Source organism: Macaca thibetana, chromosome 14 (assembly GCF_024542745.1).
Source record: "Macaca thibetana thibetana isolate TM-01 chromosome 14, ASM2454274v1, whole genome shotgun sequence".
NCBI lineage: Eukaryota > Metazoa > Chordata > Mammalia > Primates > Cercopithecidae > Macaca > Macaca thibetana.
In genome coordinates this window covers 112,128,790-112,272,968 of record NC_065591.1, presented here as the reverse complement: position 1 = coordinate 112,272,968, position 144,179 = coordinate 112,128,790, and the positions used below count along the sequence as shown (strand labels likewise).

General features: G+C 38.9%; 1 protein-coding gene across 5 annotated transcripts; it reads right to left on the bottom strand.

The window, feature by feature from the left end:
- Window positions 1-29,675: 29,675 nt before the first annotated feature.
- Window positions 29,676-108,359, bottom strand: ARHGEF12 (Rho guanine nucleotide exchange factor 12). Of its 5 annotated transcripts, XM_050759365.1 has the most exons (39): window positions 107,576-108,359; window positions 105,953-106,009; window positions 94,497-94,595; window positions 93,483-93,532; window positions 90,944-91,001; window positions 87,116-87,294; window positions 85,846-85,923; window positions 85,530-85,649; window positions 83,471-83,611; window positions 77,970-78,044; window positions 75,121-75,213; window positions 73,529-73,639; window positions 73,143-73,241; window positions 69,399-69,441; window positions 68,672-68,777; window positions 68,095-68,232; window positions 67,272-67,304; window positions 66,833-66,947; window positions 65,950-66,055; window positions 62,801-63,013; window positions 59,918-60,050; window positions 59,420-59,455; window positions 58,935-59,089; window positions 57,851-57,997; window positions 56,423-56,508; window positions 51,818-51,943; window positions 49,856-49,970; window positions 47,673-47,773; window positions 43,909-43,986; window positions 42,392-42,467; window positions 41,514-41,681; window positions 40,286-40,373; window positions 39,723-39,809; window positions 39,502-39,581; window positions 38,638-38,871; window positions 36,595-37,065; window positions 35,445-35,761; window positions 34,215-34,284; window positions 29,676-33,655 (listed from the first exon to the last, which is right to left on the bottom strand). In XM_050759365.1, the coding sequence occupies exons 4-39, from the start codon at window positions 93,519-93,521 to the stop codon at window positions 33,645-33,647; spliced, it is 4,326 nt and encodes a 1,441-aa protein (XP_050615322.1). In that variant the 5' UTR covers window positions 93,522-93,532; window positions 94,497-94,595; window positions 105,953-106,009; window positions 107,576-108,359; the 3' UTR covers window positions 29,676-33,644. The 5 variants fall into 5 exon arrangements, with proteins under 5 accessions (XP_050615322.1, XP_050615323.1, XP_050615319.1 ...); XM_050759366.1 differs by lacking the exon at window positions 105,953-106,009; XM_050759362.1 differs by lacking the exons at window positions 105,953-106,009; window positions 107,576-108,359 and adding an exon at window positions 105,411-105,474.
- Between the last annotated feature and the right edge of the window lie 35,820 nt (window positions 108,360-144,179).

The following is a 144,179-nucleotide window of genomic DNA, read 5'->3' as shown; positions in this document are numbered from 1 at the left end:
CTTAAATGGGACAGATATTGACTTAACACCTGTTCTGTGCAAGCACTACGGATAGCTCAGTGAACAAAGTGGACGAGGCCCTTCCCGTTTGGACGGGAGCTCCACGCTCGGTCCCCGGCAGTGACAGTCACAGACGGAGGAACTTCAGGGCAGTGAATATCAGACACGAGGGTCCTGGTACCGTGGAGGGAGGGCCGCAAGGGCTGGCAGGAGGCTGGGGAGGTGAGACTGAGGCATGTGAGATGCCTTAGAGCTGGCCACCGGCAGCACGTGCCCCAGGCCTGTTCCCGCACAAGACTAGACAGCGGTTGCTGCCCAGGCAGCCACAGCCTGAGGTGAGCTCCAATGGCTCCAGGCCACTCCTCAGGCACAGCACATCCAGGCATGAACTGTCAGCTTTGCCTCAGACCTGCTTCCCCCTCCGGCTTCCCTATTCCCCTCGCATTGCCATTCCCCCTGGTCTCCAGCACGGGAAATCTCAAAGTTATCTCCGACATTTCCGGCTCCTTCATCTGCTGCATCCAATCTGTCAGCGGGCTCTGCTGTTCTTGGAAATGTCACTCAAGCTTACCCCGCTTTCGCCTCACTGTCACGGGCGCCCAGGCCCAGCCCTCAACCTGTGCTTCTGCACAGCCCTCCTCTGCCCACGAGTCTTCACCGGCTCCCCCGAGCCTGCTGCACTGACCTAAGGCTTTTCTGTTTGGTGGTCAGCGTCCTCTTGGATTCCAGCCGTTCTACCCACCCCATCTACTGGGACACTCCGCTGCTCTGACTCCAGCCTTCTGCTGCACACGGAACTCTTCTCTCACTTGCCTCTTCCACTGTGCCCGAGCACCCAATCCTCAGATCATCCTCTCTCCCCTCATCCTGCCTGCACAGCCCCTTCCCAGCCTCCTCACTGTGAGTCTTCCTTCCCCCATTCCTGAGCACTCCTGCCAGCTTCTGCCAGGTCTGAATGCTGGTGGCAGGTGCAATCAACACACGCGCCACGTTCCCAGAGACTGAGTGTCTTGGTGTGCTATCCACCCAAACTATCACCCTTCGGGAGAGGACGGTCCTGCCCACCCCCCAACCAGGGGACTCCACAACCACCCCATCCCTGCTGGGCTCTGTGTAAATGACTTAAGTGCTCAGTTGTTTAAAGAAAACCCGTGATGAATCAAAAAGGATCTCTCTCTTGTTTTTTAAAGCAGAGGATGCCCAAGTGTAGGGGAAGAAGCTGGGGGTCCTGCCGCACTCACCAGTCTGGGATGTGGGACAGAGTGTGTATGTGACCCCCAGGGACTCCCTTCCTCATCGGTGAGAAAGGAGATGCCCACAGCTAACTCACGGGGTAGCTGGACTGACTGAGCGAAACAAACGGAGTACGCAGTCAATACAATGTTAAATTGATTCCTTCCTTCCTTCCCATAATTCACCCAGCCTGCAACTGTGGCGTAAGTTTTTTTGTTCATATTGGATTTGCTAAATGTAAGGCATACCCTATTTTATGTAACAGAATGTTATAATCAAGCAACAGCTACATCTTATGTCCTTACTACGGACAGGGCCGATTTACTCACTCTGCTGGGTGCTGGAGAATGTGAAAAGGTGTCAGGGAAAGGCCTTGCTCCTCCAGGGATCTGCCGTCTGGGTGGGGAGACAAACCGACAGACGATTACCAATGCCAGGTAGGATGAGGGGACTCAGCCAGCCCATACAGAGGGAGAGCAGGAGGAGGCCACCCAGAGAATGTGCCCTCGATATCCATGCAGGTGCCCTTCACACCGGACGAGTCACACTCCCACTCACATTCCATGCTGCCAACCCTCTGAAGCAGGTGAGTTTTATCCCCATTTTACAGGTGAGGGCAGTGAGGCTCAGAGTCCCCGTTTTACAGGTGAGGGCAGTGAGGCTCAGAGTCCCTGTTTTATAGGTGAGGGCAGTGAGGCTCAGCGTCGCCGTTTTACAGGTGAGGGCAGTGAGCTCAGAGTCCCCGTGTTACAGGTGAGGGCAGTGAGGCTCAGCGTCGCCGTTTTACAGGTGAGGGCAGTGAGCTCAGAGTCCCCATTTTACAGGTGAGGGCAGTGAGGCCCAGCATCCCCGTTTTACAGGTGAGGGCAGTGAGGCTCAGCGTCGCCGTTTTACAGGTGAGGGCAGTGAGCTCAGAGTCCCCGTTTTACAGGTGAGGGCAGTGAGCTCAGAGTCCCCGTTTTACAGGTGAGGGCAGTGAGGCTCAGAGTCCCCGTTTTACAGGTGAGGGCAGTGAGCTCAGAGTCCCCGTTTTACAGGTGAGGGCAGTGAGGCTCAGCTCGCCGTTTTACAGGTGAGTGAACCAGCCGTTTTACAGGTGAGGGCAGTGAGGCTCAGAGTCCCCGTTTTACAGGTGAGGGCAGTGAGGCTCAGAGTCCCCGTTTTACAGGTGACGGCAGTGAGCTCAGAGTCCCCGTTTTACAGGTGACGGCAGTGAGCTCAGAGTCCCCGTTTTACAGGTGACGGGCAGTGAGCTCAGAGTCCCGTTTTACAGGTGAGGGCAGTGAGCTCAGCGTCGCCGTTTTACAGGTGAGGGCAGTGAGCTCAGAGTCCCCGTTTTACAGGTGACGGCAGTGAGCTCAGAGTCCCCGTTTTACAGGTGAGGGCAGTGAGGCTCAGAGTCCCCGTTTTACAGGTGAGGGCAGTGAGGCTCAGAGTCCCCGTTTTACAGGTGAGGGCAGTGAGGCTCAGAGTCCCCGTTTTACAGGTGAGGGCAGTGAGGCTCAGCGTCGCCGTTTTACAGGTGAGGGCAGTGAGGCTCAGCGTCGCCGTTTTACAGGTGACGGCAGTGAGGCTCAGAGTCCCCGTTTTACAGGTGAGGGCAGTGAGGCTCAGAGTTGCCATTTTACAGGTGAGGGCAGTGAACTCAGCGTCCCCGTTTTACAGGTGAGAGCAGTGAGGCTCAGAGTCCCCGTTTTACAGGTGAGGGCAGTGAACTCAGCGTCCCCGTTTTACAGGTGACGGCAGTGAGCTCAGAGTCCCCATTTTACAGGTGACAGCAGTGAGCTCAGAGAGGTGAGGCAAATTGTCCGACGTCACGCAGGGAGTGATGCGAGAACAGGAACCCAGGTCTGCCTGACATTTGGTAGCTGGAACTGGTTTCTCTTCCACCAGCACCTTGAAGGCTGGGCAAGACATGGATGGGAGGAAAAGAGGAGGAAACGCAAAGGGCCAGGGTGAGGACACACAGTGCCAGGGCTGGGTGGCAGGGGGAGGGGAGACAAGATCATGCCAGACACCATGTTGTGACGTAAAGTTGGGATCAGCCTGCAGAGGGCCTTCACCTCCAAGGCATCTTGGAAGGCACTGCTGCTGAGGGCTGCTGAGACAGGGTCCCCTGTGAGAAGCGCCACCCTCTGTAAGAAGACAGGCACAGCGGCAGAATGGCTGGAAACTGAGGCTGGAGGCCCACTAAGGAAGCTGTCAGGACAGTAACCCAGGGTGAACAGCCAAAGGCCCAAGTAGGGACCACATCAGTGGGAAAGCAAAGGTCAGAGTGGACACTCGAAGTGCCCAAAAGAACTGAGTGGGCTGAGGCCTTAGGCACCAGAGAGAGGGAAGGGGGGGTGCCCCAGGCGCCCCGGCTGCATGCCTAGGGGAACCCAGCTGCTCCTTCCACCGGGGGGAGGCAAGAGACAGTGCCCACTTGGGGTAGGGGGTGGTCGGTTGGATCTAGGGGGTGGCGGGACACCCAGGCAGCCAGTCTAAGGCGGAGGAGACCACAGAGCAAAGACTCCACCAGGCCTGGGGTGGGGGTGGAAGCGGTGAGCCATCACTGGAGAGGGTGAAGGGGATGAACCGAGGAACAGGCAGGACCGAGGGTGGGCTTTCTGAGAACTGAACAGCTGAGACCTTGAAAAGCAAGAGGAACTAGCCCAACAGCACTGGACTGAGCGTCAGAGGCCTGGACCCAGCTGCGGAGCCTTGGATAAGGCATCCATCCTCTCTGGGCCTCAGCTTCTGTTGGGTCATTAATGCCTCCTTATAAGTTTGTCTGTAAGGAGTGATCAGACGCTTGCAGGGCTGTAGTAGAGACCAAATGAAGTAATTGTTCTGAGAGGCATCTGAAACGCTGCAGAACTCCATACACACATAAGGGATTAGTACTACGCAGAAGCACCAAGAGATGCATCCTTCCCACACACGCTCGGCACTGCCCACCCTCCCCAGACACACGAAGGCCAGCTTCCGCCTCGCTGCTCCTCTTGCTTTCTGAGCAGTCTCTCCCCCAATCCAGGGCCGGTCGCCCTGTCCTCCCTTCCATCTCTGGATGGCTGAGAACCACCTCAGAAGCAGCTGAGCTCCTCTCTGCTGGACGCCCTGACTCTCTGCAGCTGGGACCTTCTCCTAGAGTCTCCGCCTCTCTCCCGGTACTAAAGTTCCCTCTACATCCTAAGGGAAAACCGAACTGGAAATCAGACCACGAAGCTGACCCAGGTTCTTGGAAGAACTTTCAGTGCTGGGGAAGATAGCAGCCACCGATCAAGATGCCCAGGTGGGGGGATGGGAAAAACACAGAAAACCAAGATCTTCTCCCAACTTCCCCTCCCGAGCACCCGCCTCTCCCCGACCCGGAGGGACTGGTGTTGCCTCTGGGTTTCAGGTGGCAGGTCCAGAGCAGGACAGGGGGGTGGAGCTGGTGAGACAGGCCGGAGGCTGGTGGGCAAGCCCGGGCCACAAGGAATGAACAAAATATGGAAAATTAAACAAACTCAGACACTGTAATGTGTGCATATTAGATTAACTCTCCAAAGGGTCGTGACCTTGAGGAACACATCCAGCCAGTGAGAAAAATAATAAACCTGATTAACGATGAAGCCTGAGCTGCAGCTTCAGCAAATAAAACCAGCATGATGATGATGACGCCCAGTGGAATTCCAGGGGCTCCTGTCCCTGGTGGGACCGGAACACAGTCGACCTCGACAAGTCCCTTGTCCCTGACCACGCAAGCACAGACACTCAGGGATTAAGGCAGGACCGGATTTGTCTCTCAGATGCCCACTACCAACCCAGGCGGCCTCTCTCCCCAGAGACACCACGCCCGCAGTTTCCGGGTGCTCCTAGAAGGGTCACTACCACCCGGGTGACCCATAGGGAGTGAAAGTGAAGGTAGTTCTTTGTTCCTGGCAGGGCTCAGTCCTCCTGACCAGCCCTCAGACCTCTTGGCCTGGTCTTGACAGCTGCCCACTGCCTGGCAAAAGGGCCCAGCTGTGCCCAGAGCTCCTCTCCTCTTTCCAGACAACCCAGACCCTTGGGAGACATGCCCAGGAGAGCCACTGGAGGGAGGCAGGGAGGTGGCACCGCGTGGCATCACCAGACAACAGCACCAAGAGGAAGATGGCAGCATCAAGTACAGATGCCAAGAGCCACGCAGCCCAAGGTCCAGCCCGGGAGTGGCTCGGCCCGCATTGCCCCACCACTGCCAGGCAGACGGGCCAGAGGCGCCCGGGCCCAGCCCCCTCCGCCGCCTCCTCCCCCATCCCAAGGCCCTCAGCCAACTCTCCCCAGGCTCCAACTCCTCCCCTCACTTTGCTCAGCTCAAGGGAGCCAGGGAACGAGACACAGGTGCTCTCAGTGCCTTGAACCCCCTGTCCCAGCTGTCGCCTGCACGCCCTCCACCCCAGCCAGGTCGGAGCGCACAGCTCTGCCAATCCTCACTGGAGAGAATCTAAATCAGCTCCCCTCCCCCTCCGCCCCAGCCCCCTCCCCCATCACGCGCCCAATGCAGGTCTCTAGAGTTTCTCCCTCACTTCCCACTCGGATGAACTAGGGTGAGATGGGTGGGAGCCCCATTCGCCCGGGGAAAGAGGGTCATTTCTGATAGGGCTCTGGTTCCCCCAAGCAAGTGCAGGGTGGGCACGGTGTGCGGGGTGGGGGGTGTGGTGGTGGCCCGAGTCCAGTGCAGGGGCAGGGGGCAGTCGAGGCAGATGGCAGTGAGGGAGAGGGGAGGGGGCTTGGTGGGATGCCGGGCTGAGCCGGGATGGGAGGCTGTAGCGAGGAACAGCGGCTCTGGGAGAAGCGGAGGGTGACGAGGTGTAGGGTAGACGCGCCAGGCTGGGAAGGGGCTGACATCCCTGCAGGGGGCAGAGGCAGGGCTGGGAGTTGCACGGGGAGGGGGAGGACAAGAGCGGGAGGACGGCGAGTCCGGGGAAGGGATGCGGAGGGAGGGAGACGGACCGGGATGGAGACTGGAGGAACTACGGGAGCAGAGAGGTGGGGGTTCGGCGGCGAATCTGGAGACGCAGGGACCAGAGTGCCAGGGACTGGGCTGGCGGGAGGCGGGAGCGGGGAGGAGAGCGCGGGGGCGGGGGCCGGGACAGGGGCGCGGGGCCGCGGCCCCCGAGGGCAGGAGCGGCGGAGACGTCAGAAGTCGGGGTGCGGGTGTGGGTGCGGGAGAGGCCCGCGCGGAGGGGATTCGGGGGCGCGGGGGCAGCGCAGGGAGCGGGCCGGGGGCGCCGCCGGGGGCCGCTGCCCTTACCTGGGCGGCTCCGCACTCCGGGGGCTGAGCTGGGGGCCAGGCGCTGCTGGGCCCGCCGCGGAGCTGCTGTTGGCCGTTTTTTCTCTTCCGCAGCAGCCGCGGCGGCTCCAGCCCGATCCGCCGGCAGCTGAAGGCAGAGTCTGTGTCCGGCTGCAAGCGAGCCCGGCGCGGGGAGCGCGGGAGGAGCGCGGCGAGGCGCGGGGCGCCGCCCGGCGGGCAGCCGGGGAACTGCGGCGGCCCCGCGCACGGCCGGCCGGTTGGGGGCGCCCCTTCGGGGCGGGCCGGCGCCCCTCGGGCAGCCGCACGCCCCCCCGCGTCCCTCGGAGCCTCGCCTGGGAGCCCCGCCTGGGAGCCCAGGCGCGGGGGCGACGGGAACGGCGGGGGCTGCAGCGCGCAGGGCGGGCGCGGGTCCGCGCGGCCGGGGGCAAACTTGCGGCTGCCCGGGGGCCGCGGCCGAGCGGGAGGCGCCCGGCTGGGGAGCGGCGCCCGGCTGGGGCGAGGGGCGAGGGGCCCGGGGCGCGCGGCTAAGCGGGCGCTGCGAGGTACGGACCTCAGGTGGGGAACCCAGTGCAGCCCGCACCCTCCACCGCCCTGCGCAAAGGGGCAGCCCGCCCCGGCCCCGAGGAGTTATTAGCCCGGCTGGCTTCAGCGAGCAAGGGGCGCCTCCTGGTGGCTTTCGGGGAACAGCGCGGGGGACGAGCGTGCCCTGTTAGAAGAGACTGCGGCCTCAGTGGTGCAGAAGATGGAGAGAGGTGGAGGTTTCATGGGAAGAGACAAGACCACCTTGTTCAGGAGGCTGAAGAGCAACAGCTTGCATGGAGTAATTCGAGAGCACTGTTGTATACATACCAGCATCTTGGGAGGATCTCATGTTACGCATGAAGATCCTGAGGCTAGGAGAGGTGAAGGGACCAGGCCAAGAACACACGGGGAGCAAGTGGCAGGACCCAGGAGGCAACCTCGCTTTCTGACACGCGGTTCATTTCAGTACACCTTGTGGTTCATCCTAATACAACAGAATTGCCCTTAGGAGGAGGCTGGGTGAAGACGGGGTCCTGGGGGAATACGAGGAAGTGCAAGGGACATGTGACTCCCTCAAACCTATGATCTCCTTCTTATCTGACCCACGGGGTCTCTGTCTTGGGCAGACCACCAAACTGATCACACCAGCCCTTTCACCTTCAATGGCTTGTATCCCGACACCCAACCATCAGCTCTCCCACAGTCTCATTAAGCTCTCTCTGAAGGGTTTGTTCACAGACGTCCTTGGTCAGGTCTCAGGCATGAGGCATACTAACGGGACTATAGACTGTTCTGGATGTTGCATACCCCTGGGAGGGCTGGCTGGCTAGCCTGGGCGGGTGCTGGGCCTCCTGCTTCAGGGAGGATCTGGACCTCAGGAGTCGTGCCTATCCCTCCCCCAGCTCCACACACTGGCTGGATGAATGCCATATGGGAACAGGGCTCCATTCCTCCAGCCAGACATTATTTAGCACCTACTGTTTGCCAAGACTATACCACTTACACAAGTGTGATTCCCAATAATCAACTTTGCAAGGTAGGTGTTGAGGTGACACTAGTCCCATTCTACAGAGGATCTTAAACCTGTTAAGGTTTAAGACCACCTGAAAGCCAGTCACACAAAACTAATTTCTAATTCCAACTCTATTCCCCCAACTCTGGAACCCCCTCTCTCCTGTGCAAAATGGACAGAACAGCAGCATGAGCCTAGCAGAAAGTGTGCGGGGCTGGGAGGAGGAAGAGGCATTCCTGTGATCCCAGCAAGCGATTTCACTTCCCTGGACTTCAGTTCCCACAACTCTAAAAGTGAGGGAAGCAGGCTAGATGAGCTCGCAAGCTGTGCAAACTCTGAAATGCCAAGCATGGATCCCTGGCCCTTTTCACGGGAAGAATGCAAGATCAGCAAGTCCAGAGAGGCTTATTAAGTGTTTGGAAAGAAAAATACTATATAAGTGAAATGCTTCATCATATTCTTTTGCCTGGTGATCTCATCCTATTAACTAGGGAAACGGGGAGGAGCTTTTGGCAGGTCAAAGAGATTGCTGATGGCTCTGGAGGTAGTCTGGGCTGTGGCCTCTTGAGGGCCCTGGTTTCTCCCCTTCTTGCAAGAATGGTTCTGACTTTCTTTTCCTTTCTTAAGGCCTCTACCCCTAGAAGCAGGGAGTCCCTACCAGTCACAGGGTGAGCAACAATGTCAGAGAAGTAGCCCCAGCCTGGATGTCCCCGACCTACTCTCCTGTCTCGCCTTGTGCAAGCTGTTGAGTTCTTTGGGATACTCACTACTTGCTCTCCACCTTTTTTACTACTGAATTTCAGCATCACTCATCAAAATTCAATTCCAGGCAAGCTGACTGCTCAAGCTCAGCTTCAGGGGTGGGAAGGTCAGTTCAGATCTTTTTTGGAAGCCACAGGGGGAGAATGTCAGAGGGCCACGAGGCTGGCCCCGCCGATCTACTCTGAGGCTGCTGCCTTGAATGAAAAAACAAGAGTTGGGAAATGGGCTCCCACCTCTAGAAGCTCTCATCTGAATCATTCCTCACACCCAGCTGCTATGCTGTGCAGGACGGATAGGGTTCATTGTGCTTGGGCACCGTGGTGGCCAGAGCCCACAGGAAGGAATTTGTTCTCTTGGATTTATCTTTAGTTTCTTCCATCTCTCTGCCTCTGGTATGTCCACTAAGAAGAATATTTGATCTTAAATGTATCTGCCATGTCTTTTCCAAAGGTCCCTTTGAAGGTTCATCACATGTTCATAATGATCCCTCTGCATGAATGGGGCCAGCTGAGGCACACAGTGCGCAGGTAACTTGTTCTCACCTTGCTGAGTGGCACATATCATATCGTGTCACCGTGTCTTAGAAACGATTGCAGTGGCCCTCTAGCTGGTCTCCCTGCCTTTAAATTGGCTCCCTTCAATAGGTCTACAAATGGCTGCTGGAGTGATGTCACTAAAACAAGCTTCACCACTTCACACCCTTGCTGAAATCCCTTCATGACCCCACACTGAGTCCAAAATGTTTTTTTTTTTTTTTTTTTTTGAGACAGAGTCTCGCTGTGTCACTAGGCTGGAGTGGAGTACAGTGGCAGAATCTCGGCTCACTGCACTCTCCATCTCCCGGGTTCAAGTGATTCTCCTGCCTCAGCCTCCTGAGTATCTGGGACTATAGACACCCGCCACCACACCTGGCTAATTTTTGTATTTTTAGTAGAGATGGGGTTTCACCATGTTGCCCAGGCTGCTCCCGAACTCTTGACCTCGTGATCTGCCCACCTCGGCCTCCCAAAGTGCTGGGATTACAGGCGTGAGCCACTGCACCCGGCCCAGAGTCCAAAACTTCTTAGCACAGCATACAAGGTCCCTGCTTACTTCCCCTCCGTCCATCTCACCTTCAGTCAGTACCAAGCTGCTTCGAGTTCTCTGTTCATCCCATTTCATACCTCTGTGCCTTTAACACACTGAATTCTGTCCAGAGTCCCCACCCCACCTCCCACATACGCACAGATACACAAGTTCCTATTTACCGCTCAGAATTCTGTTTAGGAATCTCTCCTACTAGAAGTTTATCGTACCTCACTATCTAGTCCCTTCCCAACAGAGGTAATTACTCCCTTCTCGGGATCTCTCTTGTACTTGTTAGAGTTTATGGTCACTTGTTTCACGTCTGCTCTCACTAAAAGACTATGAGCTTGTTCTCCTGGATTTATATTTTAACTTCTCCCTTCTTTGTATTTGCCTCAGGTATATCTGCAAAGCAGATACTTGATCTTAAATTTACCTACCATTTCTTTACCAAAGGTCCCTTGAAGGTTCATCTCAACTTTATAATGAGACTATAGGCTTTTTAAAAAACCTCTGGCCAGGCGCAGTGGCTCACGCCTGTAATTCCAGCACTTTGGGAAGCCGAGGTGGGTGGATCACCTGAGGTCAGGAGTTTGAGACCAGCCTGGCCAACATGGAGAAACCCTGTCTCTACTAAAAATACAAACTTAGCTGGGCGTGGTGGCGTAGAACCTGTAGTCCCAGCTACTCAGGTGGTTGAAGCAGAATCACTTGAACCAGGGAGGTGGGGGTTGCCGAGATTGCGCCATTGTGCTCCAGCCTGGGCAACAAGAGTGCAACTCTGTCTCAAAAACAAAAACAAACAAACAAAAAACTATTAACCACACAGTGCTTGGCATAGGAGGTGCTTAGCAAATGTGTTGAATGGGTAAACCAATAGAGACAAAGGGTTAATGAGGTCTACAGTTCTGGCAAATCAGATTTGCTCCTGTCATTTGTCCAGATGAGTCAGATGAAATCCTAACTGGCAGATATGAAACTGTGGGTCCTTGGTAAGCTTGAAGTCTTTACAACCTAAGTTGAAGTTGGGGTTCACATTTGAGGAACTTGAGAGTGAAGGAAGCAAGGGCCTGATTGTATATCATATTGCAAGACAGTATTAAAATTCATCAATCCCATCAGAGTACTTAAACGCCAGATTAAAAGAAAATAAATTCTCTGTGTTCTTCTTGTCACTTGTTTGGAGGATAAATGGTTCATTCTTACAGCAGATGTCTCACAGAACCAGTTTTGAAGTAGAAGTGAGTTAGAAGGAGAAATGTTCTTGATGTTTACTCATGCTTTAAAGGATGCAGTAAGCAGTGGTTTTGCCCAGTGATATTATGGGCAAGTGTTGGCAAAGAGCAAACATATATGTGTGTGTGGTTCACATAGTCCCCAGGTCTCATGGCAACATGCTGTTTAACGTAGCTGGCTGCAAAGACTACGTCGAATGTTAAAAGATCCTATCCCCACTTGACAATTATATTATTATGCAGCTCCCTTCCCCCAATGTCTCTTATCTCGTTTATTAGTCTAGGCATAAAGAATACTACTCACACTGAAATTAAAATAAAAATTTAGATCATCCTTAATCAGAATATAACCTGCCTCTCATTCTGCAGCCCTGCTCCCATCCTTCATGTGAGAACCTAATTCATTTCTACCACGTGTCTCAGTTTCTACTTGCTATTCTGCAGAGGAGATAAGCGGCTGTGACAATTAGTTCTCCAAGACATCTTTGGTGCCTATTATGTGCCAGGCACCAAAGACAAAATAGAAAACCAGACAAATCCAGGGCTGGTCCCTTTGGCGTTCGTAGTCAAGTAAAAAATGTTATAGAGGCACTACATTTTCCTTTTGACAGTTTTGGTCCACTTGACATCAGGTATGTTCTTTATGGCATTTTGCAATTAACTCAGTTACGTGGTCATAGTTTAGTCTGACAGTCTGAGTGGAGACAGGGGAAGGGGCGTGAGACTTATGGCAACTCAAGAGTTGGAGCCAAGGGCCTTTAGCACACAGAGGCTTGGGTATGCACTCAGAATTCTCAGTCTGAATCTCCCATAGACCTGCATTGTAGCCGGGCGTCTTCCACTATGGCCATGCCTGTCTGGGAAAGGGGAATTGCTGCTCATTTGCACAAATAAAGGCTTTAACCAGTTCCACCATAGTAGGGGTACGATGCTTACGTATAAAAGCAGATTTTACTTGTGATAAGCTTTATACTTTCACATTCATCTTTCGTCATTTGATTCTCATAGTTGGTCCAGTTAGGTTCCATTACACAACATTATATAGATATAAACCACTCAGTCAGGAAATAGCAAAACTGGGCTAAAACTCAGGGCTTCCAGCTGCACGAAAGACACTGGTCAAAGATCACTATGAAAGTCAAATTGTGTAAAATGTTGAGCAAGTATTAAAACCGCAGCATTTTCCCCCATCCTTTTACTGTTTTTCTTCACTTCCATAACAGCAACTGAAGAAACAATCCACTCAAACAGGAGGAAGAGGTCGGAGGATGAGGAACAGAGTGGCATTTTCTACCTGGGAGCAAAGCGCAATCACTTAGCAATGGAAAGTACAGAGAAAAGGGGCTTCTCACTGCAACCACCCCAGGATATCAAAAATAAGGTGGCAGTTTTCATACTGCCCCAGACGTTTGGGGTTTGCAATTTATCTAGAGTGTAGTTTTGTCTGAAGACTGGCATTAAATATTTCTATAAGTTATTATGAAATAACACAGGGATATTATAAAGGCATTCAAAGGCAAAAAAGGGTGTGTGTATACATATGTGTATGTATGTGCATATATGCATATGTGTGTGCATACGTATTTCAGTATATATGTACTTCATAGGTAAATATATCTCTCATCATATATGTAATTCAGCATCATGCTGACCGGTTCTGTTTTTCCATTATTGCTCAATAGAGCAATAATTTATTGTACAGCTTCTGTCTGCCAGGTACAGCATAGTATTAGACGCTATAAGGTACAGAAAGAAAAACTGGCCATGGTTTCTACTGTCAACAAGCTTATAGTCTCATGCATTTAATTTTCCCTCCTAAAGGAAAACCTTTAAATTTTATCTCAGAGCAATGCTTTGGAGTTTGGGGTCTCTTGAGGAATTCAGAATAGCAAAAGGTATAAGATTCTATTCACCCAGGAGGGACTTCTTACTCTTTGCAGCTCAGTGAGGGATAGGTTATTTCAAGAGGGGTATTACATAGGAGGCTATGCCTGAGTGTGAAATACTAGAAGAGATGCCTTACCAGTCAGCTGCAATTATAACAAAGGTTTCCTTTATAGCAACAGTTTAACATACACTCATTTCCATCTTGTTCTTCCAGATTCCGGCCAAAAATCTTCATTTTAAAACAATTCAGTTATCTTAATTTGGAAAAGACAAAAGGGAAATGTGGTAGCTATCTTCAAATACTTCAGATCTTTCTTATGTTGCTTCACAACCAGGACCAGTGGATAGAAGTTACAGGGAGGTGGCCAGGTGCAGTGGCTCATGCCTGTAATCCCAGCACTTTGGGAGGCCGAGGCGGGTAGATTACCTGAGGTTAAGAGTTCAAGACCAGCCTGGCCAACATGGTGAAACCCCATCTTTACTAAAAATACAAAAATTAGCTGGGCGTGGTAGCACACACCTGTAATCCCAGCTACTCGGGAGGCTGAGGCAGCAGAATTGCTTGAGCACGGGAGGCAGAGGTTGCAGTGAGCCGAGATCGTGCCACTGTACTCCAGCCTGGCTGACAGAGTGAGACTCTGTCTCAAAGAAAAAAAAAAAAAAAAAGGCCGGGCACGGTGGCTCAAGCCTGTAATCCCAGCACTTTGGGGGGCCGAGACGGGCGGATCACGGGTCAGGAGATCGAGACCATCCTGGCTAACACGGTGAAACCCCGTCTCTACTAAAAAGAATACAAAAAACTAGCCGGGCGTGGTAGTGGGTGCCTGTAGTCCCAGCTACTCGGGAGGCTGAGGCAGGAGAATGGCATGAACCGGGGAGGCGGAGCTTGCAGTGAGCCCAGATTGCGCCACTGCACTCCAGCCTGGGTGACAGAGCGAGACTCCGTCTCAAAAAAAAAAAAAGTTGCCTCAGGAGATAATGAGCTCCCCAGCCCTGGAAGTATACAAGCAGGTGGATGGCCATCTGCCAGGGCTGCCATGGAGGGTATTCCAGCAGTAGATTAGGAGGTTGAATGAGGTAACTTCCATCTCTAAATTCTTGGATTCTCTCAATCTGTCTCCTTAGCCCAAGGCTAAAAGGAAATTTGGATCTTTGGAGAAATGTAACACTTATTGTTGAAAGTGAAAACTTGCCTTATGTATTTGGACCTTTTTCTTTAGATGTATGGGTGCTTGTCTTTAAATGCAGTGAAGATACTTAATACCAGAAAAGGCAATAATTACCTAAGTGCTCTATTGACAAAAGCAATATTATTGACACACGGAAGTGTTACTAGGTAAATAGCATTAATGGCCTTGTTAAAAAAGGATACATTTACATGAGAGGAAGACAGTTCCAAAATAAAACCAATCTGAATAGATGAACATCATGCTTGTTTTTTAAAATGACTTCTTATAACACACACATGCATATACTTTCAGGAATGAAAACAGTAAGTAGAGTAAAAATGAAAAAGTGTCTCTATATATTGCTTTATGCCTCCATGTCAGACTGTACCTCCTGCCAGAGGAAGGATGGTTTGCTTCAAGCATATTCCAGTATGAAGCATTTGGGTAAACTTCAACACACACGGCAGGGTGCGGTGGCTCATGCTGCAAACTCAGCACTTTGGGAGGCTGAGGCGGGCGGGCGGATCACATGAGGGCAGGAGTTCAAGACCAGCCTGACTGACCAATATGGTGAAACCCTGTCTCTACTAAAAATACAAAAAGTACCCGGGCATGGTGGTGGGCACCTGTAATCCCAGCTACTCGGGAGACTGAGGCAGGAGAATCACTTGAACCCAGGAGGCGGAGGGTGTAGTGAACCGAGATTACGCCAGTGCACTCCAGCCTGGTGACAGAGCCAGACTCCGTCTCAAAAAAAAAAAAAAAAAAAAAAAAAAAAAAGCTCAGCCCACATAGTGATACCTTGTTCTTCTGAATACAAACTGACTCCAAGCTACCCTCCCGCTCCACCCTTCTGAGGGAGTATGCTGCTTTTAAAATGCTAATTAATTAGGCCCACAGTTGAGGTGATATGGTTGACTTAAAAATTTGACTGGGAAAGAGGAATAGAGAAAATAAACTGAAAAACAGAAGTTGAAGAGGTAGACCCAGGTGAAAATACCTATATACAAATACCTATACAGTTATTAACCAAGTAAGTCTTCTCTCTCCCAACCCCAAAGACAAGATTTTTACTTTTTGGTAGCAATAGAAGGGTCTGTTTTATGGTGTAGTTGGCTAAGGAAGTGGGTGGGGGAAGGGAGAAAAGGTTTATTAAATACTGGAGGCTACTCCCAGGACTGTGTTTCCAACCATCAGTTGAAGTTAGTGAACAATTACTCCATGGCTCCTAGGTGGCAGGCACTGTCCTCGATTTGTGCTGGGTGTGGTTCCAGTCCCCAAGAACCAGCTCACTCCAGTGAGGCCTACACAGGCAGCATCCCCCTGTGCACTCCCTTAGTGGCGGCCCCCACTAATTCCAGTCCTCAGCTCAACACTGTTTCCTCTGCACCTCATTCATTAACAACAAAATCAGTCCGAATGCACAAGTAAATACATTTGGATACATATCTTTTTTTTTTTTTTTTTTTTTTTTTTTTGAGATGGAGTCTCACTCTGTCACCCAGGCTGGAGTGCGGTCACATGATCTTGGCTCACTGCAACCTCCGCCTACCGGGTTCAAGCACTTCTCCTGCCTCAGCTTCCCCAGTAGCTGGGATTACAGGCATGCACCACCACACCCGGCTAATTTTTGTATTTTTAGTAGAGATGGAGTTTCGCCATGTTGGCCAGGCTGATCTCAAACTCCTGACCTCAAGCGATCTGCCTGCCTCGGCCTCCCAAAGTGCTGGGATTACAGGCGTGAGCCACTGTGCCCGGCCCTGGACATAGAGCTTATATATAAACTTGCACTAATGAGTAATAAGCATTCTGAGGAAAATGTGCAAAGCGCTTCAGAGTTTACAAAGTGCTTTCACAGCCATCATCATTATTTCTCATTTCAACCCTGAGTTGTGTTATCTTCGTTTCAAAGATAGGAAAATTTGTATTTATTTTTAATATTATTTGTTTCTTTTGAGACAGGGTCTCACTCTGTTGCCCAGGCTGGAGTGCCGTGGTACTATCATAGCTCACTGCAGCCTTTACCTCCTAGGCTTAAGCAATCCTTCTGCCTCAGCCTCCCATGTAGCTTGGACCACATGGGTGTGCCACCACACCCAGCTAATTTTTTGATTTTTTGTAAAGATAAGAGTCTCACTTTCTAGCCCAGGCTGGTGTCAAACTCCTAGGTGCAAGTGATGTGCCTGCCTCAACCTCCCAAAGTGTTGGGATTACACGTGTAAGCCACCATGCCTGGCCGAAAATACCTATTTAGTAGTAAATTATGAACCTTTGAGTTGTATTTTCTGACTTTAAATAAAAATATTCCTCTTCCATTAGTTATATTTTAACAACCCCACTACCATCCTGATATAAAGAACCCGAGGTACAAAGTGATTCACCAAACCAAGCTGTGCCACTTCAATGAGCTAAAATCTACTCTCCTGCTCTGTAAGCTTCCAGGCTCTTTTCTTGTAACCGAGCCAAGTCACCAGCTTTGCCTTGGGCCAAATGAAAAGATCAAAACATTCTTTGTAGAATGGAAAACATAGGTGAAATCAAAATAGCTAGAAAATTCAACCTATCACTTGAAATTTCTTTTCTTTTTTTTTTTTTTTTTTTTTTTGAGATGGAGTCTCGCTCTGTCTCCCAGGCTGGAGGGCAGTGGCGTGATCTCGGCTCACTGCAAGCTCCGCCTCCCGGGTTCACACCATTCTCCTGCCTCAGCCTCCCAAGTAGCTGGGACTACAGGCGCCCGCCACCATGCCCGGCTAATTTTTTGTATTTTTAGTAGAGACGGGTTTTCACCGTGTTAGCTAGGATGGTATCAATCTCCTGACCTCGTGATCCACCTGCCTCGGCCTCCCAAAGTGCTGGGATGACAGGTGTGAGCCATGCGCCCGGCCATCACTTGAAATTTCAAGAGTAAAAATTAAGGTAAAAAAATCAATCTTACTTTTAAAGTAAATTCAACTGTATCTTTCTCTCTCTTGTTTCGTGCCTTGTTTTATACACGTGCTTTGTTTCAGATGTGTCTCTCCCAGGGGCAGGGTCCCATTTTTTGTTATTTTAAAATACAATATTTGGAAAACGTCCCGCAGGATAATATACACCGTCCATTATCAGGTTTTAGTCACTAGGGCTGAAACTAAGCATCTAGACGCTGAGTCCAGACAGAACTGTGCTATTCTTTGTTTAACAGAGCACATGGTTGACATTTAATAAATGTTAGATAATAAAAATAGAAGCAGTATTTCAAAGTAACAATATCTGAAGAATCTCATTAAGCACAAAGTAAGGTAAACAGATCACCATCACACATCTGGATTTGCATAAAAAAGCACCTTCCCCTTCCATTATAAAAGACAGGGACCTGTTGGACAGCATGTTTCACCCAACACCGTGGTAAGAGAAGGGAAAACAGGGCTCTTTGTTCAGCTCTCTTCCCTAATTATACCTTCGATCTGAATAAAGAAAATATAGCACGCATGATCAGGAATAATTTATCAGTAAATAGCAATGGAGTAGGGGGTTAATCACTTTATCAATAACAGGGTGAGCAGAAATGGACAGATGGAAGCACCAAATTATTGACATCAGCATGAAACAGAAAAGGAAATTCAAAGCCAGAGGAGATGAGTCAAGAAATTAAACTTGGTTTCCATGTTAATTCAAAATTGTTTGTTTGGGAGCTGAAGGAAGAGGGAAGCGATGATAACTCCAGCAGAGAAACTGCTCATTAATATCCTAGCAAAACAATAACCTCTGATAATAGGAAATATTATGATGTCTCCAGAGAAAAGAGAGAAATTCAGATTTACTCTCCCATCCATGGAGCTCACGGATGCTTTAACACAGTATATTCCACCAAGCTGAATAAATATTAACAAGAAGGTTAAAACATTGATTAGGGGAAATACTTCACATTACTGACATCTGGAAACAAACAAACCAGCTAAAAACAAAGCAGACGGGAGATGCAGGCTGTTTTATTCCTCTGGAAGTAATGCTGGTGATTTGTGGTTCCAGCTGCCCAGGTTGAGGTAGGGATTGGGAAGTAGGAAGCAGAGGGAATGGGAGGTGGGAGGGAACATTTCCTTGGTGCAAAGCTATTGAAGGCTGCTACTACTGGGTTTATTACAGTGTTTTATGAAGCAATACAAGAGATTACCCAAACATCTTCAGCTAGCATCAAGACTGCACTGGACACCTAATAAAACAAGTAGCTTGGCCGGGCACCGTGGCTCACGCCTGTAATCCCAGTACTTTGGAAAGCCGAGGTGGGTGGATCATTTGAGGTCAGGAGTTGGAAACCAGCCTGGCCAATATGGTGAAACCCCGCCCCTACTAAAAATACAAAAATCAGCTGGGGGTGGTGGCAGGCACCTGTAGTCTCAGCTACTTGGGAGGCTGAGGCAAAAGAATCGCTTGAAACTGGGAGGCAGAGGTCACAGTGAGCCGAGATCGCATCACTGCACTCCAGCCTGGGCAACAGAGTGAGACTCCATCTCCAAAACAAAACAAAACAGAACAAAAAACAAATAAACAAAAAAAACCTCAAGAAACAAAAAACAAATGGCTTGTAAAAAACTGCTAAATCTTCTAGATAATTGAATCTATATAAATTCTCTCCTGTCTAGCCTTTCCGTGTCACATTACTTCATAATACTTGTCTAATCTTAGGCAAAACAAGAATAAGAAGCCGGAGGTTACAAGAAGAATCTGGGAAGGGACTCCTCCTTACGTTCACACACTTTACAAACGGTCTTTCTCTTTCTATTCTTTAGTTACCAAAGAGCATGGGGGTGCTGGGAAAGGTCAGCCCAGCTGCCTGATGCTAAATAAAACTGCTCTTAACTCTTAGTTTCATTGGATCTCTGGAGGTGGGGGGAAAACATGAAGCTTCCCTGGTGTCTTGCCGGCCATCGTGCAGTTAAGACTTCAAGGCACCTCATCTCTTTTGCCACACTGTTCACAGGCATCTTGAAGGGAAAAACGAAATTCCTGGCAAGTTGGCATAATGTCAGTGCATCAGTAGATCCTACTGAGATTCTTTAAAGAAAAAAAACAAACCGTACATTTTCACAGCTCATCCCAACTGTCCTTGCCGTATGTTCCTGTACGCAGTAGACTTTTTGGACTATGAGGAAATCAAAAAACAAAGTGTAGCAACTGGCCAGGCATGGTGGCTCACACCTGTAATCCCAGCACTTTGGGAGGCGGAGGCTGGAGGATCGCTTGAGGTCAGGAGTTCAAGACCAGCCTGGTCAATATGGCAAAACCCCATCTCTACTAAAAATACAAAAATTAGCCAGATGTGGTGGTGCATGCCTGTAATCCCAGCTACTTGGGAAGTTGAGGCAGGAGAATCGCTTGAACCCAGGAAGGGGAGGTTGCAGTGAGCTGAGATCTCACCACTGCACAGCCTGGGTGACAGAGGGAGACTCTGTTTCAAAAACAAACAACAGACAAACCAAAGTGTAGCAACTGACCTCTTACGAGATATTTTATATTATAAGTGGCAGGCAAGAAATAAAAGACTAAATTCCAAATCTTTTCATTACTCAATATCCATGAACACCCTCCCCGCTCCCCAGTCCCTGGCAACCACTAATCTACTTTCTATGAATTTTCTTATTCTACACATTTCATATAAAGGAATCATACAATATGTGACCATACAACTGGGGACTGCCTTCTCCACCTAGCAGAAAGTTTTCAAGATTCAGTATGTCGCATGTTATCTGTACTTTATTTCTGTTCTAAGGGCAAATAATATTCCCCTATATGAATATACCATATTTGGTTTACCTAATCAGTTGACAGACACTGAAGTACTTTCAATTCTGAGATTTTATGACACAGATGTTATGCACACAATTATGGATTATGTCCAGCATGAATGACTCGACTCGATTTAGCTCTGGAACTGTATTTGCCACATCTTGCTAGACATCTGTAAGTTGAGACAACACTGCTACCTAAAACTCAACATGGCCAAAATTACACTGATTTTCCCCTCAAAGCCTATCTCTGCTCTATGCCTTGCAATTGTTAACCAATCTCTTTGGTTCACAGAAAGTCTTTTTTTTTTTTTTTTTTTTTTTTTGAGACAGGGTCTTGCCCTGCAGCCCAGGCTGGAGTGCAGGGGTGCGATCTGGGCTCACTGCAAGCTCTGCCTCCTGGGTTCACGCCATTCTCCTGCCTCAGCCTCCCGGGTAGCTGGGACTACAGGCGCCCGCCACCACACCCGGCTAATTTTTTTTGTATTTTTAGTAGAGGCGGGGTTTCACTGTGTTAGTCAGGATGGTCTCGATCTCCTGACCTTGTGATCCTCCCACCTCGGCCTCCCAAAGTGCTGGAATTACAGGCGTGAGCCACTGCGCCCGGCCAAGTCTTTTGTTTTTTAAAGTCCTTCCTTTCCTGTATGCTACATATTAACTTATATGCTAACATTTATAATTTCTACCTCAGCTACACCATTTCTCCCCTTTCTGTTCCTACTTTACCAAATGTAAGCCTCTTGTTCAGATATTATATCACTCCGCTAGTCTTCCTGCCTCCCAACTCTCCTTTGCCTACTCTATTCTACTTTAATGTAATTCAGTTGCTGAGTTAATCTCTTTAATGTTTAGTTATGTTCAAGTCATTCCCAAGATCAAACACCTTGAATGGAATGCAAACTTCTCAGAATTTCTACCCCTTAGTCCAGTGTAGAGAACTGCAATTTAGGGAGGGAGAAAAGCAGAAAACTAATATTCATGTACTTGTCACTATTAGGCTGTAAACACCTTTAAGTACGAAACTATTTCTGCAGCCAGGTAAAAAAGACAAAGCTTTGGTGGAAGACAGACCTTATCTTGAATCCTAGCTGTGCCACTGGGAACTTCATAATCACTACTAGCTTCAGTTACCGCCTCTGTAAAAATGGAGAAAAACCACTTACCTTATGAGGTTTTTGTGAAGACAGGAGTCACGTATGTAGTGTACAGCACCTGACACATAGTTTGTACTCATTAAGTTGTAGCTAATATTTTTATTTTTTATTTTTTTTGGTTGCTGGGCTGGAGTGCAGATCATGGGTCACTGCAAACTCTGCCTCCTGGGCTCAAGTGATCCTCCCACTTCAGCCTCCCAAGTAGCTGGGACTACAGGCACACATCACCTCACCTAGCTGATTTTTCTATTTTTCTGTAAGATGATGTTTCACCATGTTGCCCAAACTGGTCTTGAACTCTTGGGCTCCAGTGACAAGTGATCCACCCTCCTCAGCCTACCAAAGTGCTAGGATTACAGGCGTGAGCCACCATGTCTGGCCAGCCATTACTTTTTTTTTTTTTTTTTTGAGACAGAGTCTTGCTCTGTTGCCCAGGCTGGAGTGCAGTGGCGTGATCTCGGCTCACTGCAACCTCTGCCTCTCGGGTCCAAGCGATTCCCCTGCCTCAGCCTCCCGAGTTGCTGGGACTACAGGCACCTGCCACCACACTCAGCTACTTTTTTGTACTTTAGTAGAAACAGGGTTTCACCCTGTTGGCCAGGATGGTCTCCATCTCCTGACCTCGTGATCCGCCCGCCTTGGCCTCCCAAAGTGCTGGGATTATAGGCGTGAGCCACCATGCCTGGCCAGCTATTACTTTTAATACTCATCTTGGAAGTTTCTGAAGTACATTTCGGACTAAGGGAAAAGCAAAGGTGGAGTCAGGGCCTGGAATGTGAGGTGGGGAGACTCGAAGGAGCCTAAGCCTTACTGGGGATGAGGGCTCACAATGGACAGTAGAGGGAAATAAAGCTGGCCAAATTACGAACATCTCCGAAACAAAGCAGAGTTTAATCTCGATACAGCAGTAACCATAGCCACTGCAGGTTCTTGGGCAGGCAAGTGGCATAATGAAAGGAATGTTTTGGGGCAAACCTGGTGGGTAGCCATTTGTGACAGGCTGATGAGCGGAGGCAGCGATCTATGCAGGTGTTTTAGACATGGAGCTGTGCCACAAGATAACCTGCTACAGTGGAAACAGAGCAAGGGGTAAATCAGAGAATTTTGAAAGAAAAAAAATCATAGCACCAAGTGACAAATACTGTAAACGAGCCTAACATCCACCTTCCTTTCCCTAAGGCCTATGATTCATTTTTTTCCTCAAACCATCTTCAAACACCCTGCTCTGCTGCAAAGCTTTCTGAAACAAAGCTGGGAATAAGTTAACCAATTAATCAATCAACTCTATAGTCACGGCTGCCAAGCTGTTCTGGCCCTAGATAGAAAGATTCCTGCATTTAATCTGCCTCGGTATGCCCAGCCTTAATTGCATGTCAGATCAGTACATCTTTGAAGAGAGAGGAAGAAAAGAGTTGAGAATGTAAGTTAATCATAACGCATGTTTAAAGATGCAGAACCGGCTGGGCGCCATGGCTCACGCCTGTGAGCTTTGGGAGGGCCCAGGCAGGCAGATAGCTTGAGGTCAGGAGTTTGAGACCAGCCTGGCCAACATGGTGAAACCCAGTGTCTACTACAAATATAAAAATTAGCTGGGCATGGTGGCACGTGCCTCTAGTCCCAGCTACTCAGGAGGCTTAGGCAGGAGAATTGCTTAAACCTGGAGGCAGAGGTTGCAGTAAGCCAAGATTGCACCGCTACACGCTAGCCTGGGCAACAGAGCGACACTCTCTCTAGAGAAGAAAAGAAAAAAAAGAAAAGAAAAGAGAGAGAGAAGGAAGGGAGGGAGGGAGGGAGAGAAACAGAACCTTCCCCAAACACTCCTATTAGAATGCCAATACCCCCACCAGAAGTAAACATTAGGCTCTGTAGGTATTGCAGGTAAATATCACTGACTGTCCCACCAGGATTTATCCCAAAGAGGCCAATTTCCAAAAGGAAAAGAAAAAAAAAAAAAAACAGTAGAGAAGATTTGAGTCTTTTACTCTCAGTAGGTGGCAAGCTATAGAAACAGTTTTGTCTAATCTCCTTTCCTGTCACTTGAAGTGTTGGTTTGTAAATATTTGATTGCATGAAAGCATCCAAGTTATCTTGGACTTACTCTCACTGGCTGGAACAGTTTCTCTGGTGGAGCATTTGCTTGCTATACTATCTGGTTAGCTCATATTCTGGGGACTCGACTTCTACAAAGTCTCCAAATTGCGTAAGCCTTTCAGAACAGGCCATTACTCAGGACATGAGCTGAAGCGGAGATAAGACCTCCAGTGTCTCCTCAGCCAATGCTCAGCAAGTCTTCTTGGAACCAGGAAAGTCAGATCTTCTTCCACAAAAGCCTCCAGTTGTTGTAAACTGGCAGTGAGACCATGATGAAAGAAGAGATGAAACTGTTTTATCAGACTGCAGGTAACAGTAAACTAAAGTAAGCTGTCAAAATAAAGATACTTCAAAGAACAGGAGAAAAAGAATTTTCCAGGGACAGATTTCAGTGGGTGACATTAAAATTACACTCTAGTTGGGTGCAGTGGCTCACACCTGTAATCCCAACACTTTGGGAGGCTGAGATGGGAAGACTGGCCTGGTGGCGTATCCCTGCAGTCCCAGTTACTGAGGAGGCTGAGGTGGGAGGATAGCTTGAGCCCAGGAGGTCGAGTCTGCAGTGAGTCGTGTTTGTGCCACTGCACTCTAGCCTCAGTGACAGAACAAGACCCTGTCACAAAAATAAAATAAACAAATGAAAGAACACTGTTATCGGGAGCAACACAGAAGGTCGGGAAAGATGGAGCTTACCTGAGAATACCTAAGCAAGCTAGCGAGCAAGCTCTGGCTCTATTTTCCTGTGCTGTCAATTTCACATTCAGAGTTGAAGGGGCCTTGGAGAGAATTGTCATCCAACTTCCTCAGTGTAAGACGAGAACACAGCCCAGATAAGTAAATGATTTGTTGTAGGTTAGATAACCAGCTGATATCAGCACAGAGACTAGAAGGAACTCAGTTTAGTTTGGTCTTGCTTCCCTGGTATGTACGGGCCTCTCCCCATGCATAGGAGGGGAAGGCAGAGAGGAATCCCAGAAATCCTGTCATATGCTAGACTTTAGGCCATGATGTCTGGTGCTGTTTCTATAGAAAAGGTTTCAAAGTGCTATTATGATTCGAATATGAAAATCACTTATGCTCTTTAGTTCAGGAGACGTGGTGATCGATGCATGTTTTAGGAAGACAAAACACAAACTCTCACTAAATAACCACAACATAACTCAGATCTCCATTAAGACTTAAAAGAAAGTAAGCAGCTTATATATTTGAATACAGATGTTTCAAAACTATGAAGATCTAGCTTTAACTGGAAGATAAACCAAGTAGTATTAGCACATTGCATATGGGAGCCTGCAGCAAGATGAAAACCACTACAGGTATACTGAAAAGTTTCTGGAACATCTACCATTCCACTTCACCCCTTTACAACAGTAGTCCCAAAACATCACAAGTCCAATACATAGGTTTCTCTAAAACCAAGGCTCTCACTAAATCAAATGTAATCAAAAGGGTATCTTTTTCTTTACACTTAAAAGATCAGGCTAAACAAGTGTATTATTACAGAGGTCAGCAACTTTTTTTTTTTTTTTTTTTAATGGGGCTCGATGCAGTGGCTCACACCTGTAATTTCAGCATGCTGGGAAGCTGAGCTGGGAGAATCATTGAAGGACAGAAGTTCCAGACTAGCCTGGGTGACATAGTGAGACCCTGTCTCTAAAAAAAATTGAAAAGTTAGCCAGGCATGGTGGCACGTGCCTGTATTCCCAGCTACTCGGGAGACAGAGGCAGGATTACTTAAGCCCAGAAGTGCAAGGCTGAGGTGAGCTATGACTGCACCACTGCACACCAGCCTGGGTGACAGAGAGAAACCCTGTCTCTAAAAAATAAAAAGAACACACATATACTCACCCCTAAGAGTCTAGGGTTTAGACACACCAAAACCATAATATTACAGGAAATATGGCTGTATTAGCAAGCGAGATACCTACATATTCTTGCCTATTTTTCTCTTCTCCTATTTTAAGTACTTAAGATCCTGAAATGGGGCTGGGCACGGTGGCTCACGCCTGTAATGTCAGCACTTTGGGAGGCCGAGGTGGGCGGATCACGAGGTCAGGAGATGGAGACCATCCTGGCTAACATGGTGAAACCCCGTCTCTACTAAAAATGCAAAAAATTAGCCGGGCTTCGTAGCAGGCGCCAGTAGTCCCAGCTACTCTGGAGGCTGAGGCAGGAGAATGGCGTGAACCTAGGAGGCGGGGTTTGCAGTGAGCTGAGATCGCGCCACTGCACTCCAGCCTGGGTGACAGAGAGAGACTCCGTCTCAAAAAAAAAAATTCTGAAATGGAAAATAAAAAACGAAAAATGTTGGGGAGATACCAGCCTCATGCCTAGTAATTTCTCATTTAATCCTCACAACTGTTAGGTTGGATATTATTTACTTCAATTTATAAATGAGAAAATGGAAACAGAGAGGGTAACTCACTCAAGGCCACACAGCAAGTAAGTAGAAGAGTTGAAACTGAATCCAGATCATCTAAGTTCAGGTTCTTTTCACTACACCAACAGTTCTCAAAGTGTGGTCTGCAAACCTTAACTCCCAGGGATTCAAAACTATTGTCATAGGCTGGGCGCAGTGGCTCATGCCTGTAATCCTGGCATTTGGAGGCTCAGGCAGGAGGATGGCTTGAAGTTAAGAGTTGGGAGGCCAGCCTGAGCAACGCAGTAAGACCCCATTTCTACAAAAAATAATTTTAAAAAAATTATCTGGGCATGGTGGCATGCACCTGTAGTCCCAGCTACTAAGGAGGCTGAGATGGGAGGATCACTTGAGCCCAGGAGTTTAAGGCTGTAGTGAGCTATAACTGCACCACTGCACTTCAGCCTGGATGACAGAGCAAGAACAGAGACAGACTGCAAAAAAGAAAAAAGAACAACGAAACAACAAAAAAACTCAAACCCAAAAACTTTTCATAAAATTACTGAGACACCATATGCCTTTTCACCATGTTGACAATTGCACTGATGGTGCAAAATCAATAGAGGGTGAAGCTGTTGGTGGCTTAGCAGGAATCAAAGTTGTACCAAATTTCATTAACACTGTATTTGTCACTGCTGCAGACTTGCAATAGACACTGCCAGTTTCACTTAAGAATGTCCTTGACGAAGCAGTAAATTTTAATAATTTTATGAAATCTCAACCCTCGAGTACACATCTTTTTAATATTTTGTGTGGAAAAAAGTTAAGTATGCATGAAGCAACCCTGCCGCATACCACAGTACCATGGTTGTGGCTGAAGGAAAAGTAGTAGCTACTTTTTTTTTTTTTTGAGATGGAGTCTCACTCTGACGCCAGACTGGAGTGCAGTGGCGTGATCTTGGCTCACTGCAACCTCCACCTCCCAAGTTCAAGCGATTCCCCTGCCTCAGCCTCCTGAGTAGCTGTGACTACAGGCACGTGCCACCATGCTCGGTTAATTTTGTATTTTAGTAGAGATGGGATTTCACCATGTTGGCCAGGATGGTCTCGATCGCCTGACCTCGTGATCCGCCCACCTTGGCCTCCCAAAGTCCTGGGATTACAGACATGAGCCACCACGCCCGACCTTTTTTTTTTTTTTTAATGGAAGACCATTTTAACATGAAAGAATGACTGGTAAGCAATTACCATTCAGACTTGAATATTTGGCAATTATCTTCTCACTCAAAAATGAAAAAAAGTGAGCCTGTCATTTCAAGGAAAACTGTATTTGTTGCCAATGATAAAATTCAAGATTCCAAGGAAAAATTAGAATTTTGTGAAATTTGCATTTGCCGTGGGACTTTTCTGATGAGATCAGTTGTGATATTAACAAATGTGACTTTTTGATATTATTATATAAAGAAATGTGTCAATATTTGGAAGAACTCCATAATTCGGCAAACCAGTATTTTCCAAATGACCAATACAGGATATTACAAAATCATGCATGGGTAAAAGATACCACTCTTCACATAAAGTGTAAAATGGATCAGTGGATTTTTTAGTTTAACAGAGTACCAAAACTTCCTCGATATGATTTCAGATTCCACACTGCAGCTATCTTTGAAGGAACTATCACTTGCCAAGTTTTGTAGTAGTATCAGAGAAGAATATCCATAATTATCTGAAAAGGTTATTCAAATATTTCTCCATTTAAAAAATATATATCCATGTGAAGCTGGATTTTCTTTATATACTTCAACATATCACCACAGGGCTGGACACAGTGGCTCACCTGAGGTCAGGAGTTCGAGAAAAGCCTGGCCGACGTGGCGAAACCCCGTTTCATGCTGAGGCAGGATAATCGCTTGAACCCAGGTGGTGGCGGTTGCAGTGAGCTGAGATTGCACCAGTGCACTCCAGCCTGGGTGACAGAGCGAGACTCTGTCTCAAAAAAAAAAAAAAAAAACCATGAAAGACTGTGTGCAGATGCATACATGAGAATCCAGCTGTCTTCTATTATGCCAGTCATTAAAGAGATTTCAAAAACTACATAAACCTCAATTTTTTAATTGTGGAAAATAGTGATTTTTCATAAGAATGTGATTTATGTTCACATGTAATTTGGTTTACTATTTTTAAATAAATTCATTTTTCTCATTTATCATATTTTCTTTTAAATTTCTAATATAGTAACTATTGATAGATATAATCCACATGAATACAAGCTTCTCCATAAAGTCTTTCATAATTTTTAAGAGTGTCAAGTGGTCCTGGCCAGGTGTGGTGGCTCATACTTATAATCCCACCACTTTGGGAAGGTGAGGCTTGCTTGAGTCCAGGAGTTTGAGACCAGCCTAGGCAACATGGAGAAATGTCATCCCTACAAAAAAAATAAATAAATAAATTAGCCAGGCCTGGCGGTGCACACCTTTGGTCCCAGATATTTGGGAGGCTGAGAAGGGAGGGTCACTTGAGTCCAGGAGGTCAAGGCTGCATGAGCCATGTTAGTGCCACTGCACTCCAGCCTGGGTGACAGAGCAAGACCCTGTCTCAAACAACAACACCACCACAAAAAAACCAGATATATATTTTTAAAAAGTGGTCATGAGATCAAAAAGATTGAAAAGTGCTGCATTATGTCATGCTATTTGCCTTTAATATTTAAAATAATGATAGTAGAAAAAAATGTCTTTGTACAGATGCCTCCCTAAAAGTTTCTAAAAGATTACCAAAATGTATCGTAATGTGTTTTTGATTAGCATGTGTTCAGGCAGCCACAACCCTCTGATCACATGTACAAAGAAAAAGATCCCTTAAAATAAAATGGCTTAAATTACAGGTTGGTCCAAAATCACTCTCATCAATTGAGGGGGAAAATCTAGAAAGAGAGCTCTACATACCTTAAATGATTTCAAACCAAGGCCTCTGCTGATGCTTAGGGAAGGATAGTGTCTCACTAGTAAAAATCAGTGGCAAAATAAACATATTCCCTGACAGCTAAAGTTGAAGAAGTGTTTCCAATTAGTAACATGAATTATCCTCGACATTATAGAGAAAATAGGAAACACCTACATTCAGCTACTTATCTGTCATGTTTTATGACATTTGTCATAAAACATCAAGAAGATAACAAGTTCAATTAAAAGGCAATTTTTAATCAGGATAGATCCTCCTATATTTGAAGTTGGTATTAAACCTTTGGTAAACCAGTCATTTAGCTTGAAAGAGGCCAGTAAAAAATAGAAGTAGCTGCTCACATGCAAATACAGAGTTTTATCATCTCCATTCTCAGGAGATGGCTATCAAAGAGCAAGTGGGATGGTATGGGTATCTCTTTGTTGCACCTGATATATATAGACAGAGTTTGTAAACAAAGCCAGGAGTAGAAACAGGTTAATTTCTGCAAAGTACATTTGAATAGTCTTAATTTTTAAAATGTTTAACTAAAAGATGGTATAAACTACTAAGCATTTTATTATGCTTATTAGCTCCATCAGCCAAATGTGCCCCTGAATGACTGAAAACTAAGATATCCCAAGAATAAGTCAAATTACAAGTATATTTCAAAACCAAAATACGGAAAGTGCCCAAAGCAAGCAAGCCTTCTGAGCTAAAATGATGTTGGTAAAAGCACAGAAATGTTGGTATGTGAAGAAGCCCAGCACTGGGGACAGGAATAAGAGAAACATATGTTTCAATTAGGGTAGGATTAAAACCAAAGTTATCTTCAAGTGAGTCATAAAAGCTGGCCTATTAACCTCACTGAACTTTATAGTTAAAATAGCAAATTTTGTTATATATATTTCACCACAATTAAAAATCAATAATGTAATATACCGAAACCCATCTGATTATACACTTTAAATGAATTATATGATATGTGAATATCTCAATAAAGCTGTTAAAAAAACAACAAACCTGCCCCATATGCTAGGGCAAGCCCACCTGCCAGCACTGTCATGAAGGTTTAGCCGTGTTGCTAGCGATGCTCCAATAAGCAGGAAGATGTCTGACAGTCACTGACGGTAAAATTAATTACAGGCTCCTCGACTCCTCAACTTTTCTAATACAACTTGGACAAGACAAATCAACCAGAATACAAATAAAAAGTCACATACTTGGTTCCTTTAAGCTTATTTAATATTTGAACTCTTATTTTCTATTTTCCCAGACCCCAGAAAACAGAAAGTTTTTAGATGACCAATATTTTGTTCCAGAAACATACAGCCTTATCAGCTAATTCATAAAAGAGCTATTTTACAAAGGTACATCTGGATAATTAGAACAATAAAGTCTTTTAGGCATTTCAAAATGTGATCAGTAAAAATACATGATTATTAATAAAGTTTTTTTAAAGATAGTTCCAGGTATTTTTTAAAAGCAATTTCTGTTAAAGAGTACATGATTGTATGGTGAACAAGGAAAATAAAATGTTCTAGTAGGAAGAGGCTTATTAAAAATAACCAACAGTGTGCATATTACAGTTACCATTTTTGGAGTATATCTGCTTAGCAGTTGGCACCTGGAAATGGCGGGGAAGGCTTCCTTCTAGGAGGAACTTTTTTTCCTACCAATTTATTATCAAAACCCTCAATACCAGTGGGAAAGGCATAAGGAATAAGGCAAAAGGAACTCTTGAGGAAAGAATAATTTTGCAGATGACTGAAAAGTGGTGGAAATGTCAGGAAAAAAATGATTTATAAAACAAAAATTGTAATATAAGGGGGAAAAACTAGCCACTAGGAAGCTGACTGTAAGGTCCTGCTAATTTTGTATTTTGAGGTCCTATGCACACAGTTCTCAATGGTGCCCTCTGTGACATACAGGGAAGGAAATATTGACCAAAGCTCTAGTAACTCAAAACCATACATTGACTTCAGAGAAGAAAGCTTCCACTTTGAAATATGGAAGCCCCAATGTATTACACCAAATTTACTAACATCAAAGAGGAAAAAACGATGCCAGTAAAAGACAATTCACAGGAAGCATAATTGCTTTCCTTAGCTTCTAAAAATAATTTTTAAACGGACTTCTCTATTACCACAATAGATCCTCCCTCCTACCCCAAAACCAAATAACAACAAAAACTTTTTTAAAAGGGGATTCATCCTTCCTAACAGTCATTAGAAGTTGCTGTGGGAAAAAAGCAAGCCAAAAAGCTTATGAAATATACCTCCCATGCAATATAATATAATATAATACATAGTTACAATTTCGGTTCTAAAAGTCAATATAATTCAAGCAGTCCAAGTTAGGTGATTTTAAAGTATGCAAAATATATAGCTTAGAAGGTAGTAATCACGATGTTAAATTACAGCACTTTGGGGGCTCGCTGATTTGCCTTGATTAACTGTTCTCTGAAAAGGAAGGAGACACTCTACATGCAATTTGCCACTTCACAGCGAAGGAGCCATTAAGCCCACAGAAGCACAGTGTCACAGCAGGTCACTTCCATAGCTAAAATGCAGCCTGCTTGCTCTGGGAAGGTAGCTTTCTTGGTACACCACCCTTGTGCCCTTTAGCAGGGAAGTAGATTTCAACTTCTAGTCAGGTCCCTTAGAGAAAACTCCTTTGATGGTGACCAGTCTCACTCAAAGACAGGCTGCATATCTAATTCCATCATCCTGAAGGGAAGATGTCATAACCAAAGCCAAATGGATGTGATTATAATGACCAAAATGAAATGGAAGGCGTGGGAGGCCAAGTTGGGAGGGAGAAGAGAAGTTAGGTTGATAAGATAAAAAGAACATTCAAAAATTATGAGATATTTTCAGAATTAGACTTCATCTTGGGGCTTTGTTTGAAAATCTAGATATGAATTTATTTGAAAGTACTAGAGCTATGGTCAAAGTATTTTTCCAGTTAGTCCTGTTAAGAGTTCCAAGGAGAAACTGAACTGCAGGGAAACCAAATAATTACTAAGGACAAGATACTGGCTGAACTAGAGAAACTGAAACTTTGCTAACCTACAAGCTTCTTAATTGAGTGCTAGAGAATTACATAATTACCCTGTAGTGTGTGAAGTTAAGAGGAAAGTTTTTATATTTACTTTTTTCCTGATTAATTGCCCCCCCCCACCCCATGGTGTTAGTGTCAAGTGGCTACAGGTGTAACCCTTTTAATTGAGAATGACATTATTTCTAGCAGCACAATGTAACCATTTGGTTTTTACTTGTTCCTCCTAAGAGATACAGAAAGTTCCAAATCCCAAGCTTCATTTATATATTAGCTTCTGCTTCTAAAATTTTTAATCCCATTCTGAGTTAAATTATACTTGGCTTATGACTAAAAATATAATTCCAATTTATAGATGAGGTCTAAAGATCCAAGTTGATCTACCTAAAAACACAGATCAGTTTAGGACAGAAACAGAAATCTGGACATAGATAAATAAACTTGCTAAGTTGTAGTGGTGTTTATAAAAGTAGGTGGGCATCCCTTACCATTTGTGGTGAAAAAATAATCTTTGGGCTGCAGGGAAGCATTAAAATTACATCCTGGCAACCCACAGAGTTCAGAGGGCACCAATGAAAGATGTGAGCAATGGATGAACTCCTTGTTTATTAACAGAATTTACAGACTTCATTTTAGTTGGCAAAAATACTTCAAAACATATATACCTAATGCACAAGGAAAACCAAAGAAAGTCAATATGATTGAAGGAGTTCTCAAATTACGATTCTGAAACATCCTCTGTAGGGTGCTGCTAATGCTACTGTTCATCCTAGAGCAGGCAGTTACCAACACCTTGCCTGCAATGTCCAGTGTATGTGATGGTCTGCAATTTTTAAGGTCAATCATGGCCCAGTGTGGAAAGAGCTGTAGCAGTGAAGTCAGAGGAAGTGCTTCTGGAGCTGGTGCGAGCAGTTCTGCCTTCACCATATCTTTCTCCACTCCACCCTTGGCTCTCCTTTTGACTCAGGGCCCTTTGGCACCATCAGTGCAAAAATTAGAGTCAAACCTCCAGGTACTAAAATTTTACTGGCCTTATAATCAGCAGTACCCGTGGCTAATGATAGCCATGATTCAACTCAGTAGTGATTCAGTTAGATAACCTTCCCAAACTCTTTACCCACTCCCATCCCACCCCTTCCTTAGCAACTCCCACCCCTGCCACTATCCGAAGCATTTCCATGTTTTTACTTCCTGCTCAATCTGCAGGGACAGTTTTACACAAGTGCCAATGTCTAATGTATAATTATAAAAATGAAATGATACCAAGAATAACAAATTTATAGTCAAGAAAATAAAATTTGCTTTCCTCTCCCACCCAAATCCCAACCCTCAATAGAAAAGACGACAATGGAAGAAAACACACCCATTTTCAAGTGCCTGCTATTTAGTACATTGAGGATTCCTGTTAATTGTGGTTGATCCCAGCTACAGAGAAGAGGTGCTTGCCTCAGGGTGGGAGGAAGCCCATCCACTCTCTGACCACACCACCTGGGCACATAAGAGCCACAGGGCATAGCACACCTTTGAGGTGACCCTCAGAGAAGCAGCCTACCGGACAGCAGGGAGCTTGGAATACAGTTTAGTGAAGCAAGGTGCTTCTCCCTTCCCCTTCTCACTTCTCTTCTTCACCTCTCTACCCAACTTGCGCATACCCCATCCTGAACTCTTTGCTTCAGGAGCAGTCGATCCTTGGGTGTACTAAAGACAAAGGGCTAAAACTCTCACTACTCAATTAAAACAAAACAAGGCAAATAAAAATTAAAATGTGCTTTCAAATACGGAATGAAGTCAAATAAATACATCTGATTTTCTCTTTTTCTTAAATCTAAGTACAATTTCATATCCTACACCCAAAGCTCTATACATTTGGTTTTTATTCTGAATCAAAATGAATTTCCGATAGTGAGGAGAGTAGAGTGAGGGAATGGATGTTCCCTCACTAACAGATTAGTGCAGCTGCCACACTGTGAAGAACTAGTCCCACTCTGGGCACCTTGGGACATGGCTAATCCCAGGTGGTTCACAGGCAGATCTTCTGTCACACTCTCTCTGCATCCACACTGGAGCCAGGATGTGGTGAGACATGGCCGATACTCCAAATCCAACAACCTGCAGTCACCTCCAGGACATGCGGCTCTAACTTTTATCTGAGAAGAATAAAGAGACATGGAAGTGATATTAAGAAAAAGAATATATTAACATTGCAAAGAATACCCATGACATCTGTGGGTGTGGTTCAATCTTTGTTTCTGAATCAGCATGTAAGCAGATGAATACAAACTGCTGCATGGAACACAGATCCATCTGCAGTCAGGGGAGATACCAGCCACACTGTCAGCAGAGGCAAGTGCACCAACATCAGATGAGGCCAAATCCTCCACACTAGGGAGTCACAGCAGCACCAGTAAGTCTCACACGTAATCTGTGATTTACCAGGCTTCCCACCGCTCTGCCTTCTGCTTTGAAAAGGTGAAAAAAGAGAGAAGAGGGGATGGTATGGGAACTAACAACTGCAGTTCCTCTTAGAGAAGAGTAGAGTCAGCAGGCATGAGCTTCTGCTTGATATATGATGTTTAGAAACAGGCAGTTCTTAAAAGACAGAAAAGAAATGGAATCTCAGAAAGTTTTCACTTCAAAGGATGATAAGTCATTTCATTCAGTGAAGGATGATTAGTCTAGAGTGGGGAACCCATAACTTTTACATACCTGAGTGCTTGTCTGTGAGGGCTGATCCAGCCAGCCTTTGGCAAAGAATGGTGTAACTTTCCTCCACCTTCTGTGAAATAAAACCCATAGGTTTTTTTATTCAAACATCATGAAAACAAAACAAAAACTTCTGAAAACAGAAAAGAAGGCCTTTTTACATTACAGGTATAAGCCCCCAAATTTCAAAAATACTAATTTCATCATTAAAAATTTTGTTAGTGGGAAGTAAAAAGTAAATTTCATTCCTTTTAACAATTTCTCCATTGAACGAATAACTTAGTATTTTCCCATGTAAAAAGAAAGTAGAGGTGGTAACCATAAATGCAATTCTCCCACCCCGAAGAGTCACCCTGCACATGGTCCTGTCATCGTGTGCATGAGCTATAGTCAGGCAGCACATAAAGACAAGGCAGCCTGCATACATTATGATGGTCCCTTAAGACTATGGGCGGGGCGCAGTGGCTCACGCCTGTAATCCCAGCACTTTGGGAGGCCGAGGCAGGTGGATCACCGGAGATCAGGAGCTCCAGACCAGCCTGGCCAACATGGTGAAATCCCATCTCTACTAAAAATACAAAAATTAGCTGGGGCCAGGCACGGTGGCTCAGGCCTGTAATCCCAGCACTTTGGGAGGCCAAGGTGGGTGGATCATGAGGTCAGGAGTTCGAGACCAGCCTGGCCAACATAGTGAAACCCCATCTCTACTAAAGATAGAAAAAAATTAGTTGGGCATGGTGGCAAGCATCTGTAATCCCAGCTACTTGGGAGGTTGAGGCAGGAGAATGGTGTGAACCTGGGAGGCAGAGGTTGCAGTGAGCCGAGATTGCGCCATTGCACTCCGGCCCGGGTGACAGAGCGAGACTCCATTTCAAAAAAAAAAAAAAAAAATTAGCCAGGCATGGTGGTGGCACCTGTAGTCCCAGCTGCTTGGGAGGCTGAGGCAGGAGAATGGCGTGAACCTGGGAGACAGAGCTTGCAGTAAGCCAAGATCGCGCCACTGCACTCCAACCTGGGTGACAGAGTGAGACTCTGTTTCAAAAAAAAAAAAAAAAGATAAACAATGCCAATCTCAACTTTTTACCCAGGCCTATTCATGGATAATGGTCAAAGAAAACATACAAATCTAGAACCTGGACAAGTTTATTGACATCAGCATTTTGATCACCCTATTCTTCGCCTCACTAAATGTTTCTTACAACCAAGTCCTATGGATGTGGAAGCATGAGGTACCTTTAAGTGTTCAAGGTCAGCCTCTATCTTATGAATGTACTCCATGATCTGGCTCTGCGAATCTGCACAAGAGGAGGGACTCTGGATCTCAAAACAGGAATCCTCCATAGCTCCCCAGCGCTGCTGGACCAGAAATTCAGAGGTGAATGGTGAAACTGCCCCATCAGAGTGAGTGTTCTGAGGAGAATGTTGCTGCTGGTGGGTGGATTCCATAGCAGGGATGCCTGTCATGGGCTGCAGAGTAAGTGAGGACGCAACCTCCTCGTCTGTGGAACTCTCCTGCACTGGGTCATAGCCATCAAGGATCAAATAGTTTCCTATGGATAGAGACAGAATAGTTTGATAAGACCAGTGCTGCCATTAGAAAACAGAAATAGCACAGTGTGCTGACAACTTCAACTTGAAAAGTTATTAAGAGAGGGAAAAGCCATTAATTCCTGAGTTTAGTTTTAGGTACATCAGAATTTCCTCACATCAGATGAAAGCTAAACTCTGCAAACTTTCATGGTAATTTCCAAAAATTTTCATTTCAAAAGTTTAAAGCTGGAAACTACAGTGCCTAAATGATCTTGCCACCACTTCCCCTGCCAAACGCCTCTCTTGCCCCATCTCCTGCCATTGCCTCCCTCACCCAGTGTTCGATCATCACAAAAAGCTTGCTCTTGACGCAAAGCCTCTGCCCCACTCTGCTCTCTGCTGGAACAATCTGCTCCCAGGTACCCACCTGGCTTTATTCCCTCATTTCATTGAGGTCTCTGCTCAAATGCTACCTCATCAGAGGTCCTATTCCCTGATCACCCTGTTTGCCTTCATTACTCTCTGTCCCCTTAGTCTGACTTATGTTTCTTCCTAATACTTCTGAAGTCTATTTATTTGTTTACTTATTTACCATGCTTCTTTCCTCTAGCTTCATGAGAAGAGGGGATTTTTCTGTGTTTTATTCACTGCTCTATCTCCCTGCACCTATGATGAGGTCTGGTACAGAGTAGATTCAGTATTTATCAAATGAAGGAATAAATACTGCACTTGTGTGAACACACACACATAAACACACACACACCTCGAAACCAACACAACACCCATTTCAACATACAGCACAGTTAGCAATGATCGAAATCAAAATCAAAGTGTAAGTGTGAAAGATACTTGCCTGAGATGCGTAAATTAACATCCTTCTCTTCCTTGTTAACTGCTCCATCACCTTCTGATGGATTCTCATCACTATGTGCTTCACGGGCATCAAAAAAGTGCTCTCCACTGTCATCAAGACCCCCTTCTGGCTCCATGGTAGGCATCTCTGGGGTCATAATCATGTGGTCCATTACTAAAATGTTACTTGCCTGGCTATCCTGGGGTGCCAGTCCCACTGAATCCCGTGGAGCGGAAGATTCAGTTGAAGTCCGAGGACTGTAACAAGTTGCAATGTCACCAGTTCCAGTTCTAAAGGGCATATGTCCTGCACCAGAATGATAGGCCTTAATATTTTCAGAGTTCTGGATGACGCTGTCTGCCTGCGGCCCCTGAGAGGCTGTCCTATATCTTGGGAAATGTTGCCAGTCTTCCTGAGCGCTCTTCTCAGTCAAACCGAGCTGCTGCACCAGCAACTGCTTCAACAAACCCACTAAACGATTTAGGAAGGAGGCGGGAAAAAAAAGCATATTCACAACTATAACCTCAGGCTGCAAGAATTAAATTAGCTGAATTATCAATTATCTTTAAAAGTATCTTTTAATGACATATTAAAATGTTAATTAATTTCATACAATACAATCATTTTATTTCATACAATCATTTTCCATTTTATTTTGAAGATGAAATAAAGCACCATCTTTTAGAGAAGATTTACCGTTAAACTATACTTGAAAAGATCTAAGCATTCTGAATAGGGAGGTACTCCTATTTAGAACTCCTGAATAACCAATATCATGCCTCTATTTTTTCTTCTATATAACTAGAATAATACCCTAAAGGTACTTCTTAAGAATGTTGAAAGGCTGTGTTAAGCTAGACAGAAAAAGCTAAAAGTTCTGCTTTTTCCAGATCCAGACACTATATGCATATTATTTCCTCTAATTTCATGAGATACATACATATACTAAAAATAAGAACCAATTTAATTTTGAATGGGCCAAGTGTATGCTATGAGGTCACCCAGACAATGATAGAGTTACTGGGACAATATTAGTCAAACCATCAGAAATCATTAAGACTGTTAATTCAGGAGAATGTATAAAAAATAATGTAGTTTTAAATAACCAATTCTCTGCTCTCATCACTAGCTTAATGTCTGTCATGTTTCTTCAGGCAACAAGTTCCCCTCAGGTCTCTGATCCTGTCCTTCTGCTCTACAATCACTTCCTGAGAGATGCTAGGAAGTCTCATGGCTCTGATGCTCACATCTCTATCTCTTCCTAACCTCTCTCTAAAGTTTGACTCCTAAAACTCTAACTTCCTGCTAGTTACTCACTCTTTAATGTTTTGTCACTCATTATCTTAATCTTGACATGCTTTAAAACTGAGCCTATAATTCTACCAAATCAAAAAAAATAAAAAAGAAAGTACAATGGAAGGAGGTGGGGGAAGCAGTGGTAGTCCTTTTCTGACTCTTATTTCTGACAAGATTAATGAAATTATCTCTAAATATTCCCTTTCCTTTGACCTCACATCCAAACAAGTCAATTGTTTTAAGCACTTGATGACTTCTCACTTCCTTCTTATTCCTTTTGATAACATTCTAGTCCAAACTCTTTTAGTCTCAGGCCAGACTATTACAATAGTTTATTTAGTAAGTACATCATTCCATACCTGTTTCCATTCAAATCCTTCCACAGCTCTCAGCCAGATTAATCTTGTTTCATACCTTTAGTCATATGCTGGTTTAGAAATTTCAAATGGTTCTCCCCAGCCAGAGAAATTGTTCTCAGTCTTTTTCCCACCTCAGTACAACTGAGAGATACGCTATCCTCCCATTGTAACAGTGATTCTGAACCAGGCTGGGGGGTGGGGAGCTAACAGAGTGGCGTGTGTGTGTGTGTGTGTGTGTGTCTGTGGCATGGGCCATTGTAGAGAATACTATAATCTCCACAATAAAACCAGAAGAATAAGTGGAGTTTGATAAATCCACATACTTTAAGGATGGCACATCAGTGCCATACTTAATAAGTATCTGTAGTAAGTTATGAATAAAACTTACAATTTCTTAGTGCATCCAATGCCCATCGTTCTTCTGAGACAGGCAGGTGTGAATCTGGGATTGTGATTTGATAATCTTCTCCAACTTCCTTTAGTGTCCCATCTGTATGTTGTTCCTTTGCAAACTGTCTCTCAGCCACAAAGAGATCACGTACCTCTGATTTCCCAGAAGTACTCAGTGAATGAGACTGAGGTTTTGATGATATTAAGGTAGCTTCTAATCCCAAATCTCTGTCTGTCCAATGGAATAGAAAAGGTAGACTACAGCTAAACAAAGCTTTTAACTTTTAACATGAAGCATTCAGGCAAGAATCAGAAAAACAACTCCATAAACTACAGAGATCATCTGTTAAGCAAAATACACAGCACATAGCGCAGTGTTATACTGACACACAGAAGGCTCAAAAGCAAAGTTTGTTAAACTGAATCTCTGATGCTGGAACCTGCACAAATCAAACAGTATTAAAGTTTCTTTGCATTTTATTTTATTTTATTTCATTTATTTATTTCTTTTTTTTTTTTTTTTTTCTTTTTTGGCATTTTGGTCTTAGTTGCCCAGGCTGTAGTGCAATGGCACGATCTTGGCTCACTGCAACCTTTGCTTCCTGGGTTCAAGCAATTCTCCCTGCCTCAGCCTCCCAAGTAGCTGGGATTACAGGCACCCACCACCATGCCCGGCTAATTTTTGTATTAGAGACAGGGTTTCGTCATGTTGGTCAGGTTGGCCTCTAACTCCTGACCTCAGGTGACCGGCCTATCTTGACCTCCCAAAGTGCTGGGATTACAGGTTTGAGCCACCGCACCTGGCCAGCATTTTAACAGATAATAGAGCACATTCTCCCTTGAACTTGTCAGAAAAGTGTACCTGGACTCTGCAAACCAGTGACTGAAATGCCATGCTGTTCCTCTTTTAATTTTGAAGGATCTTCTTCATCATTATCTCCTCTGTAAAGGAAAAAAAACAACAACAATCTTTTAGCTTCCTGAGGTACCTAAACATCATTGCAACAAAATGTAATAATTATCCTAGTCTTTTCCAACCCAAAACATAAAATAAGTCCTACTACAATGCAAAGGAACACTCACTCGCCAGGTGTTGACTGGGGTAATGGAATTGGCTTTGTGGATTGCTCCTTCACTGATGCAGCCATCCGACAGATTAGGTCCTGCCAGCTTCAGAAAGTTGGAAAGAAATCCAAAATACAAAAAAGAAACAACAAAAGAAATATCCTTTAAATATACTCACAAAACAAAAAGAAAAACAGAACTAAACAAAAACCAATCAACCAACCAACCAAAAAAAAAAAAAAACACTTTACTCTGCCAGAGAATATCTTTATTTTGGCAACACACTATTAAGGTGAGAGTCCAAAACTATACCTTAAGAAAAATCTAACGTTATGGAGACATTACCCATTAAAAAAACTTCAGCTGACATTTTCCATATTTTTTTCTTTAGGAAATAAACTTCCAGAATAGAATCAAAATAAAAGGCATCAATCTAAAAAAGAACAATTTCATAGTAGAACGTCTCTAAAAGAGTAGAAGAAGTGCTTGGTTATTATAAAAACAAAGTTAAGTTTATGGAGTATTATGCTTGGGATAATGAAAATAGTAGCTATAGCAAGGTAGCCATATCTAATACATACACAGTCTTTTCAGAAACTGTCTGTGCCACCAGTTCATAAATCTGAGCTCCATTGTCTGACATGGAGATGACGAATAAAGCTTTGTTATCTGGAAAAAACAAGACAAGATTACTCTAACACTCTGATCTTGGGAGACCATGAGGGATGTTTTTAGAGTCTTGAAATAGTCCTCTCCTTAAACTAGATAAAGGTTACATATATTTACTTTAAAATTCATCAAGATGTACAGTTAAAATTTGTGCAACTTACCATATTAACCTATTTATTGTATTATATTTATTGTACTTCAATAAAACAAAGATTATACAAATTAGCACTAATTCCACAATAATTCACTAGAAACAAAAGGATGTCAAAAATCCAAATTACTGGCTGGGCATGGTGGCTCATGCCTGTAATCCCAGCACTTTAGAAGGCTGAGGCAGGTGGACTTCTTTGAGCTCAGGAGTTCGAGACCAGCCTGGGCAGCATGGCGAAACGCTGCCTCTACAAAAAACAAAAAAATTAGCCAGGCCATGGTGGTACATGCCTGTAGTCCCAGCTACTCAGGAGGCTGAGGTTGAAGAATTGCTTGAGCACGGGATGCAGAGGTTGCAGTGTGCCAAGGATGCACCACTGAACTCCAGCCTGGGTGACAGGGTGAGACCCTCGTCTCAAAGGAAAAAAAAAAAATCCAAATTACCAAATTAAATGCTATTACTCTTTTGCATTTATTTTGAACTGCCCTTTTGCTAAGTTGTTAATAATATTCAGTGAATAGTGGAGAAAAGAGATCACAAATTTATTTTGCCACCATGAAACTAACAAGTTTTAAAAGGGACCCCTTTGTTAATAGAGTTAAAATACAACTTGCCAGTCAAATTTGATTTTTAATCAAAATTCCATCCATCTCTTCAGTTTTTATTTTTTTTCTCACCAAATCAAAAAACATACCACCCTAAATGAAAGGCTTTTCACTGGGATCTATCAATGATTTGAACATAAAGAACCAAAGTAATAGCATAAAAATTTTCAAATACAGAAAACCATTCACAGAATCTAGACACCCTAAATAACTTTGGGGTATAAACTCTTAAGTCTCTTTCTAAGCAGTAAATTTCACGTAATTTGCTTAATAATATAAAAATAGCAAGACTCTATGCCACTTGTGTTACTTAAACAGCAATGAGTATCTTATGCAACTTCACAATGAATCTGGAAATTAGTATCCTTCAGTGGACATACTTGCCTGTTGCCACTTGTCGAACCAACACTGTACTCAACTTAATGACAGGGCTAAACGTATGTTTGCTATCAGCTGTAGATGCCAGAATCTTACTATGACACCTTAACACCAGTCTATCATCCTGCTTTTGTAACAATACAAGAATGTCTTCCAGCAGCAATGTGTATAAATCTAGAAATAAAAGTACAGAAAAAAATGGTAAGTACAGAAATTGGGACGTCTTTGGTTAACTTTATAATGATTCAACAGAGGAATTTTATTTCTGTTAAAGCTACAAAATTTTCAAAATTGACTTGTATATTATCTTTTAAAATTTCATTTTCAATAATTCATTTTTATTGTATTTCACTAAAGTGTCAATCTGTGACCAACAGGAAATAAAAAACAACAAGCTGGGTGTGGTGGTGTGCGCCTATAATCCTGGCTACTAGGGAGGCTAAGGCAGGAGGATCACTTAAGCCCAGGAGTTCGAGGCAGCAGTGCACCATGACTGCATCTGTGAATAGCCACTACACGTCAGCCTGGGCAACATAGTGAGACCTTGTTTCTTGGAAAAAAAAAAAAAAAAAAAACAGTTCCTCATCACAGACAGTTTAAGAAGTACTGGTCTAAAGAAAGCTTACAAAGCATACTAAGACTTACTAGAATATAAGAATGATGGAAATAGGACTAAATCAGATCTCTGTTACATTCCTAAATGAATATTTAACACGTTACATATAATGAAATAACACAAGCAGATCTACAAATGTACAAATAACACGAGGTAGCACTGCTAACTGCTGAGAGAATGGTTCTCTCCTCTTCCTTTTGTCATAGGAAACTCCTATTTCTTCCCTTTTGCCACTCTCCCCAAAACTAACAGACAATATCAGACCTACCAATAGTTTTATCTCTATTCACCTTCCAAACCAATGGTCCTTCATGAATCATCTTCCTTTTTGTTAAATCCAAATTCTGGCAAAATAAAGAAAATCATGCACAAATAATTTCCAAGCACTCAGTAACATGATATTCTATATAATACAGTCTCTTTTTAAGAAATTCTTAATATAAAATACGCCATTTACATCAACTATCATTACTGCTATTTGTCAGTTCTTGAAAATGGCACAAAGGCCATGTTAAAGTAATCTGCATACGATTTTCTAAAAAGGAAAAGGTATCTTGCAGAAAAACATTCAGGAGTACTATCTTCCAAACCTCATTCTAAACAGATAGTAACAGATTATGAAAATCAAGTTACAAACATTCAGCCACTAGAGTCTCAACATATCCTTTAATTTTTCTATGAATAATTGGATGAGCATGGTACATATGCTTGTCTATAAGAAAGTGGCTTCTGAGTTCCAAGGCTCTAATTTCAAAGAAAGTTCTAAGAAATAGTACTCATGAAAAGTCCAGGTACTACTTAGGCTTGGTCTAAATATTAACAACTTATTAGTAAGAGAATCATCTTTTAGTATTAGCAGCTCTAGAAAACTCTCATTCTTTGGAAGTTAAGGGGAATAAGCACATTTACAAGCTTGTTGACAAAGTATTAATATATGACATAAAAGTCTATTTTAACGGCCACCAAATAAATCTGCCAAAACCACCACCTAGTGAAATGGTACGGAAAGACTTAAAATCCGAAAAAGTTAACACATAAGCCCACATACTAGAAGTGGCAATTAGTAAACATTCTACTACTGTTCCTATAATGGTTCCAACTTTTATGCTTTTGAAGACCCTCATGAGAAAATAATACGTTATCTTGTGTTATTAAATGACCTGGAAAGTTACCATAGTAAACAGTCCTACCCTTATTTAAACTACAGAACACCGGCTGGACATGGTGGCTCATGCCTGTAATCCCCGCACTGTGGGAGGCTGAGAAAGGAGTGCTTGAGCCCGGGAGTTCTGGACCAGCCTGACAACACAGCAAGACCTTGTCTTTACAAAACACAGAATTAGCTGGGCATGGTGGCATATACCTATAGTCCTAGCTGCTAGGGAGGCTGAGGTGGGTGGACTGGCTAAGTCCAGGAGGTCAAGGCTGCAGTGAGCCAAGATCGCACCACTGCATTCCAGCCTAGGCAACAGAGCGAGACCCTGTCTGAAACAAACAAACTACAGAACACAATACAATTACATTTTATAATAATTAGTGTCCCTTAGTCTCCTGCCAATTGCTGTCATGTAATATTACAGTTTCATGCAAGACATTCCTCCAATGAAAGACTAATCTTCATACAGATCATGCATTTAAAAGGCAGCAAAAAAATCATAAATACAGATAATCTATGATACAAGAACTCCTTCAGGTGATGTATATTCCCACTGAGATGTTAATTACCTGCCAGGTCTTTAGCAAATTTTATTTTATTTTTAAAATTATGATTAGACCATCTCTCACCCTGAGCTCTTCAACATTTGGGTACTCTGACAACTTCAGGCTGGAGGTATCAAGGCGACGCTGATAATCTTCGAGGCGCTGAAAATTAGGCAGGGTGGAACCAAGGTTAGTGCTTTGGTCATTAATGACATTTCTGAATCAAACTTAGCATTTAAAATCTCCATTTTACTGAGCTCTTTGCAATGCTAGACAGGACTGAAAACTCACTCTCTTCCCTTGGCTTTGGTGATATTATACTCTCCTAGTTTTCCTCCTACCTCTTTGGGTTTTCTTTCTCAATCTTCTCTTCAAAGTCATTGGTCTCTTATTAGCTTATATTTACTTTCTGAATGTGTAAATCATGCACACAGTACAAAATTCAGATGGTGACATAAGGCAAAAAATAGAAAGTCTCCCTCTAACCTTGTCCTATTGCCCCACCTCCCTCAATTTTCCCTAAAGAAGCAATCACTAATTTCCATTTCTTGGGTAGCCTTTGAGAAAAATTCTATGCAAATAGATATGTATATCTCGATTTATACATGCATATATAAGTATGCTAGTCTTCGTGCACGTTGTGTGTATGTGTCCTTTTTTAAAACAAGATATGGTAGCATAATATATTCATATATGTATTCCTTTGGTATTCCTATATGTATTCCTCATTGAAATGGTAGAATATATTCATATATGTATTCCCCCGTGTGTGTGTGTGTGTGTGTGTGTGTATGTGTGTGTGTGTGTGGTGTATGACTTACAAATATATCTTGGAGATTGTTCCACATGAGCACATATAGAGAGTTATTTCATTTTTTATAAATGACTATAGGATATAAAACTCTGTAAATAAACTATAATTTATTTCATTACGCCTTACTGATGGGCATTTAAGTTACTTCAGCTCTTCTATAACAAACAATACTGTAATAAAGTGGACTTAAATATATGTCTTTGTATACCCGTGTAGGATATCTGTAGGATGAATTTCCAGAACTGTTGGATCAAAGGGTAAGCACATTCCCCCTCAAAATCATTTCCAAATTTTACATGGAAAAGTCTGAATGAGCATAGTGAACACCTACATATTACCATCTATATTCTACAATTAACATTTGCTCTATTTGTTTTATCATATATCTATCTATTCATCCCTCTATCCATCAGTCCATCTTATTTTTTGGATGTATTTCAAAATAAATTACAGACATAAGTACACTTTACCTCTGAACATTTAAGTATCCATACAGTTTTTTTAAAAAGTAAAATTTGCATACAGTAGAACACACATTTTAAGTGTGTGTTCCATGAATTTTGACAAGTGCTTATACATTTGTGTAACCTAAACGTCTATTAAGATAGAAAACTTCACCCCAGGAAGTTTCCTCATACTTCTTTCCAGTTAATTTCTACCTCCACATCCCCAGTGGCAACCAGTTTTCTGTTTTCTTCCTACCATAGAATAGTCTCTCTTAGAAGTTCATATAAATAGAATCATAGGGGCCGGGTGCGGTGGCTCAAGCCTGTAATCCCAGCACTTTGGGAGGCCGAGACGGGCGGATCACAAGGTCAGGAGATCGAGACCATCCTGGCTAACACGGTGAAACCCCGTCTCTACTAAAAATACAAAAAACTAGCCGGGCGAGGTGGCGGGCGCCTGTAGTCCCAGCTACTCCAGAGGCTGAGGCAGGAGAATGGCGCAAACCTGGGAGGCGGAGCTTGCAGTGAGCTGAGATCCGGCCACTGCACTCCAGCCGGGGCTACAGAGCAAGACTCCGTCTCAAAAAAAAAAAAAAAAATAGAATCATAGGTATGTACTCTTTTGCCTCTGTTTTTTTTTTCCATTCAGCATGTTTGTGAGATTTGTCCATGTTGTATGCCTTAGTGGTACATTCCTTTTTTTTTTTAATCACTCAGGGCATTCTCTTTTATAAGTATACCACAGTTGGTTTATCCATTCTGTTGATAATTCTTGGGCTGTTTCTAGCTTTTTGCTATTATGAACAAAGTTGCTATAAGCATTCTTGTCTGTTTGTGGGTGTATCTTTATCCTCAGATAAAGATATATTTTATTATTCAGAAAATCTAGGTCCATTTTCTTATGATTGACATTCCTACTAAAGTTGGTTAGTTAATTTGTTATCTGCTATTTCCAGCAGGCACAATGGATAACCAGCCTGAGTATGCCAGCTCATCTATACCAGGAGTCTGCAAAGTTTTTAGTAAAAGGTCAGTTAGGTTTTGCAGGCCATATAGTCTCTCTCAGTTATTCAGTTCCACTGTTTTGGAACAAAAGTAGCCACAGATAATACATAAATGATCAGGCTCTGTGTAGCAAAGAACTCTAATATGGTTCATTTCTCTTGAGCAAATCACTAGGAACAGAACTGCTGAGTCAAAAGGTAGATATAAGGGTATGTACAGAGTTTTAATCTAAATAAATATTGCTATATAACCCTCTGGGATTTTATCATTTTACACTCTGAACAGCACAGTTGAAAGTACTAGTTTTTCTATAGCCTAGTACTAGACAGTTGTAATCATACTTAGCTCCTAAGAAACTACATCCGTGTTCATGGATTCAATTAGCCTCTGTATGCTCACAATCTTACATTTCTATCTTCAACATGGTCCTTACAGGTGGACCCATATAGCCAACTGCTTACTGTACAGTCTACCTGATAGCCCAAAGTGACCTCATCATCTTCCCCACAAATCTGGGGCTTCTCCACTCATCCTGTCCATTCAAATATGCAATCCAGAAACCTGGGGGTTTATTCTTGACATCACTTTTCCTTCAAATCCTTCTTCAAATCAGTCATCAAGTCCTGTCAATTTTACCTTCTAAATACTTCTCCAACTTCTCTAAGCTGCCATCAGCTATCCTAGATTGCTGCAAGATTAATAAATGGGCTCTTACATCCACTATCCTTCAACTCATTCTCCATACAGTAGTAGGGGTGACATTTATATAATGAAAATCTGACACTATATTCTTACTTGTCTATGCTGAATTCCTACTGCTCTTAAGAATAAAAAATCAAAATTTTTAATCTGATCTCTAGGGCCTTTATGAGTTGGCCTTGATCTACTTTCCCTCATTTTATGCCACTCTGACTTTGCTTTTTAGGCATGATCCACACTCATTTAAATTTTCAACTCCTCCAACAGACCATGCTTTCTTTTTCTGTCAGAACTTTGGTATATATTGCCTCTACCTCTAAGGTTGCACCCTTCACATCATTTTGGTTCACTTCCACTCATCCTTCAGAGCTTGGCTCAAGTGTCAATTTCTCAAGAAAATTTCCTCTAATAGGCACCACCTAACATCCCCAAACTAAGCTAGGCCACACAGTTATATATCATAGCATCTTGAAATTATCCTTGATAGCAGCTATCACAACTGATACAAAATATCTGCACTATAATCCTGTTAAATGCCTTTCTATCCTCCTAGCAAACGAGCTCAGTGTGGGCAGATACTGTGCTCATTTTCTCAACTACTCTGTACCCTATGCCCAGCATACAGTAGATGCTCTATAAATATCTGCTGAATGAACAGATAAATGAAAGAGCAAACAAGCAGCCTGAGATGTTCCAAAAAGTCAAACACAACTCTGATATTCTATTATAAATTGATCTTGACCTGCCTACTACGCCAACAGTAAACAAATGTTTTCCCTGTCCATTAGGTAATGATAGTTGTACAACTATTTCACAGATCCCAGGTAATACTAATTTAATGTTCTCTCAATGTTATCCCGTATCTTCTTGTTTTCCTTTTTTACCTGCTTGTTTTCTGCCTCCTTGACAGCCTGATTTACATAATTTAAGATCTGACGACAGTGATCTGCAGCTTTCTTCACCTTCTCCCTTTCTGTTGGCCATTCTAAATATGGGGAAGAAATCAAAAACGTAAAATAGAGGAAATGAGCAGAAAACCATAAAAATATATGTAAACGAGATTTCATTTCATTTCAATAGTTTTCAGAGCAAAAAATAGACCTTGAAGATTTTTGTACCAGCTTAAAGCCTCTGTCAGAGTCTCAATTCAAGCTGTCCTTGGACAGGTAAAACTTCTAACAGGACTTTAAAACATAAATTCTAATATTTAAAAAAGAAATCACAGTACAGAACCTGAAATCCAAGAAGAGATGCTTTACATGAAGCACCAGGACCACTATATTACACACTCCAGAAGGGCAGGTCTCATTTACTTTGTAAACAATATAAAAGGAAATCCCTTCTACCCCTAGAATTTCACAGTGCATAGCCTACATAATTATGTCCAGTGAATTTGTTAAACAAAATTTTTTAATAACATAATTCAAAATAATTCCAAAACAAGTCTTTGAATTTGAGATTATATTTAAAGAAAGAAAACAGATTACAACATTAAAAGAAGATGAAATTCATCAAAACATATTGAGGTGGCCCGAAGAAGACTAGATTATATCTTGTTAGAAAATCTTGGCTGGGCATGGTGACTCATGCCTATAATCACAGCACTTTGGGAGGTGGGAGGATTGCTTGGCTGGGCATGGTGGCTCATGCCTGTAATCCTAGCACTTCGGGAGGCCAAAGCAGGCAGACTGCCTGAGGTCAGGAGTTCAAGACCAGTCTGGCCAATATGGTAAAACTCCGTTTCTACTAAAAATACAAGAAAATTAGCCGGGTGTGGTGGTGTGTGCCTGTAATCCCAGCTACTCGGGAGGCTGAGGCAGGGGAATTGCTTGAACCCAGGCAGTGGAGGTTGCAGTGAGCTGAGATTGTGCCACTGCACTCTAGCCTGGGTGACAGAGCGAGACTCCATCTCAAAAAAACAAAACAAAACAAAACGTACTGAGGCCCTGTCATGTCTATAATACAAAGAAAACCAAAATCAGAACATTCAAAATTATAATCCTCCAAACCATAGTCCAACTAGACTGAGCAAATATATTAAATTATAAAAATTAATGTGTATGAGTGTAAACCACTTTTGTAACCAGGTACCATAATTTAAAATTTCCTGGTTATGCATTCAAATTCTCAGGCACAAGAAACAAGATTTCAGTTGCATTAAATTATTAGTGAGAGCTAAGTATAAGAACCTAAAGCTCAATTGAGAAACAGATTCACTTCATGTTTCAAAACAGGAGAGTTGGAATTACAATGCATTGATTTGGCTTAATAAAAGTCATAGATAGATATCCATGAAACATCTCTTCAGCCAAGGATGAACCTTCTTTAAAGCAAAAATGATGTAGGCTAGAACAAGGATGGTCAAACTTTTTCCGTAAGGGCCAGATAATTTTACACTTTGCAGGCCAAATGGTCACTGATAAAACTACTCGACTCTGCTGTTATAATGTAAAAGCAATCAGGGACAGTGCATAAACAGATGAGCATGGCTGTGCTCCAATAAAACTTTACTTATGAAAACAGATAGTGAGCATGACTTGGTCTACGATTCACAGTTTGATAAACCCTGTGCTAAAGCTACTAATGGAGTACATTAAATCAAACAGCCCAAAGAAGACTAGATTATATCTTGTTAGAAAATCTTGGCTGGGCATGCTGACTCATGCCTATAATCACAGCACTTTGGGAGGTGAGAGGATTGCTTGAGGCCAGGAGTTTGAGACAGCCTGGGCAACATAGTGAGACCCTTGCTTAAAAAAAAAAAAAAAAAAAAACCATGTGTGGTGGTGTACACCTGTAGTCCCAGCTGTTGGGGAAGCTGAGGTGGAAGGAATGCCTGAGCCCAGGAGTTTGAGGTTTCAGGAAACTATGACTGTGCCACTGTACTCCAGCCTGCATCACTGAGTGAGACCCTGTCTCAAAAAAAAAAAAAAAAAAAAAAAAAAAAAAATCTTGTACTATTTGGAAATCCAACTCCATTCAGGATGCTGTAAGATATTATTTACAGGATATTGGGCGTTTTTTTGTTGTTGTTCCTAAGCTTTTTATTTCAGTGAAAATGTTGTACCTGTGTATTTGCCAATATTATCCAATAGAAGTGGGTACTTAGTAAGCCTTTGCATTTGAGTGGGAATAATATCCTTCAGTTGAAGACGACGACACAGTGGATTACTTTCAGCATCCTAAAATTAAAGTGAAACAAGTGAATCTGTAATTCTTATTAGAATCATAGTTAACATGTACTATGTATTCACTGTTAAGTGTTTAATGCATCACAGTTCTGGTTATTAAATCAAGATCTTTAAAAAATGCCAAGATATATCATTGCCACACTATACTTCTGCTTTCTCCTTTAATCACATAATGGGGGAAGGGAGCCTCTATCACTAAATGAATGGCTTCTTTGTTATCTGTTTAAGGAGGGACTGAAAGCATCCATAAGCAGCTCTACGTATTGCTTCCTTGTGTTAAAACAGTTTTATCTTCACCTATTCAGAAAATCTAGGTCCATTTTCCTATGATTGACATTCCTACCAAAAGTGGTTAATTTGTTATCTGCCATTCCAAGAAGGCACAATGGATAACCAGTCTGAGTATGCCAGCTCATCTATACCAGTGGTCTGCAAAGTTTTTCGTAAAATGCCAGTTAGTAAATATTTTAGGCTTTGCAGGCCATATAGTCTCTCTCACAACTATTCAGCTCCACTGTTTTGGCATAAATGAATGAATAAGGCTCTGTGTAGTAAAGAACTCTAATATGGCCTCCAAGGTTCCCATCCTCTTGTGTAAATACTCTGTGTAATCCCATGCCCTTGAGTATGAACATTTTGGAATCTGTGAATACAATGGGATATCACACCTGTGATTAGGTTGCCACCACATGATTTTGAGATCCTAAGAAAGGAAATTGTCCTGGATGGGCCTGACTTCATTAGAAGAGCCTTTAAAACAAATCTGTATCAGAAAGCCACATTCCTACTGGCCTGGAAGAAAGCAAACATCCACCTCTAAACTGCCTAACGGGGCCATATGGCAGAGATATCTGTGTTCTCTAGGAGTTGAAACTGGTTCCTAGCCAATAGCCAGCAAGGTAGGACCTCAGTTATACATTTACAAATAAATGAACTCTGCTAACAACCAGTGAGCTTAGAAGAGAATCTCGAGCATCAGATGAGAATTGCAGCTCCAACTGACACTGTGATCTCAGCCTGGTCAAACTCTCAAGGGAAGATCCTGCTAAACCATAGCCACACACCACAACAACTGTGAGAAATCTGTCAAGTGGCCATGTTTGTGTTTACATAAAACTTTACAAAAACAGGTAACAGGCTAGATATGGTCTGTTGGCCATAGCTGAAAGACCCTTAATTCATATACCCCAATGAGTATGGCTGCTGTTATGTTTTTCCCTGGAGAAGCCCATTCTCATGCTTTGACAATATTCTCTTAATAGAGCATACGGTTGTTTCCTGATAAAAGCCTGGTGGCAATGTGGATTTCTGTATCAAGTATTTTAATCCTGACATATATTTTTCATTATTCACCATTCCAAAATCATTTTTATGCCTTCCAGGAATTTAAGAGATAATGTATAGCTTTTAAAAATGTTAATATGGGCCAGGTGTAGTGGCTCACACCTGTAATCCCTTTGGGAGGCCGAGGCGGGCGGATCACTTGAGGTCAGGTGTTCGAGCCCAGCCTGGCCAACATGGTGAAACCCTGTCTCTACTAAAAATAGAAAAAATTAGCAGGGTGTGGTGGCATGCACCTGTAATCCTAACTACCGGGGAGGCTGAGGCAGGAGAATCACTTGAACCCAGGAGGCAGAGGTTGCAGTGAGCTGAGATTGTGCCACTGCACTCCAGCCTGGGCGACAGAGCGACACCCTGTCTCCAAAAAAAAAAAAAAAAAAAAAAAAGTTAACATAGATGTAATCTTTGTAAAAGTCTTAGTCAGAATTCCCCCAGTTTATCTGATAATTGATAAAAACTTGCCTTATTTTTTTTCTTACATGACTCACTCAACTCACTTGCACAAAAGTCTGAAATCGAGAATCCTTTTTCTGACGAGACTTGATCATTTCCAGGGCGAAAGGTTGGTTACTGCAAAAGGTAGCAGCAGCATGTTTCAATTTCTCCTCTCCTGGTCCGCTGAACTGTGCCAAGAATGCAAAGAACACAAAAGAGAATGGGATACTGAGCTTATACAAGGCCAGACAAAGAGACAGACAACCAGAATCCTCTCAACATTTCAATAAGTACTCTCAAGTGACAAAATACACAGAACTGCATATCTCTGTGGAATATCAATGGTTCTCCATTAAAAAGGTCTGACCTTGACACAACCAGACCTTTTCTGATCATATTCCAATGCTTTCTTCTTCTTTTTTATTTTTTTTAGAGTCTTGCTGTGTCACCCAGGCTGGAGTACAATGGCACGATCTCGGCTCACTGCAACCTCTGCCTCTCAGGTTCATGAGATTCTCACCTCTGCCTCCCAAGTAACTGGGATTACAGGCATGCACCACCACACCCAGCTAATTTTTGTATTTTCAGTAGAAACGGGGTTTCACCACGTTGGCCAGGCTGTTCTCAAACTCCCAACCTCAGCTGATCTGTCTGCCGCGGTGTTCCAAAGTGCTAGGATTACAGGTGTGAGCCACTGTGCCGAGTCCCAATGTTTTCTTGCTTGTAGCCTATCACAACCTATTACCTTTTAGCCTACATTACTTATAAATTACACAGAAAACTGACATTTGGAGAATGTAAGATACAAAATGCCTGAAGACTGAGACTAAATTTTCATTCTTTTTTTTTTTTTTTTTTTTTTTGAGACAGTCTCATTCTGTGGCCCAGGCTGGAATGTAGTGGTGCCATCTCAGCTCACTGCAACTTCCGCCTCCCAGGTTCAAGTGATTCTCCTGCCTCAGCCTCCCAAGTAGGTGGGACTACAGGCATGCACCACCACGCCTGGCTAATTTTTTTTTTTGTATTTTTAGTAGAGATGGGATTTCACCATGTTGGCCAGGCTGGTCTTGAACTTCTGAACTCAAGTGATCTGCCTGCCTTGGCCTCTCAAAGTGCTGGGATTATGGGCATGAGCCACTACACCCAGCCTAAAATTTAATTTTCTTACACCCTGACACCTTTACAACAACTAACATCTTACTACTCTGGGAAGCAAATCCTTGGCATACTAGCATTCTTTCTTACTCACTATAAAACCCACTATGACCACAGGCAGGGCATAACTTTTCTAGGTTCAAATAAAATTAAATCACTGCTGTTTCACCTGTGTAGCAGCTGGAGCTGGCTTGGGGGAGATGAATGAGCTTACGAATTCTTTTGCTAAAAATTATACTTCTCACTAATATTTTTTACTTTGTAAATTTAAGTTTGCATATGTCATGATTTTAAGATTTCTGATGGTCAAACACCTAAAAAGTGATTTACTAGTAGCTGCTCTTATAAGTCAAATACATTGTTTTTTAATACAGCCTCTATACTTGTAGATAATTGCTTTATGGTTTGTGAATATGTCTTCCATATAATCTTCCATTTAAGCCATATTCCCAAAAGTTTGTACATAAAGGCATTTTGTAAAAAGCCCTTCTGTAGCACATTTGTAGATAAATTCAGAGATTTTTTCAAGTAGGACACATACAAAGCAATATTTTAATAGGTCACTCCAATTTTGTATTCTTACTCTATGATGAATATGACATTCAACATGTTTAACAATGAGATTGGCAGCATTTTTAGCATGTTAGTCAATCAAAGCACCAAACAATTACAAACAGCAGCTGGGTTTACCAAAGAAAATAATGCCCCCAACCTCAAGCAGTTCTACAGTAGTTTGTTTTTGTTTTTGTTTTTGAGACGGAGTCTTGCGCTGTCGCCCAGGCTGGAGTGCAATGGCTCTATCTCGGCTCACTGCAACCTGCACCTCCCAGGTTCAAGTGATTCTCCTGCCTCAGCCTCTGGAGTAGCTGGGATTACAGGCATGCACCACCATGCCTGGCTAATTTTGTAATTTTAGTAGAGACGGGCTTTCTACATATTGCTCAAGCTGGTCTGACCTCAGGTGATCTGCCTGCCTCGGCCTCCCAAAGTTCAGGGATTACAGACCTCCGTGAGCCACGGTGCCAGGCCTCTACAGTAGTTTTACAAGCAGTTTAAGTATAGATGTTCCTTGATTTCTGATGAAATTATATCCTAATACAACCATCAAAAATTGAAAATATCTTAAGTTGAAAATGCATTTAATACACTGAACCTACCAAATACCATAGCTTGGCCTAGCCTACCTTAAATGTGCTCAGAACACTTGCATTAGCCTACAGCTGGGCAAAATCATCTATATACACTGTAGAGTGGTTGTTTACCCTGTGATCACATGGCTGACCAGGAGCTGTGGCTCACTGTTGCTGCCCAGCATTGAGAGTAACGTACCACATATTGCCAAGCTCCGGAAAAGATTAAAAGTCAAAATTCAAAGTGTGGTTTCTACTGAATGTTTATTACTTTCCCACTACTGTAAAGTAAAAAAACTGCCGAAGTGGGAACCATAGTAAGTCAAGGATTGTCTGTATATGTAAAGTGATCTTAAGGAAAAAATACTGGAAAAATACTTTCCAAAATGATTTTATTTAAACAGCAAGAGTAAAATCTAAAGGCCTATTTATGATTCTTGCTTCTATGATTTCTGGCCAATGCCTTCTTCTGAATTAATGCTTTGTATGTGACAGTTACAAACCACCATTTAGTTTTTCCTCAACTTTTTACAGGTACAGGCATACTTCGTATTTTTATCGTACTTTGCAGATATTGTATTTTTTACAAATTAAAGGTTTGTGACAACCCTGAGCAAGTCTGTTGGTGCCATTTTTCCAAAACCATGTGCTCATGTCATGTCTGTGTGCCACATTTTGGTAGTTCTCATAATAGAATCTGTTACGGTGATCTCTGATCAGTGATCTCTGATGTTACTATTTATTGTTTTGGGGCACCATGAACTTCACCCACATGTGGTGGCAAACCTGATGGAAAAATGTTGTGTGTGTTCTGACCATCCCCCATCTCCCTTCCCTTTCCTTGGGCCTCCTTATTCTGAGACACAACAATATTGAATTTAGGCCAATTAACAACGCTGCAATGGTCTTTAGGGATTCAAGTGACAAGTCGCACATCTCTCACTTGAAATTAAAAGCTAGAAATGATTAAGTTTAGTAAGGAAGGCATGTCAAAAGCTGAGATTTGGCTCTTATGCCAAATGGCCAACTTGTGAACACAAAGAAAAAATTCTTGAAGGAAATAAAAGTGATACTCCAGTGAACAAATGAACAAGAGGAAAGTGAAACAGCCTATTGCTGGTATGGAGGAATTTTGAATGGTCTGTATAAAGAAGATGAAATCAGCCACAATATTCCCTTAAGCCAAAGCCTAATACAAAGCAAGCCCCTAATTCTCTTCAATTCTATGAAGGCTGAGAGGTAAGGAAGCTACAGAAGAAGAGTTTGAAGGTAGCAGGGGTAAACTGATGAGATTTAAGAAAAGAAATCGTCTCCCTAAAAATAAAAGTACAAAGTGATGCGGCAAGTGTTGACATAGCAGTAGAAGCTACGGTAAGTTACCCAGAAGACGTACCTGAGATAATTAATTACAATGGCTACACTAAACAACAGATTTTCAATGTGGATGAAATAGCCTTCCATTGGAAGAAGATGCCATCTAGAACTTTCACAGCTAGAGAGGAGAAATCAATGTCCGACTTCAACATGTCAAAAGAAAGTCCAGTTCTCTTGTTAGGGGCCAATGACTTTAAATTGAAGCCAATGATAATTTACCATTCTGAAATTCCTGGGGCCCTTAAGAATAATGCGAAATCTACTCTGCCTGTGCTCTATAAATGAAACAACAAAGCCTGGATGACAACACGTCTGTTACGACCTACTGCTCAGAAAAAAAAAGTTATTTTTAAAATAGTACTGCCCATTGACAATGCACATGGTCACTTAAAGACTTCTGATGGAGATGTACAAGGAGGTTAATGTTGTTTTCAGGCCTGCTAACACAATATTCATTCTGCAGCTCAAGGATCAAGGAGTAATTTTTACTTTCAAGTCTTATTATTTAAGAAATATATTTCATAAGGTGATAGCTGCCATAATAGTGATTCCTCTGATGGGTCTGGGCAAAGCAAACTGAATACCTTCTGAAAAGGATTCAATATTCTAGATGCCATTAAGAACATTCATGATTCACAGGAGGAGGTCAAAATATCAATATTAACAGGAGTTTGGAAGAAGTCGATTCCAACCCTCACAGGTGACTTCCAGCAGTTCAAGACTTCAGTGGAAGAGGTAACTGCAAAAAAACTAGGATTACAGTGGAGCCTGAAGGTGTGACTGAATCACTGCAATTCATGGTATGACTTTAATGGATAAGGGATTGCTTCTTACAGATGAGCAAAAAAAAGTGGTTTCTTGAAATGGAATCTACTGCTTGACCTTTTTCAGCTTTACATTAACTTTGCAAAATGGGTGAGTTTGCGTATTCAGAAAGGTCAGTTACTCAACCTTGAATCTGACCAAGTGTCCATAAAAATAATAAAGAGAAACAGAAAATTTCCTTACCCATGTCAGCAAATCTTCCCCAATCTGATCGATAACAGAGGTCTCATTTCTCTTTCGAACAGCCTTCATTTGTTCATTCAATCCAACTAAAGATAAAAAGATAGAAAAACGTTAGTAACACACTCAGTGTAGACAGAATTACTGGTAGTACAGAGTAGCTAATTTTTTTTTTTTTATAAAGAGGATTTTCACAGTAGTATAGCTGCTTCTTATCTCCTTAAATAGAAATCTGGACATAGTGCTTATACATCCAGATATTATAAACTCTATCTGAAAAACAGGTGCTAAACAAAAAAGTTTTGGAAACTAGCACATTACATACATGGTAGTTGCATCAAATATTCATTTAACCTCAAGACTCCATCCATAATCATGCTCAAAAATAACTTGAATGTAAACAGTACAAGTAATTCTGTTCACTGATCCTCTCAAAATGTATAAGTGTGCAGGCAATGGATATAATCAAGCCTGAACTTGTCAATGCATGCCTGTGAAACCCAAGATTACCCACAAAGGAATAAAAGGCATCAATTTGGTTAGCAGATGTTTATAGGTAGTAACGACATGAAAAAGAAAGATAAAAAAATTAAGGGTCATAGAGAAATAGTGATCTATAAATGAGAGGAACATCATATTACCGTCCACAAAAGTCCAAGATGATTTCAACCAATAAAATGTCAACAAGGTAGAATTTTTATATACTTATTCAAGTGTTCTAAGCCACAAAACAATAAAACAATTTCTGAGGCTAGGCACAGTGGCTCAGCCTATAATCCCAGCACTTTGGAGGCCAAAGCAGGTGGGTGGATCACTTGAGGTCAGGAGTTTGAGACCAGCCTGGCCAACATGGTGAAACCCGTCTCTACGAAAAACACAAAAATTAGCTGGGTGTGGTAGTGCACGCCTGTAATCCCAGCTACTCAGGTGGCCGAGGTGGGAGGATCCCTTGAACCCAGGGGGCAGAGGTTGCAGTGAGCCAAGATTGCACCACTGCACTCCAGCTTGGGCAACAGAGCGAGACTCCGTCTCAAAACAATAAAAACAATTCCTGAAAATTACCCAACCATGCGATTATATACCATATACTACTATTTTTAAAATACATTTATACATATATTATATTGGATATATATATTTAAAGAGAGATATATACTATAATTGATAGAAAATTTTCAACAGTGAATTTGACTATTCATGTTTTTCACCTTAGACACTGACTTTAGACTGGAAGCCCTATGTTGACACATTGTATATGTAAGACTGATTGTGAGGAAAAGGATCTAGTCAAAGTTCTAATCATTCCTTTATGTTACATTCTCACAAATAATCTCAGGAATACTAACATGGGTACATTTACAAAATTTTATACTCATAATATTTTCTCTATTGGAAACGTTAGGGGCAAATATCAGAGTTAATTTCTCTTACTATGAAGTTGAAGAATATCTTCCAAGTTTGAAAAAATTTTCCGTAGCTCTGAGGGTGACAGAATTCCTTCTCTGGACACTCGCTGATAGAACACTTGATCAAGAACCTTCAGTGTTCGAACATGAGCTCTTTCAGTGTAGAACAATTCTGAGCAGGAAAGACATGAAATGTTGCCTTACTTAGAACAACTTCATAGGATCAATCATACTCTTTAGCTGGCGTGAAGTAGCAAATGAATTATATAATACATTATTTATCATTTAGAAAGGATAAAATATCTCTGAATTCATTTTGATTCCAAGAAATTATCCTATATACTGGCTCTGAGAGTTGAATACTGACAAATAAAAAATATCATTCAAAACTTTTTTTTTTAGTGTATTCCCAAACTCATCTATCTGTTTACAATAATACCCACCTATCACAACTATGTCATTAAGAAAACTGTAAGCCCCAACATCATATAGCCTTTAATTTGAGCCCTCTTAAGAAATAATAGTACTTTTGGTTACCTAATTTGCCTATAAACACTCATTTCTGGTGTCAGGCTTATAATTTCATGATGTCTCAGTATTGTCAGAGACAAGATATTTATTCAAATCACATGCTAAGGATAGCAAAGGGTACAGCATCCATGCCACACATTTATCACAAACATGCTAGGGTAAATGAAGAACACTGCACTTGGATACAGAAAGAAGACCAGGAACGAAATTTTTTTCCTTTTATATTATTAGCTGTATGATCTTAATGAATTCAATCTCCCTGGGCCTTACCTTCCTCATTTAAAATCTATGCATAAAAATAACTTAGTTGTTACAATGACTTTTCAACTTTAAGATCTATAATGCTATGAATCTTAAATATCTTTAAGGCTAAACACGTTTTCCTTTTAAATTATCAGTAAGAATCACAGAAGCATTTGCATTTTCTTGAGGTCAAGGATTATCTGTCCAGTTTAATTTCCTCTTTGTTTAAAACAAAAGGCTAGGAGAAACTTTGAAGCAAACTCCGAGGCTGAGAGACTTAATTTACTCTGACAAAACTCAGTATTTGTAAACAACAACAAATTGATTACACTCACCATTAATCACTTCCTGTCTTTTGATCTCACAAGGTTTTAGTCCCAATAACACTTCTCGACTAACAAGCTGCTGCCAGTTGGGTGGATCTGTCTCTAAGTCGTTTTCAAATTGTTCATCCTCACTTTGACTTTCTCCAAAAGCTACACTGTCAAACCTACGAAGCAAAAATAATGAATTCAATTTGAGGGCTTCAGGTAGACAACGGGAAACAGCATACGTCTTTATATTACAATAAATTCTAATCAGATTCCTGAATCTGACTTAGCACAGAGCCTGAAATTTCATCCTCTCCTACAAATGGCTGTTTTATACATACTTCAAAATACAGCTTTTGAATGACTGGTGTTTCTTAACAGCTTTCTTTTAGACTACATAACAGATTGGTATACAGGGTTTCTTTTCCTTTAAACTGGAACTTCAAGAGGAAAAAAGGTTACATTTCTTAAAATGCGCCTTTATTGAAAGCTGCTTAAGATATACTTACTTTCGAAAGGGCTTTGGTGTCCCATGTTCAGTCACCCTAAAACAATGGAGAGTAAAAAGTAACATGAAAACAAAATGGTGATCAATAAATTTATACCAAGGATACTCAAAGCTAGGTGAAACTCCAACAAGCTTGATAAATAATTCTTTGGGATACTGTAATAATATAAAATAAATTGAAGAAAATTTGAGTACCTTTCTAAATTTCAGTAACAAGTTCTGAAATGGTGTTTTAGTTCTTTCATGCACCCAACTTATTTATTTATTTATTTTATTTTTTACAGTTTGAAGTGGGGGCTTACTACATTGCCCAGGCCTGTCTCAAACTCCTGAGTTTAAGTGATTGATTCTCCTGCCTCAGCCTCCCAAGTAGCTGGGATTATAGGTACATACCACCATGCCAGGCTTAAGTGTTAGAATGCTACTAAGTATAGGAATAGTATATAATTTAAAAACTTTAAGTAATGCCCTAAGTTTCTCTAAGATATCACTGAATTACCTTTCTACTTCACATTCCTCCTCCTGCACTTGGTCTAATGGAGGTGGTGGGAAATCAAAGACAGTATTGATAGTACGAGGTGTGCCATCTAAGGTGTCTCCAGGTGCTGGTGTTTCTCCAACTTGCTTTGATCCTATAGACAAAAGTCAGACATTTGAAGAGTGTTAACACTTAATAAAGTCACTGGTCACCAAAAAAAATTAGTTCCCAGAAGAGCTTCAGTCTAATCCATAGCTACATTCTTTAAACAACTGCAGGTTCACTAGAACTAAAAATTTAACATACAAAATTATGGCATCTCAGGCTCACGTGATCCTCCCATCTCAGCCTCACATGATCCTCCCGTCTCAGTCTTCCAAGTAGCTGGGCCTACAGTTGCGTGCCACCACACCTAGCTCATTTTTAAATTTTTTGTAGAGATGGGGTTTTGCTACTTTGCCTAGGCTAGTCTTGAATTCCTAGGCTCAAGCAATCCTTTCGCCTTGGCCACCCAAAGTGCTAGGATTATAGGTGTGAGCCACCATGCCTGGTCAGAAAAATAATTTTTAAAGTTGTTTCTTAAAAATTAACATAAGAAATAGCAAGGACTCACATAGTGCAGAAGAGTATATGATGAGGAACAACATTTTCCCATCTTATGCTTTTTTTCTACCCCAGTATCAATCTTTTTTCATGTTTTCAAATGTGAGTTATTATAGTGGTCCAACTACAAATAACCTCTTTCTTTTTCATGATTTATTATCTTTAGTTAGCATCTATTTCTTTCCCCTCTGAGGATTTTGCTGACTTATACTTTCCACCTTCACTTTCCTCCCATTTCTTTCCAATGCTTAATAGTTTTATCATTATTACTAACTGGGTTATCAGTTACTACCTAAATTTAAATGACATGTCTATGTTTTTGTTCTATCAAAAAGTTAGTATCTCAACTCTGTTCTATGTCAGATTAGGTATTCAGTGTCCACATCCTCCCTCTAGTTGTATTTCCTTCCTTCTACCTTTCTTTTCTTTCAACTACATTTTTACTTGCATCATAAAAGAATTTTTTACATTTGTATTCTAATCTGCAGCCATAATGAACTATTCCATGCTTTGCCTGGTAGGGTTATTCTACAAGTCTGAAAACCAAGAAAAAGTGCTTATGACATATATATATTGTCATCTACAACACACATGTATACATCATTCCCGCCAGATTAAGAAGTATACTAGTTAGGATTATATATTTTTTCCTGCTGGTCCAATGATGCAATTCATGGGCCACTTCAAACAGAACGTTTATTAAAGTCTTTCTTACACACCATCAATTGCTAAAGATCATGCCACTTTTTATCTTGCTTCATGTTGAAATCATGACTTATTTTCCTGAACAATTGTTTTTCTTAACATTTCTAAATGCTTTTCTTTTATTGCTGTCAAAGTTACATAATTTTATCAAGTCTCAAACTGTTTCCTCTGCTGCTTCATACTATCCACTGCCTAAGATCCCCCTTTTCTTATCTGTGATGTTCTTGTGTTCCAAACTGGAGCAGTGGCTCTCTTGGCCTGAGACACAACCATCATTTCAGAACTGCCCTTTGCCACTTTCCTGGGTGTTTCCAATGTTTCCTGGATCCCAGGACATTTTCTTTCTTAATTTTTCCTCTCATGTTGCTAGAATGTGTATCCTCAAATGATTTTAAAGGGAAACGTACATTCCAGTTAAACTGTGGACCTTGCGTATCTGAAAATGTCTTTATTCTTTCTTCATATTTGATGAATAGCTTGGATGGATATAGGATTCTAAGTTCAAAACCATTTTCCTTCAGAAAGTTGAAGGCATGGCTCTTTTGTATTTCAGCACCCAGTGTTATGATGAGGAATGTGATGTAGTATAATCCCCATTTTTTTCCTCTGAAAGCTTATCCCTTGTGCACTAAATTTCAAAGGACATGTTAGGAATGGATTTTTAAAAAAGCATTCACTATAGACGGTTCTGTCATCTAGCAATGCTAAAAGTTGGCTGGTGGCTCACAGTTTTCCTCTCCATGATAAAAACCACACTTGGTGGCCTCACAAGCCATGAATATTAAGCTATGCAAACTCCTGGCTCCTTGGTTCCTTGCTGTCTTCATCCCTAGTAGCCTCCTCTATGGCACCTCAGGGACCACTCCCAGAGCCTCATTCTCGATCATGTCACCACCAGAAATTGAACCACCTCCCGAACAAGGATGAAGACATGGTAATAAGCTCCTTGCCCAATTATCTACAACAATTACTTCATATCTTTCTTTACTCTTCAAATTCCCTTGCTCTTCTCACTGAACTCTCACTCTCAGTAAACAGTCTTACCTTTACATACACTCCACATCTCATCTCCTCTCTCCTCACAACTCTGTTCTACTGCTTATGTACTGTCTCCCACATATTCTACCTTTTCTTTCAGTTGCCTTCCTACTAACATTGAAAAATAAAACCTCTAGTTAATCTCAGATTTTTAAAAAGTCTTCTTTAGACACCCCCATCTGCCTCTAACTACTGACCACTTCCCTCGGTACTCCCTTTACCTTCCCTTGATTGGACTTGGCACAATTTGCATTTTTTATATTTGTGACTATCGCTCTCAAGACAATAAGTTCATGAGGCAAGCATCTGTGTATAATTATTGCATGTTAACATCCGGGACAAACCTAATGCCTGACAAGAGAGCTTAATAAATATTTTTTTGGACAAATCAGAACTTAAATTATCATTCAGCATAGATTTATTATTGGTTGTAGCATATTAAAATGTTAAAATTAAATTAAACTGGGATTTAGTCTTGATTAACTTGCCACTCTATTTTTCAGTTAGTGTGTTTAAAATCTTGATGCTTAGTTAAGCTGAACTACAGCACTAGCTCACCTGTATCATTCTCTTTCCCTCCTTCCTGGGAAAAAGAGGCCCCTGAAGCCACAGAAGACACGGAATTGGCAGGCAGGTATCCAGCGTCTATTCCTTCATTTGCTAACCCGCTCTGGCGCACCTTGGCAGAGTCCTGAGGTTCAGGACTCACAGATGAGGGTGTGGATAAGTGCTTAGGGTGGCGCGCCTTCTGTAGTTCCATGGCTCTGCCAACTGAACAGAAAATGGTGGTTAATCATCTGGATTGCGGCCGGGTGTGGTGGCTCAAGCCTATAATCCCAACACTTTGGGACGCCAAGGTGGGTGAATCACGAGGTCAGGAGGTTGAGACCATCCTGGCTAATATGGTGAAACTCTGTGACTATTAAAAATACATAAGGCCGGGCGCGGTGGCTCACGCCTGTAATCCCACACTTTGGGAGGCCGAGATGGGCGGATCACAAGGTCAGGAGATCGAGACCATCCTGACTAACACGGTGAAACCCCGTCTCTACTAAAAATACAAAAAAATCAGCCGGGCGTGGTGGCAGGCACCTGTAGTCCCAGCTACTCGGGAGGCTGAGGCAGAAGAATGGCGTGAACCCAGGAGGCGAAGCTTGCAGTGAGCCGAGATCGCCCGGCTGCACTCCAGCCTGGGCGACAGAGCGAGACTCCACCTCAAAAAAAAAAGAAAAATTAAAAAATAAATAAATAGGCCGGGCGCGGTGGCTCAAGCCTGTAATCCCAGCACTTTGGGAGGCCGAGACGGGCGGATCACGAGGTCAGGAGATCGAGACCATCCTGGCTAACACGGTGAAACCCCGTCTCTACTAAAAAGTACAAAAAACTAGCCGGGCGAGGTGGCGGGCGCCTGTAGTCCCAGCTACTCGGGAGGCTGAGGCAGGAGAATGGCGTGAACCCGGGAGGCGGAGCTTGCAGTGAGCTGAGATCCGGCCACTGCACTCCAGCCTGGGCGACAGAGTGAGACTCCGTCTCAAAAAAAAAAAAATAAATAAAAATAAATAAATAAATAAATAAATAAATAAAATTAGCCAGGTGTGGTGGTGGCACGTGCCTGTAATCCCAGCTACTCGGAAGGTTGAGGCAGAAGAATCGCTTGAACCTGGGAGGCGGAGGTTGCAGTGAGCCGAAATTGTGCCACTGCACTCCAGCCTGGGTGAAAGAGCGAGACTCCATCTCAAAATAAATAAATACATAAATAAAACAAATAAAATAATCTATATTGCAAATTAGCTAAAAGCAAAAAAGGACAATGTAAAAGAATCTGGTAAAATGTGTGAAACATGGGTAGACCCAAAAATATATATATAGTGGATTGTTATGCAGAGAAACATACAGACAGACAGATGAAGGAAGGAAGAAGAGAAGAGAGAAAACGAGAGGAAGGTAGACGAGAAAGATGAGGAGATGGAGGAGGGATGAGACAAGACGATGAAAGTGAGGAAGAGGAAGATGCAGGGAAAGAAGAAGGGTCATGAGAAAAGAAGGAGAACAATGGTGGACAGAGGGAGGAGGAATACTGAGAGACATGAAGCTGTGTTCATTTGTAAGAATGAAGATGAAGTCTTTATTTCTGTGAGTTCTTAGTAAGCTCCCACCCCAGTTCTCTCCCAACACTCAAACCTTCATCATCATAATGTACCTCAAAGACCATCTAGACCAATCCCCATCCTGCTAATTACCCTTGTTCACAAAGTCACCACAAGAAGCCAAAGACTCCCACTCAGGTGTTTAATCTCCAGAGCATTCTACACCCTCACCCAGCTTTTTATACCCTAATCTAACCCCTAATTCCTGAAATTCTTCTTTTGTATCCCTTGGAACTCACAGTTAACATCTGTGAAATCCTCTATCTCTTTAACTTCCTCTGAAAATTTCACATCTTCTCAGTGTTTCTCAACAAGGGGCACTAATGGCATTTGAGGGAGAACTCCTCAATGTGTGGGACATTCACTATCACAATCCTACTCACACCACCTACCATGCCAATATCTTTTTTTTTTTTGAGACAGTGTTTCACTCTGTCACCCAGGCTGGAGCTTAGTGGCGAGATGATGGCTCACGGCAGCCTTGACTCCCCAGACTAAAGCAATACTACCTCCGCCTCCCAAGTAGCTCGGACGACACACATGCACCATGATACACAGCTAATTTTGGCTGTTGTTGTTGTAGAGGCAGGGTCTCACTATGTAGCCCAGGCTGGTCTCGAACTCCCAGGCTCAAGTGATCCTCCCGCTTTGGCCTCGCAAAGTGTTGGAATTACAGTCAAGAGCCACTGCACCTGGCTTCGGTATTTTCAAATGTAGTACTTCCTGAGATAAGAACCATTATATGACCCTTTCCCATGGTACCACCATCCCTATTTCTCCTGCAGCCATCTCAAGTGGGCTGATCTCTCTTCATTGGGCCTGGGGTGGAAGGGAGATCAGCAAATAAAATACAATGGAGAGGTGGAGAAATTTTAGAAGTATGGAGACTAAGTAAATATGTATAAAGAGACTAAACAGTGTGGTGGAGATACACACTTTTTTTTTTAATTTAACAAACACAAGTTGAATGGAAACAAAATCAGAAGAGGTAAGTAAACTACGTTATGGACATTTGACAGAATACTGCCACTAAATTTTTTTTTTTCTTTTTCCCCTTTTCTTTTTGTTTTTTTGAGATAGAGTCTGGCTCCAGTGTCACCCAGGCTGGAGTGCAGTGGTGCAATCTCGGCTCACTGCAACCTCTGCCTTCCAGGTTCAAGCAATTCTTCTGCCTCAGCCTCCCAAGTAGCTGGAACTATAGGCATGTGCCACCGCGCCCGGCTAATTTTTTGTATTTTTAGTAGAGACGGGCTTCATTGTGTTAGCCAGGATGGTCTCGATCTCCTGAACTTGTGATCCGCCCACCTCAGTCTCCCAAAGTGCTGGGATCACAGGCGTGAATCACTGCGCCCAGCCCACAAAAGATGTTTATGACAATTATGTAGCAACATAGGGGGTACTTAGTTCAGAAATAACACTGAATGGAAACAAGGCATGTTGGGAGTTCACTAAAATCATCTTAACAACTCCTTTCTCCAGAAATTCATTTTAGCTAAAGAAGCCTCTGATGTGAAGAGGGTCTGAAATAGTGAAAATGCAGCACTTCAAACTTCAACATACTTGCACTGTTGTCATGACGGCTTGGTCTCCGTGGGGGTCCCAGGATGCTGGGAAATCCTCTTCGCTTCCCTTTTTCTTCCCCTTCTTTATCTTTCTTCATACTTTGCTAGAGTCGAAGTACAAAAAATAAGAGATATGTAACAGAGTAAATTGCTTTTGCGATTTTCATAGTGTAATGCTAATGCTTAGTTCAAAGAAACTGTTAAATGTAAATGAAACCCCGTGCACGTGTGTGTGCACATACAGAGCACTCATTAAAATTTCGCACACGGTACTGTGTACACCTCAGACTCAAGATGTTTTCTTCAAACCCTTTATCACTGACAGCTTTGGAAAATCAAAGGGTAGTTTTATGGCACATTTACCAGGAACTTATTCTAAACAATTCATTCATCCATTCAACAAATTTACTAAGTATAACTATTAGTAACTATTTTACTAATAGTTGAGAATACAATAATAAAGAAGGTCCTTGTACTCATACAGCTTTACAATCTAGTAAACACTAAACAAAAACACAAATAATTACAAACTGACAGAATCCTCTACTGCCATTAAAGATGTTCATGACAACAATTATGCAGCAACACAGGGGGTATTTAGTTCAGGCAAAGTAAAAGAAAAGTATAAGGCATGAACAGAATCAGAAATAGCACTCTTTCTAAACTGCTAATTTCACTTTTCACATTGTCTAGTAATAGTTTACACATCTGGATTTCTCACTAGATTTTGAGCTTCTTGAGAACAGAGATAGTATCTTATTAATGTTTGTATGACTAGCATTAACAGGCTGATTAAGTAAATACTGACAAGGGAAGACACTGCACCCAAACGTAAAGAAGCCCTGAGGTCTGAACGCACTATTACATTATTTCAGTCTCACCTTGATTTTGGGAAGAAATCCAATCCGACCCCGTTTGTGCTCCAAATTTCGAGGCTCTTTCACTTTTACTCCCAAATGCTTCATATACATGAGAATAACATACTGCATGGTGGAACTGGAGGAGAAAGGATGAAGTAAAATTAAGACTTCTGAGAAGGGAGGGCTGGTAGAATAAAGACATCAAATGATTTCCAAAACCCCAAGGTTAGACTTACTGAAATGAATCAAACAAAAACTAAAGAACTATCTAGTCATGGCACAGAGAAGAGAATTCTACTCAGGACAGCAGTAGAGTATTAGTCAAATAACATACAAGCCACCAGAGGGAGACCACAAACTGTATTTGTAAATTAAAAGAAATAAATTGTAATTTAGGGCCGAAAGGAAAAAACATAGCTTCTTTTTTTCTTAAAATTCTATGAAAAAAAAGTTATGTTACCTCTTATCTTCCTCTACAGCCTGAGCAGTCATCCTAAAAAAAAAAAAAAAGTTTAAAAATGAAATATGAAAGTTTAATTAACTTATTTTTTTGAGACAGAGTCTCACTCTGCCACCCAGGCTGGAGTGCAATGGCATGATCCTGGCTCACTGCAACCTCCAACTCCCAGGCGCAAGTGATTCTCGTGCCTCAGCCTCCTGAGTAGCTGGGATTACAGGAGTGCGCCACCATGCCTGGCTAATTCTTGGATTTTTAGTAGAGATGGGGTTTCACCATGTTGGCCAGCCTGGTCTCGAACTCTTGGCCTTAAGTAATCTGCCCACTCAGCCTCCCAAAGTGCTGGGATTACAGGTGTGAGCCACCATGCCTGGCCTTAAAAATTGTTATTAACTCAGATACCTGAAATAACAGAACAGAGTCAAATGCTTTGGGCCACACCCTAGAATAAAATACCAAAAGAACCCTGATCCCCTAAAGAACCATATCTGTTTCACCCTCATGTCCCCAACTGTATATGTTTCATGGCAAGAAATATTTCCAAGGCCTATACATTAAAAATAATTAATCAACCTGTTTTTGATCACTGATTAAAAGTTTTAGAGTTACCCATTTACCAAGACCCAGAAAAAGGAACACAAGAAATTTACCTAAAATAAAATATCAGAAAAAAGAAAAAAAAATTTCAGTTTCTCAAGTACTGTGACAAAATAAATGGCTCCACATACACAATCTGATACCTTTGCTAAACTTGCCCAAAGGGTACTTCAAGCGTAAGTAGCATCTCAGTAGAGAGGGCATTTCCACATATACTTCTATTACTTACAGTATTTCTTCAATTTTGGCAACAATCTGTTCTGCACATGTCCGCTCCTTCTCCAAAGTCAACCGGTCCTTGTCTCGCTCTGCATCAAGTTTAGTCAGCTCGCTTTCAGCCAAGGTCAGTCCCATACTACGTTTCTGCCTAAAGGGAATAGAGAAGTTTCCTGAGGTACCCTAAAGAAAAACTACCTCGCTCTGGGGACGTTTCATCACAGTCTCCATAGCTACGATTCCTAGGAACAGGAAAAATGTCACTTTTCCATTTATGGGTCCATGTCATCTAGGATACCAGAGGAAAAAATTCTAGAAGCAATGACTCCAAGAACACATACAATATCTTAAAGGAACACACTTAGCACAGACACAGCCCTGAGCTCAGATCCTGAAGGTGCCTGGAATGGAGAGTCTGGACTCTTAGTTCCACTCTAACCCTTTGGCTCCAGATGTTCACTATGTTTTAATAACAATAAGACTATATGGTTTATCTAGTGCTAAGCTGAGTGTTTAAAGTGTAACTTTTTCTTACCTAAAAAAATTAATTTAGAATAATCATATAAAATTCTATCTACCACTAAGCTTACCGAAAATCTTCTAAGTGCCTTTGAACCTCTGGATGGACTCGTTCTTGCATAGTTTGGATATAGTGGCGATGCAGATCCTCAGGAATGAGCTCAGGTCTTCTCTTTTCTTCATAAATGAAAGGAATTATGTTATCTAAAGGTATGTTGTGGGCAACATACAATTGGCAACATATTAATGCTATTTTGTATAAATTTAAGTTGAAATTTGCCAAAGAGAAGTTCTTCAGGGCAGTTCGTATATTTCATCCCAGAATTCTGATTTCATTTACTCTTTTATTTATTATTATTTTTTTGAAACAGAGTTTTGCTCTTGTCGCCCAGGCTGGAGTGTTAATAGCGTGATCTCGGCTCATTGCAACCTCTGCCTCCTATGTTCAAGCAATTCTCCTGCCTCAGTCTCCCAAGTAGCTGGGATTACAGGCATGCACCATCATGCCAGCTAATTTTTGTATTTTCAATAGAAACGGGATTTCACCATGTTGGTGAGGCTGGTCTCGAACTCCTGACCTCAGATAATCCACCCACCTTGGCCTTCCAAAGTGCTGGGATTACAGGCATGAGCCACTACGCCCGGCCTCATTTATTCTTCAATGTATTATAGACTGTCTTTCTATTGTGATTCAGGTGATCAACTAGTCACCATGTGACAGACAAAACCTTTACAGATGAGCTGAGCTACGTATCTATTAAGATGTAATTCTCCACGATGTCAGTGCTCCAAGCTTACCTAGATCTGCAGACATTTCATCAGGAACAGAAACTTTCAGGTGCTAAAATGAAATGCAAACAAAAGGTGTAACAACACCAAAGATATTTCAAGATGTACATAAGTACTTGTGTAAAGTAAGGGGATACAACTTGGATACCCACTCTACAAGCATAATCAAGTACAAGCTCATTTATTCATTCACGTTTCACAGCACCAGAACATTCTATTATTTAAACTTGAAAATAAGCCCTTTTCCCAAGGATCATGCTATAAAGGAAATGTCTACAGTCGTTTAGCTAGGTGACTGAATGCTTCTGTGACACACTTACCCTAATGAATATACTGGCTTTGGCTTCCTAGAATCATTGGTCGATATAATCAGTTATACATCATTTAGATCAATATAGGTAAAACCTAAATTATGTGTATATTATCATATGAAAAACGTACTCACATATAGCCATGATTTTTCTTTCCTATATTTGAGATGCTCATTCTGAAGACCAGTAATATTCCTAATCGTTTTCCTACGTAAAGTTTAAGAACCCTCACAATGTCACACTCCCAGTGAGAAAATATTGAGTTTTTAGAGTTTTAAATCTCCAGTAACAATCTATAGTTCTTCCTACTGAACCAAATAAGGTGACTGTCTTAGAATTTACTTATTCCTAGCTAGGATTTTCCCCATAATACTTGCATAATAATTACCAGACTGTTGTTTTCCCCCAACCCCTAACTACTGGAGGGGAAAACTTTATTATTTTGCATTAAGAGAAAAGATCTTAACCTCTTCCTGCTTATTTTGTATTGTATACCTATTTAAGTCATATAATTTCAGAATTTAAACAAGTCCTATGAGATCTGAAGTTTTAAATTTGAAAATAAGTCACTGCTAAAAATTGTAAGATCCCTTTATATTCATTTGAAGAAAAGTGAAATGGATTTTAAAACTTTCTCTTTGACAGGCAGTAGCTCAAGTCAACTTTCTTAAAAGCATTTCTAGCTCAAGTGCAAAAAAGTAATAAAAGCTCATTTGTGTATGATGGTGTTTATATGAAATAAATGTGAGCGGTAGCATAAAAGTATAATTAGCAAATCAAAGTGTAAGGATTCTTCTTATACTTTAATATTGATATACAGATCATGAGTAGCAAAATATAAAGTTTTGACTTAGCTTGGTGCCCTCTTAAGAAATGCAAAATTTGCTCAAGCCTGTAATCCCAGCACTTTGGGAGGCCGAGACGGGCGGATCACGAGGTCAGGAGATCGAGACCATCCTGGCTAACACAGGGAAACCCCGTCTCTACTAAAAATACAAAAACTTAGCCGGGCGAGGTGGCAGGCGCCTGTAGTCCCAGCTACTCGGGAGGCTGAGGCAGGAGAATGGCGTGAACCCGGGAGGCGGAGCTTGCAGTGAGCAGCCCGGGTGACAGAGCGAGACTCCGTCTCAAAAAAAAAAAAAAAAAAAAAAAAAAAAGAAATGCAAAATTCAAACATACTTCAATATATTGTCATTTTTTTAGGAAAGTAAATTATTTTAATAAAAATAATACAGTATTTTAAACAATGGGAGTATGATCAGAACCCTAACTCATTTAACCATACCTAAATGACCCCACTATGTCCCAGGAACTGTTCAGTGTTAGGCACACAGCAGTGAACAAACAGAACAAAAATATCTGGCCTAATAAAGCTTATATTCAGGTAGGAGAGTAAGAATATAGTCATCCCTTGATATCCACATGGGGTATTGGTTCTAGGAACCTCCAAGGATACTAAAATCAGCAAACTCTCAAGTCCCTTATACAAAATGGCATTGTATTTGCATATACCCTATGCACATCCTGCTGTATACTTTAAATCTCTAGATTACTTATAATACCTAATACAATGTAAATGCTATGCAAATAGTTGTTATACTGTATTTTTAAAAATTTGTTTCATTTTTTATTGTGGTATTGGCTTTTGTTTTTTTCCTTGAATATTTCCAACCATGGTTGTTTGAATCCGTGGAAGCTGCAGGTACAGAACACTGATTGTATAAACTAACTAACTAAATAAATAAAAGTTCTATAGATAAAAATAACAGAAAAAGTGACAGAAAGTGAAAGGGTTGAGATTTTAAGTAGGTTGGTTAGGAAAGTCACTGAGTAGGTAATTGAATGTGAAAGTGTATAGACAATTTTGTAAAGGAATACAAAGAAAATGGGACAGGAGCTGGAGGGAGAAGTAGAGCCAATATGTTTGTGTGTTCGTTTTTAGAAAGGGAAAATAACAATGTTTGCACACTGATGTGAATAATTATCTGTAGAAAGTATAAAACCGATGATGCAGGAGAAGCGAGGATAATTGTTAAAGTAAGGTCTTTGAGTAGGTATAAGGAAATACACTGTAAACTGGGGCAGAGCTGCCCTTAGATAAAAGATGGAGAATCGAGACCAGGTGCAGTGGCTCATGCCTGTAATCGCAGCACTTTGAGAGGATGAAGCAGGCAGATTGCTTGAGCCTAGGAGTTCAAGACCAGCCTGGGCAATATGGCAAAACCCCATCTCTACAAAGTACAAAAATTAGCCAGGCATGGTGGTGTGTACATGTAGTCCCAGCTACTTGGGAGGCTGAGGCAGGAGGATCACTTGAGCCCAGGAGACAGAGGCTACAGTGAGGGGCAATTGTGCCATTGTACTCCAGCCTGAGAACAGAGCAAGACTCTGTCTCAAAAAAAAAAAAAAAAAAAAGAAAAGAAAAAAAAGATGGACAATCACTCCATAGCATCAGGAGAAAGAGTAGAGTACATGGTATGGTATAATGGAGGCAGATGATACATCTGGTAGAAGTTCTCTTCTATATACTTTAAATTTCTGAGAGAAACAACAAGGTCAAAGTTATCAGCTGAGAAAGGACTAGGGAAAGGAAGAGATGGAGGTTTTAAGGGGGAAAAAGTATGAAGCAGTCATCTAAGGGAACTGCAAATGTGAAAGGACTAGGGACCTGCAGCATGATCATCCAGGATGCATTAAGGGCTAGGTGCTATTTACCTGTAACAAGACTAACAATGAAACTTACTACTTTAAAAATCTTATTAACACTTTTAATGACAAAGTAAAATAATGGCAAATTGAAACTGACAATATATCAAAGGGATAATACATCATAACCTACTGGGGTTCATTCCAGGAATGTGAGACTAGTTTAATATTCTAATATCAATCAATGTAACTTACCACATTAACAATCAGAAAAACTACATAATAATCTCATTCAACAAAATTCAACATCCAGTCATGATAAAAACTCTCAGCAAACCAGGAGTACTCCTTAACCTGGTAACCTTTATCAGCATTTATTTCAGTGTAAGCATAATCTTTTCTGCTACTTTTTAGTAAAAATTATGCCTCTAAACTTCAAGGAGGCCACCCAGAGTTCAGTTATTCAAGTATTATTCCTTGGGTCTTAATATATATGTAATATCATATGTATTCCCTTCTTCATTTCCTTACTCTAATTGTACACATGCAAAAAAAACACAAATATATACATATGTGTGTGTGTATATATATCCCCTAAAACCTACTGTGAGAATTCACATGCCTAAACTAATTTAGAAACGATAAAAAAACAGTTTAGAGTTATCAATAATTGAAATATAATACAGGTGTGAGAAAGCACAATAAAATCCAAAAACATAGGAGGGAAGATTGGAAGCAGGAGGCCAATAATTCCATGTACTAAGGCAAAGATTACAACATTAACTTGGCAACTTACTGCTGATCGATCTAGAAAGAACTGATGAAACTCAAGGAAGATGCGACGAGTTTCCTTGGAATTGGTATGTTTATACAGGTCTGAATAGAGATAACAGAGCTGTAGTGGAGACAGGAATGAAAAAGACAAAATGAGGAACCATGAAAAATGTAATTTGCTAGGTCATCATTGAGTAGGAATGTTTGGAACGGGTAGGTTACCATAAACAATGTAGTTATTACTATATAATCAAGTGTTTAAAAAATAATGTTTTAATTATCTTTCATATCTGCCTTTACACGGAAAACTGAAAGAAGTCTGCCCACTCATCGTATAGATAGGAAAAGTTCTATGGCATATGAATCAACAGAAGAACTCTGAATCTGCTAGATTGTAAAATATATTACCAAAGTTGCAGGGTCAAATTGTGAAACTACATGGTGTAAGAAAACAGCCAAATGAGCCGGGCGAGATTTTAGTAATTCAATGCTCTGGAAACAGCTGCACTGTCCATTGATCTAGAGGAAGAAATGATTATGCATCAGTAACTCCAACATACAAATACTAAATGCAAAGTAGGCTCAATTGAACATAGCTATCCAAATTTCACTTTGATCTCCCTATAAAAAATTCAAGATTTAAAAAATTTCACTAAAATTTATTAGCAACAGAAGCTATGGAATCTCTTTCTCTGAACATTAACCATCTCTTGGGGATAGGTCAGAAGAAAGACCACTTTGGGAGAATGGAAATTTAGGAGATGATTACCAAGTAGCTCGGATGTATACAAATCAGTAAGTAAAAAACAGTCTAACAACATTTCTAGAAATGTAGTGAAAGGCTTTTTGCCCAATCATAAAATAGTTGTTTATTCTTTTCTTCTGGGCTAATTGCAGAAAGGGTGGGAAATGAAGTTGTATGATTTTAAGTAAGATAAATCCTAGAATATTTGTATAATCCCTAAATATACTGAACACGGAAAACAATAATAATGTAAACTAGCATCTCAATTTTCATATTCCCAAATCATTCTAAAGACCAGCATTACCCAACTATCAAACCAGACAAACGTATTACAAAAAGAAAAACTATACATCAATATACCTCATCAACAAAGATGTAAAAAATCCTCAGTAAAATAATGGCAAATTGAAACCGACAATATATCAAAGGGATAATACATCATAACCTACTGGGGTTCATTCCAGGAATGTGAGACTAGTTTAATATTCTAATATCAATCAATGTAACTTACCATATTAACAATCAGAAAAACTACATAATAATCTCATTCAACAAAATTCAACATCCAGTCATGATAAAAACTCTCAGCAAACCAGGAGTACTCCTTAACCTAGTAACCTTTAACCTTATAAAGAGTCTCTAAAAAATACTTACAGCTAACATCATACCTAATGATGAAAGGCTGTTTTCTCCCTAAGATCAGGAATAAGGCAAGCATGTCTTGTCACTCTAATTCAATCTCATACTAGAAGTCCTAGCCAATGCAATAAAGCCAAGAACAAGAAATAAAAGATAAACAGCTTGAAAATAAGGAAATAAAAACTATACACAACATGTTTATCTATGTAGAAAACTCCAAAAGATTTATTTTCAAAAGCACCAAGAAATAATAAGTGAATTTAGCAAGATCACAAGATACAAGGACAAGAATCTAGCTAATCATACTCCTTTATACCACCAATGAACTGAGATGTGAAATTAAAAAAAATATATACTATTTTAAGAAACACACTCAACCCCAAAGAAATGAAGTACTTAAATATAAATTAATGGCCTCTCACTGGCTTTAAAAGCAAGGTCATTTCTATTGTTCAAAGCTAAAATAAGCAATTAACCCAAGGAGCTACTGGTTCTAAGATTTAGCTTCAAATCCTTACAAACGTTATCTTAATCTCCAGAAAGTGTTCATTTTTGCAACAAATCAGACATTGCAGAAAAGCAATAATTTATTTTTTAGAAAGAAAAAAGTCATCACCTGTTCATGTTCAGTACCAAAATCATCATCTTCTGCTCCAATAATATGAGGTGCTATACGGGTTGAGGGACTTCCGACAAGTGATTGAGTGTCCTGGCAACATTCAGGGAAAAGAAACAGAAAAATTATCTGGTGGTCAAATTTAGAAAAAGAATAAAGCCAACCCATCAAAAAGACATGATTCACTTAAATGGTGAGATTTCGTTTTATTTCCGTTGAAGTACTTTATTTTCAAAGTAGGGGTTCACAAATTCTCAAGGCCATGAATCACTCTGGCAGAGAAAATGACCACAACAACGGTTTTTTTTTGGGTGGGGGAAAAACCATTTCCCTTGGAAACAGGAAATATCCTTTGCTCAGTATACACTTGGTTGTCTGACTCTAACACTTTCTGTACACTTTTGTAACTTCTTTTATTAATTCATACATACTTAGAACTTCTTACAGAAAAAAATAAAGTTGGGCTTACATAAATGGTTACAATTAAAAAATTAAAGAAAAAGTGAATGAAGACAATAGGACAAAGGAAAAATAAGAGCAGAAATGACAATACAAAGTTAGAAGAGAGGTTAATATACCTGAGAAGTACTAACCCAAGATTTCCATTAATGATACATAATTGAAGGCTATCATCGAACTCTATTTTTTCATTTTTAATTAATTTTAATAAATGTATAATTCAGGATTTCTCAACTGTGGCACTGTTAATATTCTGGGCCAGAGAGTTCTTTGTTATAGGGGCTAGCCTGTGCATTCTAAGACGTTTAGCAGCATCCCTGACCTCTGTGGGCCCACCAGATGCCAACTGCAGCCTCAAAGCCCTAGACATCAAAAATGTTTCCAGACATCTGTCAAATGTCCACGGAGGCACAATCATTCTTGGTTGAAAAATCACTGATAAAATACTCTAAAACCATCAAGTAATCTCACAAACACTGCTACAGAAACAAAGATACCAAAATCCTAAGAATAAACTGTAGATTAGCAGATAGTCCCCCATGCAATAGCTCCTCCATTTGTCAACTCACAAAGTTGGATTCAGCACAAAAACGGCAGTACAGAGGCATTAATATATAAAATAATAAACATCGGTGCTGGGCATAGTAGCTCAGGCCTGTAATCTCAGCACTTTGGGAGGTCAAGGAGGGAGGATCACTTGAGGCCAGGATTTTGAAACCAGCCTGGGAAAAACAAAGAGATCCACTCTTAAAAAAGCCAAAATAAATTAGCCAGGCATGGTGGCATGTGTCTATAGTCTTAGCTACCTGGGAGACTAAAGTGGGTGGACAGTTTGAGCCCAGGAGTTTGAGGTTATAGTTAACCTCTGTACTGCAGCTTGGGTGACAGAGTAAGACCCTGTCTCATTCATACATATATACATACACAAATATATGCATACATAAATACATACATACATACAGGATGTCTGAAGACCATAAGTACTAAAATTAAAGACCATATAGCAATGGGGAATAAAAATTTTGGAAGAAATAGGAAAAAAATGAGTTTGGCTTAAATCTGACAGCAGTTTAACGTTGCAAGATCTGGATGGAGTTCAGCAAAGAAAGGTGGGCCTATGATTTGAGAGTCATGTGTACAGCAGTTATAGCAGTTATAGCTGAAGCTATATAAACAGATCCACAAGTTTTAAACTGAGTGAATAATAAGTATATGTAGTTTTTCCTCCTTGTATTGCAACACTACATACTGAGTCTCCTAAACACATTCTGCCTTTTAATAACTCTTATTATTTTCTTTAACCTCAAGGCTTTAATAATTCCACAAAAAAGAAATCAGGTGAAACTGGCTGGGCACTGTGGCTCATGCCTACAATCCCAGCACTTTGGGAGGCTGAGGCGGGTGGATCACCTGAGGTCAGGAGTTTGAGACCAGCCTGGCCAACATGGCGAAATCCCTCTCTACAAAAAGAAAAAAAAAGAAAAAGAAAACAGGTGAAACAACATAAATTCGTTTAGAGCAGTAGTCAGACAATTTTGATTTTATAATGATTTAATGTCTCTGATTTTTCGATAGTCCTTATGTTGCTGACAATAAAAACATTACAAAATGCTGTTGTATCTTTTACTCCACAACTGTAAACAAATCTAATTAGAAAATAAAATGAGAATGCTTAAAAGCATGCAATTAAGAATATGTAAGATCGAGCAAGTCTACTTCTTGATAAACACCCACAAAAACTGAAGGCAAGGTAGCATATTCACAATAGCCAAAAAGTGGAAACAATCTAAGTACCCACTGACAGACAGATAAACAAAACGTGGTATATATACATGTCATGGAATATGATTTGGTCTCAAAAAGGAAAGAAATTCTGATACATGCTACAACATGGATGAAAGCTGAAGACATATGCTAAGTGAGAGAAGTCAGTCATGAAAGGATAAACATTGTATCATTCTTTTTACCTGAGTATCTAAAGTAGTCAAATTCATAGAGACAGAAAGTAGAATGGTGGCTGCCAGGGGCCGGGGAAAGGGGGAAATGTAGATTTAGTGTTTACTGGGTACCAAGTTGCAGTTGGAGAAGATGGATGGCAGTGATGGTCGCCCAACAATGTGAATATACTTAATGCCACTGTACACTTAAAAATGGTTAAACTAGTACATTTTATGTTACCACCACGACAAATACTAAGAACCTAATAATACTTACTAATCATGGAATAGCTCTTGACTTATTCAAATCTTTATTAAGTTTCTTTAATAAATTTAATTTTTTTCTCCAAAAAATAAAAAATAAAATATGTAAACATCAGATGTGTCTATATCATACTTTAAGTATAAGGAAAGCTAAAGACAGCACTATCATTGCATGGATTTCATACTCACAGTGTCCTGAATTGTTTCACTTTTCTCTGGGTTTTCCTCTAGATAAATCCTCTCTTTGGGGCCACTCTTGGGACTCTAATAAAAAAAAAACAAGATCTTCAGTTCATTTCAATAGGCACACCAAAAGGAGAAGAGGGAAAAAAGTGTGAAAAAAAATTGCTCTGAATTTCATATTTGTATTTACAACTACTAAATATCTTTCATAAAATACTTGGTTCTGCTACCTTTTCTTTACTTCAACAAGTCACTTATTCTCTCACCTTTTCAGTTTTATGTTGATAAACAATACAGAGTCAACAAAACAATTTTACCTAATCTCCAGGCCTGGAGGTTACTTTCTACCAAATTACTAGATATATTGCATACCTCAAACTCATTATGTCAAAAATCAAACTCTTTTTTTTTTTTCTGGAGACTGAGTCTCGCTCTGTCACCCAGGCTGGAGCGCAGTGGCATGATCTCGACTCCCTGCAAGCTCCGCCTCCCAGGTTCACGCCATTCTCCTGCCTCAGCCTCCCAAGTAGCTGGGACTACAGGCACCCACCACCATGCCCAAATAATTTTTTGTATTTTTAGTAGAGACAAGGTTTCACTGTGTTAGCCAGGATGGTCTTGATCTCCTGACCTCATAATTCGCCCGCCTTAGCCTCCCAAAGTGCTGGGATTACAGGTGTGAGCCACCGCGCCCGGCCAAAATCAAACTCTCTTTATTTATCTTCCTTAACCCTTACCTTCTCAAACTATCCTTTCTATTCAAGTTAAAAGCATTTTGCCCTACTTATGAGTACAATTAAGCTTCTACTATTCTGTTACTCCCTTCATGTGAAAGGTGGATTTTAATACATTTATATGGTATTATATAATACCTAATACGGTTGTTCTTCAGTATTTGTGGGGGAATGGTTGCTCAAGTCCCTGATATAAAATGGTATAGTATTTGCATATAACCTATGCAAATCTTCTATGTATTTTAAATCATCTCTAGATTACTTATAATACCTGATACAGTGTAAATGCTGTACAACTAGCTGTCACACTGTATTGTCTAGGGGATAATGACTAGGAAAAAAGTCTGTGCATATTCAGTACAGATGCATTTCTATTCCTGAATATTGTGATCCACGGTTGGCTGAATCCACAGATGCTGCCCACAAATACTGAGAATGGACTGTATAAAATATAAACCATATGGGATGCAGAAACTCACTTTGGGGAGATGAGGAACACCCCAAAGCAATGGGAGACATTCTTTAGAGCAACCAAAAATGAGGAAGCAGAGACCTAACGAATGCCAACAGGGAAGATACATTTTACCTATGCATGTACCCAGATATCTTGGTGGTATCACAAGATATTTCTGCCACCAAGAGAAAACAGCAGTTTCAAATGTATGCCCCACCTTGGAGAAATGAATGACTTTCAGGTCTTGGACAAGATATATAAAAGATTAGAATAATTCTGTCACAAAAATCAAGAAAGCTATTAAAGATATTGGAGGGGCATGTCAAAAGAACACAGGAGAAAATTTGAGAGGGTTCCCACCAACAGAAAAAAAAGAGTAACTCATACGGAAATCCGTGAGTTCAAAATATTACACACATATACCCTTCCCACTTGTCACCTTTGGGGTTTGTAAGAGTATCATCTCTCCTGAAAAGACTCTTCTGAAAAGAATCAAGGGAAGTATTTACCCTACATTTTCTGCATAAGCTATATTTTAGGGTAACCTATTAGCTAGTAAGGGAAATCATTTCTTGTAACACAACTCTGTGTAATAAATACAGAAATAATGACAAAATTATAATAATATCCTTTTGAAACTCAGAATAAAACAATGGATCTAGGCATTCTGATCACGAATGGCATGTGAAAACATTTCATAAAAGCTATTTGATAGGGAACATTATAATGAAGGAAATCATGCTGACATCACCTAAACACCTTAAGCTTACAACCACAGTAAGACAGCCATTCACATCCTGATGTGATATAACGAGATGTACACAATATCATCCATGAATTATTCCAAATAACAACTATCAAACCTAACGTGACCAAGACTTGTAGATTTAACTGGGAGTTTTCAGAAAATCTAGATAAAGTAACATGTCATATGACACCATGAAAATATAATTAGAAAATGGGCTGTTTTACTGAACATATGACCCAATTTCTTAACAACAACAACAAAAAAATGGCCAAGGAAAAAAAAGAAGGAAACTATTATAAATTATAAAGACTTAAAATGACTTATGAACCAATGGCAATATGAAAGCCTTGACTGGATCCTGAATCAAATAAACTGTAAAAAGATCATTATAAAACAAGGTAATAAAACTGTGTATTGAGAAAATATTAATTCTTAGGATTTAATAAGAATATTATAGCTATATTTTAAAAACTTATCTCTTAGAGAGAGACACATTATTAAACTAATGCCTCAGATTTACTTTAATCCAGTGTCTCGAGGATGTAAGGAATAGCGGGTACAAACAAAACTGCTAAGGCTAGGTTCTCAGGGACCTGAGGAGGATTATGTTAGTCTTTACTTTTGAATATGTGTAAAAATTTTCCAAGATAAATAGTTTTTCAAAAATATCACTCACAAACTGAAAAATCAAAAGGAGAGATGCTCTGAATTTTAGATGATGATTTGTTACCAAGTTGCTTCTCTTGTGAGAACTGGGTATCAGGGCATTCTTTAATGCCTTCTCCAAGGTCAGCAAAAGTAGGAACTTTCACAAAACCACCAGGAAATTATTTTATAAAAATGAGGAGACAATGAAAAAGTTAAAAGAACTGATTCAAAAGATAAAATGTAAAACAGTAATTCAAAGTACTGTTAAAACAACAACAACAACAAAAGCAGACTGATTCCTCCATACTTACAACACAATTGAAACAAACATGGAAATCCATAAGCTAAAAGCAACACATCTTTAGTCTCAAATGGACACTTGTAGAAATTAAACCTGTGTGTTACGTGTTCAGAAGACAGCCTAGCTTGGACTTTATCATTTCTCACTTGGATTTCCATGATATTCAGTTATTTATTTGGCCTCAGTTTCCTCATCAATGAAATGGTGATACTGTTTTTTTAAGATTATTATGAGTGTTAAAAAAGAGTATCTGTAAAGCATTGGGTACAACCTCTGGCACAAAGTAGTTATTGAATAAATGCTAACTATTATCCATTCAGCACACATTTATTAAAGTTCCTATTAAGCCAAGCAGTCTTCTTTTCCTACAGATCTCCCTCTTTACTCCAAATTATTTTCCCCAGATACGTTTCTGATGGTGCCTGTCTTCTGCATGCAAAATAAAGTCCACTTTATTAATTGATTTCGTTTATTCAAATACTAAGTATCAATTACATGTCAAACAGTCTTAATTGACCGGAATGCCTATTTCTATACTCAACAATTCACTCTTTTTTTTACCCACCCCTGAGACGGAGTCTTGCTCTGTCAACCAGGCTGGAGTGCAATGGCGGGATCTTGGCTCACTACAACCTCCGCCTACCTGGTTCAAGCAATTCTCCTGCCTCAGACTCCAGAGCAGCTGAGATTACAGGCATGTGCCATCACACCCAGCTAATTTTTTTTGTATTTTTAGTAGAGACAGGGTTTCACTATGTTGGCCAGGCTGGTTTTGAACTCCTGACCTTGTGACTGGCCTGCCTCGGCCTCCCAAAGTGCTGGGATTACAGGCGTGATCCACTGCGCCCAGCCGACAACTCGCTCTTTTATAAGATTATATTTCTAAGTCACATGTTTTATTGCAACATTCCTCTAAATACAAGATAAAATTCAAATTTCTCATTCGTATCATTTCCTCTGAATGCCTACAATTTGCTACACTTTGGAAACATAAAGTCAGACAAGACAGTCCCTCTGCTCTCAAGGAACTTCCCATCTCATGGTAGGGACAAGCCATGAAAACAGAGAGGAGACGCGGCAGTAAAACAAAAAGAAGAGTACGAGAAGCATTCCCAAAAGCAGTATGTACTGCTAGAACAAGCTGAAGCCCTTTATAACCTGGACTCATGATTTGGCTTCTAAGATAATCTCTAGCCATTTCATCTATAACCCTAATACACCAGGTTGCCCTAAAATTTTCACTGCTCTCTCAAAATGTTTTGCATTTTCATACCTCAGTGCTCTTGTTTATATTTAGATTACTGGTATTTTGGAGCTAGGCAGAAGTAGATTACCTATTGCCTGAATAAGTGTGGAAAGTTAACTCCCTTTGTTAAAGTTAATTAACTCAATTTTTTCTTTTGTAAAGTTACAGTAACAACGGTACTATTTCATAAGGCTGTTATGAGAATTAACTAAGGAACATAAAACACATCACTGTGTATGTGATATATACCCAACAAATATTAGCTATTACCATTTTTTCCTTGAGCCCAAACTGAAATTTTCCATTAAAACCTTTAGCTAACCCAATCACGAGACTCCTATCACCATCTTTCAAAAATGAATAAATAAGTAAATAAAAACCCACAAATCCTCAGTTTGTTTTTTGGATGAGGAACTGGGTCATTGGGCCTAAGCCTCAAGAGACAGCCTGACTTATGGCTTAGACCATGGATTCCTTTTTAAAAAACAACAAAACAAAACAACCCCCATCCCAACAACCTTCAATAAGAGAGAAACTTCACATTGTTAAATAGTAGATGTGTGTATATGTAACAAAAGTCCCAAGAAGTGACATCTCTTCTATATGCAAAGCACTATATTTCCTATTCTTTTTTTTTAAAGAAATATAACCCACAAAATTGATTTCATGACCCACAATTACAAAACATTCGTTCAGACAACTTCCCTCATCACTTTTAAAGAGGGTGATCTACATTTAAGTCATTATTCCTATCACTGCATACAATTTACAAAGTATTGTTGAGTAAATAATACTGAACTTAGCTTTTAAGTATTCATATGTCTATGGTGCTACATCATATTCAGCTTAAAATGTTTTATTATCGTCTTAACAGATACTCATGTTCATCTGGCAGTTTCTGGGTTAATCAAGAAAGTGCTGTTACTAAACCTGGGCTATTAACTGAAGCCTATCTAACAGGACTAAGGTTTTTCCTCTTGGTAATGGCAAAGTGCCCCATGATTCAAGACTGAGTCACTCTGACCACAAATGGAATATTAACATGCTCTTAAAGATATCAACAGTTGGTCTCTCGGTTCAGTAAGAATGCACTGGCATTAGTAACTTCTCTACCCACGAACAAGATGCCTGCTGGGAAATTCCATCCCTGTAAAAGAAACAGTTGGCAATGGGTGTTCAAGGGAAAAAGTGAACTCTGGAATTAAAAGCTTATATACAACAGTATCCAGATTTCTGTTTATCAAATTGGTATATTAAAAATGGGGATGGTAAAAAGTGCTAAGACACCTCTAACTCACGTCACTTAAAATCAAATCTAGAAAGGGGCTGTAAAGAAGAATACAGAAGAAAAAAGATTTAGAACATTGAATACTTACATCTGCATTGTCACTACTGGGCCGAGAAGCATCTCCACTGCTACAGTCAGTCCTGCCCAGGCCATCTCCAGGATCTGTTTCTGCCTCACTGACTGTTAGGGTGTCACCTAAAGGTCTGGAGGGTGTAACTACAGCTCCATCCTAAAACAGATTAAAGAAAAATACACCCACACAAACACATAAAAGAAAACTTTCATTACTTGCTGCATAAAGAAGTAGAGTGGTACTACAATCTACATGGAGACTGCTAAAAGTTGGACATTCTGATGTGCTCAAGTATGGTTAAAATTCTACAAGTAAAATCCATAAATAACTACTAATTCTGGGATTCTAAAATGGCATGACCTTAAAGACAGGGCAAGTGATATTTTGGTAAAAAGAATATAAGTTCAAACTTACAAATATAGCAAAAAGGTAAAATGTTTTGTTAATTGATATTGTCTGCCCATTAATTAAGGTTATTACCCTACAGTTTCTTGTTAACTACCTTCCAATGCTTCAGAGTGTCAATCAATGGTCAATTCTGGGACATAATACTATAACATAAATTATTACAAGCATTTATATCAGGTTATAAGCATTTATTTATTTATATAATTTGAGATGGAGTCTTGTTCTGTCACCCAGCCTGGAGTGCAGTGGCAGGATCTCGGCTCACTGCAACCTCCGCCTCCATGGTTCAAGCCATTCTCCTCCCTCAGCCTCCCGAGTAGCTGGTATTACAGGCACACACCACCAAACTTGGCTAATTTTTTATTTTTAGTAGACTCGGAGTTTCACTATGTTGGCCAGGATGGTCTCAAACTCCTGACTTCAGATGATCTGCCCGTCTTGGCCTCCCAAAGTGCTGCGATTACAGGTGTGAGCCACGCACGCCTGGCCAGGTTATAAAGATTTAGATAGCTGCCCAAACAGGGTAGGAATATTGTATTTGTCTAGTAATAACATAAAACTGTCAACATTACTGAGGTGTAACACGCAAAATGTGACATAGCTAGTGGGACTGAAAGTAATGAAAAAAAAATGGAATGAAAAGTATACTAAACTAGGATGTCAGGGGAGCTTACATACTGTATGGTCTTGTATAGGTGATTTAAGCAGTTTAGACCCTAGGTTTCTCAACTATGTATTTTTTAATCAAAAAGTAAGCAGATTAGGCTAGATAATCTCAAATAATTCTTTTGCGAATATGTAGCTTTCCCTTCAGACTTAACTCAGGAATAATGATAAACAAACAGTGTTTACCTATTTTAAATGTATAGGCAATTTATCTACTTTGCTTTAAGATGAAGTACAAGGTGCTTTACATATCCCAAATCTGAATATTACAGAATGTAAGTCTGGTTAACATATAAATGCTGAGCTTTTTTTTTTTTTTCTTATGAGACCATTATCTCTATAGCTTATACCTATACAGCAAATTCTACTGAAATCTATTTTTAAATTACAATAAAAATATAGTCATTAAGGGTATGAATGTGCTTTTGAATCCTCAGACTGGGTTTGAATTCCAGTTCTATTACTTTTCAGCTATATGACCTCAGACGAGTAATGTAATCTCTCTAACTCTCTCTAAGTATATATGTAAACTGGAGGAAAACAACCATAAGTCACCTCAGAGATGTTATGCAGATTAAATAAGAAAATGCTTGTCCATATATTTAGCTCAATGCCTGTCATTTTAAAATCTTAAATTCCTACTTAAAAACATATCAACTGCCATTCTGTTTTAAGATGGCAGAATGAACCACAAAAAAATATAAATATATATATATATATATAAATACATTTTAGTAGTTGGTCACATCAAAGCAGAAGCACTCAATTCTTTTTTACATTATTATGGAACAAAGAAATGTGATATCATGAGCAAGCAAACAATCAGACGCCCACATTTATTTTTGTTAATCATTTCTTCTGTAACATCCTTAACAGGACATCCTGTTGTCCTACGCTAGAAAAATAACTTTAAAAAAGTCAACTGCAACATTCTCTGACACATTCCCAGAAGAAAATTCTCCTGCAAAAAGTTGGGTAGCACTTGTAATAGTAATGCTACCTGAGCAGAGCCTGTGGCTTTGGATAACTGCTCTTGCAGCTGAGGAATGTGTTTCTTGGCCTCTTGGATCTCTTTTAGCAATCTTTGGGCAGGTGTTCGGTTGTAATCTTCCTGCAATAACTGAAAAGTTATAAAAATATTTTCAGAATTAATTACTTATGTAAAAAAGATACAGAAATAGTCCATTCTTAATCAATAATATAACTAATGGCATTGGTTACAATACTGCTTGATTGTGACTATGATAAACAGCAACTCAACCATGCCCACTCACATTTTTACTGGCCTATACACAGCCCTACTTCTCATTTAATACCTGTAGCCGTTCCTGTTCTTTCTGTAACATTTTTCTCAGGATTTCTACTTTCTGGTTATGAACCACATTGTTTTCCTCCTAGAAAAGAAAAAGATAAAAAACAAACAACAACCAGTATAGAGAAAATGAAGCTAAAATAAATAGAGAAAATGTGACATACAAAGTTCTGCCTTGGCTCCAATTATCAATACCTATTAGGTTTTTATTTCTGGGTTATGAGGACAAACTTTTAGACATGACACTTAAAAGACAAGAAACTACAAAGAAATGTCTGCCCTTCTATTTCATCTTTACTAAACTAGATTCAAGAGAACATTAAATATTGATATTGGAGAAATTAAGTTGTCTTAATATAAGAATAGTATCTTTTACTTTCCCTCATTCGGATCTTTACTATCAATCCCCATGCATAGCTCAAACTCCCAGTACCTCTTACCTGAAATATGAAGACAGCTCCCTAATTCATCACCCATCATCCCTCCTTGTTTCACAACCCTGTAATATTTTACCAAATTAGCCTTCCTATAATCCTAGGATAATCATGTACTCTTTTGCTTAAAAAGAAACAACGTTGAATGGATTCTTACTGCTTATCTAGTTACATGTAAATTAGCTTGGGAGATGTGACTTTTCAAAATAGTCAACCTACTGTTTTCAAGTTCATCTCCCACTATGTACATCCTTAACAGGCACCAACCAAACAAAAATCCTAGCTACTTCTCCACAATATTTGATGCTTTCTTGGCTCCTTCTATTTATTGTTCTTCTTCTATGTGCTTTCTCTCTCCTTTGAATCCTCATAGAACTTAGTATTTTTTGCCCTCATAATGTCTACATTCTGCCTTGTATTATAGTTACTTGTATACTCTTGATTTAATCTCAATCAACAAAGCTTTGTTAAGCACCTTCTACATGCTAAGCAATATTTCAGATGCTGGAAACATAACAGTAAACAAAATAAACAAAAATCCCCGCCCTCCTAAAATTACACATTCTAAGATGACTATAACCTTGGACATAAGAGTACCTTAACTATATTTTTGTGGGTGGCACATTGTTTTATATATGACAGGTGTTTAATACTTGTTAAATTAAATCTGCTATGACAATATTCTAATCATTCCTATTATGTAATTTTTATATTAGTAAATCGTTTTCTAGAACCTTAAATTTAATTAGTTCATCAGCCTAATACTTGAACACTCTTAATATAAAGTAAACACATCCTTATAGGACTGAGTATTTAACTAAGAAATTTCCCCATTCTTACCCCCATGAGCACAGGACTAGTGATTCTCTCCATATTCCCAGATGCTCCAGGTGAATGAGGAGATGTCATGATGGGAGACATATGTCCAATGACTGATGGCTCTACTTCAGAGTCGGCAAGTGGAATCTGGGGCGACCCAGGTGGGCGTCCCTGAACAGTGAGAGCTACATAGGAACCAGCTTGGGGTGGGGAGATGGAAAAAGGGAAAGGAAGGGAAAGTAACATTGTCAAGAAATTTTTCATACCATTTTACTACTTAATCTTTGATAGTTCTAAAAGATCCAGTTATATAAGACTGTCCCATCATCTGCTAATCATTTCTCTACAGAAAAAAAATTAATTTGTCATTTCTTTTATGATTGCCCTAAAAATCCAAAAGAATGATGCCATTTTCAGATAGCAAGTTACTATTTGTAAGATCAGATATTACTTAAAAGCAAATAAAATTTATAACTCCAAGAATATATTTTCTTAATTTAGAGGAGAGTTAAAATCAACCATCTATTAGTGGCTATGTTTAATTAATTTCTTAAATGTAATTTAAAAAAAAAACCTTCTTTTTTTTTAATCAGGGTCTCACTTTGTCACTCAGGCTGGAATGCAGTGGCACGATCTCAGCTCACTGCAGCCTCGACTTCCTGGGTTCAAGCAATCCTCCTCCCTCAGCCCTCACAAGCACCTGGGATTTTTTTTTTTTTTTTTTAAAAAGATGGGGTTTCGCCATGCTGCCCAGGCTGGTCTTAAACTCCTGAGCTCAAGTGATCCACCCACCTCAGCCTCCCTAGTTGCTAGGATTACAGATGTGAGACACGGCACCCAGCCTAGATCTTTGTATTTTAAGATGATACTAACTAGGCATGGTTTAGTGAATACGCTAGAATATAAAATGTAGTTTTAAATTAACTTTACAAAATGAGTATGACCAAAAAATATTCTACAATAACAGGGAAAAACACAATCAATGATAAGTAGTAAATTTTAGTGGAAAACATTTGGAGGAATGGACAGGAATTCATTAGACCTATTATGGGAGTGAAAAATCTAGACAGCAAAAATCACCACAATCAGGCCAAGCATGGTGGCTCATGTCTGTAATCCCAGCACTTTGGGAGGCTGAGGCGGGCGGATCACGAGGTCAGGAGATCAAGAGTAGCCTGGCTAACATGGTGAAACCCCGTCTCTACTAAAAACACAAAAAATTAGCCAGGCGTGGTAGCACATGCCTGTTGTCTCAGCTACTAGGGAGGCTGAGGCAGGAGAATCACTTGAATCTGGGAGGCGGAAGTTGCAGTGAGCCGAGATCGTGCCACTGCACTCCAGCCTGGGTGACAGAACAAGACTCTGTCTCAAAAAAAAAAAAAAAAAAAAAAAAAAAAAAAAAATCACCATAATCAGAGTCACAGTAATAGATATAGCAAAACTTTCTTCTTAGACATTTCAATAGGACTTTCAAATGTATTTTACACTTGTCTCCCAATTTAACCCTCCCATGGAAATCACTATCAATTATTTCACAGTGTTTTGGCATTCTAAAAACTATTTTTGCTATGTATAATAGTCACAAGTGTTATGATTTGGAGGAATTTTACGTAGAAACACTTTCTAAGGCTCTTCAATCTTATTGCTGTCTATCAGAAAGTCATCTATTATATCTCACTTGCCTATGTACTTGCTTATAATAGCTTCCTAGCTTTTCCCTTCCTTTCTTTAGCTGTTTCTAAACTGCTCTGATTTGATATCACTTTTATTATATCCAGAATACGCATTAAAAAGTAGGACATGCAGGAACTCTGTTACATACACCCAGGCTTTAGGGATGTCAAATTTATATATGTTTTGGATATGCAAAGGTTTTTAGGATGAACTTTAAGTTTTTAGCTATGCCCTTACTATTGGATAAGTAATTTATTGCTAGAATCCCAGGATTTAATTTTTTAAGTAAAATTTATACTGGAATGAGCAAAAAATACAACCTAGAAAGCTAAAGAAATGTTTTTATACATCTCAATGGACATCAGGCATAAACTTATTAACATAAACCATATTTATGTAGCACATAACAATTTATAAATCACATTCTCATTAAATAAGTGGTCAAATTTATTCAAGTATGGGGATCTAATTTTGATCCCTGCACTCTTTTAAAATAAAGTTAAGAACGCTGATCAAAGTGACCATTTGGAGCACTGGTACTCTGATGAAAAAGTTTAAAAATTTTCATAGTTGCTTAACATAGCAGTACAAAGGCCAAGAAAAAAGTTAGTTTATTAAATTTCTTCTGAAGATGTCCATCCACCCAATACAGAGAAATAGAATTAAATAAAACAGTAGTGATTCTGCTTGATCACAAACAATTGTCTCTTATTTCTAGTCTACTTTACTGTGGAATAATCTGATGTAGAAGATCATAAATTCTTTTTTTTATTCCTTTTTTAAAAATTTTCATTCAGTTTAAGCAGTCTCCCTCGCTCTCTTTTTAAGAGATACAATAACAAATACATAAGGCCCAAACCAGGCCAGAACAAAGAAAAAGGAAGTTACATTTTAGGTGGTGGACTCCCATGTGACGTTCTTTACTACTGTTATAACTGTCATGCTATTTTCCATTCAATATGTGAAGCACTTAGAAAATATAAAATCTTGGCCAGGCGTAGTGGCGCATGCCTGTAATCCCGGCACTTTGGGAGGCTGAGGCAGGTGAGCCCAGGAGTTTGACAGCAGCCTGGGGAACATATCAAAAACCAGTGTCTACAAAAACAAAACAAAACAAAACAAGACAAAACAAAAAACAAGGTGGGAGGATCACTTAAACCCAGAAGTTGGAGGCTGTAGTGAGCTATAATTGCACCACTGCATTCTACAAGACCCTGATCCCCCCCCCAAAAAAAGAAAAGAAAATATAAAATCTCTCTTGGAAAGCAGGTAAGGTTAAAGGGTAACAACAAAATGAAACCAAAGCCCAGGTTGGGGAAGGTGTAGCACCTAGACTTCACCTGACTCAGATTCAGATGACCCACCCCATCACCACCTCCCAGCAAAGCTCACAGGGCCACTGAACCTTCCCTTCTCCCTGTGCAGATGGGAAAACTGAGGCCCTGTGAGTGGCTGAAGCCTGGCTTGACCATACCTCACTGCCAGCTGAAGGTACATGAATTTACCTTTGACCCTGCAAGTGACGGGAGGTTAGCTGCAGACTCCCACTGCTTCAAGCCTGGTTCTCCACAGAGAACTAAGTCCAAGTGGGCTACTCACCCCTAAACCTGAAGATCACAAATTCTTAACCTTGAAGATTTCCAAGAGAAGATCGCTACTCTGGATTATATAATCATTTACTTATCTAAGGGAAAGTGATTGTGCTAGATGATTTTTAAAGTTTCATTTCAGTTCATCAGGCCATATGTCTGATTTCTCAACCTCCTTCCTCTCAGGTGACTCACGCATTTCTTTCAAATATATGTATTCAATATTACCAAGAATGACAGGAATATTATAATCAACCATATAAATGGAGTTGACAAAAGATAGTTATTAGTAAGTTAAGAGTTTTCACCTCAGATTTTCCTTCAATGCAGGGATCAGCAAACTCCAGCCAAGGGCCTAAACCAGGATCACAGACTTTCGGTAAATAAAGTTTTACTAAAGCACAGCCACAACCATTCATTTACATATTGTCTATGGCTGCTTTCATGATACAATGACAGAGTCGGTAGTAGACTATACAGTCCACACAGCCTAAATATTTACTATTTGGCCTATTACAGGAAATTTGCTGATCCTTACTTTAAGGGTTTCAGAAAACAATTAAAACTAAGAATAACATTCACCTACATCTGATTAGCTTCACCACCTCCAGATGATTTGAATGAGTCACCAGAGTTCCATTCACCTGTAAGAAAACGAAAGGAGTGTATGTCATATACATCCTACTGAGACAATGGATAAAAGGACTTCAGGAATTACCATACATAATATAACCAATTATAATATAGTAATCACATTACATTAAAATATTTATGTATTTGATTCAATATTCATTTTCACACCATGATTCTACAGGGCATATTCGGCAACAAAATGAACTTAAACATAAACCAAGGCCTTGACATACAAAACATTACAACTTATTCACCATGACAAATTACAAAACATAACATGAAACAGATTTACAAATCCTTCATAGCAAAGCGCTCATACAAATAGAAAAGATCTCTTTGCTTTACTAAGTCATCAATTTGTCAAAATTAATAATAAATAAAAAATAATTTTTAAAAGTATTTCCACAATATTCAATTTGCTTTTAGTTTTTCAACCATGATCTAATCTTTACAAAGAAAATTAATTTTCAGACCGGCTAAATGTAGAAAAAGTTATCCCGATTCTGAATTAAACCAAACAAATCAAGGCAAAACTATCAAATGTGGATTTAACATTAATTTTTTGATTAATTCTCTGATCCAAGTTATCTAAAATTCAAATACATTAGTGTAAAAAACGGAAGTACAAGTATACTCAACCTGCCCCATGAGATAGTTACTGTTAGCTATGACATTTATTTTTGGAGACACTTTTCTAGTATACATACACCAAACAGACACATAAACATTATACATTACAACTGGTTTTTTCCTGGAAAAATAAAACTTTTTTCTCACTGTACGGCAGCTATCTTTCAATAAAGGTACACACTGACCTAAACCACTCTTTTCAAAAGCTGCAAATGAAATATAATTTATTTCTCTGTCCCTCAGTTTATGCAGTTATATAATAAAGCCAATACAAATTTCTCTGTACACATGACTTCACATTTGTACACTTATTTCCTCAGATAAGTTCCTAAAAGCAAAACTGCTTGTCACATGTTATACACTTTCTTAAAGGCTTTTGATACATATTCACAGACTTTCATCCAAACAGGTTTTACCTAATTCATACTCATAATGAACTCATGAGAATAGTCATTTTACCATACCCAAACTATACTAAATGTGTATTAGCAATCTTTAAATTTTCTGACAGCCAAATGTATTTTTCACCTATCATTTTAATTCCTACCTCTTTGTTATCAGTGAGGTTGGCCATATCCCCATTAATATGCTATGTATTTCAATTACTTTGGGGAATTGCCTGATAAAATTATTTGCCCATTATTCTTTTAGAATATTTATTCCTTTCTTATAATTTAAAAGTGTTCTTTAAAATTAAGGATATCTGGTCTCTGATACATTTCAAATATTTCTTCCAAATTATTGTTCAAGGTATGTTTTCTTATGTAATAATAATTTGATTTTAAGTACTCAAATTAGTCGATTATTTCAAGAATAGTTACTGACTAACCCATTCTTTCTCTACTGATCTGAATTCAAAAATCTATTTCTAGTCTCTCTGTTGTGTTCCACTGGTAGGTCTATATATAGATTAGAGTCATATACATCTCTTCTCATACATACACATACGTATAACATATTTTTTTCTTTAGTGATTCTTACATCTTTATAAAGTTCACCTGGTAGAATAATCAAATTGATATCTACCACTACAATTCTATTTGCATACAGGTCAGGTATTGCTTATCTGAAATACCTGGTACCAGAACAAGTGTTTCGGATTTTTTTGAAGTTTGGAATATTTGTATATACATAATGATACATCTTGGGGATGAGACCCAGCTTTAAATATGAGCCTTTTATGTTTCATATATACCTTATACACATAGCCTGAAGGTAGTTTTACACATTTTAAATACTTTTGTGCATGAAACCAAGTTTTTTGTTTTGGTCTGGTTTTATTTACTGTTTTTTAAAGACAGGGTTGCCCAGGTTGAAGTGCTGTGGCTATTCTCAGGTATGATCAAAGTGCACTGCAGTCTCAACTCCTGCACTCAAGCGATCATCCCACCTCAGCCTCCTGAGTAGCTGGTAATACAGGCTACTGTACCTGGTGAAAACAACTTTTGACTGTGACCCATCACATGAGGTCAGGTGTGAAATTTTCCACTTATGGTGTCATGTTGGTACTCAAAAAGTTGCAGAGTTGGGAGCATTTCGGGTTTCAGATTAGAAATGCTCAACTTTACTTTGATGAGAATTGCTTAATAACAGACTAATCTGGAGAGAAATGACCTTTCCAACATTGAATTACTCTCCTACTCAAGAATATATATTCCTCCATTATTTTCAATCCTTTTATTATGTCCTTCAGTAAAGGATAATATTAATTTTAAAACAAATGAAATAAGTTTTTATAGTCAATAGATCTATCACAGGTAATATGATGCTTTTTATAAAAATCCAAGTGAAAAAAGCAGAATATGACCAATATATGTTGTTTTTTAATCCTACCGTAAATTCTATGATAGGCTTTTCCTTACCTTGATGATTCGATCACCTGTCTGTACTCCAGCCCGCATGGCTGCTCCATCTGTATGAGAAATTACTTATTCAGAATGTGATTCATTTGCATTTATTGATCATCTTCCTGACAGAGGAACAGTATAACAAAGTGGTTAAAAACATGGGCTGCCCTTTGGGAAGCTGAGGAGGGCAGATCACGAGGTCAAGAGATCAAGACCATCCTGGCCAACGTGGTAAAACCCCGTTTCTACTAAAAATACAAAAATTAGCTGGGTGTGGTGGTGCGTGCCTGTAGTCCCAGCTGCTCAGCAGCCTGAGGCAGGAGAATCGCTTGAACCCAGGAGGCGGAGGTTGCAGTGAGCCGAGATTGTGCCACTGCACTCCAGCCTGGCAACAGAGCGAGACTTGATCTCAAAAAAAAAAAAAAAAAAAAAAAAAAGGGGGGGGCTGTAAAGTCAGACTTTACATTCAAATCCTGCTTCTACCACTCACTAGTTGTGTGACCTTGGACTGATTTTATGTTTTTTTTACTCTAAGCTTCAATATCACCTATAAAATGGGGATAAAAAAATTGTCTACCTCAAAATTATAGCACCCAACATAAAGGAAGTATTCAATATATGGTAACAGCAGTAGAAAATATTGTCATTGTTGTTTTGGGAAAAGAAATGGTATTTTTGAGGCCACAGCTATCTCTTTAATCTGTCTTTGCCAAAATACCACTGGTGCCACGAAAAACTGAAATTTCAGAAACTTGTATGTGGACAATAAAGTATCATGACCAAGGAGTCATATGATTTCTAAAACTATATAAAAACTGATTTTCTAACAAGTACAAAAAAAAAAAATCAACTAGAGTAAATTCCTTCCTATAACTATGACATACATTTGACATATAGACGAATCTAGCACAATAGTCCACATGACCTGCAATCTATGTAATTATTCTATTCTTGGGAATTGCCATTATTTAAGCTTTTCTATTCTTACTCTGTTTACTGAGTGATAAATTGTTTTTAGAAATGCCTTGCCTTCTTTGACAGACTGTACGAAGACTGGATTGTCTCCACTGACCGTCAGCCCAAATCCATTGTCATCTTTCTGGATGACTACGCAACGTTGAACAAGACCTGCACAAGAACCACAGCATAAAAAAAGAAGGAAGAGAAAACAGAGAAAGGAAAAGACAATAATTATATATTAGTAATAAACTGTGTTTCATCTGGAGAAACACAAAACAGCACATGTAAATCCACAAGGTAAAATAAGAACACTAACCCCCATCAACAAAGCAAACACAAGAACACCACAGAGTCACACATACTGTTTTCTCACTGGCGAAGTATAATAGAATTGCTCCAATATTAAAAACAGCTATGGAAAACTGCAAAATATTAAGTATTAGACATGAGACAGCTAGAAGGAAAGCCCATTCACATCTATGCTATTTCTCCGTAGTATAAAATTCTCCCCTCCACCGCCCCCCACTGCCCTGTGTTTTTGGTACCCTAATTGGTGTTTAACCCAAGAAAAATCAACTATCTTAGGACATGTGGCTAGGAACATCTCAAGGCAAATTCTGGAGAAATCCAGTCTTACTCTCAAGAAAATATACTCAGGAAAACAGTAAAAAGAAAGGAGGTACTTACAGAGTACCTGAAGCTATTCCCCGAAGAAGGGAAGAGAAAGGAAGAGTTCAGGGGGAGGAAAAACCCTGGCTTATAGAAAACATAAACAGAAAGGAGAAAAAAGTAGGAAAGATAAAGAATCTATGAGCTCAACCAGTTCCTTCATCTCTTTCATATACTTACCTGATTCCTAAAGGAGAATTTGTATTTCTTCTAAACAGCAAATGAAAACTGTCATTTGAGAGACAAGGTGAGAGAAAGAGGGCCCCAGCCAGAGGAACAGAAATGTCCTGCCAGAGTAGAACCCTGATTAGTACCCAGGGCTGTTTTATCATAGACCAGATCTGAAGATCTTGAACTCTGTGTTAGCCAGAGACAACATATATTTTCAGCTTTGCAGGATCTAAGCATTTCACCGAAGTCAATATATAAAACAGGTAAAGCAACACAAAGATAATGATGATTAGAAAATAAAAACTTTTTCTAAAGATTTTTATACAAAGAGCTACAATCTTTTAAATAAGTCTGATTTACCAACCAAACGATATGTTAAAGATATGTTAATAAAAAATATATATAGACTGTGTGTACAATGGCTCACAGAAAACATATACACATAACAAATTATATATATATACATACACACAGTGTATATACATATCAATTCTTGCTGATAATGACACATCATGAGTACATGAGCCTACTGTAGCTTAACATAAACCTTAACTCTTGAACTCATGCCCTACACAAAAATTAAAGCAGATCATGGGCCTAAACACAAGCTAAAATTTTTCATAAGGTAACACAGAAGGAAATCGTCAAGACCTTAGGGTATCAAAAAAACAAAAAAGGAAGAAAGAAAGAAAAAGAAAGCAGATAAAATACATGTAACAAAATAGTTTATAACATTAAAAAAAGACCTGAGGGTGGGTTTATAAACCATAAAAGAAAAAAAACCTAGGAAACTGGACAAAATTTAAAACATTTGCTATTCTAAAGACACTGATAAGAAAATGAAAAGGCAAGCCACAGAGAAAATATTCACAATATAGACACCTGATAAAGAATTTGTATCCAGATTATATGCAACTCTCCAACCAATAATGGAAGACAAATGTTAAAGGGGGCAAAATACTTAAATAAACACATCACAAAGATACACCAATGGCCAATAAGCACACGTAAAGGTGCTTAACAGCTGCAGCCATCAGGAAAATACAAATTAAAACCACAATGAGATACCACTATATACCAACTAGTCTGGCTAATCAAAAGAAGTGGTAGCAAAGAGGTGGAGCAACTAGAACTCTTACAACATTGTAACATTGCTGGTGGGAATGTGCTAACATTCTGGAAAACTGTTTGGAAATTTCTTATAAAAGTAAGCATATATTTACATACGATCCATGAATTTTACTCTCAAGAGAAAAAACAATTTGTGTCCACAGAAAGACATACATGAATGTTCACAGCAGTTTTATTCATAAGAGCCCAAAACTAGAAACTCAAATGTCCATCAACAGATGAATGGATAAACAAACTGTGATATGTCCATACAATGTATTAGGAAGGAAAAAAAGAACTACTCATACATACAACACACACAGATGAATCATAAAAACATCACGGTAAGCAAAAGAAGCCAGTACATAAGAAAGTAAACACTACATGACTCCAACATAGAAAAGGAAAAACTAAACTAAAACAACAAAAAGCAGAATAGCAACAGCCTAGGGGAGAAGTAGGGAAGAGGAGTGGGAATGACTGCAAAAAGAAATGAAGGAACTTTCTGCAGTGATGGACATGTTCTGTTTCTTAATTAAGATAATGTTTAATGAGTATGCATATTCATTTGTCAAAATCTTCTAACCAAACACTTACAATTAGTGCATCTTATTTTACGTAAATTTTACCTCAATAAAGTTGATTTTCAACATTTAAAAATGTGTTACCCCTAAATTCTAGAGACTTCTAAACACTAAATAATTCACATATTCACCACTCTCACAAAACAATAAATTGTAATGAGGGCAGAAGATAACAGAATTCAACCTTTTTTATCTGTTCAGTGTTACTTCCTTCAAGTAATTAGGACAACTATAAAACAGGATATGAATACATAAATCAAGTAAAAAAAACACATTCTTTATAAATTTCTGGTGTGTAATGAATAGAATTAGAGATTCAGGCCAGGCGCGGTGGCTCATGCCTGTAATCTCAGCACTTTGGGAGGCTGAGACAGGTGGATCACCTGAATGAAGTCAGGAGTGAGACCAGCCTGACCAACATGCTAAAACAAAATCAGCATGGTGTGGTGGTACATGCCTGTAATCCCAGCTACTCGAGAGGCTAAGGCAGGAAAACTGCTTGAACCCAGGAGGTGGAGGTTGCAGTGAGCTGAGATAGCACCACTGCACTCCAGCCTAGCCTGGGCGACAGAGTGAGACTCCATCTCAAAAAAAAAAAAAAAAAAAAAAAAAAAAAATTACTAGACTAACCAGCATTTTACAGGAATCTTTTAAAATCCATGCTTACTTTTGGAAACAAATATTTCACAACCTCCCTTACAGTTATTTGAAATTTCAAAATAAATTAGACATTGTGACTTTAAAAATCAAGGCAATTATAACACTGAATACATTTTTTCATACAATATTCGTGCTTCTCTGTTCTTCCACCCCACCTCACAAAAGCTGAAAATCAATGAAGTAAAAGTTTCTAATATGGGTGATTGCAGTGCTAAGCAAACTGGGCTTCTTAAATAGACCTTTTCTCAGGTGCCTGCAGAGAACAGGGCGCCTATAAAAGATGAGGGAAAAGGGTATTTGAAGTTAAGGAGTTTGCTATGTCTGTACCTTTCAGTTGAATAAAAAATATATAAAGTAGTTATCTTGATGCCTAATGAATATTAAGGGTTCACACATGTTAAATATTATTTTATTATGATTGGGGGGAGGTTGACCTTGGATTTTCTCCTCTATCCATGCTACTAGTACAATTATAAGTACTTTTATGTTAATAAACTCCTATCAATTAATGCAAATGATCCTTAAGAGGATCAATTCTGGCTGGGCGTGTATGGGAGGCTGAGGTGGGCGGATCACAAGGTCAAGAGATCGAGACCGCCATGGCCAACATGGTGAAACCCTGTCTCTACTAAAAATACAAAAACTAGCTGTGCGTGGTGGTGTACGCCTGTAGTTCCAGGCTACTCAGGAGGCTGAGGCAGAAGAATCGCTTGAACCCAGGAGGCAGAGGATGCAGTGAGCCGAGATCACTGACAACAGTGAGAATTTTTTTTGAGACTCCATCTCAAAAAAAAAAAAAAAAGAGGATCAATTATGATTTATGTCTAAGTTTTGTTTTTTAGTAAACAAGGAAAGTAGTTTTGGATGGGTAAGGAAGGGAGAAGGGAAATTTAAAGGGGCAGAGCTTCTTGTTGTAGTTAGCTTTAGAAGATGAGAGACAGCCGGACGTCCTTAAGAAAGGAATCAGTCTTCTTACAAGCTTTTCCTAAATATGTAGACTGAAGTTAGGTGTCCCTCTTATAGACTCCCACTGCACCCTCTGTATACTCCTATTGTATCACCCTTACTCACACTGATTTGTATTTGTTTTTATTCTTTCATTAGATTTTATGCTCCAAAGGTGTGGGGGCTGTATCTTGATCACAACCTTATCTCAGAACCTTGCATATATTCTGGGACAGAAGGAAACTTAGAAAAATTGCTTATGAATTAATGAAATTCAGACAAGTAGACGAGTCCAGAGATGAAAGGAAACTCAGAAAGGGAGGTCATCAGAGAGAAAAAAATAGCACCATGCACAGTCAATTTCATAAATATGCCTAGAGTCCTAACAGATTAATAAGAATCAAGAAAATCTATTAGTATTACTTCAGAATACAGCAAACCTGTTTTCTCCAATTCATAACAGTCTCAGTCTGATAACCTTCCCTCTTAACTACAGCTAAAGGAGAAGATGAGGGACAAAGAATAAAGAGGAAAAGGAAAAAGAACCATGCACACATCCCATTCAATTTTTTCTTCTCCCCAAATCCATTATATTAGCCACATTTACTATTTTATATTTACTGCTAGCGTGAGGCTGATGTACTTGAACATGTACTTTAAATCAGCAGACCAATATAAAAAGAAAACATACCTTACACATACAGTCAATTCACAATCTATCAAATACAAATCAACCATACTGTTCTGTCCCGTCTATCTGTGGTATCTGCATAAATTTAGACTTGTGGTGACAATTAACTGAAAACGAAGCCATCCTACCACTCAAAATTCAGAAATCCAGTCCTTCAAACGCTCAAATCTATTATGTTCCCTCTCATTCAAAATCAAATGAAATGTTTTCCCTTTTTCTTCAGAGAAATATTCTGTTTCTGACCAGAAGCTGTTTTAACCCACCACAGAGGGATAAATTCCACCCTCTGCAAAACTAAAATCACCACTACTGGCTAAATTATCATATCTTTGAAATATCCTTTTTGACATACACACACAAAAATCCTACTTCTTTTGTTTGTTTTAGCAAATTTGCATTGAGCATCTGTCCATACTAGTTATTTAACACTGCAGTCCATAGGTGCTTGAAGAACCCAAAACTACTTGGAGTCTTTGTTCTCAAAGAACATAAAATCCTGGCAGGACAATACTGAAAACAAATGGAGAAAAAAATGAAAATGTTTAAGAATCAAAGAATGGTACAGATAATAGGCCCTGTATGTTACAGAGAAAGTCAAAGATAAAAGTAAACTCATAACTCCAAAATAGCAATCTTCAAATTTTATTTTAAAAAATCCCAAAAACCAGCTTTCATCATTTTTACTTTTTCTGATTTTTACAACTCATATAGTCCATGGTTTTGTTTTGTTGCTAAATCCTTTATCGTCTGGTATAAAGATTATTAACCATAACTACCATACAAATGTATGTATCTGTGAATATGAGTTTTGTAAGGCCACCTAATTACTCTGATATGTGCTATATACCAGCACTTTGCATAAACACAGGCAGAGTGTTCAAAAAGTAAAACCAGTGAAACTTAAAACTTCCTTCAAACGTAATCCTAACAGGCAGGCACAGTGGATCACACCTGTAATTCCAATGTTTTAGGAGGCCAAGGCAAGAGGATTGGTTGAAGCCAGGAGTTTGAGCGCAGCCTGGGCAACAGAGCAAGACCTCTTCTCTACAAAAAATAACAGTAATAATAAACACATGTTTTTCAAAAAAACAAAAGACTTAGTCCTAGTAATACTTCTTCGGTCCCATTGTTCTTGGTGCCATATGAGTATTTCTTCAGAGCTGTTTTTTTAAGTGCATATAGAGTAATGGTAAATGAGTGCATACCTCTATCATTGCCCTTATCAAAATGTATTGCAATTCTTTTGTACTAGACTGTGAGCAACCACAAAGCAGGTACAGTCACTTATATCTTTGTATCTCTATCCTTTAGTATAGTGCCTGGCATATAATGGGTGCTCACGAAATAGTTATTAAATAAATTTGAATTTTATACATGAAGGAAATTTTAAACAAACATACTCAAACACTTTCTAATTAGAAAAAAAATCATAGCCTTGAAGACTATGCAAAGTAGAGAAACATTTCTATAAGAACACTAATTAACCTTCTGCCCTGGCAAAATTCCAACTATAATAATTTGATTTTCCATCTACCCCAAAATAACTCCTCTAGTTACAAAAAAATGTTTATGTCCTGTCTCTTAGAAATCATATTTTGCCTAGAAGCTGATAAACCTGATATCATGCTTCATCTCATCAGTGAAGTAAAGGTGTTATATCAAATTTACATAAATACTATCCTTTTCTAAGTTTTATTTCCTTATCATAACAAAAGACATATTTTTTCTGTTATAACAATGTGGCATTTAAAACCAATATAAAAAGACTGCTTCCTTCTTACTCAATAGATAATTACCAATGATCATATTTTGAAAGTGAAAAAAAATGAAGTTTCATTCTATAACTATTCCTGAAAGAAGGCCACAACTCCTACAATGAAAACAGAGTATGGAGCATATTAATGAAAATGGAGTGTTAAACATGTAAGATAACCTGTTAAATCTTCCATATTACATGGACTTTAGTGAAAGCACATTAGTCTTTCTTCACCTTTTATTTTATTTCATGACCAAACTTCTCTAAGTTTCACCTCTTAAGAATTAGCTTCAGGGAAGGGAGTGGAGAAGGGCCATGTGCAACCTCATAAAAACAGCTCATTTTAAACTGGTGCCAGACATACATGTTTTATGAGTAAGACCTCAGATAATCCTTTGATTAAGAAGCTTCTTGATTCTAAATGCACAATCTTGCCAGCAAGAGGAGCCTTACATTCCAAGTATGCTGATTTCATTCTTTCAGACCACTACCAGAAAAATGTCTCTAAGTTACATTTTCTTCTATCTTAAAGTTTTTCAGAAGGAAAGAAAGATTCAATTAGGATAAGTCAAGATCTTATTCTATCAATTTTCTCTACTAAAATACTTCCTATGTCAATCTCAACAATCATTCATTCAAAACTCACTTAATGAGGGCCTCCAATGTGTTCAGCATTATGGGAGATGTAAAGATAAACAAAAATACAAGTAATTAAATATAAAACAAGATGACAACATTCAGAAACAACAAAAGTAGCTGGGCAATCCTAGGAAAAGGCAGTACTTGAATTGAGCCTTGAAAGATGAGTAGGATTCTAAGTTATAGGAGGTAAATCATTCAAGACAACAGAAATGGCATGTGCTGGCCGGGCGCGGTGGCTCAAGCCTATAATCCCAGCACTTTGGGAGGCCGAGAAGGGTGGATCACGAGGTCAGGAGATCGAGACCATGCTGGCTAACACGGTGAAACCCCGTCTCTACTAAAAAATACAAAAAACTAGCCGGGCGATGTGGCGGGCGCCTGTAGTCCCAGCTACTCGGGAGGCTGAGGCAGGAGAATGGTGTGAACCCGGGAGGCGGAGCTTGCAGTGAGCTGAGATCCGGCCACTGCACTCCAGCCTGGGTGACAGAGCGAGACTCCGTCTCAAAAGAAAAAAAAAAAGAAATGGCATGTGCAAAGGAAGAATGCCAACACGTATTTGGAAAATGAAACTCTGAAGGAGAATCAGAGTAGAATAAATTGGAAACAAATTGTGGCATTATCTTAACAACTACCTGTACTTTCTTAGCAAGTGAATGACCAAATTCTTACTTTAGTAATATTAATCTGACAAGTCAAGGCAGAATATAGAATGGAGAAAAGTTAATGAATCAATGTGAAACTGAAATAAAAGTTATGAATCTATTAAAATAGTCTAATAAAATGATGGACAAGGCAGTGGGGTTGAAAACAAAGAGTGAAGGATGAAAAATATTATGATGGTAGAATCAAGGGGACCTGGCACATAGCTGACCACAGGGGAAAAGGGAAAATGGAGAAGTCAAATATAACTTTAAGGAAATATAAGACTAGGTGAATGGAAGAATGACAGTGTCATTAAAAGAATTAGGGAAATAAAGAGGAAGATTGATTCGCAGCTGTAGAGAACAATGATGAACTCCAGTTCGGTCGCTCTGAATTTATGGGACACTTAGACTGGAGAATGGAAGAAAGATTGGGGACAGAAACTTGGGTCATGCCTACACGTATAAGACAAGAGGGAAAAAACAATCAAAGAGAGACAAAATAATTACAAAGAGTAAAGAACCAGGTTGATGTAATATCATAGAAACCAAAGAAAAGGTGTTTTGGCACAAATGGAGGAAAGGCCACATGAGACAAACAGCAAGAAGGCAGCCATCTGCAAGCCAGCAAGGGAATCCTCTGACCTGACCACACTGACATCCTGATCTTGATCTTCTAACCTCCAGAACTGTGAGAAAATAAGTTTCTATTGCTTAAACCACACAGTCTATAGTATTTTGTTACAGTGGCCTGAGCACACTAAGACAGCTTTGAAAAGAAATAAATTATTTTCTTGCACCGAATACTGTCAGCAGGAATCTGTTCATGACACCATGACAGCTGTTAAGCAGCAGCTATGGTCTAACTCAGAATTCACTTGCTGAATCTCTCATTTCCTACAGTAACCCACAAAAGTATTATTAAAATTAAGTATTATTAAAATTGTAGATCAGAAAACACATCCATACACATTTAACAGACTCTAACAGCTAGAAAGGGAAAAATAAGGGGAAATGGAATAAATAACTCACTGACCGCACTGGGCAGAAATGTAACAAAAAAAGTCAATACAAAGCAAACGCTTTGTTTCCTTTTAAGGTGTACAAAGTAAATCTATTTCACAAAGTAGCTCTAAAAATGCCTAGGAAGCCAGGTGCGGTGGCTCATGCCTGTAATCCCAGCATTTTGGCAAGTCAAGGTGGGAGGACTGCTTGAGCTCAGGAGACAGAGACCAGCCTGGGCAACATGGCAAGACTTTGTCTCTACTATTTCTTTCTTTTTTTTTCCCCCCCTGGCAAATCATTCCTTCAACAACCTCATCTCTATTAAAAAAACAAACAAACAAAACAGCTGGGTGCGGTGGTGTGCACATGTAGTCCCAGCTACTTTGGAGGCTTAGGTAGGAGGATCACTTAAGCCCAGGAGGTTGAGGCTGCAGTGAGCCATGATCATGCCATTATACTCCATCCTGGGCCACACAGCGAGATCCTGTCTCAAAAAAAAAAAAAAAAAAAAAAAAAAAGCCAAGAAAGTTTAAAATAAATAATATGTGAGTAACTAGCATTTTTGTTAAGTACCCACCTAATGAATTTTTACCCCAAGAGAAAACAATGTATAATTTCAAAAGTTTGAAGTGGGCTTATAATAAGACTCTACACTAAAGTAGAATGTCACCAGTTGCTATGATTCTACTCAGTAGTTTCAAGCTTTTCTGAATTCCCAGAGAGACTTTTTCATCTATGTTAACTGTATGTAATCTAAAGAAGTCTATTCACACAGGTTATAAAATATTTGTAATGTCAAAGAGATTTATGTTAGCATACTAATTCTGTTCTAATCAACTCATCCCTCCAACGAGTGCTTTTTGAGGACTTGTGGACTCAGTTCCTTCCAAAAAAGGTATTTCAAGGGTTCTCAAAAAACACACACACAGAGAAGCCACACCTTACTTCCTGATTACCACTTAAAATGTTTCTATCACTACCAAGCCAATGGCATGTCTGAACTAGTATTAATATTTCTATCACTGTTGAGAAAAATATTAGTATAATATTTCTAGTCAGAGGTTCCTAAATTGTTAGTCTTCATCCAAAGCACACAACAAACTTCTAAATACACATCGCAGATATAGGAAAATGGAGAGGAAGATGAAATAGAACACTGCAAAGGCTACTGAAAAAGAACAGAGCTATAAAGATAAAGTTCATGTTCCTAAGGAGAGGATAAACTGTAGAAAGCTCTTTATACAGAACAGAAAGATAGAGTCTCGAGGAATTAGGTATTTCTTACTTATCAGTAGCCAAAATACTCTGGAAGGAAGAAAAAGCGTAAACTTGATGTGCCGCAAGGCATAGTATACATTTACTGCTGAACTACTGTAAAAGCTATACACAGAAAAAACACTGGTCACAAAAACCCAAGTAAAGAACCATGTCTATATGTCTTAACATAGCAGCATTAACTGGTTTAGAACCAAATACTGAGCTTTCATAATACTAAAAAGTATCTGTTATTATGGACTCAAGTGCCAGCAGATGTGAACTGTCAAATGTCTTAAAAGGGGGAGGGCAATTCCTGTATTTTTCTCCTCTCCTATATATCAAGCTAGGAAACATCTGCACCTGGGGGAGCTTCTACTCTATAGACTTGTGGCTCTATTAAAGATGACCTGACTTCCCTTTGAGGCCAAATTTGGAATCTTCCTAAAAAAAGAAATAATTTATCAGTCTTTCAGAATTATTTTTAAAGTCTTAGCTCCAGGTAATTCCTCTCCTATTCACTTTTCTCAAAAAACAAAAAGCCAAAAAAACCCAAAACCAAACCCTAATCAGATCCCAAAAGAAGGAAAGAGGGCAGGTAAAACTGCAAAGGAAAAGGAAAAATAGGTATGAACTTCACAAATACGGTTTATTGTATCTTTGGAAGACAGGACACAGTCTATAAATATTAGCATTTCAATCATCTGCTGCAAAAGTTGACCACTCAGGTTAAACTTGCTCTTCGTTAAGATTATTTTTAAAAGGTACCATTTTGAAAATTTCCCATTCCGATTAAGCTTCAGAGAAATTTCTCAAAGGCATAAATTCTTCAAGCTATGAAAATAAAATACTTACGTATTTTTGCCATCGTGGATAAATTATACAAGAATGACTTTTCCACATGACGAGGCAATTAAAACTAAACAAACAAAAAATGAAATAAAAATTCCAAAGAACTGCTAATACATCTAAATTACACCAGTATTATACTTAGAGGAAAAGACTTAATTCCTCAAATTCTTCATAATCCAAACTCTGCAAATGAGACGTGGGAAGAAGATGACAAGAATTCAAAGCCCATTCGTGTTATTTGGAGGAACCTGACCCAAACATATTAGAGATAATCACCTTCCTACCATAAACAAGATGGGAGAAGATGGGCAATGTGGCCTACTCTTAATCTACAATGTTAGTTTCTAGCAACCTTAAGCTTCCACATCACAGCCACGTTAAAAACCCCAGGCTCCCTTTCCCTGCAGTAGATCATGCCATGCACAGCAGACACAAGAAAGGCTGCAGTTATTTTTTAAAAAAGAAAGAAAGAAAAAAAAGAACAGAAAAGAAACACCATGAAGCAAGCTCCAAAGGGCAAGTCTGAATTAGCTACATTAGCTTACCATATATCTCGGATCTACTCTCCTCTGAACTAGACTTTGTCTTCTTGGAGGAGCTATCTGCACAAGAGCGGGAGAAAAGGAGAGAGATATAGAAAATATGGAGACCAATGTAAGGGGAAAAATTCATGGGGAAAAAAGAATGAATCATGATCAAGTTAAATCGTGCAAACACAAAGTATGAATATAACAGATGACAGCACTTAGAATAGTCACAAACAGTACAGGTAATGACATATTTTAAAGATTTATCGAAGAAAAGACAGTGCAATAAAAATATGTTCAAACAAAACAACACATGAATAGTATACAAAATATATCACCTGATAATTGTAGAGATGACAAAAGCACTAAAAGCTATAATGATCTCATTATGAAGCACTGCATACATCTTTGCTTAAATCTGTCTTTGGAGATGGGCACAGCACAGACATAGATACAAAATAAACCTAACAAGATTATATTTTTGTGAACATAGGGCAGAAATTTTTGACCTTATTGGCAAGACAATACCTAATCATGTAAATGAAAGCCTCTGAGCCCCATGACTACAAAATTAGGCATCAGAATGGAAAATTCTCTCTTCATGGAGATCCGTAAGTGACATAATACATATTTCCCACCACCAAAGCCTCCTAAATTGATGACTGGAATTTCATTTTACCTACTCCCCGAAATGCAGAAAATGATTAGCTATGTGCTTCCTAGATAATACTTATAATATTTTTTCAAAATAAAGGAGTTTATACTAATAAAGTAAGAAATGTCTTAGATACATAAAACATAGTATTCTCTATATTTAAAATTATATTTCTAAATAAAAATACCTAAAAATAGAAACATTATTTTTATGTATCTGAGATTGCGGGATTTACTTCGTCTCTTGTCAAAGGGACATGCAACTGAATAAAATCGTATGTACACAAAAAATATATGTCAGTTTCAAATGACAAAAGCAAGATTACCAAGCACTTTCTATGAATCAAATACTGAGTAAGTTTACAAGGAGAAAGCAAAAGGAAAAAGCCTGTATGTTATATAAGGAGATCAATCTGAAAGTCTGTTAACGTGACAACCCTAAGAAAGACGACATTGCTTAGGTTGAAAGACAGTTCTTTAAGTTCAGAATACTTTTTAACTGAAGAGAAAGGAATTTCTATTCATTTGTTTACTCTAAAATGAGACAATCATTAATTTGTGAAACTGATTTATCTAAAACTCCAATTCACCATAATCACAATTGAATTTTTAGATGACTACAGAAGTGTAGAGTTGCTAGAGCCTTGGTTTTATGACATACTACTGCTTATACCAAGATTCAACTTAATACTGAGTCCTTGATCTGACCAAATCTCCAATTATTATATAATCATTTCTATTACTATCACTATTTAAAGATATAATATACTCTACAATGATACTTCTGTAGTGGAATGTACAGTGTTGGAAGTTAAAAATGCTTGCATTCCTGCTAAATGCAAAGGCGTTATTATGATATAATTGGAGGAATGTGAGAGTCCTAAAACAGATCAAACAACTATTTCTGAGTGTTTCGGGTAGCTTAAGCTCTATTATTCTGAACTTCACTACTCTCAATATTCTTTGAAAGAATGAATAGTGTTTTACCTGTGGGGTCAAAATCATGTGATGCAATGCGCTCAACTTTCTGCTTCTTATCTGTTGGTGACTCTCGGTTCAAAATACTTCCATGCCTAAATTAAAGCAAAGTAATCAAATGCTCAGTGCAAGAAAATCATTAGAATAAAAAATTTAAAATTCCAAAAGTGGATCTTACAAGAGAAACTAGGAAATCAGTTTACTTTACACAGCACCATAAGCCTCTCTAATTACATTTTTCAATAAGTTTTGGTGATACACAGTCTATTTACTCGATTACAAAAAGTGCTTAAGATAATTAAAAATAGTATTCAGCATTAAAGTCTCTTTTATTCTTAGAAGTAACTGCTTACATTTTTTTTGTATGGTTTTCACAGGTCAATACTATCATTTCCATTTAACAGACAAAAAAAAAAAGACACAGTGCCTAAAAGGAATTAAACACATTCTCCAACTCTACATATGAAATGTCAAGTTCAAAATCACTGCATAAATACAGCATGCATGAGAATGGTTTAAAATTTAAAAAGCAAGCCTTAGGCCAGCCTCATTTTAAGCCTGCCTAGGTAGTTCTAGCCACAGAAGTCTTAGCCAACCACTTTAAGCATAAATGACATTATTATTATTATTTTTTCTATGGCTTAGCCAATTACACTGATCAGATAATGATTGGGTGACAAGACTATAACAATAACACACATGTACACATACACATATTCACTGAAATGCCAAGGTTAGCATTGGATCCTGGACTATGCTGACACTAAAAATGATAAAATATAAAAATTAGGAATGACATACTACCTACATTTTATATTTATGATAATTAAGATAACAGAAGAAATGCTGAAAGCAAAAACACTGAGGAAGAGGCATTTAATACCTGGAAATGAATAAATATATAGACATGGATACAGGCATAGATATATTTGAACATTTTGGAATTTTTTCTTCACTGTCTTAAAGTAATTAAGACTAGGCCAGGCGCGGTGGCTCACGCCTGTAATCTCAGCACTTTGGGAGGCCAAGGAGGGCAGATCACGAGGTCAGGAGATCAAGACCAACCTGGCTAACACAGTGAAACCCCGTCTTTACTAAAAATACAAAAAAATTAGCCGGGCGTGGTAGCGGGCGGCTGTGGTCCCAGCCACTCGGGAGGCTGAGGCAGGAGAACAGCGTGAACCCGAGAGGCGGAGCTTGCAGTGAGCCGAAATTGCGCCACTGCACTCCAGCCTGGGCCATGGAGCGAGAACAAGTCTCAAAAAAAATAAAATAAGATTAAAAAATAAAGTAATTAAGACTAAACTAGTGCCAAAGTTCATTAACTAAAGGCAATTATAGTTACACAAGTGATAAAATATATCAAAAACTAGCATTCCATTTTCACCTCCCAAGCTACTCATAATTCAAAACAGTCACAAATAGATTTTAAAATTAAGTCTCTTCAGAGTGACCTTAAATATCATTTTGAACAAATTTTTTAAATGCTTATATTAGAAGTATTATCAAAACAATGCTGTCTTCCAGAAAAAGTAACATCTTTTATATTTTAAGTTTGTAAAACATTTTGAAATTTTGAATTACTTGAATACACATTCTCAAAAACCACAAAAATCCACCATAATTTCAAAGGCATGTTTATAATTAAAATATAACCTAAACTTGAGTATGAAGTGCAATTGAGCAAACTTACCTTATAGGTTTTCTGAGGGGAAACCTGAAACAAAGAAAAAATAAGGATAGATGGAGTTATTTTACTTATAAGATTGTTACTAAATTTATTCATCCTACTGAACCAGAATAAGAGATTTAAATCTTATGGTAACTTTCCAATAGCAAGAATCAATAAACTGCAGGAATAAGAAGTTGAACACCATGTTTAAGTATCTTAACTACTTTGTTAAATCTTAAACGGCCAGTGCATTTACTACCAGCTGTCCTAGAATATAGCTTTTCTTTTTAAAAATCCCAATAATAACAGCAATTGCTAAATTTATAAAGGGCTTACTGAACGCTATGAATTATTTTCACATGTATTATCTCATTTAATCTTGAAAAAAAATCTCTATGAAGAGATATTCTTTCCATTTTATAGATTTTTAAAGATCAAGACAAAAATAAATATTTTGTCATTAAAATATTATTCTCACTGTTTTCCTAGAAGGGAAAGTTCCTTCCCTCCCATCACTTCACACTACTTCCCAAAATATCTGGGTGTTGATTACTGCACTATTGATCTATGTCATCATGATCCTCAATTATTAGGTTTAGATTTAATTACAGATATCTAGAAAAAAATTAACATTAAAGTACGATCAGTTAGAAAAAATACCTTCCAAAAGTAGAAAACAAAAGGTACTTTCCTGTTTTGTTTTTCTGGGGGGTCCTATAAGCTGAAAGAACTACAGCTTTTCCTCCTGGTTGTCTCTCTTTTAAATGAATACTGCTGGAAGCAGTATTGATGGAAGCAGTATTTAAATGAATACTGCTGGAAGCGTTTGATGCTATATATAAATGCTAATCTAAGTCTTCTCAAATATCATCCCACGTTTTCATTTCTATATTTTAAATTATTTCAACCTATAGCATTTTATGTAAAGATTATTTAGTAATAGGAACAGTACTTTATTAAGAACATCAGTAAAACTAGGGTTTTAAAAAAGCCTATTAGTAAAGACAGTAAGAAATAAACATAATACAATGATACTTCAATGACTACAGTTCATTTGGCATGGAGGTAGAAACAAAACCTCTAAAATACAAGCTGACTTACAATTCCCTTCGACACCTATTTAAACCAAAACTGATCCATAGAAAAAGACAAAGAATCTAAGAAAATCAGTGATAGCACAAAAGAACTAGTGATGGGCCGGGCGCGGTGGCTCAAGCCTGTAATCCCAGCACTTTGGGAGGCCGAATGGTGAGGTCAGGAGATCGAGACCATCCTGGCTAACACAAAGTCTCTACTAAAAAAATAGTGATAACTCGGGAGGCTGAAGTAAAGGGGAGCTTGCAGTGAGCTGGATCCGGCCAAGCCTGGGCGACAGAGCTGACTCCGTCTCAAAAAAAAAAAAAAAAAAAAAAAAAGAACTAGTGATAATAAGTAAAGGGGGTTCTGGGACAAGATGACACTGCTCTAGAGAACAAACTGACTTTACAGAAGACCACGAAATCTTCAGAAATAGGAGTTCCTAAGCAGTCTGTCCATAACTGTTGAGGTGGGAGAGGGAGGGAATGGGAACATGTTTCTTAATTTACAGATGAACATACAAGTTGACAGAAAAGGATTCCAACTGAGTTTCTGCAAAGGATAACAATTGTCGTTTATCAACCTTAGCCGCTCGACCTCACAGCCATTATAAAAACTCCTACCCTAAAACAATGCTGCTTGCGTCAGGGAATGCAACATCCAGGGGGATGCTGGTCAAGAATCCCGGAAGTTCCCAGACTACTGATTGTAAACCAGTTTCCTGAGCTATTTTCTCTTACAAGGTAATGAAAAAGGAGAGGAAAAAAGAGGACAGAAATGGAATGAGAAAATGAACAAGGACTACACCCACAGTCCAACTTGCTTATCATAATCTACTTACTACATTCAATAAAGTATAGATTAAGAACTTCTCAAATAATATTAAAATCATAATTTTTTTTCTAATCATTGAATTCTACTTTAAAGTATCTGCTAAAGCAAATAAATACATATGTACATATGTGTGTACATATATGCTTATATGCATAAGTAACAATGTCAAGAACCTTCTTGGCTATTTCATTAGTTCTCTCTGCTTCAGCTAGGAAAATCACCAAGCTAATCCTATAGTTTTGCAAAATCCCTACCATATGCTGAATATTGAGACAGATGTAATCAGAGAGCTGGAAATAGAAAGCTAGAACCTCAAAGAAAGCTTGGGGCTAACGTTGCAGATTTGAGTCATCAACCTACTGATGGTCACTGAAATTTAAAACAACAAGGAAATCTGAAAAAATGCCGAGGCTCAAATTTGGGGGAGAAACTAGCATCTGCATGATTGAGAATGGAGGTAGGAGCCAATAAAGGAGATTAAGAAGATGAGTTAGAAAAGAGAAAGGGCTGTCCCAGAAGGGAAGGAAGAGTAGATAATCAATACTATAACTGCTACAGAAAGACAGGTCTGAAAGCTAAAAAGGGGCCAGGTTCTAAACAACAAATCAGTTCAACCATTAGTCCAATGAAATAAATTCTGGTGAACAAAACTCCTGTATTTTTAAGTCCCTGTCCACTGTGTAGTCTAATCATGAAATCATGACAGTATCTTTTGGTTAGATATTTATGTAGAACAGCTGTATGTGATTATGACATAATGTTACAGGTGCCTAATGAAACTGTGCCTGGTTTTTGAAAATATCGTATTGATAACTTGGACATTTGGTCAACAATGAATATACTGTGTTTACTTGTATGTGTGTGTGTATATATTTTTCTATTAATCGATAGCAGAAAAAGTCAAATTCCAAAATGAAGAACCATGATTAATAAAGCAAAGAATTATCAGGAATTTGAGTCTCTGAGTCACTGGGATATGGTGGCTAGCTGCCCCCTCCCCTCCCCTCCTCTCCTCTTTTCTTTTTTCAACGAACTCTCGCTTTGTCACCCAGGCTGGAGTGCAGTGGTAAGATCTCAGCTCACTGCAACCTCCACCTCCTGGGTTCAAACAATTCTCCTGCCTCAGTCTCCCGAGTAGCTGAGGTTACAGCTGCGCACCACCACGCCTGGCTAATTTTTGTATTTTTAGTAGAGACGGGGTTTCGCCATGTTGGCCAGGCTGGTCTCGAACTCCTGACCTCAAGTGATCCGCCTGCCTCGGCCTCCCAAAGTGCTGGGATTACAGGTGTGAGCCACCGCTCCTAGCCTGCCTTTGCTTTTGATTTTGTATATTAAGCACAGCTACATTTTAGAAATCTTAACCAAAGGCCTTAAATGTTCAGAATACATTTATTCTCTCAACTCAGAATGCCTTCTCCTTGTTAAATTCTGAGTTCTAATTTTAAAGCCCTAGGTGGTCCTTCCCAATGTGTTATTACAGTGTAGAGGGAAATGTGATTTGGTAGTTAAATAACCCTTACCCAATAAATAATGTATACTAGAGTAGGACTTACATCTTAACCAAGTTTAATTATTCTAACAAGCATACACAAACACACAATTTTATAACTGGAATAGTCCTTTAATATTGTTAAAAAGAATTTCTTCTGGACTTAAAAAATTGCAAAGGACCAGAAAGTTTTATGTTGTCATGTATTTGCTTATAATAAATAGCCTACTAGAAATCTTTTTTCTTTTATTGATTTCAGTGCATAAAGAGCCTTCCAACAATACTTGAGTGAGAAGTGTTCTGAAACCATATGAGAAGAAATGCTGATATCACACTCAAACCTGAATTCATACCCTTTTCTCTCTCCTCTAGGGTATTAGATATGTCTTCCCTGGGTTTAGTTATAAAGGAGCATTTGAGACTCTAGTTGGTTCTTCTTAATAAGGAATGGTTGAAATGAAGGGGAGATGGTTAAACAAATTTTTCTTACATTGGATACTGGTTAAGATTTTATCAGCAGTCAAACAATGTTACCTATTAAATTTAGAATTATCAAGAATTCCATTAGTAGATACACTCTGATTTTAGTGATGTTAAAATGAGGAGAAAAAACACAGTAACTTGAAATGAGTGAAATACAGCACCATTTTATTGGAACCCACTCCAGTGAGAAGAGTTACTAGACAAAGAACTCTGCAAATTAGACAACAATTAAGGTAATTTTAAAGCTCAACCATCATAAGATGATGTAAATATCAGTGCAGAAACTATAATATTGCAAATCAGAAATGGACAGGGTGGGATGGGAATAGTATTATTGATTGTTATAAATGAAAATTCCCTAAAATTTCAAGGCCTTGGGGGGCAACAGACTCCTCAGAAACAAACGTAACTGGGTTAATATTCTAGTTTCACAATTTAACAGGTGTTTGAACTTGAACAAGTTGCTTAACCTCTTTAAGCATCTCCTCTAAAACATAATTACTAATACCTCTACCTATACCTCACAAATTTGTTTTGGGATTAAATTAGAAAATGAGAAGCACTGCCTAGCAAGCAGTAACCACTTATGTATTTACTATTAAGAAGAACAAAAATAAAATCTGAATGTTAGTGATATGTATTCAAATTAAGTAGAAAAGAAAAAATAAATTTAAAGACTAAATATTCAAATAAGTTTTTAGCTAAGTAAAATGCATAGAAATGTATAATTCAAAGCCAGTGATGAAACCACAGATTTAATTTACCAAGTTGTATCACAGAAAATTCATGCCAAAACTTAAACTTCTCAGACGCTACACTAAGAAAAAAATCAGGTTGCAATCTGCACTTTAAATTTTCCTGAAAAGTAGAGAAAGTGTTTTCAAATGTAGTGAAATTGTGTTGCCCATACCTGCCACTTACTAGCAAAAAAGTAAAAAAGTCCATTATTTCCTCATCTCCTTTAAAATATCAAAGGTGATTAAGGCATCCTGTGGGCTGGATTTAAATCAAGTTTTTAATTTACCTGTTTCTATAAAACAATTAGAACGGCTTAAAACATAGTGCTTAAAATTTGAAACTAATATGAATCTGAACTGCCTTGCTCTATTATTATTATTTTTCACAAAATAACAAAATAGCTAAGAGGACATTTGTCTGCAATACATAAGAGCTCTTAAGTACAGGGATTTAGCATAGTGCTGACTCCAGCTGAACTGCCAATTCAATCTTTAGTTCTCTGGATAGTAAGATTCACAGAACCAAAAGTATTAAATGACCACCCGCTTACCTCGCAGCAACAACAAAATAAACAGTCATAAACCCTTTCACCACTTACAATTTATAACTGGTCTAGCTTAGAGCCATTAAAAGAACTAAAAATTGTGGAATTGCGGGGGGCAGGGGGAAGTCTGAACATTATCTACAGTACAATAGCCATACTGACATATTTTTTATTAGCATATAGAACCAAAGCATGAAAAGTGGCTAGGAGAGCTGGCATTAAAATACTAGTTATATCCAAAGGACTCTAAAACAGAAGCTACAGCTGACAGAATGACTCATGGAGAATTTCCCATGGTGTTCTTTGTTTTAAGCCTCTGGACCTTGCAACACAAACCACAGACAGGCAGGGACCAAAGAGCTCAGTTCTGGTGCAAAATCCAAAAATGATTCACTAGCATGTAATATAAAAATCTCAAATTACCTTCTTAAACATAGCTTAGTATATCACCACTTTTACCAAAGAGCTTAAATGCACAACAGCCCCTTAGTTAGGCTCTCTTACTTCCTGGACACACTTTGACAAATCAAATAGTAAATTTTTTTCTAAATTACTTTTATTCCCTCTGCTGGAGCTATTATAGATCGACTATTAGCTGCTGCTGACTGAGAAATGTAGCTCACAATTAATATAACAGCTTATTAGAGACTTTCATTTCCTCATTGACACAATCTGGAAAATTATCACCTTTGTGAATATTTCTTAAAAGCTTTCTCCACCACTTTCATTTGTGATCATGAATATCTGACTACTAGTACCTTATACTTTCTTTTAAGACTATATTCACTTCAGAAAACCAAGTAGAAAGAACTGCCAGAAACGGAGGAGATCCTCAAAATACTTAAACAAGTATCCTCACCTCACTAAACACCATCCAAACTATCAAATCCATGCTTATGGAAGAGATATTAATGTCACTTAATAAAGGTAAACAATAAACTGGACTCTACAAAATGATCTCATGACTTATAAAATGGGGCAATGCATGATTCTGTTTGCTAGGAATTTAAATCTTAACCTCATTTCACATTTCTCTACTTCAGAATATACTGGTAAAAATAATAAAAATAAGAGTAGAAAAAAAGTCCTCTTAATCAAGGGTGGGCATTTTTCCCATAAATATTTTATATAAAATATATTATGATTAAATGTTTAAAAATCTATAAACTGAAGTGAGAATAGGTGAACAAAATTTGTTAGGACAGGCTGCTTTCTACACATTTGCCAAAAGATATAAATGTACTTCTGAAAAAGTAGAAAGTCTTAGCTTTTAAGTGTCGTTGAGACAAGCTCCAACATACAGCATTTACTTTTCAGTCTGAGCTTGAGAATTTTATTTAAATGTAAAATTAATATATAAAATACTGTCTAATAATATTTCACTTTTTTGAATAAACATAGAGCACTCTATGATTTAAAAAAGAGTACTACTCAAAATTTAAATTGACATTACCACTTTAAATCATAGTATATTTGCAGTTTGGTTGCATTTTTCAATTGAAAAAACCTAAGGCATTCATAAAAATATCATTCTGCAGCAAGAAAAAGTGATTTGACAAGTTAATTATGACTTATCTTATGTATTAAAGATTTCTCACTGTGTGCCAAAAAAGTCACAGGAATAGGAATCTTTTATTTCTGAAATCTCAGGAGAAGGAAAAACAACCAAAACTATACTAACCCCAAATCACAGAGTATTTACTCATGATCCTGCCTTCAGGTGTTACAGTTGGTATGCATTCATTGGTTGAGTACAAAGAAGCCCAATCACAGACATACAAATGCCACAAAGCTAAACAGACAAGGATTTACCAAAAAATCATCAAGGAAACCCAGGAAATCAGAAAAGTATAAACTTAGTTCTCATGTGCTCTAAAAATGTGTACAATCTCCTTGAATTAACTTGACACAGATCTGTTTCTCTTTCTCTTTCTTTTTTTTTTTTTTTTTTTGGAGACAATGTCTCACTCTCTCACTCAGGCTGGAGTGCAGTGGCACAATCATAGATCACTGTAACCTCAAACTCCTGGGCTGAAGGGAATCCTCCCACCTTGGCCTCCTAAGTAGATAGGACCACAGGTGCATGCCACCACACCCAGCTAATTTTTTAAAGAATTTTTTTGTAGAGACCAGGTCTTGCTGTGTTGCCCAGGTTAGTCTCAAACTCCTGGCCTCAAACAATCCTCAAGCCTTGGCCTCCCAAAGCACTGGGATTACAGGCATGAGTCACTGTGCCTGACTATATAGGTCTATTTCTTATGGAGAAATAAAAACCTTATATATTAACACTTTCCAAGTAGAACTCTAATGGAATAAAGGTTGAACATATTTCGTGTTTTCTACTTAGAATTTTTTTAATTGTATAAGAAATGTATTATGGATAATATGTAAAATTTAGAGGCTATGTGAATATAAAATACAGGTAAAGATAAAACTTAAAAAACTGATCATAACCAATATTATTACAATGAAATCTTCTATATAACACCTTCTGCATTCATAGAAAGCATTTTCTTCTGAGGAAATTCTTTTTCACTAAAAATACTTTTATTGGCTATAGTTAAAACAAACGCTGTAATTAAATTTTTGGTTTTGTACTAAAGAGATTTCTTTTCACAAGTGCTCTGGTTCTGGTGTCAAACATTAACAATTCCTCAATCAGAATTAGCAATCCACTTATTTTATCACCAAAAAAACACACTTTCTGCTGTCAAATCTGAATACCCCAGACTTTCAAACCACCATAGATAAAAGGACCTCTGATTTAATGAGGAAATGAATGATATGCATGCCATTTTACACTTGCTTTTACAAAAGCTTTTCTTGACCCAAAACAAAGAAATCACAAGTGGGATATAATCTTATCAGTAACGATGGCTTACCACAGCACGGAATTTGAAAGGTTGGAGGATGAGTGTTTTAGGAATTCTGACATTCCTCTTACAACATTTCAGAATTGAGAATCACTGCTCTACAAAGTTCACTGTGTAACACTGACATTAAGTTATGTTTTCTCCCTTAGCTGTTACAAATGCGGCTTATCCTAATATACTTAACACACAAGACCACTGACACTAGTAAATCTGTTACTAATATTTTTATTACATTTTCAAGATAATTCCTCTCTCAGGGGACTGAGTAATGAGACTGCCATCTTTCCAAAGTGTAGTTTCCTATAAAGCAATGGTTCTCTCTGCCTCTTCAATATGAAGAAATGTCTCACTTCCTATAGGTCCAAAGAAGTACATGTATAAACTTTTAAAAACTAAAGACAAAATAGGAAACAAAAATCACCCATAATCCCAATACCCAGCATTTTTATGCATATATTCCCATCTTTTCCCAATATAGAGATAGATTTCTGTATACAATGTTTAAAATTTCTTTTCATAAAAATTAAAGCATACTGGACATATTGATAACTTTAACTTAATAAAACATCAACATATGTTTACAATATTAAATATTTCACTACAGTGCTGGTTTCAAACTGTGCTCCATAAAATTCTAGAGGTTTAGAAGAGGTCCCTCCCAGAGCGGGAGTGTATAGATGGGGCTCCAGACTCCCCACACATCAGAGCTGCTTTGTTTTTTATTTATTTTATATATTGGACTTCCAAATCAGATAAATATTTAAAAAATATAGTTCTAAATAATTCTTGATAGCTGCAAAGTATCCTGTGATATGGTTACTTAATTAGCAAGTTCCCTTTTGTAAATATTTAGGCTGGGTCTAATTTTTCAGCATAATAAAGAATGTTATAACAAATATCCTTGTAACCCAAGTTCTACACTCCCCCTTGATTTCTTCCTTGGGATGAATTCATTTATAGTAAGGAATCCAGATGGGAGTTTGGACTAGAGATGAAAGGAGTTTCTGTGGGTACTAGGTAAACAGAAAAGAGAGGACACACTCATCCCCTAGATCACTTGCAAGAACTCATGTCAAATCTTTATGGAAACAGCGGCAGAAGCTGAAGAAGCTGTTTTGGCAACAGACCTTGTAAGACAAAGGGCCAGGGTAAAATTATTTTAATGCCCAAGTGACAAAGTGAGGCACGAGAAATCGGTGAGAGACTCCCTATTTCTGTTGAAAGTAGAAAACAAACAAACAAACAAAACCCAGGGACATACATAATAGCAGTTATGGTACTATCCACAAACTGAATAAATGCCCAAAGCTACAATTTATAATATTTTCAGGAGAATTTGTGTTTTATTAATGACAACACCAACACATTTGAAGAGTAAACATAAATGTGGAAGATGCATTTCTTATGTAGTATGTGAAAAGCACTAAGTGCATATAGAGATTCTCAGCTTCTCTGTATTAAACATGAAAGCAGTCCTAATTGGAAACCATTATAGTTGTTGTGGGTTGAATTGTGTTCCCTCCAAAGATATGCTGAAGTCTTAACTTCCATATCTGGGTGACTTTATTTGGAAACTAGGTCACTGCCCATGCTTATGGTATCACACCTAAGAAATCTTTGCCTAACCCCAAATCACAAAGATTTACCCCTACATTTTCTTCTAATAGTTGAATGACTTCCTATTTTACTTTTAGGTCTACAATATATTTTGTGGTAATTTTTATATAGAGTGTGATATCCAATTGAAATCCAATTGTTCCAGCACCATTTGTTGAAACTGAATTGCCTTTTGCACTTTTGAAAATCAGTTCTCCATATAAATGTGGGTCTATTTTTGGAATACCACAGGGTTGAAGCACCCTTTTCATCACCCATCAGAGGATATATGACACCAATATGACTTATCACTAGTAATGTTAACCGTGGTCATTTGGTTAAGGGAGTGTTTGCTCGACGTCTCCCTGTAAAGTTACTATTTTTCCCTTGCCATATTTTTTTCTTTGAAGAAGTCACGAAGCCCAATCCACACTAGCATCTGAGAGGATTAAGCTCCATCTCCTGGAGGAATAGGAATCTACATATACTATTTGCAATTTTTCTGTAAGGAAGATTTGTGTTTTCTCATCCATGTATTTATGTAATCATTTATATCAGTATGGGCTCATATATGTTTATTTTAGACTTTGAGTTCTAATCCAATACTATGTTATTTATTATCTTGCTCAAATTCTTCCAGTTTATGCCAGTGACATGCTCTCACCCTTCTGTTTGAGCACTTTCTTGTTTGTGGCACTACAAGGCACTCTAGGTTCAACTTGCATTTTCCCTATTGCAGCCTTAGAGTCAACCATTTCTCCAAGGAGCTATTTTATTGGAGAGTGATATTTAGTAACCAAGAACCAGGAGCTGGGTGCGCTCACTGCTGCTGAGATGTCACCACTTCTAGGCCCTCTCAGCAGAGAGAGCAGGGAAATGTATGTGTTATACTAACTGGGGCACACATACATATGATATGGTTTGGCTGTGTCCCCACCCAAATCTCATCTTGAATTGTAGCTCCCATAATTCCCACATTGTGGGAGGGACCTGGTGGGGGGTAACTGAATCACGAAGGGGAGGTCTTTTCCTGTGCTGTTCTTGAGATATTGAATATGTCTCATGAGATCTGATGGTTTTATAAAGGGGAGTTCCCCTGCACAAGCTTTCCTTGCCTGCTGCCATGTAAGACATGACTTTGCTCTTCATTTGCCTTCTGCCATGATTGTGAGGCTGTCCAAGCCATGTGGAACTGTGAGTCAATTAAACCTCTTTCCTTATAAATTACCCAGTCTCAGATATGTCTTTATTAGTAGTGTGAGAAGAGGCTAATACAACATATCTATAATTGTTTCTGTAGCTATCTATATATCTGTATCTATATTAAGCTCAGCATGAGTTCATACTGATACCTCTAATTCTAATCTAATTCCATCGGGTTCATTTCAGTCTTCTCCCTTGCTTAGCTCCCTTCAGATGTTGAGAAACCTAGTTACCACCATTTACCATCCATTTACTTACATTGCCTGATTTTTGTATGGTGAACCAATCTTGTACCCCAGCATAAAACCTACCCAGTCATTACACACACACATACACACAGAGTGCATATGTATTTTACATATTTTTCTGTTTTATGTATATGTAATATATACTTACATATTGTATATATTATTGTTGGAATTTATAAAATTACCAACCATATTCCATCTAAATTGTTAAATTTATTGCCACAAAGCTATTTATAATGCTCCCTTATCATTTTTTTTTTTTTGAAACAGAGTCTTGCTCTGTTGGCCAGGCTGGAGTATAGTGGCGCCATCTCAGCTCACTGCAACCTCCACCCCCTGGATTCAAGCGACTTTCATGCCTCAGCCTCCCAAGTAGCTGGGATTACAGGCTCGTGCCACCATGCCAGCTAATGTTTGTGTTTTTACTAAAGATGGCGTTTCACCATGTTGGCCAGGCTGGTCTTGAACTCCTTGCCTCAAGTGATCTGCCCACCTCGGCTTCCCAAAGTGCTGGGATTACAGGTGTGAGCCACCGCACCCAGTCTCCCTTATTTTTTTAATATCTGAAGAATCTGTAATGATATCACTTCTTTCATTTATGATATTAGTAATGTTTGTCTTCTCTCCTTTCATCCCGATCAGCTGGCTAGAGGTTTAATAATTTTATTAATTTTCTCAAAAGAACTAGATTTGGGGTTAATGTTTGCTACTGTTTACCTGTTTTCTACTTCATTGATTCCTGCTCTCATCTCTATTTTTTTTTTTCTTCTGCTTGCTTTGGTTTTAATTTGCTCTTCTTTTTCTAGTTTCTTAAAATGAAGTTGGTCAGGTGCGGTGGCTCACGCCTGAAATCCCAGTACTTTGGGAGGCTGAGGCAGGAAGATTGCTTGAGCCCAGGAGTTTGAGACCAGTCTGGGCAACATAGTGAGACTCCACCTCTACTAAAAAAAATTAGCAGGGCACACCTGTAGTCCCAGCTACTCGGGAGGATAAGGTGGGGATGGCTTGAGCCCGGGAGGTTGAGGCTGTAGTGATCAAACCACTGCACTTGAGCCTGGGCAACAGAGTAAGACCCTGTCTCAAAAAAAAAAAAAAAAAAAAAAAAAAAAAAAAAAACAATAAAAGAAAAGAAAAAGAAGTTGATGTCATTGCTTTTAGACCTTCTCTCTTTTCTAACAGGTGTTTAATGCTATAAATTTTTATGTAATGCTTTAATGGCAACCAACAGATTCTGGTATGTCGTGTTTTCATTTGCATCCAATACAAAATACTTTGCCATTTCCTTTTTTATTTCTACTTTGTCTAAGAATTGTGTTATTTATTTTCCAATGTCTGGAGACTTTCCAAAGATCTTTTATTGATTTCTAATTTAATTCCATGGTGACCAGGACACATACTTTGTATGACTTGAATCCTTTTAATTTATTGAAATTTACTTTACAGCCCAGAATTTTGTCTGTCGTGGTAAATGTCCCATATTTGTTTGCAAACATGAAAAAAAAAAGAAGTATTTGGTTGTTGGCTGGAATGTTCCGAAAATGTAATTAAATCAAATTGGTCAACAGTATCATTTAAGTATTCTATATCCTTGCTTATTTTATCTACTTTGATTAACTACTGAAAAACGGATACTAAAATAACTGAAAATGTTTGTAGATTTGTCTATTTGTCCTTTCAGTTATGTCAGTTTTTGTTACACGAATTTTGAAGTTTTGTTATTAGGTGTATACATGCCTAGATATGTCTTCTTTTTAAAGTGACCCTTTATCAGTACGAAATTACCTTTTTTATTCCTATTGATATTCCATAATCTTAAATCTACTTTATCTGATATTAATGTGGTCCAGTTTTCCTTTAATGTAGGTTAGCAGGGCACATCTTTTTCCAACCTTTTACTTTTAAACATTGTGTATTTTTAATTTTAAGGTGTGTTTCTTATAGCATACACTTGGGCTTTGCTGTTTCATCTAATCTGATAGTCTATACATTTTAATTGGGGTGTCTGGACCATTTACCTTTAGTGTGATTACTGATGTATTTAAGTCAATCATTTTGCTATTTGCTTTTTATCTCATCTGTTGCTTCCCCTTTTCTCTTTTTCATCTTTTAAATTAAATTATTTTAATTAATCAGCTGATTTTGAAAGCAATTTTAATATTCCATTAACTTGTCTGACTCTCTCACTAGATTTTAAATTATTTGAAGGCAAGGACCACATTTTATTTGATTTTGTATTCTAATTAAGTATTACGGTGCTGAGCATATGCCTGACAATTCAATACATTTTTACTACATGAATTCATTCATTACATACATTTTTATTGAGAACTATAGAGGACATAAGTTACCCCAGAAACCACAGCCTTCCTTCTAAGAGAACTCCAATTTTATTCAGTTATCTACTATTCCTCTGAGTCCAGATGACTCAGGTCAAGCCAACTCCATCTGTAGCAACAGTGATGGGCCTTTTTGGCCTAACAGTAATTCCATTCTTGGGTAAGAAATTGGTTCCGAAAAAGCCAATGAAAGTAGAAACAAAGTTCACTGGTGGCATCTATGAAAGTATTTCCTTATTCTTGACAGAACGATGTGAAACTTCTTTCTCTCCCTCCCACTGAACCTCAGTGAAGAAGCAAGCGGCCTTAACAGCTACTTTGCATTCACCTTTAATGACTAGTTTAGGATGAGGCTGATTTTGATGGCAAGACTGTAAAGATGGAAAGCATCTGGGCCCTTGACATAGTTACGTCCCTAAATCAAAAATCTCTGACGCCTACCTCTAGATTTCTTTTTTATGTGAGCCAGTAAATGCGTTACTGCTTAGGTCAGTTTGACTTGTGTTTTCCGTTACAGGCAGCCAAGTGCATACAGAGTTACACAAACACCAACCTATGCCAGGAGGTTCAAGACACTGGAGGTTACGTTAGTGAGCAGATAAGGGCCTTGCTCTCAAGCAGCTTACATTCCACAGGAGGAAGATAAACTCCACAAAAAAATAATTGTACCAAAGAATTTCAAATCATGGTAAGTGCAATTAAAAAAAGATATTATTTGACTAAATACATTAATTTAGTTTATTCAAAAAAGACCTTAGAGGCATTTGAGCTGAGACTTAAATGAAGGAGCCAACCATAGGAAGATCTGGGCCACAGAATTATAGGTAAAGTAAACAGCTAGTACAAGAGTCACAAAGGATAAGCAGATAAATGTATTTGAGATACACAAAGTCCACTGTGGCTTAAGCATAGAAAATGACCAAGAGAGTAGTAGAGTAGTGCTGAAATGAGATCCACAGAAGCAGACAGGGGCCAGCTAACCTAAGATTGTGAGCTATAGAAACAGGCTTAGAGTTTATTCATAATATAATGGAAAACCACTGGAGAGTTTTACATCATGATCTAATTTGAACACTAAGGAAGTTAAGTACAGTCTGTTTTGTTTACAGTTTATTTTGTCTCAAACACCAAATACTTATGCAGCATCTAATATGTGGAAAACACTGCATAAAGGCTATAATGTTGATATATTATTTCTCTCCCTCGCTCCTCAAGCAAGAATTTCACATTATATTGAAGGCAGATTTTTAGAAAAAAGAGAAAAATAAGAAGAAACTAGTAAAGAATGGGAGGCACTATTAAGTTGTGCTTTCTACCCTAATTTCTCTAGATTATTGTCTGAAACTCATAGTTTTTATTTTGTTTTTTAAAGCATAACAAGACTGAAACGCAATCTGGTAAACTTAGAACTATAGTTCAGCCATTAGTCTCTGCCCAGGCAAGTGTTTCAGCCTTGTTCTAACACAAGTATTTGGATTTTTCCAAGAGCTGATGTCAGGGTTTTTCACAGAGACAGAACAGCATTTATAGGCTAGAGAAGGAAAAAGGGTTTCCCCGGCAGCTATGCTCAATGTGGCCTTTGTACTGCTCCACTGCCAAAGGCAGGAAGACCCTGCTAGATAGAGCTATTTAATTCCTGGAAAAAATTCTACCCGGGGAGGGTGGAGGATGGTGATTGGCCAGATTCCCCATTAAGGAAACCTAGTTTAATTTTCTATTAAATTAAACCCAAATTTAAATGAGCTCATCATCAGAACAAAGGTTTCTTAATTCTTATTAGAAAAAAAATCATTCTGTGGAACTTGTGTATAAGGAAGAGATGAACCAGCTAGAATAAACACACATCATAGAGGTAAGGAACAATACAGTAAACTGTGTCACATTTCCTGGGTTAGCTTCCCTGAAAAATATTCATTTGGGAAGAATGGTTAGTTGAAGACACTCAAAAGTCTCAAACTACATTTGGTAGTCAAAAATTATGCTAGGTGATAGCTCCAAACACGTCATCCATTATCTGTAAGAACAATAATTAACAATTAAAATCAGTACAATAATAGCGAAACTTGAGTAGCTTTACTTGCATACTTACAGTATCTGCTTTAAGTATTTTTTATGCATTAATTCATTTAATTATAATTCTATGAGATAAGTAAAATGTTTAGCCTTGTTTTATTGAAGAGAAATGTGGGGTTCAGAGAGGTTAAGTAACATATACAAGCTATATAACTAGTAGATGAGGGAGCTTAGATTCAAAACCTCACAGTCTAACTAGAACCCTTGCTTTCAACCTCTGGACTACCACCTTACAACAAAAACCATTATCATCTTCCCTTTGTACAGTTTTTTATTAATAGTTAACCAAAAGCTTTCACAAGTGAGACTCAGAAAACTAGATCTAGTATAATGACAAGATACTTAGGTAGAAAGGTATTCATATCCCGTTATACAGTTTTAGGAAAAGATAAGCCAATAGAAAGAACTCCCAATCCTACACAATCTGTATCTCCTAATCCCAGAGCTCAGTGGAGAATTCAGTTAATATCTCTGTGTCATATGGCAACTTGCCAGCTATACATTTGAAGAGAAACATGTCTCCACCTGAATGGCAACATTCCTGCAAACCACTCATTCCTTCAATAAATATGTGTTCAATTCCAGGTAAAGATGGGAGAGAGCAAAAGCAATTCTATTCCATTAACCTTCCTCAATACTAAAAGCAAAAATAGAAGGCAGGAGGAGCATGAAGGAAATGATTATGATCTCAAACCATTAACTACAAAACATACTTGCCAAATCTGTTAAATTGTGGAGTGATACCAAGGAAGTCTGGTAGGCTTTGACCAGGAAACGGATTTCCCTAAACATAAAGATCACAGACGTGAAATGCAGATCCAACTATCCTTTGATTAGAAAGGGACTACCCAGGTGTGCAAATAAAACAAAGGAGTAGGGGACACTGTAGAGACCCCGAACAGCAGGAGGAGAAAAAATAAAGAAAAAATAATATGACACATTCTTAGATTTAGGACACTCCTGGATATCGAAGGGTTATCTGCACTCCCATGTTTATTGCAGCACTATTCACAATAGCCAGTATCTATCAACAAACAAATGGATAAAGAAAATGCGGTACATATACACAATGGAGTTCTATTTGGCCATAAGAAAGAATGAGTTCCTGTCATTTGCAACAAGATGGATGGAAATGGAGGTCATTATGGTAAGTGAAATAAGCCCGCAAAAGAAAGACAGACTTCACATGTTCTCATTCATTTGTGGAAGCTAAAAATTAAAACAACTGAACTCATGGAGACAGAGAGTAGAAGGATGATTATCAGAGGCTGGGAAGGGTAGTGGAGGGTGATTATAGTAAAAAATAATTTTACTGTACATTAAAAATAACTAAAAGAGTATAACTGGATTGTTTGTAACACAAAAGATAAATGTTTGAGGTGACAAATACTCCATCTATCCTGATGTGATTAATACACATTGCATACCTATATCAAAATATCTCATGTAATCCATAAATACATACACTTACTAGGTACCCACAAAAATCAAAAATTAAAAGACTACCTAAAAATGTATCACAGACCTAAAAGTAAAACCCAAAACTATAACACCAGAAGCAAAGAGGTGTGACCTTGGGTTAGGCAAATATTTCTTAGATATAGCAAAAGCACAATCTATAAAAGAAAAAATGATAAATTAGAATTCAAAGTTTAAAACTGTTGCTCAAGGAAATGTGAATTCTATCTCAATAAAAGTATTAAAGAGAGAAAGAGGATGCTAAGAAAATGAAAATACAAGCCACAGGCTGGGAGAAAGGATTTCTAAATCATATATCTAAAAGGACTTATGGCCGGGCACAGTGGCTCATGCCTGTAATCCTAGCACCTTGGGAGGCTAAGGCAGGCAGATTACTTGAGGTCAGGAATTCAAAACCAGCCTGGCTAACATGGTGAAACTCTGTCTCTACTAAAAATAAAATAAAATACAAAATTAGCCAGGCATGGTGGTGGGCACCTGTAATCCCAGCTACTCGGAAGGCTGAGGCAGGAGAATCGTTTGAACTCAGGAGGCGGAGGTTACAGTGAGCCGAGATTACACCATTGCACTCCAGCCTGGGAAACAAGAGCAAAAGTCCGTCGCAAAATAAAATAAAATAAAAGCAATTATATCCCAAACATATAAGGAACTCTTACAACCCAATAACTAAAAGCCCAATTAAAAACAAGATTTGAACAGATAATCCACAAAAGAAGACATATGGATGATAAAATAGACACATGAAAATATGTTTAACATTTTTAGTCATCAAATGAAATGCAAATAAAAACTATAATATGATACCATCACACATAGTTAAATGGCTAAAATTAAAAAGACTGACAAAACCAACTATTAGTGAAGTTGTGCAGCAACTGGAATGTTGCTAATGGGAATGTAACACAATACAGCCACCTGGAGAAACAGTTTGGCAATTTCTTAAAAAGTTAAAATATATACCTACCACATAATCCAGCCATTCCACTCTTAGTTGTTTACCTAAGAGATGAAAGCTTATGTACACACAAAAACCTGTACGTGAATGTCCAAAGCAAACTTATTCCTAATAGTCTAAAACTTGAAACAACCCAAATGCCCCTCAACAGCTGAATGGATAAACTGTGGTATATCCACACAATGGGATATCATTCAGCAATAAAAAGAAATGAATTAATGATACACAGGAACGCAGACAAATCTCAAAATAATTATGTAGAGTAAAAGAAACCACATAGAGCACAAACTACGTGAGTTCACTTACAAAAAGACCTGCAAATTAACCTATAATGACAAGAAAGAAAGCAAGAAAATTCAAACTACTCTATAAGGACCAAAGACAAGTTAATGAGTATACCTGGGGATGGGTGAGGAGGGGTGGAGGTGGGGAGAAATTATGAAAATGCACAAGGAAACCTTTGGGGTGAATATGTTTATTTTCTTAATTTTGGTGATAGTTTCCTAATTGTATATTTATCAAAATCTATCAAATTATACTCTAACCATAGGCAGTTTATTATACACCAATTACATCTCAATAAAACTGTTAAAACTCTCAAGAAGCCGAATGTTTAAATGAAACAAAACTACCAGTAAACGTTATGTTATACTTTATGAAATATATTTTAAGCAAAAGACTCAACGGTCTGAATATTTTCTACCCATTGTAAATTTACAGCATTTGAGACTATCTATACAGCAACACATAAATAAACCAAAGAGACACTTTGCTGCTTTTTTTCTCGGCTTATATGGAATGCTTTAGTAAAGTATTTTCAAATAGAATCCTGGGTAAACCTATGGTTACCAAGTTCTATACTACCAATAATTTTGTAAAGGGCAATTCCAGCAAACTTAAGATTACTTGACTACATTTGATTGTTTCGTAGGTGTTCTTCTTTTTAAGATTCTTACACTTAGTTCCTTAAAGGATCACTGTAATGGAAAGATTAGTAATTTTGGCCCCCAGGGAATCTTTTGGTGTTAAGAATTATGAAGTTACTTCTATATTTTGCCAATGTACTATACAAGTCTATTATTTATTCATTCGTTCAAAAAGTTAATTTATAACTGCATACTATGTAGCCAGGGACTAGTCTAGGTCCTTGTGACATATTTGGGGGAAGGGAAGAAGATGACAGACAATAATAATCTTAATAAATAAATGTATATTGTACATAATATAGAAGACGATATGCACTCTATCACCCTCCCCTCCCCACCACACACACTCCAACATGTACAGCAGATTATGAAGGATCAGTAATGGAAACTAAATATAATAAAAACTCTAAAGTAATAAGAATTGTTTCCATAGACCATATGTGAATATCTTACACTGAATAGAATCATGAACCAAGATTGCCTAGTCCAACCCTCACACTTTACAGATGATGTTAAATGATTTGCTCCATCACTCAGTTCTTGGCATAAAGATTAGGATCTCTATCTCCTTTTCACTCACTGGCATCACTATTTGTGATGTCAAATAATCATGATAAAAATGCTTTCATCTATTCATATACAAACAGTGGAAAGAGCTTTAGAGTCTGACTGACCCAGGCTTCATCACTCCATGGCTTTGTTACTTATGGTAAATTACTTAACCTCTCAAAATGTAAATTTTCTCATCTATAAAAGTGAATGACAATTTTTGTTTGCTTGTTTGGACTAATGTGCATGCGATAACAAGAATGACAATAATTTCATGACTAGGTTGTTATGAGGATTAAATATAGTAGCTTATGTAAAATACCTACATGTCAGTACACAAATATATAACATTGCAATACTTACATGCTTGCACCAAAAATGGTACATCATATGCATGAGTTTTTTATATCCTCTACTAGACTATAAACTTGATATATATCTAAAGTACCTAGCATAATGTAAATGCTCAGTAAGAATTTGTTAATTTGTTAATACTTCTGAGGAGTCAAACAGCTTTCAAAATGTGGCAAACAGTATGATAACTCATACCATGATGTAAATAATCGAATTAACTGAAAGCTCCATAGTACGCTTCAACATGTTTTCAGTCTGTCTTTCCTAAACAGAGAAGTCTGTAGCACTTAAATGCTTTTTAATGTCATCAATTATGGTCCTAGCTCTTTCTGTCCACAAGAAAATAATTCTCACCATGAAAAATACTTTCAAGAGGAAACCAAAAAAATCTTCAGCATTTTACACTACTTCTTTTCACGTTCATCCCTTGGTTCCTATATTTGCAGCTATAATTGGAAAGAAAAAGAAAGCAGAATGCAATTCCAGTGCCATCACAGCAACTCGGCAGCTTCTTCAAATTTATAATCAACATTTTAGCTGACAAGAGCAAAAATACCACAAACTGAACAAAGGATAAAATAATTCAAGTTGATAAGATTGTTTGGTGTCATGGACACCACGTTTTCCAAATGATTATATATTTCAATTTAGTTTCCAATGCAAAAACAGGAAGATTACTCTGTAAAAACACTCCCTTCCCCCACTGTAATATTAATCCCCACCCCCTATATCCCATCCATGGTCTCTTGGGTATCAAAGGGAAACAACCATCCTGAAGCATGAGATAATTAAATCACAATTCACAGAATAATACGTCAAAGTCTCTCAGATTCAAGACAGGTTATGCCAATTCAGTTCTAAAAAGGTAACAGAAGAATGCTGCATCCTATTCTTTTGAATAAAGATATCCTTGCAATGCTGGATGTTAAAACCTTTGTTCTAAAGCTAAGCAATTAAGGTACGGGTTTTCAAAACTAGGAATTTTCTTCCTTAGGTCAAATTAGGTTTTTTAAAACATGATAAAAATCCTAAAAGCTATTGTGAGAAATAATAATGAACAATGTAAAAATATCCTTTTCCTTTTTATTTTATTCCTGTTACAGGTACATCCCTTTCACTGAAGCTATTTTTCTACCATTTTGCTCCATTTTATACACGACCCAGAAAACAAAGACTGCTGTAGATTACCTGGATCACGGGAAAAATCAGCAGACAAGCAAAAGCTCAAAAGGCTCGTTTCCATGGAGTAGAAGAAAATGAAATCCTCACCAAAATACCACTCCCTTAGCAATCCTAAGCTTTTTCTTTACATATACATTCGATATCCTTGGAAAGGCATTTGTCAGATGATTTTACTGACCACAAGAGGGATGGTAAGAAGAAACCCCACCTCTTCTCCCACCCCCAATCATCTACCATCATCATCCGAAGCCCAACACTGCGCTGCTATTGGAAAGACAGAGAACAGCATCCATGTACATTTCCCTAGAATAACACTCAGGAAAATATACATAATATAAAGAAAGCAAGGATTTGGCTAATTCTTTAGCAGAACAGGCCAAATAGCTCCCATAAAATTAAAAATACTTGCAAAAAAGATTCAATTATAAAGCCACAAAAAAACCCCTAATTTTCTTCTTGAATACAGTATGATTTTTAAATTGGGAATTTCCCAAATACAGTGCCAAAAAATGGAGTCCCTCAAATACCTTAAAATTCAGTTGTTGTTACTGCTCCTTTTTGTAAAGCCAGATAAACCAAATAAGTTAGGATTTACCAAAAAAAAAAAAAAAAAATCTTTTGTTGGTAGTATTACCCCTTCAAAGAAAATCTGGGACAGGAGGTGGGAGTAGAGGAGAAACAGATTTAAAACATGGGGGGAGGAAAAATATTTTCTGCCCCAATAAGCCTAATTAAGTCTGTAAGCAAGACTGGGAGGATTGAAATTTCTTCATGCTACTCTGTCTGTTTGTGTTTGATTATTGTGAATCTTCCCAGGTCTCAAACTATGCCCTAGGCATTATGTCTGGCATTCTGTTAACTATAGCAGCCTGGCCACTTACAGTAGAATAAGGGAGGAACAAGAGACAGACTCATGCAATCTAATCCCTAGAAGCCATGTAATTTTGCTAAAACAATAATTTGCCTCAAACACTGCTCTAAAAAATGCATTGCTATACTAAGACGACTCAACCTCTACTTTCCTTTTCTGAAGCATCAACCCAACTTGACAATTTGTAGGCACACAATTTCTGGGATCGATATATAAGTAATGAATGAAAAACATGTTGTTTTATAAAACATACTCCTTAAAACATTTGAATATATCTAATTTATAATAGTTAAATCCCAGTAATCACTTTATCCACATAAATTATAGCTCAAGGTTCTGTGAATTTTGAAGGAACTCACAGAACCTCACAACTACAGTTAGTGATCTATGAAGAATCAGCTTCCAGGGAACACACACCTTGGCAAAAGTAGTCAAAAAATATATATTATATATAGGTACAGGTATAATATATATATTACACAAAGGTATAGGTATGTATTTAAAAGGTTCTGTATATCTTCTAAACTATAGACTAATGATTCTCACATGGAATGAAAGAACAAATTTATCGAACCCTGTAAGTAGTTACTAAAGAAGTAGTTACTGATCAAGACAATAGTCTAGATTTGCTAAAAACAAGGCAGACTAGACTACTGCCTGCCGCTATCATTACACTTCCGCCACGTATACCGAGGTCTCATGTTTCTCTGATGCTTGGCACTTTCTGACCAGCCCAAGGATCCTAAGAAACACTAAGCTCCCCATATGTCAAAGCCTGTGTTGGCTGATGAGGCAATTTCTCACACAGGACAGCTTAGAACTTGAAGCCAACTAATTTCATGTCTCAACATCGCTATCATCCTAGATCACCAAACAAAACTTTAGTCATCCATTAATCATGTGACATCTCTCTTCCAAAAAAATCTTCCACTGTTCCCCTCTCTATCAAACTTTTTCACTGTGTATTCTAGGACAGGGGTCTCCAACTCCTGGGCTGCAGACAATACCGGTCCATGATCTGTTAGGAACCAGGCCACACAGCAGGTGGTGAGCAAGTGAAGCTTCAGCTGTATTTACAGCTGCTCCCCATTATTCACATTACCACCTGAGCCCCACTTCCTGTCAGATCAGTGGCGGCATTAGATTCTCAGAGGAGCAGGAACCCTATAGCGAACATGAGAGGGATCTAGGTTGCATGCTCCTTATGAAAATCTAATGCTTGATGATCTGTCACTGTTTCCCATCACCCACAGATGGGACCGTCAAGTTGCAAGAAAACAAGCTCAGGGTTCCCACTGATTCTACATTATGGTGAGTATATAATTATTTCATTATATATTACAATGTAATAATAATCAAAATAAGGTAGACAATAAATGCAATGTGCTTGAATCACCCTGAAACCATCCCACTACCTGTCCTCCCCCGATCACCCTCCTAGTCCCACTGAAAAACTGTCTACAACAAAACTGGTCCCTGGTGCCAAAAAAAGTCGGGGACCGCTGCTCTAGGACTCTTTCCACAAGAAACCAAATACCACTACACTCTTAACTTCATAGAATGCACTCCAAACGCTGCCTTAACCAACACCTCGCTCTCCCGCAAAGACACTGTTTCCCTTACTGCCTTTTCTTTCTTTTTTTTCTTTTTTTTTCCTGAGACGGAGTCTGGCTCTGTCACCCAGGCTGGATGGAGTGCAGTGGCCTGATCTCGGCTCACTGCAAGCTCCGCCTCCTGGGTTTGCACCATTCTTCTGCCTCAGCCTCCTGAGTAGCTGGGACCACAGGCACCCGCCACCATGCCCGGCTAATTTTTTGTATTTTTAGTAGAAATGGGGTTTCACCGTGTTAGCCAGGATGGTCTCAATCTTCTGACCTCGTAATCCACCCGCCTCGGCCTCCCAAAGTGCTGGGATTGATTACAGGCGTGAACCACTGCACCTGGCCCCCTTACTGCCTTTTCTAATGGAAGCCACCCCTTATTCCAAATTCCAATGCTTTCAGAGGCCAGAGGAAATTTACAATTTTCTTAATTTTTCTGACTATCCAAATAACCAATGCATATATAAAAAGGTGCTCAACTTTAAGGAAATGTAAATTAAAACCACAATGAGAGAGAAAGAAATAGAATGAATGAATATATACAGTACTTATGAAGATATAAAGCACCTAGAAACTACATCCACTGATCAGAATATAAATTGGGACAATCACTCCAGAAAATTATTAGGTAGAATCAGCTAAAGCTAAACCAGCAAATTCCACAACTAGGCAGAAATGTGTATGTATGTTCACAAAAAGACATGTCCGTGAAGGTTCCCAAATAGCACTGTTAGTAATAATACCAAGCTAGAACTACCTAAATGTCCATCTGCAGTAGAATGGATTTTTAAAACTGCCATATACTCATACATTAGAATGTTAGTCAATAATGCAAATGAATTGTGACCACTCATACAGATAAATGTCATAAACAATTCAAAAGAAAGACACTAGATTAGAAAAGAGCACATACTGCACGACTCCATTTCTATAAAGAACAAAAGCAGTCGAAAGTTAAACACAGAGTTACCATACGACCTACAATCACACTCTTAGGTATTTACACAAGGGACTTGAAAACTTATATCCACACAAAAACCTGGTCATGGACATTTACAGCAGCTTTACTCCCAATGCTAAAAACTGAAAGCAACTAACAATGGCCTTTAATGGGGGAATTAAAAAACAAATTATGATTCATCCACACAATGGAATACTACAACATTTTTTAAAACAAATGAACTATTAATTTACACAACATGGATGAATCCTAAATATATTTTACTACATGAAAGAAGCCTGATATAATCTTTGGATTTTTCATGTATTTTACTACATGGAAAAATCCAAAGACTGTATCATTTCATTTATACAACACTCTGGAAAATGCAAAAGTAGAGAGACAGAAAATAGATTAGTAGTTGCTAGGGACTAGAGGAGAGGAGAGTGTTTGACTACAAAGGGGATGCACAGGAGGACAATTAGGGTGCAGGATCTGCTCTGTATATTAGGGTGGTGAATACATGACCCATTGCATTTGTCTGAACCCACAGAACGGCATAGGACAAAGAGTGAACTTCAACAAATGTTAACCAAACAACAACCACTAACATCAACCAAAATGTCAGAAGATCCCAAGATGAAATGTGGATTGCAACAAATGAAGCTAACTGCATTATAAATGTATGACATCACTGAAGGGGTGGTGAAAAAGGAGCTAACCTAACAAACTTTGGAACACGGTGTTTTGACTTGAAATTGTAAGGCTAATGACAAAAGAAACTGTACATAAATACTGTACTCACGGGGTTTGGGGTAATAATTCTAAATTTGCTTTTCATGTGTACATGGGTTGAACAAATAAGTGAATGGATAATGGGGTGGCTGGAGCCAGGTTTCTCATGGTCGGACAAGGAAGTCACAGATTAACAAGAAACGAGGACTAGAGTGAACCTTGTGGTACTGGATTATAATCAGAGACATCAATATCAACTCATGTTTAACTTAACATATATGCAAACTGATACATATAGAAACAAGAGATGTATGTGCATACATGGGTTAGTATACACACAGATATTACCTAGCTCTGTCCTCTGAGAGGGCCTAAAAGCAATGATACTCCAATAGCAATGAGCACACCTAGTAACTACATTTTGGTTCCTAAATAAAAGGAATGCTAGTTCCTTCAAATGGCTGATTCTACAGCCGGCGCAAAGAGAATACAAGATGAGCCTGGAGCATCTTATAGTACATCAGGAGATGTTCAAAAAACAAGAGAGACATAAACACTAACCGCAAAACCTTCCCAATAGTCAAAGTTGGAACAATTTAAGCAAAAGAAAAGAAACCTAGCATTAGAACTCAAAGTATAGAATAAACATACATGAGTCCATACTGATATAAATGACTGAATAAACAGAGAAATGTGGGGAAAGATCCAAATCTTCCTTACAGAATAATTTCAAACCATATATGTAAATATCTCCCCCTTCCCAAAGTGTGGGTTGGACTAACAGAGAATAGTGAAGAAACCTAGCAAACACTATCTCAACCAAGTGGTCATGGTTAACATCACCAGTGATGCCACGTGGACATCATGCACACCTGATGAGATGAAAAGGGGATTCTTTCCAAAAACACATAACCCAGTCTAATACTGAGAAACAGCAGCAAACCCAGACTGGGGGACATTCTACAAAGTCCTCAGGGATGGCAAGGTCGTAACAAACAAGGAAAAACTGAGAAACTGTCACAAACCAAGAGACTGGGGAAACATGAAAACTATAAGCAATGTGGTATTCTAAAATTTGATCCTAGAACAGAAAGAAGTCATTAATGAAAAAGCAGGAAAAATCCAAATGAAGTATGAAGTTTACTTAACAGTAATGTACTGAGGTCGGTTTCTTAGTTTTGACAGATAATACCACCATAACGTAAGATGTCAGCAATAAGGAAAACTAGGTGTGGGGTATGGGAACTCTCACATAGAGAGTTCCCATATTTGTGCAACTTTTCTCTAAATAAAAAATTAATCCAAAAAAAGTTTAAGGATTAATCTATGGTACTAGAAGTCAGAATAGTGGGTACTCTCATGGGGCAGTGAATTTAATTGCTTGTTGAAAAACATTTCCACAAAGAAAACTCACTTCACTGGTGAATTATCACAAGCATTTAAAGGAAGAGATAACAATTCTACACATGACAAATGAAAGTGAAAACACATGACACTTCCCAAAAAATTTTCTGAGGCCAACATTGTCTCAGTATCAAAACAAGGCAATGACATTACAAGAAAACTGAACACAAACATCCCTTGGGAACAAAGGAACAAGAACAATCATCAAAATATTAGTAAACCAAATCTATCAATAAATAAAAAGAATAATACATAATACATAATAAAGAGACCATTAGGATAAACCAAATGGGGTTTATCCTAAGAATGCCAGGTAGGTTTAACACTCAAAAATCAATGTAATTCACTGTATCACCAGTCTAAGAAAGAAAAGCCTCAGATGAAAATACCTCCTGGCAAATTAAAAAAAAAAAAAAGAAAAAAGAAAAGCCATATGATCATCTAAACAGATACAGAAACAGCATATGACTAAATTCAGTATCTGTTAATTATAACATTTCGTACAAGCTAGGAATAGAAAGTAACTTCTCCAAACTGATAAAGAGTACGGAAAAAAAAAAAAATCATACTTAATGGTAAAATACTGAATGCTTTCCATAAGATTGAGAACAATGCAAAGATGTCTACATGTCTGCTTTCACCGCTTCTTTTAACATTTTAGCCAAATAAGTAAGACAGTGAAAATAAATATATAAAAGGCTTACACCTTTTAAATTAAAGTAAAACTTTTTAATAACATGACATTATGTAAAACTCCAGAGATCTATATAAAAAAGCACCAAAAAGCAAGTTTAGTAACAGTAAGATCAACATACAAAAATCAATTGTATTTCTACATATTACCAATAAACAATTAAAAATCAATTTTTAAATGCTATTTATAACCTCAAAACACATAAACTTAACAAACCATGTGCAAGCCCTGTATGCTGAAAACTATGTAACATTTATAGAGAAATTAAAGAAGACTACTTAAATGGAGAGAGAGATTATGCCAATGGATTGGGAGACGTAATTTAAGATGTCAATTCTCCACATTCTGATTGAGATTCAACACAATCACAAAATCCCAGTCTGTTTTCTTTAAATAGAAATTGACATGCTGACTCTAACATTCATATGGAAATGCAAAGATCTAGAAGAGCCAAAACAATTTTTAGGAAAACAACAAAATTGGAAGACTTATATTACCTTATTTAAAGACTTAAAGCTTAGGTAATAAAGACATAAGGATAGGCATATATTGATCAACAGAACATAATAAAGAAACCATAAATACAACTATACATAGACAGTCTATTAAGTTTTTAACACAGATGCCAAAACAATTCAATGGGAAAAGGACAGTCTTTTCTGCAAATGGTACTGGAAAACATGCCAAAACACGCACAAACTTTAATCCTTTCCCGCCATATACAAATGTTAACTTGATACGAATCACAGGCCTAAACATAACAGCTAAACTATACAACTTCTAGAAAAATTTAGGAGAACATCTTCTGCAACGTTAGGTTAAGTCAAGATGTTTAAGATAGGGACCAAGAAGCATGAACACAAAATAAAAAGTTGATATATTGAACTTCATCAAAATTAATAATTTATGCTCTTTGAAAGGCACTGTTAAGGAAATAAAAGGACAAGCCACAAACAGAAAGAAAAACGTTTTCTAAATGTAACTGACAAATGACCCATATCTTAGCTCTCAATAATAAGACAAAGACAAGCCAACTTCTTAAAAGATTTGAACAGACACTTCACAAAAGAGAACAAAAGGCCAATAAGCAAATGAAAAGTCCTCAATATCATTAATCATTAGAGAAATGCAAATAAAAAGTAGAGTGAGATGCCATTCACACCCACTACAATGACTAAAATTAAAAAGACTGATACTACCAAGTGTTGATGAGGATGTAGAACAAGTGAAACTCTTTTACATTTCTAGTGGGAATGTAAAATGACAGAGGCACTTTGGAAAACAATTTGGCAGTTTCTTATAAAGTTAATCAAGACCAGGTGTGGTGGCTCACGCCTGTAATCCCAGCACTCTGGAGGCTGAGGTGGGAGGATCCCAAAGTTCAAGACCAGCCTGGACAACATAGTGAGACCCCCATTTCTAAAAACATAAGTAAAAGAATTTTTTAAAAGTTAATCGTATATTTACCATATGACTCAGCAATTCTACTCTGAGATGTTTACCAAAGAGAAAGGAAAATACATTCTACACAAAAACTTACAGGAAAATGTTCAGATTTATTCAAAATAGCCAAAAACTGGAAACAATCCAAACCTCCACCAACAGGTCAATGGATAAAGAAATTGATTTATTCATACAATGTAATACTATTACGGTAAGAAAAAGGAACAAACTACCACTATATGAAACAAATTGGATGCATCTGAAAAGTATTTAGCCTAAAGAAAGAGAAGAAAGCCTGGGCATAGTGGCTTATGCCTGTAATACCAGCACTTTGCAGGGATCAAGGCAGGAGGATCACTTGAGCCCAGGAGTTTGAGGCCAGCCTGGGCAACACGGCAAGACCCCATCTCTACAAAATACTAAAAAATTAGCTAGCTGTGGTGGTGTGCACCTGTGGTCCCAGCTACTTGGAAGTCTGAGGTAGGAGGATCACTTGAACCCAGGATATTAAGCCTGCAGGGAGCTGTGTTTGTGCCACTGTATTCCAGCCAGCCTGGGTAACAGAGACTGCCTTAAAAGAAAAAACAAAACAAAACAAAACAAAACAAAACAGAGAAGACAGACACAAAAAGATTATATACTGTACATGATTTCATTTATATGAAGTAGGAAAGGCAAAACTATTGTGACAGAAAGCAGAGAGAATTTTTTGGGGTGATGGAAATGTTATATACCTTAATTATGCTGGTTGTGGTGGTTAAAAAGTATACACACTTGTCAAAGCTCATCAAAGTACACAGTTAAAATGAGTGAACTTAAGGAAGTCAGTATATCAAAGAGACCTGCACTCCTATCTTTATTGAAGCACTATTCACAATAGTCAAGATTTGGAAACAACCTAAGTGTCTATCAACAGACAAATGAATAAAGAAAATGTGCTACATATACACAATGGAGTATTACTCAGCTATATATAAGAATGAGATCCTGTCACTTGCAACAACATAAACAGAACTGAAGGTCATTATATTAAGTGAAATAAGCCAGACACAGAAAGACAAACTTCACATGTTCTCATTCATTTGTGGGAGCTAAAGATTAAAACATCTGAACTCATGGAGACAGAAAGATGTTTACCAGAGGCTGGGAAGGGTAGTAGGGGGTTGGGGAAGTTGGGATTATTAAAGGATACAAAAATATAGTTCGATAGATAGAAGAGTATAATTGGAATGTCTGTAACATAAAGAATAAATGCTTGAGGTAATGGATACCCCATTTACCTCAGTGTGATTATCATGCATTGTATCCCTGTGTCAAAATATCTTGTGTACTCCATAAATATAAATACCTATGCCCATAAAAATTATAATATAACGATGAATTTTATATGTAAATTATATCCCAAAGTCTATTTTTTAGAAGATAAAAAGAAGGAAATAAGTCTCAGTGTCTAGAATTTAAATCGTGGATAAACTGACCAGCCTCTCTAACTTCCTACTAAAACAGGAACCTAAGTTTTTCCCTTAGATAAACAAAATCTTTAGAACTTGGCAGGAAAGGAAACCTTTATTTCAAAAATACAATTTAAAAATACAATCTGAACATTTAAAAAATCTAATTCTCAACTCTGAACACATTATTTGTAACATTTCAATGGGTGGTATATCAATATGATGATTTATTTAATAACTAAAGCCCAAGCAATTACCAGAGCAATTCACCTAACTAGGATATGCCTACCAGAACCAATACTTTACACTGGAGAAATGTGATGAACATTATTTTGGTGATCAAGGTCATCATCAATAGTCACATATCATGCTCGTAGTAAGTACCCTTGGCATGAGTTGATGAAGATGTCACTTTACCTCTGTGATCTTCCTTCCAACAACCCACACTCCAGTCTAATCCTAAGAAAAACATCAAGCAAATTCTAATATAGGGGCATCCTACAAGAAACCTACCAGTACTCATCTGACTGTCGAAACCATCAAGAACAAGAAAAATCTGAGAAACTGTCACAGCCAAGAGGAGGTTAAGGAACATGACAAACTAAATATAATGTGGTTTCTGAGGACAGGAAAAGAACAATAGGTAAAAACTAAGGAAATCTGAATAAACTACAGACTTTAATATTAATGTTAACACTGGTTCAGTATCAAATGTACAATACAAATGTAGTATGTTAATAATAGGGGAATCTGAGCATGCGTATGGGGTGTATGTTCTTTTCTAGCTTCTCTTTTTCTGTAAATCTAGCCTTGTTCTCAAAAACAAACTTTTTATTTAAAAACAAAACAAAACAAAAGTCTACCCCATCAGAACTCGGAACACTACAGGTAAAGGAAAGTTGCAAAGGGGAAAGGAATCAAAAAAATAATTGTATGGGTGCTTTTTTTTTAAGAATATCATTACAGTGTTGGTAGAAAATATTGTAAAGCTCTTTTTTTTTTTAACTATTTAATGGAAAAAGAGAAAACATAAAAGGAAAGGTCAAAAAGATGATCTAACAGGGATGTTAAAAATACTTCCCAATGCTTATACAGCTGTACTGGTGTTCTGACGTCAATCTCAAGACTCCCATGGATTATACCAACAATTCACTCTTTGGTGTTTGCTGTTTAAGTTTCAAAGTAAAACCAGTTGTTAATGAATGTTCACAGTTTCCATGATAAGGAGACTCACTCTGCCTAAAACCTGAGGCATACAGTGGCTAACTGTGGCAGGAGGAAGGGCAGAAAAAGAGAGAGTCATTCTGGGCATGTTTATTTGAGTTTAAATTAAGTCTTCTCTCTTAGCTCTTTGGGCCATTCATCTGCCCATTCGTTCTTTTCACTGAGAAACTAAAGTGAAAATACCAATCTCTTTCATTTTGTTGATAAATCTGAAGATCTCATGGGTAAAAGCAAATTACTAGTATACCCTTCTAAACTGAGAGTTGACATCCACAAATTTATGAAATTTCAAAGTACAGAATACCTGTATATTGTATGATGGATTTACCTTAATAGAGCTATGTTAGTAATCTGAATCATTAATATGTATGACTCAATGTAATGAGTTAGTCATAAAAGCATAATCTTCACTGTAACCATCATATACGTTTTTCACATTTTAAAAGGAAAATTTTTTTTTAAATATTTAATTTTTTTCTATGTTTGCAAGAACATGAGAACTGAGATCATTAAACTAAAAATCACGAGGTCAATTTTGCATACTGGAAGTTAACTTGTACTATGCTGTATTAGAAGAAAATAACTTTTATCACAACGCATATTTAAAATCCATATTTAGCTAAAATAAGGCCATCTACTCCAGAGGAGATTGATCCTTAGCCTTGTAAACCTTTAAGGCCAAGAAGAAAAATCAGCTGAAGAGCTCAGTAGCTCAATGAAGTTGTTTTCATCAAATGTCATAATGTTCACACACATATTTAGCCACAAACAGTAATCCAACCGTATTGCCATAAGTACCCCACTACTCTTTATAGGTGCTTAAATAAAAATGAATGAACGTTTCTTCTGTATCCCTAGATAAAATTTCCCCAGCAATGTCAAAACTGCTGAATTGTGAGATATCTTTAAAAAATTCGAACTAGGCAATTCCTTTTTATGAAAAAAAGCATCTCTAAAAGTCATAGCATCTCTCCTACACTGAACAATGGTTATACTCTGAAATGATCATAGGAAAAGGAAACAGGAGGAACTGTGCTTGGTTAACCAGCCACTAGATGGAAAAACATTTCGTTACGGGTGTCCATAAAAATACATTTTTTGGCCGGGCGCGGTGACTCACGCCTGTAATCCCAGCACTCTGGGAGGCCGAGGCGGGTGGATCACCTGGTGTCGGGAGTTTGAACCAACCTGACCAACATGGAGAAACCCCATCTCTACCAAAAATACAAAATTAGCCGGGCATGGTGGCGCATGCCTGTAATCCCAGCTATTCAGGAGGCTGAGGCAGGGGAATCCCTTGAACCCGGGAGGCGGAGGTTGCGGTGAGCCGAGATCTCGCCATTGCACTAGCCCAGGCAACAAGAGCAAAACTCCGTCTCAAAAACAAAAACAAACAAAACAAACATTTTTCATATTTTAATTATTTTCTCAAAGTAAGTTTCTTAAATTGCCACCATTATCAAGATAATAGTTGCTCCCTGAAGAGAATATGGGGGGGAAAAAAAACATACAAGGGAGGAAAAACATAGAAAGATGAAAAAACCCAAAGTCCTACCACCCATCATTATTCTGCTAGTTAAATAAATCATTATACAATTATATAATAGAATATTATACCAATAATAGAAATACATTTCCTAACTAGATGTTAATTCATTCACCAAATATGTATTGAGAATCTATTACGTGCAGGCACTGTTCTAGGTGTTGGGAACATAGCAGTGGATAAAACAAACATCCCTCATTTTACTCTTTGTGTTTTGCTGCCAGCATATTATATAGAACATTGTAGAGAACAGAATGTCGTATAGCCACAGAACATAGGTACTCACATGGAAATAAAACATATTTTAAAAAGTATATTGTTAAATGAAAATGGCAAGCTACAAAACAGCACCTATGGGGTGATTTCATTTTTGTAAAGAAAGTTAATGGTGGCTAGCTCAGGTAAATAACATTAAACAACTGGGAGAGGGGAGAGACCTTGCCACTTTATATCTTGTATGGTTGAAAAGGATTAATCTAAACTGTATTTTATTACTAAAGCTGATAACAGGTCAGTGAAGGTTCATTAAGCTATTCTAATTTTTATCTATGTCAGAAATTTTATATAATAGTTATTTTAAAGCATTGTTATGCTTAGAAAAGATTACTTCTAAGAAAAACATCTTGTTTGAGTTTAGATTATACTGGTAATACTGAATAGCTCTTTTCAACATTTATTATTAATAGCTTATTTTGTGCATTTATTTTTAATTCTAGGGGTAGGTTCCTCAGTTAGAGTGCCCTTAAGCAGAAAATTATCATTAAGTTACAGTTTGATAATTTTTAAAAACTTCACATCTGAAGTCCTATGAAGTAGACAGGATAAGAGACATTGGGGATAAAGAGGCAAAAGCTAAGGTAGAGAAGCTATATAACTTTTCCAAGGTTGTTCAGCTAACAAATGGTAGAGCCTGGATCTGAACTCAGGCCTATCTTATCATAAATCCTGCCTGCTTTCTACAAAACGTTGAAAAATTGTAGGGAAAAAAGCCCCATAAAAACTGAGCACCTGCTTTACCATATAAAAAATAAGCTTCAGTCTTCCATAATTACATCTTTCAAATGCAGAAAGTTAACCAAGGACTCCTTTGGTTACTTGCCTAGATGTATTTGAGAGCAGAACTGAATTATACAAAGCAAACCAGTTAATAACACACTGGTAGAAAGCCTTGTCAGAAAGAACTTTGTACTGGGCCAGTATATGACAGTGTGTAGTGAAGCACAAATAACTACAATCCAGAGGCATTAAATAATTTCAAGCCAATGTTAAAGATGGCATATTTATATTAGAACATAAAAATATTTTGGTTCCTGAATTAAAAAAAAAAAAAAGATCAGAGGAGATTAGAGAGTAAACAGTTCTAATCAAACTCAGACTGCAGTGCTAATAGTGGTAAGTAAAATAGAGATCGCTTTGGATTCATTTGTAACTATAAGGCATTTTCACTGTACTAGTGGTTACCTTATAGTTACTATTACTTTATCTAATGTTCCCTTGGAAGTTTTAGTGGCCTTCAGCGTATCACCAAAAATTTTAGTATTCAAAAGTTCATATTTGTTAACGCAAAAATGTTGAAAGCATCACTGCTCTAGGTTATAAACCAACTCGGTGCCTTACAAATTAGATCATAAGCTATCTAAATAACCTTGGCTTAGTTTTTCCAAAGAATCAGTTTTGGAGAGTGCTGCTTTCTGTTTTCCCCCTAGATTTTTAGTAACGGTCATTCAAAAAACCATTTGAAAAAGTGCTCTTTCACTTATGAAACTGCTGTAGCAGATATTGTTCCCAATATTGTCTTGAAACCTTGGTGAACAGTATTTTTTAAATTTAATGGGAGTAAAATTAGGTTTGTCTCAAAGGAGGAAATACATGCACCAATAGAACCAAATCATATTTACCTTATTCCCACAGCATCGTGAAAGCAGAAAGGCTTAATCACAATGGCTGTATTAGCCCTCCTAATTATCATATTTGCACTCATCTCACTGTAATAACTTGATATTCTATTTTTAACATCTTTAATTGAGGTGAGTGTATGTTCATGTGCCTTTACTATAAATCATTTCACATCCTTTTTCAGGAAGTGGGGTATA

Bases quoted from the DNA above. Each gene is read 5' to 3' on its own strand.
- ARHGEF12 (XM_050759362.1), bottom strand. The intron at 56,509-57,850 runs GTAAGAGAAATT...TTTTATCTTTAG, and splicing joins AGATATTCTTCAACTTCATA to TTGGATTGAATGAACAAATG. The intron at 47,774-49,855 runs GTACAACATTTT...CCCCATATTTAG, and splicing joins TAATATTGGCAAATACACAG to AATGGCCAACAGAAAGGGAG.